The sequence below is a fragment of the Centrocercus urophasianus genome, unplaced genomic scaffold, assembly GCF_019232065.1.
Source record: "Centrocercus urophasianus isolate 14NV4802_14NV808 unplaced genomic scaffold, USGS_Curo_1.0 seq_22, whole genome shotgun sequence".
Taxonomy (NCBI): Eukaryota; Metazoa; Chordata; class Aves; order Galliformes; family Phasianidae; genus Centrocercus; species Centrocercus urophasianus.
The window spans coordinates 17171623-17308307 of record NW_024884778.1 but is presented as its reverse complement, the minus strand read 5'-3'; the positions used below and the strand labels follow the sequence as shown (position 1 = coordinate 17308307).

The following is a 136685-nucleotide window of genomic DNA, read 5'->3' as shown; positions in this document are numbered from 1 at the left end:
TTTACTTTCACCCATCTGCCATGAGCTGGCAGGCTTCTTTGTCCCCTCGACGTGGAACCCGGGAGCAGCGTCGCCCCTGGGCTGGCCTTCACCGCCTGGACCGGCTCCTGCGGCGTCTTTGGGGCTGGCTGTTGGTCTCTGCAGCCATTTTCTCAGGCTGCCCCTCTGCTGCCATCTCTTGTATGACAACAGAATGTCAGAGAACATAGGCGGGAAGGTTCCACCTCTTCTGCCGTCCCCCCAACATCCGCCTCCAATGTCGTGCGCTGACATCGTACAGCAGGAGGCCTTACTTTGAGAGCAGCCGCTGTACCGCCGGTCACAGAGGTACAGATCTACTTCCATCGCCGCAGCAGCCAAGAATTGCAGCCATCAGTTGCAGCAGCACGTATGTGCCTTCAGTACCTATTGCCGCAAACACGGCCTGTGAGGCAGCACAGGCACGTACCGTGAATACTCAGGCGCTTGCCCGTGTGTGCATCTCATGGAGAACGGCACCAAACTGCTCCCGGCAGAGGGGCCCTGAAGTGGACGATGGACAAAGCCGCGCTTTGGCATCACAGAGCCTGGAGTCGGCCAGGCGTCCCCGGCGAGGGCCCACTGCCTCGACAAGGAGATCCAGAGAGCAGCAGTTCCCTCAGGAGAACTCCTCAGCGGGGGTGGCTCCAGTCTCTGTAAAACCCAAGCCATTTTTAGAGGCCGCCGATCGGTTTGTATAAGATCCGTTGGTCTTGCAGCTCGGAAGGCCAAGGGTATCCTGGGCTCCATCACAAGAGGGGTGGCCAGCAGGGACGGGGAGGTGGTTGTCCCTCTCTCCTCTGCCCTAGGCGGGCCCCATGTGGAGTTGTGCGTCCAGCTCTGCAGCCCCCAGTACAGGAAAGGTGTCGAGCTGTTGGGGAGGGTCCAGCGGAAGGCCACAGAGATGGTCAGAGGGCTGCAGCACCTCCCTGCAAAGACAGGCTGAGGGAGCTGGGCTTGTTCAGCCCGGAGAAGAGGAGGCTGCGAGGAGACCTCATGGCAGCCTCCCAGTATTTGAAGGGAATATATAAACAGGAAGGGAATCCACTTTTTACTCGGCTAGGTAAATAGTGATAGGACGTGGGGGAATGGTTTTAAGCTCAAGGAGGGCAGGTGTAGCTTGGGTGTCAGGGGAAAGTTCTTTACTGAGAGAGCGGTGAGCTGCTGGAACAGGCTGCCCAGAAACGTGTTCGAGACCAGGCTGGATGAGGCCCTGGGCAACCTCCTTTAGTAGCAGACCTGGAGGTTGGCGACCCTGCCTGTGGCAGGAGGGCTGGAAATTGATGATCCTTGGGGTCCCTTCCAACCCAAGCCATTCTACCATTCCGTGATCCTAATTTCCAATTTTCTGCTTTGACAGATGAGAGTGCCGATGCTACAGACATCAAAGGCTCGAGTTGCCTTTTGCTTTTGCAGAGGTGCAGATCAGGAATGTAATGTCCCGGCAGAAACGGCTTCTTGGGTGCTAAGTGAGGACACAACTCGGCCTCTTGGTCTGTGTGAAGCACAAGCAGTACGTTACGGCTCCTGCGCTTCCCCTCTGTCAGCGTATCCCCTACAGCTGCCGATGGCGCACAGCCAGGCTCAGCCCGGGGACGCGGTGCCTTCTGTTTCCCGAGCTCCTGCCAGCAGCAGCCTGGTGGTGCTGGTGGTGCTCTGGGGCCTCCGAGCCCTGCGACTCCAGCTCCGAGACTCGAGCCCGCAGCGCGGGGGGGCCAAAAACCTCGCGTCGGCGTACAGAGCCTCGTCGTGCGGCGCGAACTCGCGATTCGAAGACTCCCAGCGCCTTCCCGACGATCCAAGGCCTCCGAAGCTTCCCGTCCCGCTCTTCTCGGCCGCGACTGCAGCTCCCGGCGGCCTCCTCCCGGCGGCCCTGAGGCGCGGCGCGAGCGGGAGAGCGCGGGGCTCGGTGCGAGAATCCGCGGCCGCCGTGCCGGGCCCGAGCCGGCGTCGGGAAGCCCGCAGCCTCGTGGGAGATCGGCCGAGAGCCTCGGCGGGGGGCTCGCCGCCCCGTGCGTGCTGAGCGAGCCGTGCTTGTCGGCGCGGAGCGAGGCAGGGGGCCGGAGGCCGGGTGTGGGCGCTCTGGGCGGCGCCCGGCGCTCCTTCGCGCGCTCCGCTCCGGCTGCCTCCCGTCCCGGCCTCCCGCGCGGCTGAACGCGCCGAGGGAGAGCGCTTGGAGACGCTTTCTGCTTCCAGGCGGCTCGCTGTGGGCAGCGCTTCTTCGGCAGCACGCGCGTGCAATAACGCGTCCCAGAGCAGGTGGCAAACCCGCTGCCGGCGCGCTGCTTTCCGGCGGAGCGCCGCCCGTAGGCGCTGCGTGGCAGCGTGCCGCGGGGCCCGGAGGATCCCGGCGCGGAACAGAACGCCCTTGTCTTGGAACTCAGCTGATAGCGGGCCTGACGTGTGGCCCTGCTCCAGGAGGGCTGCCCGGTCTTGGAACGACTTTTGAAATGCATGACAGAAGGCACATTGCACTGGGAGTGTTAGTGGAACACACTGGGTGCAGGAAGAGAGCGGCGGGCTGCTTCTCTGGGCAGTTGGACCGACTAAGTAAAGGGTGGCCATCCCGCTTAGGAGCAGCAGCAGCACTGGTATTGCTCGCACAGGAGGCGTGACGCCAGACTTTGGGACAGAGAAGAGTGGCTCACGCGCTCGATGGGCTGCGTCACCCCAAGCCTGGCAGCATCCCCAGAGCAGCAGCAGCCCTCAGACCTGAGGCACTGCCCGAATGCAGGAGGAAAGCCTGGGTCCCGGCCCACCACACAGCCGGCAGCAGCCGCAGGTCTGCCCGCATTTACCAAATGCAGCAGCATCCCCAAGATGGCAGAAAAACACCCCCAGAACGGGGCTGCAGCTGCCAGCCTGGCCTCCGCCACGTTGTGCGTTGGAAACGTTGCGCCTGCTGCAGTCGGGGCCAGAACCCAGCTCAGCCTGAACCGGGCTGGGGGCAGGAAGGAATGGGTTGGGTGCTGGGGAGAAGAGATGCCTGTGGTTGCAGCCCCTAAAGCTGCCCAGCTCGGGAAAGGCAGAGAAGAACCAAACTGACAGTGGCATGATGGAACTGTCACTTTTATTGATGGATTGTGGTGACTTTACATAGCAATTGGAGCTGGCACACGGCTGCTCCTATGGCATCAGTGGGGCAGGCAGTTGATGTTCCGGGCCTGACGTGGAACCCGGGAGCGGCTTCGCCCCTGGGCTGGCCTTCACCGCCTGGACCGGCTCCTGCGGCGACTGCAGCCGACTGCTCAGGAGTGCCTCGAGGACCGAGATGTCCCTTGGCTGGCAGAGGTCGGGGTGCTGCTTTTGGTACTTGGGGCTGCAGCACAGCTGCTCGCATAGCATCCTTGGAGCTCGTTGCATGCATCGTCAACGCGATGTAAACGTGAGCACATTCTCTTCCATTTTATCCTGCGCTGGCTGGACAGGCCTCTGCTCTCAGGCACCTTGGAACTGTGAGCCGACCCCGATGGTGCCTGGCTGGTGATGCTGGAGCTGCTGCTCGTCTGCGATGTCACAGGGCCTTGGAGAGGCCCGTGTCCCTGTTGGGTGTCAGTGCTGGGGCCAGCGCTGTCCACAGTGCTGCTGGAGGCTGTAAGGGAAGGCAGGAAGATGAGTGGGATGGAACTCCAGCCCTGGGGTGGGACAGACTCCCATCGCTCCTGGGCCAAAGGGACTGGAGCAAGATCTCGCCTTGCCCCAGCCCAGCAGCACGGGGCTGTTTGTCTCTTACAGGTGCCCTCTCCAGCACAGGCGTTGCACTCCCAGGCCTTTGTGCTCAGGCTCAAGTAGGAACAGCGCCGATGGGTGCCTCGCGCAGCACAGGAGCTGCAGACGAGCAGCTGCCAGGGCCTGGGGAAAACAACAGGATGTGGCCGTGAGGACAAAGTGAGCTGAGCCAGGGAGCGCCCGGCACGGCTCTGGTGCTCAGTTTATGCTCTCCCAGCCCGTGGTGAGGCTGCGATCCCACGCCGAGCCCCAGAGGGCTGCTGAGGGAACTCACCCCTCTCCTGCTCGGTCCCTGCCGTGGGGGTAACGGCACTCCCTGGCATCGCAGCGCTTGTGCTTGTCTGCCTCTTGTACGTATGAATTGTTGTCCCATATTGGTCCTCTGCCAGAGAAAGGAAGAAATCTGATGAGCAACCAGTGCCTCTGTAGTAAGACGGACCCAGGCCGTTCCTGCTCTTCCAGCCCAACACCGTTTCCAGCTTCTCCATGAAGCTGAGGCCAACGCTCATGGGCGGCAAAGATCCAGGCCTGCTTGGGCCATCCCTGGGCAGGCACAGCTCTTGTGCACTCAGGCCTGGAGAACCAGGAATGGGGTACCAACCTGGATGGGATACGGATCCCCATGGCGTTCATATAGTCAAAAAATTCCTCCTCGTCTTTGCAGTGTGGACAATGCAAAGTAATGCCCGCACACAGGGCCCGTCTCTGCAGCAGAAACAGAACAGGGTGAGTGTGAGCCAGGCCTGGTGCTGCTGAGCACCTGCCGTGCTCATGGGGTGAGGAGAGGGCTCCCACCTGGATGCAAGCCCGGTGGAACCAGGCGTTTTGGCAGGCCGGGCACACCATGGTGCTGTAGGACACGCTGTCCCCCACGGGGTCCATGCAGATGATGCAGGTCGTGTCCTGCGCCAGCGCTGCCTTCAGTGCCTGCTGTGGGCAATGCTCCGTGCAGAAGGACCTGGGGGAAGATGGGAGGGACGGGCAAGGTGAGAAGTGCTGCGAGGAGGGCAGAGGAACGGGAAGGAGCCCCAGGCCTTGGCTCTGGCTCTGCCAGGCTGCTGGGAGGCGTCACGGCGCGCTCCTCGCTTCTTTGGCTGGTGCTGAAGCAGGGCTTGGAGGCTCGCAGGCGATGCCTGGCAGCCCTTACCTGTACTCTCCAAAGTACTGGGTGACGCATTCACCCTTGGAAGCGCAGGAGAGATGGAAGCTGCGGTCGCAGCCCGGCTCTGCGCAGGTGATGAAGGCCCCCAGATTGCCACAGACGAAGCAGAGCTGTAAAGAGCAGAGCATTTCCCATCAGCTGCAGGCTCAGGGCCTACGCAGCGGGCCCCGCACGTCTGTGCAGGGCACGGGATGGGGGCAGGGCTGGCTGACACTCTGCAGAGCTGCCTGCTGAACAGGGCTGGTCTGCAAGAGCAGGGATTTCTCTTGGGGCTGGCTGGAAGGGCCGGGATTGTGTTCTTGAGACCGGGCAAAGCTCAGCCGTGCCTCCGCTGGCACCAAGCTCCCTGTTCCGGTGCGGTGCTCACCGTCTGCTCTGCCTGCACGATTGTGCGTATAATCTCAACCCTGCTTAAATCATCATTTCTCTTCTGTCTTGCTGCTCCTTGAAGAAGGCCACCCACAAACAGCTGTATGGGAAAAGAGCACGATCTTGTTATGGCAGAAAGGAGGGAACCATTGTTTGGAGGATGGTGGAAGGAGCCGTGAAGGAACTCACTGCACAAAACTGGTGGAAATAGATCCCACTGATGATCAGTTTGCGCCCATAGATGTCTTTGTCAGCATCTCCCTGACCACAGAGCACGCAAGCTGGAGAGGAGAGAGGAACAGCAGTGAGCGCCTTGCGGGGCCAGGTGCCCCCGGGGTCTGTCCCAGGGGCTGCTGTGTGCCAGCTGTGCCAGCTGAGGGGCTGGCCAGAGGCCACGGAGGGGAAGGGACACTGCAGGCCCAGCAGTGCCAGCAGGCGGCCACAGCCCAACCACGGCATCCCTCTGCCCAGTGGTGGGGAGCTGTGCGCAGCGATATTTACTTTCACCCATCTGCCATGAGCTGGCAGGCTTCTTTGTCCCCTTGGACATCATGTGCATCAACGGCGAGCACTCGCAGAGTGTCTGTCCCAGCAAAACCAGGCTTTCTCCTCCGCGTGACAACCTAGGGGAGAAGCGGGACGAGGCTGAGTTCTCAGCTCCGGCCCCGAGCGCTGGGGAACCCTCCTCCCTGGGCAGCCTCAGGCAGCCCCTTCCTCCCTGCTCACCTCACCAAGTCGCACTGAGCTCGGCCTGGGCCCCGCAGCCTTGGCTCTGTTCCGCACCCCGCAGGTCACAATGGCCGTTCCGTGCCACCCTCTGTGATGCCATCACACCCCACCGGGGCTGAGGGCACCCAGGCAGCAGGGCGGAGGCTCTTGCAGCCAGCGCAGGGTGAGGGGCCCGGTGCCGGACGCAGCCCCGCTGGAACCCGGCGTGTTGGTGCTGCTGAAGGCACTGGGCGACACGTCCACCCTCCTGGCCCCACCTGAGTGCTGCAGGGCCTGTGGCTCCAGCAGTGTCCCAATCAAGCGTTCTGCTGTTCCCGTGACTTTTTGTTGCTTGCTGCTCATTACCTCTCGCTACAATAAATGACTCGATGCACAGAATCACAGTGTCCCTGTGGTTGGCAAAGACCTCTAAGATCACCAAGATCAGCAGTGGTGAGGTGTGTGTGTGCTGTAATACAAATGAGTACTGCTTGTGTGAGGTTTCTTCTCTGAGTGCTGCAGGGCAAAAACAGCGTGGCTGCCCACCACAACAGTGAGGCTGAGGTGGAGATGCACAGGGGTGAGCCATGACCTCCTGGGATGATAGGTGCACCCAAATACACTCAGGTCACCTAAACCTTCAGGTTTTGGGCTCAGGGTCTCCTTTTTCATTATAGAATCCTTGTCCATCAGGGCTCTGAGCCTCTGTCTTGGATCCAAAGATGTCACTATATTGTTTACATGCTCCTTTGGATGTCCCAGGCTGTCATCTTCATGGTACAGTGTCTTAGTTTTAGTTTTAAGACCCACCATTTCATTTTAAGATGTAGAACCACATTCTGAGGCTCCCAGTGCTTTCCTCAAGAAGAAAACTCCTTTTTTTTTTTTTTTTTTTTGTTTGTTTTGTTTTCTGAGCTCCCAAATCCTCCTCCTAGGAGCCTGAAGTTTAGGGCCAAAAGCCTCCTTTCAGAGAACCAAACACCCAATTTTAGGGATCAAAGCATCATTTGGGGGATCCGCCCCGAGGTGGAGAGTCCAGATACCCGGTTCTAAGGGCTAAGGCTACACGTTGAGGTGCAGACCATAGTACCTGAGGCACAAAGCCTCTTCTCAGTCTCCAAATAGCTTTTTTTGCAGACCCAAAGGCACGGTTGTAGTGCTCTGAGCCTCTTCTGTAGTGCCCAGTGTCTCTCCTGTAAGACCAAATCTGCTGCTTTGAGTTCAGAGAACCATTCTCGGTTCTCATTCTCTTCAGACCCAGCATGTCCTAAGTGGCCTCAAGCCCCCTTTTTGAGGGCCTGAAGTTGCATGTTGGGGGCCAAAGCCTGATTTTTAAGGCTCAAAGTCTCTCTTGGGGATCAAACTGCCATTTTGAGAGCTCAAAGCATCACTCTGGGGCATCCAAAGCTGTTGTTTTATTGCCTAAACCTCCATCTCTGTTTTTAACGGTCAAAGCCTGATTTGCACAACCCTGAGCTTCAGGCTCACGTACTGAGCCAGCGCAGGAGAAGATGCACAAGGAGCAGAGCTGAGCAGCAGATGGGAGGAGATGCACGAGGAGCAGAGCTGAGCAGGAGATGCGTAAGGAGCAGGGCTGAGCAGAGGGCAGGAGGAGATGCCAGGAAATTTCCAGGGCGCTCAGCTGTCTGCCTGTGAGGAGCGCCACCAGTGCCACACACTGTGGAGCCTGGAGAAAAGCTGCCAAAAGCCGAAGCCTGACGGTGGTGGTGGCCCTGTCTCTCTCAGGATCCATGCCGTCTGAAGGGACTGCAAAGATATGGATCCACTGGGGTCTCGCAGCACATTGTGAAGGCCTGAGACAACAGAGGAACAGAGGCGCTATGATAGCCATGTATTTGCAGGACGCCCAGCTCTCCTCACCAGCAGAAGGGAGCAGGGGACAGGCATGTCACCTGCCGGCTGCCCCAACATCCCACTCCCTGGCTCACCCTGGTAGATGTTCTCTCTCTCAGCCTGCTGCTGATCCCTCTTGTGCTGCCCTAAGAGTCCTGGTAACATAAACCCCATCAGCGACCCCGGCTGCTGCCTGTGTGCAGCATGGAGGGCCGGGCACAGGGGAAGCTCAGACTCGTGGCTCACCGATGAACCTCACGGCCTCCCGCCGCAGGGGCTCCTGCGGGCTCTGTAGGTAGAGCAGGCTCTGGCCCAGGTAGTCCTGCGCTGCGCTCTTCCTCCTCTCCACCAGCTGGAGAGAAAAGGGCACGGAGTCAGCGCGGAGCAGAACTGAGCCCGGCCTGGGCTGTGGGAACGCGCGTACCAGGCACTCGCCGATCTGCCAGAACTGCGCCACCTCTGCCAGCCGCTGCAGCCGCCTCCAGCGCAGGAACCGTGTGGCACCAAGGAAGGCTTTCTGGGAGGCCTGCCAAACGGCTGAGATGCCACTGCAGTCCGAGCAGAGGCAGAGCCCGCGATCCTCGCAGCCCCTCCGCAGGGGGGATGCAGCTGCAGGGCTGACGCTGCCGTGGGCTGCAGCACCCCTGTGTTTGGGGGGCACCGCAGGGGCAGCGCCGCCCTCCCCCAGATGAACACACTTCCCACCTTGGCCACGCTCTCTTCCTCGTCGTGCAGGTGCAGATACAGCGGGACCAGGCTCCTGTACACCTCCTTCCGCATCTTCCTCTTCTCTCTGCCCTCCACAAAGCTCAGCGTGTCGAGGAAGAGGTGCATGGAGAGCTGGCGCACCGTGCCGGACTCCTGCGAGGAGGAAGGAAGGAAGGATGTAAATGTCAGCTCCAAGTCTACTGTGAGCAGGGCCAGCTCTGCCAGCGTGGGGACACTGGGGTCACGGCCACATCCCTAGCAAGCTGGGCTCCCTGCTCCCCTTACGTCCTCAAAAAGCACTGGGAGATTGCCGGCCAGCTCCAGAGCCACGAGGCTGAGCTTCCCCCTCTCCAGGAGCCGCAGCAGAGTGCTGAGCACTGGCAGGGCCACGGCGCGGGCGCCGCTGTCTGCATCCTGCAGCTGCTCCATGATGCACGGCAGCAGGCCGAGCATTTTCCTCGCCTGCGGGAAAAACAGCCCAACAGAGACCATTGCTGGGGCAGAACGGCTCCAGCTGCAGCCTCCCTACTGGCTTGTCATCACGGCACGGTGCAGGCAGGCAGGGCGGTCCCACACAGCCCCGGGGCAGCAGGCAGCTGATGGGCAGAGAGCTGCTCCTGCTCACCGCGTCCGGCCTCTTGCTGAGCTCCAGGATGCTCCTGAGCACCAGCTGCTGCGTGCCCACACTCTGGCTCTGCAGACAGGTGTTGAAGAGGCTCACGACGCGGTGCAGCTCTTCACTGGGGTCCACGCCCTCCAGCATCTGCAACACACGCGGCTCTTAGTGCTGAGTCCTACCACCAGCTCGGGGCAAGGACAGCAGGGCACGGCCAGGCCTGGCCCCGAGGGAGGCAGCAGGGTTGCTGTGGAGGTCCCGCAGCCCCACGTTCACTGCTTCTGCAGCTGTTGCTCACCTCAACGAGGAAGACCATGGCCACCATCTCCCAGGAGCACAGCTTGGTGCTAAGCAGCTCAACCAGCTGATGGAAGATGGGGTCACGCAGAGCACCAGGCAGTTCCCTCATCACCCTGGCAGGGATGAGAAGGCACCATCAGCCCTGAGCCAGGCGGGCACAGCTCTCCTGGCCGTGCTCTGCTGCCACAGTGCCCCAGGGGCCACAGGCTGTGTGCTGTGGCAGCACTTTGTCTGAGAGCTGGGGACTCCCCATGACACCACAAGGAAGGGCTCTCACCTGGCCACCACCTGCACGCCCTGGAGGTGGGTGACGGTGCTGAGAAGCGCGTCCCAGCCCCCCTGCTCCTGGATGGCCTCCATCTGCCTCTGGAGGCCCACGCTGCAGAGCAGCACCTTCAAGGCCTGCACCGCGGACCTGCAGGTGGAGAAGGGTGCGAGTCGCATCGGGAGCCCCAGCACCGGGTCCTGGGTGCAGCGGGGGGACGGGGATGTGGCACCTGATGGGAGTGAGCTGGTGCTGCCGGTGCTCCTCCCAGAAGATCTCCACCTCCTGCAGTGTCAGCTCTGTGGTGAAGGACACTTGCAGGAGGAGGGCCAGGAAGAGCTGGGGGAAAATGGCCTCGGCCTCCTTCATGACAAGAGGCAGCTGGAGTATCTCAGGGATGGTCCTCGCTGCCTGCTGAAAGCACCCGGATGCTGTCTTTGTCCCATCCCCCAGGTTTCCAGCCCACCTCAAGAGGTGTGGGAATGGAGGGACAAATGGAGAGGGACACCCCCAGAGCACCAGGCAGGTCTAGGAGTGTGTTCCAGTGCCCCAGGGCAGAAACCAGGCTTGGGAGTGGACAGGGAAGGTTAGCGAGGACTCAGGCTGAGCTGGGTGAGTGAGGAACTCACAGCTAGGGCGAGGACACGTGGCCAGTCCTCGATGGATGGGGATGTGTGTCGCAGAGAATGGTTTGTGAGCACTTGGAGCAGCTCCTGCAGCACCTTCTCCACAGCTGAGGGCTCCGAGAGCATTTCCCTCCACATGGTGACGGTGACACTGCAGGTCCCCAGGGCTGTCAGCGTGGCTGCCCCCGCCTGGCTGACGGCCGTGGGGCGAGGAGGGGAGAGGAGCCCTGAGGGCCGTGGGCCCCGGACCTGGTGCAGGTGGGGGAGCAGCCCAGCAGGCTGCTAACCATCTCCCTCGGGTGTTTGCCGGCCAGCACGAGCAGGGCCCTGCCCAGGCTTTCGAGAGCCGGCTCAGCTTCGATGGAAGGCAGGCTGCCGTAGATCGTCTTCACAATCTTTCGCACCTGGAGGGGGACACGTGAGAATGGAAAGGCACCGGAGCAGGGCTCTGCTGCCGTCCCCTGTGCTGCCTGCTGGCCAAACGCGGTGCCAGGAATGGGGCAGAGCCCCGAGGGCGGGAGCTGTGGCAGCCGCAGGTTCCCACCTGCCCTGGAGGGAAGCGAGCCTCTGCTGCGAGCACGTCCACCATGTGGGCAGCCAGCTCGGTGCTGTGGAGGCTCGGCGCTGTCATGCTCTCAATGGCTGTGAGGAAGATGCTCACCCTTTCAGGGTACTGAAGGTATTTCAGGAACATCTGTGGGAGAAAGGGGAGGAGGGACGACTCATCCCCTGCAGGGCTGCTTGGCTGTGCGGGCGCCTCAGGAGAGCTGGGAGCAGGGGCTGGGCTGGGTGATGCCTGGGGTACAGAGTGTGAGGGCCCCACGGGCACCAGGGCTGCTCGGGGACAGTGCCTGCGCTCTTCCTGTCACTGCAGGCCTGGGTTCTCCTGTGGGCTCAGGGTTTGCTCTTTGTACCTCAAAGATATTTCTGGCTCGGTTCTCTTGGGAAATCTCCTGGTAGAGCAAAATTTGCTGGCACTCCCAAAGTTGTGAGTTCTTGGGATCCTTCTGCCACAGCCACATTCCTGTAGAGGAGCGGACACAATGTCAGTGAGGGGCCTGGGCTCCTGAGGGTCTGCAGGGACCTGGCCCAACACAACTCCTCTCACTCTGGGAGGTGATGAAAATGAAAAGCTGACGGATAGCCTTCATCGCCTCATCTCTGGTCCCCTCATCCTGTGCTGCAGCTCCATGGATGAGGTGTTCAGCCAGCTTCCCCAGCACAGGGAAGCGTTGGTTCTCTGTGCAGTGATGCCGGAGCACCACAGCTCCCATGAAGCAGGAGCACACCTGGGGAGAGAGGCAGCAGAGATGCACAGCTGAGCAGAGCAGCAGGGCCCAGCCCAGCTCTGTGCAAGCCTGGAGACAGGTGGGCTCCAGCTGGCTAGACAGGATGGGGTGCTGGAGCTGTGTGCTCCCTACCTTGGGCAAGGAGCAGGTGTTGCTGAAGGCGAGCAGCCTGCCAATGCACGCCACGGCCCTCTCCTCCACGGCTGCCAGCTGGCACGTGGTGAAGGGCAGCAGGAGCTGTGGAGAGAAAAGCTGCCGGTGTGCCCACAGCACGGGGCGCTCGTCCTTCTTCTTGCTCCCCAGCTGCAGTGGGGGTGGGTGTTTCATCCCTGTCCTGCTGCGGCCCCGCCGCCTTCCCGCCGATCCCCACCCACCCCTCTGACCCCACAAGGGCCGGTCTTGGGCCGGCACCCCTTGCCCGCAGCTGGCCCTGGGGAGATCTCGCGTGGATCCCCCTTTACGGCTTGAACCGTCGCCGCGAATCCCAGCCTTGCCGCAGCCAGACCTCCAAGATGTTCTGCAGCTCCATGAGGACAGAGGTGCCTGCGCTGCCCACCAGCCCCTGCAGCAGGCGGTGCAGGGCTTCCATGGTCTGCAAGGAGGACGGCGGTCAAGGCGGCCGTCCCTGCTGCGTCCTGCTGGCAGCAGAGCGGCATCCCGGCGGTGGTGCCCAGGACGCGTCCCCAGGGCCCAGCCCGTGCGCACCTCCGTGTAGAGCGCAGCGTCCAGGTCCTTCGCGTCCTCGTGGCGAGGGAGGCGGAGGACGCTGCTGAGGCAGGCACGCAGGAGGCCGCTCTTCCGCTCCTCCGGAAGCGGCCACGCGCTGCTGTAAGGGGAGAGAGGGCGGAGGCGCGATGCTCCGCTCGGCACCCTGCGCCCCGCTGCCTGCCCCGCTCAGGGCCCCCGGCCGTGACCGGTGCCACCACGCTGGCCGGCGCTGGGCTGGGCGGTACCTCATGGCGGCGACGGCGCTCATGGCCTGCTGCCGCAGCTCCGTGTCCAGGCGCTCGGCGGGCTCCTCCTGCAGCAGCGCCTGAGGGCACGGTGGGACGGGAAGGGACGGGACGGCGCGGCGCGCCCTGCTTGGCAGACGGAGCCCCGGCACCCCATCCCAGCACCCCTCCCAGCTCCTCGGGCTCCCCAGAGACCCCGCGGTGGGCAGGGCTGTGCCCACCGCCCGGCCCTGCGGTGCTCCCCTTACCTCAATGCACTGCGCCACCTCCAGAGGGCAGACGCACAGCCGGTAATGGGCACCGCAGTCCTCCGCTTCGCAGACAGCACGGACGGAGGCCAGAAAGCTCAGCTTCTGTGACTCTGTCTGAGACAGGGAGAGGAGTTACGGGTGCTGGCATCAGGGCACCAGCTGGGCACTGCCAGGCAGGGGCAGCCAGGGAAGCACAGAGTGCCTGCTACCTGGGGTCTGCGTGTGCAGCAGGCATGGATACAGCTCAGGGGATCCTCCTCCTGTGGTGACATGTCCGAGGCAGAAGGATGCTCACTTGAGCCTGAGAGTCCCTGCGGGGCTCTGGGGGTGCAGAGTGCCCCAGGCCTCTCCAACCTGGCTTTTTCAGGTTGGCTTGGGAGTCTCTGTTGCATCCTGCAGTGAGAGAACAGCGGCAGGTATGGCTGCTGCTCCAGCCTTTCCTTAATGTGGCAAGGCTCACAATGACAGAGCAGGGATGTTCCATCACTGTGCCCTGTCCCAGTCCCACTTAGGACCTGTCCTCTTGCCCAAAACCCCTCCAGCCCTGTGGGTCCCCCACACCACCCAGAAGTTCCAGTATGGGTCTGCAGATGCCCCTGCACATACCGAAGGACTCCCCCTGCCCTAGCTGCCCACAGCCTCCCTTCACACCCCGGCCTCTTGGTGCCAACCCCACTCTGGATTCCCAGATCTCAGTTCTGGTGCCAGGCAGGGCCCAGTCTGCAGAGAGTTGCTTGGCAGGCAGGCTCAGCTGGGCTTCTGCAGAACAGAGCAGCCTGGCAGCCTGCAGTAGCCCCACAGGGCCCAGCAGTGTCGGGGCACTGCTGTGCTGCCTGCCCTGCTGCCGTGCAGAGCATTCCCTTCTCCCCGCTGTGGCCTATGGCCATCCTTGACCCTAGGCAGTTTTGTCTGGAAGAGCGCTCGACTTCGCCCTGTGCCTGTGCCACAGCTGCAGTGTCTGGGTCTGCGAGTCCTGCTCGGGGCTCTCAGCCCATCTGTGGCTGCTGGGTGGTGGGGCACTGCTGAAAGCACTGCTGTCCCAAGCCCCTCTCAGGAGTGCAGCCATCTCCTCCTCATGCCAGCATTGGCGACAGGCAGTCCACCTTTGCTGAGCTCTGTGCCCGCACTGCACACAAGCTGTTTTCAAGCTGTGGACTAGTAAAATGCGATTAATAAAAGGGAAAATGACTGAGAAAGACAACTTTGTGTAATCTGTGGAACAGATCTCCAGCCTGAAACGGCTGAAGAGCTTTGCAATTCTCCTGCAATGATCTGTGAGGTACACAGATCTCCCGATAACATCGAAACACCCTGGAAAAGAGCCCGGCAGCATTTCCCTGCCTCACACTCACCTCCCAGCAGAGCTGAGAGCATAGCGCTGGCACTCAGAAATGCCACTCTGTCCGGCGGTCTTCTGGGAATCCATGGAAGTGGGAGAGCCTTCCCTGCGACTCCTCTTCACCCCTGTGGAGCAAGCAGTAGTGCAAAGGAGCAATGAGGTCTGCCACATCCTGCTGCAGCCCTCAGCCCCAGGTCCTGTCCAGTTCTGACCCCCTGTCCGAGCACACCAGGATTGCTGCGTCCACAGAAGCTCTTGGCAGGTATGTGCGAGCTTGTCTGGATGCACTTCTCTCCAGTTATTTGGTTGCTGAGTTCTGGCACTCTGCGGACGCAGTTCTGAGCGTTCCCTGATTTCTGTCCCTTCTGTGGTTCTTCTTTAGTGCCCTCCTCGTACCTCACCCTGCTTACAGGTTCAGCCACCCGTAACAATCCACCACCACGGGTGTGGGCAGTTTGGCTGCAGAATGGGAAGGTTCTGAGTCCCGCTCTCTGAACACATGTTCCTGTCCCTGGACTATTAATGCCACTGTTTGATGGTTCATAATCCTTTGGTAGTGTCTGAAAGGGAATGCTGCACAGTTCCCAAGGAGCTTCCAACATGTTTCTTATCACCTTAACTGCTTTCCTGATCTGTAAACAGCAGCTCTCAAAAACTAATTGCTCAGCCCATGGAATCCATTGTCCTTCTCCCCTCCCTGCCACAGCCCAGCTGCGCAGGTTGTGCTGGATTTGAGCACACAAGTCGCTCCTGGCCCAGGCTCCAGCCATACAGGGGAATGAGTTAACATGTTCATGTTGCTTCCCACTTTACGCAGACAGGCAGCCTAGCGATGATCTCTTTCATTCATGCAATTCCAATGCTCCCAATTGACCACTGAAGAAGCAGGGCTAGCTGTGCTATGAAGACCCTTTCCCAAACACAGGGTATGCCAGGATGGTAGAGCACAATGCGTTGTGTATCTTAAGTACATCAATCTCTGCCATTAGTACAGTTACTTTCATCTCTAACTGCTGCTGACAGGAGTGCAGTTGTGAAGCAACCATAGCAGAGAGGCTTCACTGAACCCAATAAGGGTTCCTGGTTTGTGGCTGTTCTGTAGCCATCCTGCACACATGTTCTGTTCTAAAGCCAGAGGGTCGTCCCCAGCAAACAAACTGAGGGTAGGATCCAACAACCTCAACCCCAGAGAGGAGCAAACACGGGGCAGAGCAGCAGCAGCTGCCAGGAGGCCTGAGTGCATGGGGCAGGCAGGGCTGGGCTCTTAACAAGCGCTCTTGACCAGAAAACAATGCCAAAAAAAGCAGAACTAGCTATAGACAAAAGCAAAAGCAGACATCGATCTCGCCCAGCTCTGTGTCCCAGCTGCTCCTGCAGTAGTGAGGCCACCCTGTCTCTTTGGAGTGGCAAAAATTGGGTTGAGTCTCCGTTAAGGACAAGCCAAGAACCACCTGCAATAAAGGCTGACCCTGTGGTGCCTTTTCCTTGCAGCTTCCAAAGCACTGCAGGGAACAGGGCAGTCCTGGCCAGCCACAAGGTTTATTTTCCACTAAGGAAGGTGAGGATGTGATTTTTTGCCCCATAATCTCCTCTTGCACGGAGCAAAATGTCCTGGGATGAAGAAAGACCACATGGGACACAAAAAGGGTCAATGCATTTTGAGTGGGTGGGTGGGGTGGGCGTGTTTGGCTCCCTGTTGCACCTGCAGTAATCAGCAGGCTGGGAAGGAGGGCTTAAAAAAGGAGAGAGTTGCCTCTGAGAGGTAGAGGGCTAGTTTCTCAGATTGGATTCAGAAGCATGCAGGTAGTAACGTGGTAATGCCTTCTTGTAAGGCTGTGCTTAGCTTGTTTAATGCTCCGTTTTCTCTACTGCCTCTCATCGTGGCAGAGCAGAAGAAGAAGGAAATTGCCTAACTTCCCAGTTGTTTTTTTTTTCCTTGAGGCTTGCTGGGAATTTGCTAATGGATTTTCACAGGTAAGTCAGTGGAGCTGCGGTTTTAGCTTTGCCCCTGTGAAGGGGGTGTCTGAGCTTTCTGTGCTCTGCAGGGGGGTTTACTGCTGATCTCATGGTCCTTGTAGGAGGTGGCTAAGCAGTGTGAGCCCTGATTGAGCGAGGATCCCTGCTGTGGGGATTGCCAGGAAAAGCTGGGTGACCTTTTCTAAGAGGAGATTGCATTTGTTCTTAAATTCCTTACTTGCATCATTGAATCTTCCCTGGACAGGTGTAGTTCAGAGCCTTGTGTGCAGAACTTGGACTGTTCCAGGCAATGATTACCTGTAACAAAACTCCCTGCTTTTTCTTCTCCAGTGTCTCATTCTCTCTGAGATCCATGGTATGTCCTTGGCCAAGCCTGAAGGGAAAGCTGGGGTTAATGGGGGCATGTCATTCTCCTGTGGCACCTTTCGCAGTGTTCTCACCTGTGGCATGGTAAATAGGTTTAGAAGATGTGTGGGAAGAGAATGCTGAGTGCCTACAGCAGGGCAGGTCTCCTTTTTAGGATGCTGAGCATCAGTGCAGCAGAGGTACTTGATGGACACTTTCATCTGGATGTGAAACCAAGGCCTGTCAACTCTGTGTGTTGGGATCTAATTTGGAGCTGTGAGCAGAAGGGCTGTGTAAGGTAGGACTTTGAGAGCACCCCTCCCAAAGCAGCTTGAAATGTTATAAACTGGGCTCTGCTGGACAAGAATGACATAGCCGTGTGCGGAAGTGCTTGTGGTTATGAGAGGCAATTAGGGCATGTCAATGAATAATGCATGTGCAGCTTAGGAAGGCTGGATGACATCTGTTTTATTTTTGCACCGTTAATTGAGAGTGACTGTAGGACAAAACAGAACAAAGGGAAGGTGGGGAGATTTGGGGCAGATCATTAGGAAGTGGATGCTCACCAGTAATGCTTCCTGTCCGTTAGGCTGTAAAAACCTCAGGAAGAGGTACTGTACAAACGACCTCAACAGCTCCTAATCCACGTAACTCACGGAACACAATTCAGACTGTCAGTGACACGGTCATTAACAGAGAGCAGAGGGTAAAGCCGTTGCTTGCAAATCTAATGGCCTTTCCTGCACTGATACAGTGGCTGCCTTGCACTTCTGAGGCTGAGTGTAGGTTGTGGGATATTCATCAGCTCTACTTGTGCTGGTGCCATGGGGTGCTGGACCCAGATGGAAAATGACCTGGTTCTGCTCATACTCACCATGATTCCGTGCATGAGAAGTCAGGTGGGAAATTATCTGCTTTATGGACCTTATGGATCTTCCCTTGGGTTCTCAAGAGCCAGAGGGACCATGTTGGCCCTGCGATTAGAGGAACTATGTCTGCCTGCAGCTGGGGCCTAGTGAAGGAACAGGAGCTGTGCTCTGCATCCCTCTACTTTGGTCTTCCCAAACATTCAGCTAGGGAAATTTCCCCATGTGTGGATGCCTGCCCAGCTCAGTGCAAAGCCTACTGCAGGTGGGCAGTGGTATTCACTCAAGCAAAGTCTGTAAGGGAAGGGCAGGGGGCATGCTGCTCTCTGTACCTAGCAGGCTTTCACCTGTGGTCAGTAGCCAGCCTCTGGCCCAGGGAACAACCAGGGACTGGACCTCCAGTCCAGTTTGATAGGAACCACAGAATCATGGAATGGCTGAGGTTGGAGGGGACTTTAATGATCATTGAGCTCCAATGCCCTGCTGTGGGCTGGCTGCCTGGGGCACCTCCAGGGATGGGCACCCACAGTTCTGGGCAGCACTGCCAGTGCCTCAGCACTCTGAGCAAAAAAAAATTACCCCTAACATCTCGCCTAAATCCCCCTTCTTGTAGTTTAAAGCCATTCCCTCTTCTCTTTTACTATCAGTCCGTGTAAGAAGTCATTCTCCCTCCTACATGAAAGCTCCCCTCCAGTACTGGAAGGTCACAGTGAGGTCTCCCTGGAGCCTTCTCTTCTCTGTGCTGATTACCCCCATCTCCCTCAGCCTGTCTCCATAGGAGAGGTGCTCCAGCCCGCTGAGCATCTTCGTGGCCTCCTCTGGCCCCGCTCTAACAGCCCCACAGCCCTCCTTTACTGTGGCCCCCAGGCCTGGACGCAGTGCTCCAGGTGGGGCCTCAAGAACGCAAAGCAGAGGTGGAACAATCCCCTCCCTGCCTGCTGCCCCCTGCTGCTGATGCAGCCCAGGATGCTGTCGGCCCTCTGGGCTATGAGCGCACACTGCTGGCTCGTGTGCAGCTTCTCGTCCACCAGGACACCCACGTCCTTCTCTGCAGGGCTGCTCTCAAGTTCTCTCTGTGCTCACATCTGGGATTGCCCCCAGCCCAAAGTACAGCACCTTGCCCTTGTTGAATCTCGTTAGGTTCTCTTGTGCCCACTTCTCATGTTTGTCCAGGTCCCTGTGGATGGCATCCCTTCCTCCTTTTGCATCAGCTGTGCCACTCAGCTCGGTGTCACACACAGATGTGCTGAGGGTGCAGTCGTTCCCGCTGTTGATGTTGCTGATAAAGAAGCACCGAACCCACCCAGAACCATTAGGTTAATTTCCTTGCTTTGGGAGGGCTCACTTTTCACCCTGATCTTTCCCAGCGATGTCCTGCACGGGCAACTTGCTTTTCACAGCAGTGAGTAGCAAACGGTTGGCTTGTGACCGGGGGGAAGAACGGATACGAACAAGGAGCTTTTGTTGGCGGTGAGGCACGGGCACCGCTGCCCAGAGCTGTGGGTGCCCCATCCCCGGAGGTGCCGAAGGGCACGGAGGGGCCCTGGCAGCCTGGGCCGTGGCCGTGGGCAGAGGGGCAGCTCTCGGCGCAGCTCCCCGGGGCCGCTTTCCGCCCCCCGCGCCGGGAGGGAACCTTTCTGCGCCCCGCGGAACCTTTGCGGCGGAGGCGCCTGTTGCTGCCCGGGGGAGCGCGCGACCGGACGCTGTGCGATGCGGCTCCCGAGCGGCGCTTGAGCGCCGAGGCCGGTACGGAGGCGGGCGGCTGCCAGCTCCAGGGCCCCGCAGCGCCCCCGGCCCGCACCCCCCGCCGAGGTGAGAGCCGACGCCGCGCCGGGAGCGGGCCGGAAGGCCGCGGGATGGGTGTGGGTGTGCTGTGTGTGTGGGGGGGGGGGGGTCGAACCGGCGGAGAGCCGCCCGCCCCGCCCCGCGGGCCCGGGGGCGGCGGGGAGCGGGGCCGAGGCTGCAGCCCCCGCCCTGGGCCGAGCCGGCGCGGCTCTCCCCTGGCGGCATCCCCGGCGCGCGGCGCCAGTCGGGGCCTAAGAGGGGGTGGGGCCTCGGGGAGCCCCCGGGAGGCCGCGGCCGCCCCCCGTGCCGCGAGCGGGGCCGTGCGCTGCCCGCGGGGCCGTGACCGGGGCGCGGCCGTAACGGTGCTGCCGCGGTAACGGTGCTGCCGCGGAGCGCGCTGGGGAGCTCCGGGGGGAGGGCCCGGCTGGCTCCCTCGTTTCCTCCGTTGATCCGCCTCGGGGTCGCTCCCGCTGCTTGTGGTCTGAGCGCTCCCGGCTGCGGCACCGGACACGTTCCCCCCGATTCCCAGGTCTGCTGCTCCGTCTGTACGAAACGAAGGCTTCCAAAGTTCTCGGCCGGGGCTGTCTGTGTGCAGCTGTGGAATCTTTGTCGCTGAAAAAGTCTTCAAAAGACGGGAGCTCTTTTTATGCTGGCGAGGTGTTAGCGTGCACCTCTGCTCGTCTTTGTAATCTTGCCTTATTGTAGCGGTGGGTGTTCTCAGAGTTACCCAAGTGCTATGTTTGGTGAATACTCGTTCAGCCCATGGGATCCGAGCCGGAGGTTCCGTCCCTCCCCGGCTCCAGGAACGGGCCGTAAAGCCCTCTGTCTGCTTCGATACAAAGTCAATTAGTTCAGAATAAACAGCCTTTGTTTTGGTAGTGCTGCTCTAGGGGCAGTAGCGTCCAGCAGAGGGATGAAAACAAAACAGCCTGCTCTGCCCATGCTGGGCGTCTGAGCGAGCTCCGACATGGCCTGTTTGTTGAGCAAGGGTGCTTTCTTTCCCGGGTAGGAAGGTGTATATCTTAAGTACACAGAGTGAACAGTGCAGCCTTTTATCTCATGGTCCTCTCAGCACCAGCATGAGGGGCTTGTTTGTTAATGGAGGGTGCTGAATGTGAGATTCTTAAGGAAAACACGCTCGCCGTTTTAAGGAAGAGCTGATGTGGATGTAGTGTGCAATCTTTTCTGTCTCCAACCAAATGCCACTTTCTCCACTGATGTCAATTGAGTATTTGGCCCCTGTGTTCCCCTTGTTCTACACCTCAGTTATCGATAACTTCTGCGTCTCATTACATGTCCAAATTCCAGTTTTGGTACTGGAGAGCAGTGCAGCTCCTCAGCTGGAACACGGTGTGCTCTGAGAAGAACCGAACCATGTGCTTTCTGCCTTGGTGAGGATCTGAAAGGTTATAATCCGATCGAGAAATTGTAGTAGGCTGTGATAGCACCCTCTGGAATCCAAGTTGGTGTCATGGTGTTAATCCTGGCCAGGAGGGACTGCACGTGTGCACAGCCCACAGCAGTGGGTTCAGCTTTTCTTTCTTCCCTTGGAGATGAAACCCCCTGAAGACAAAGATTCAGCTCTGTGCCCCTGCCCCAGGCTGTGTTGGACAAGGATCAGCCTTTCCTTGACGTCAGGTCACAACGTCCGCTGCTGCAGTTGGACCACTGCTTTGTGTCCTTCTGCATGCAGTCCCAGCGCTCACACCTCTCCTCCCATAGCAGCACCTCTGACCTGAGTGTATGGAGTGCCCCACTGAACTCTCTGTCTTTGCTGTTGCGGGGCATCAAAGCTGCCTGTGATGTTCCCAACAGAGGTGAAAGGAAGGGATGGCTGCTCACAATGGGGCCGTGCTCCTGCTGATGGAGCCAAGCGTGCTGTTAGCCCACGTCGCTGCCAGGGCGCACTGCTGACTCACGTTCAGCGTGCTGCCCACCATTCGTGCTGCTTTGTGAGCACGTATGGAGGCACGTTGTATGCACATGCACACGGCTATGCAGCTCCAAAGAGAGCCTCAGTCATGCATGCACTTGTGCAGATAAACACGCATGCATCAAACAACATGTTTTGCACCTCTGAACGGCAGCTTGACTGTCCTCCCTGGATTCCAGGTGGTGTTGGTGTGCGGGGGCACAGCAGCAGGTCATCCCTGGCTGGCCATGCCACCAGGACAGCCTGTGCTTTGATTTTCTCAAAATGGCATTGTTTCAAATGCTTCTGTGCCACGTGATCGGGTCAGTGGGACAGGAGGAAGGAGCAGCTGTGTGAGTACCGAGCAGTTTGACCGAGCGCAAAGCCGGAATGGAAGCGCGTTGTGATAGAGAAGGTGTTTTCAAATAATGCTGTCCATGGGTATGAATTAAATGGGATGTATTGCAGCAAGTAGCAGTGCTTCAACCATCCTGCCTTTAAAGCAAGCAGCTGGTGCCTCCTCATTCTGAGTTGTTAGTGCTGACTGATGCTCAGCTGCAGTAACCAGCTAATGCTGGCGGCATGCACCTGCTGGCAGGTTAAGCACATCTGAAGTTGAAATAAGTTCTGGAAAACCAGGAATCATGGAATGGCTTGGGTTGAAAAGGACTATAATGATCATTTAGCTTAAACCCCTCTGCTGTGTGCAGGGTCACCAACCAGCAGCCCAGGCTGCCCAGAGCCACATCCAGCCTGGCCTTGAATGCCTGCAGGGATGGGGCATCCACAGCCTCCTTGGCAACCTGTTCCAGTGCCTCACCGCCCTCTGGGTGAAAAACTTCCTCCTAAAGAAGGTGTGGAAAAACACGTTTTCAGCCATGTGAATCTAAATTGTACCAAATTGTTGATCTGACGAATTCCTCAAAGCATGGAAAATAGGTTTTTAGAGCTCCTTGAAGGTCAGGCACGCTATTGACTCAGTTTTATGTCTGACGTTAAAGAGCAGAATGTCAGCTTAGTCCAGTGAGCGAGACTCATTCAGCGCTATTGTAATCATGGAGCAGCAGTGATAATTTGAATTTTGTTCTTGCTCAGTCAGTGTGACACCTGAGTTGGGGTCAGCCTGACACCTCTGAAAGCCTTGCGGTGATTTGAAGGTAGCCAGAATGGCCTCGAAGGAGGAAAAAATACAAGGTATGGCACCACTTAGATGTGATACCGGCACTTTCAGCGTGCTCACGTTGGCATGCAGGTGGTCAGGGCTGTGTTCCAGAGCTGCCATTCCGGAGGTGTGTCTGTGAACTGGAGTGTGGAAGCAGCAAAAGGATGAATGGATCTACGCTGGTGTAGCTCTGCATACCCACGAGCTTTCTGGTGTCACAGATGCATCCAAGCCTGTGCTGAATTACGAGGGCTGTGATGAAGGCCTAACATGCAAAGCAATGCGCGTTACGTAAGGAGAGACTTCAGAGAGACGCTGAACTTCTGAACACAATTAAAGATGCTTTGTAGTGTTTGGCATGTAATAAGTGGACGGCTTTACTCTGGCATTCTCAGTGGAGAGCTGACTTGATCTAATTAAGAAGGAACTGGAGCTCCACGAGGACAGAGTTGATTAACAGCCACAGCAGAACCTTTCCATTGCTCGGCCAGGTGGGTAACGGAGTGCCCAGTCTGCAGGGCCAGCTGGGGCTGGGAAACCCCAGTCCTGCCTCATACATCCTTTTCTCTAAGCTTTTAGCTTGTGAAGAAAGCTTTTATCTATCTATCTATCTATCTATCTATCTATCTATTTATTTCAGAGTTATTGAATCTGGAATAAGCAGGTTGTAAAAGCATGTTCATTCAATGCAGATTGCTCGAGCTGCGTGGCACCCGAAGGCCAATAGATAAAACAAAAAGCCCCCCATGGTCCTGACAAAGCCAGGAATGGGAACTGGGGATGGAGATGCTCAGGCTGCTGAGTCAGACTAGAAAATGGGTATTACCCAAAAAGGATTTGCTTGAGGGCTGGTGGCAGAATTTGTTCAAAAAGAGCAAATTAAAGGAAAGTGCTCCATGGCTGATGAGTGCCCGTGCTCCAGAAGATCAAAGCATTGTGATTAGAGCTGTTGTATCACATGTGTGTACATGTGGGCTTGGTGTGATGCTTGTATGATGGAGCACCTCTCCTATGAAGAAAGGTTGAGGGAACTGGGCTCGTTTAGCTTGGAAAGGAGAAGGCTGCGGGGAGACCTCATTGTGGCCTTCCAGTACTTGAAGGGAGCGGATAAACAGGAGGGGGAATGGATGTTGGTGGATAGTGATAGGGCAAGGGGAATGGTGTTAAACTGAGACAGGGGAGGTTTAGGTTGGATATGAGGAGGAAGTTTTTCACCCAGAGGGCGGTGAGGCACTGGAACAGGTTGCCAAGGAGGCTGTGGATGCCCCATCCCTGCAGGCATTCAAGGCCAGGCTGGATGTGGCTCTGGGCAGCCTGGGCTGCTGGTTGGTGACCTGCACACAGCAGGGGGTTGAAATGAGGTGATCACTGTGCTCCTTTTCAGCCCAGGCCATTCTGTGATTCCGTGATATCCCATTCCTCCCCTGAGGAGGGGTGTTGCTGCAGCCCAAAGGATAGGGCTGTGTGTGTGATTGGTGCCACACACCTGCCCCACAAGGAGTAGGTGTGCAGGCAGCGTGAATGGAGGGTTGTTGAGGGGTTTCTGTTATGTCTAGTGCTTTGCAGTATTGTCATAAATGATTCAAATGAAGGAAAAAGGCAGAGATTTGAGCAACCATAGAATGGTTTGGGTTGGAAGGGACCTTTAAGGTCATGTAGTTCCAACCCCCTGCTGTAGGCAGGGACACCACCCATGGGACCGGTTGTTCACAGCCCCATCCAGCCTGGTGTTGAGTGCTTCCAGAGAGCGCACAACTTCACTTGGCAACCTTTTCCAGTGTTTCACCACCCTTTAGAATTAGAATTTCTTCCTAATATCTAGTCTAAATCTACCCTCTTCCAGTTTAAAACCATTTTCCCTCATCCGTCTCTACTTGCCCTCATAAAAACTCTTTCCTATGGGCCCCCTTCAGGTCCAGGAAGGCAGCTACAAGGTCTCCTCGGAGCTGAACAGCCCCAGCTCTCTCAGCCTGTCCCCATGGGGGCGGTGCTCCTGTCCTACTGGGAGAAGTCTCCCTCTGAGTGCATTTCCCCAGCAGAAGCTGCTTGCACCCCACTGCTGCTCACACTGTAGTCTTAGAAAGCAGGGAAGTTCTCACATTCTGTTCTTTGCACTCTTAAGCCATACTGGGCAGCAGGGCTTGCAGATAAAGCCCTTCTATTGAGGGAGGCTGTTTAGATGTTAGTCTGAATTTCCTTGCCTTGTGGCAGAAGTCTCTCGCTGCCCGCACAGTCATCTCATCTGAGCCATTTTGCTGACAAAAAGAAGCCTGTAAAGGAGCCAGAAGTTGCTCTAAGTGAACAGCTCCCTTACTTAAAGCCTTACAGTGGGAGAACACAAGGGAAGTTTAAACTCATGGCTTCTTTTTCTCTTCATAACCATTGGGAACAGGAATGGTTCTGAAAAGTGATGAAAGGTTCTGAAAGTAATGGCTCTTGTATTTCTGAGCCTGCTACTCTGCTCCTTCAGTTTTTAAACCATTAAGAGTATAAAATTTGTTAAAATACACTGTCTTGTGCTTTGAGTGGTGCCTGTAGTCTGTCGGGTCTCGCTGCTTTAACTGCAGCTGTTACTGTGGAAGAATGCACCACAAGCACTGCAGGAGAGGAGATGGGAATGAAGAGGCTGGATGAGGCTGTGAGCAACGTGGTCTGGTGGGAGGCGTCCCTGCCTACAGCAAGGGCTTTGGAACGGCATGATTTTAAAGGTCCTTTCCAACCCAAACCTTTCTACAGTTCTATGGTTTAACTAACTTAATAAGAAAAGTCTCAACTTCTCCTTACAGAAAAGGGTCTTTTTGGCGCATGAAGCTGTTGGCTCTTGCCTTTACTTTTGACTGCCTTTAGGTTTCACATTAGCAAGGTTGTGTTCTGTTACTCGCTAGCCAGCAGAAGCCCAAACTCAAGCCCTTTTTAGGCTTTTGGAAGTCTTTCACAGGTTCTGAGTTTTGTTTTCTTTGTGGGTGGCTTTTTAATTTCTGTTTAGTGCTGTAGGAAATCAAAATGCACACGAGAAGAAGATGGAGCAGAGAGGAAACAAAGTGTTTGGCTGTTGCTCTGAATTCCTATCTGTTTCATGCTGCTGCTGCCCAATTCTCCCTCAGCTCCGCCTCTTATTGTTTATGCCAGGGAAGGTTGGGGGAGAGCAGAGTTGATCCTCCAGGGGTCTGGGGGTGGTTTTGGGTTGGGGGAAGGACTGTGGAACTTGGGAGGTAAGGATGCCAGTCTGTATGCTTCATTTTGCTTTGATGTGCATCCTCTCCCAGACTGGTGGCTTTCTCATAGCTGCTGAGGGGACCTCTCCTCTCCTCACCCCCATATCCACTTGTCTGTGCCATTTAGTGTGAGGTTGTAACGTGTGGAAGGAGTCACCTATGGAACTGGACAGCAGGAGTAGTTTTCTTTCAGGTTTCTGGAGCTGTAACCTCACCCCAGCATAAGAAGAGCTGTGCTGCCTGGAGCACTCTGGGGGAAGCTTGGCAGTGGATGAACCAAGCACAGAGTTTGCAGGGAACTTGAATGGAAGGCACTGCATACAGTATGGCCAGAACTCCATGGTGGCCCTTGGTTGTGTAGGATGGATTGGGGGCCCTGCTGTTATAGGTTCTGAAGCAGGGAAAGCATCATGTGCAAAGAGCCCTGGGTTTGAAGCGTGCAATGAGGTGTAGGGTAGATTGAGATCGAAGCAGAAGTTTCTGAACAAGAATGAAATGAGATATTGATACCCCAAGGGAGATCTTGGGAAGACGTTGATGTTCTAGGACAGCCCAGGAGTATCTACTCATCTCAGGTGTAATTATGCAGAACACGAAAACAAAGAAAGGCTGAGAGTTGAAGGGAGTGATTTTCCTTCATTCAGATACTAAAAATTAGCCCCTGGTCTCAGGCTGAGGGCGTGATGGGCAAAGCACAGTCCTCCTTGTGAGGTTGCAGCACTTACCCACTTGTTCTCTGCTGCAGGGATGGTGCAGGCTGCCTCGCTTCCCTTTGTCCCCGTACACAGCTCTGCCTCTCCTAGTCCTACAGCAGTGCCAGGGGAGAGGAGCTGCGCTGCCCTGCAGGCCCTTCTGGGCTGCCTGCAGTCCCTGGCTCACGACAGCTGAGCTGCCTGCTCCCTGGAATAGAGCTTTATCCCTTCTTTGCCCCTTTAATGCTAGTACCCGCATGGAATTGCCCTGACCTGTTGATAGAAGCGATCATTAAATACTATAAATCATTAAGGACTTACGTGAGGAGGTTTGATGGTAGTTTACTTTGTGACTGGGGTGGTTAAGAGTATTTGCTGTGTCTCTAGTTGATGGGGTGAGCATAGGATTTTTGTTGCCATACCATATTATTCCAGCTTATTTATGCTTATTGTTTATTATTTGCATCAGTGGATGTCGAAAGCAAAAGAAACAGCATTTGTGGTGTAACGTAATTGTCCGGAGATTTAGATTACTCTTGCACTGTGAGTGCTTAACACTGCAGTGAGCTGCTTCTCCTTTGCAGGAGCAGTGTGGGAGCTGTGTTCCTTCCTTGGAAGAAGTGCTGGGGTACAGGGAGCCTTGGTGCAGCTCAGTGCAGCTCCTGGGTGTAGGATGAGTGAGAGGTCGGGGGGTTGGCAGGGGCTGTTGGGCTGCAGATTTCTTCCACAAGGCTTGGGATGTTGCCCCAGAGGAGGCTGTATCAGACTTCGTTCCCATCGTTCCTGGGACGTGGTCTTGTTACCTGTGGAGGAGAGCTTTGTGGGCAAGCTGTGTGCTTTGGATGCCCTAATTATGTAATTTTTTTAATTTTGGAAGCTATGAGGCAGCACGCTGGGAGCTTTGCAGTAGGCAGCCTGAAGCCGGGTCTGCTGTGACTGCGCATCCTGTTCTCAAGGAGCATGAGCAGGGAGGCCCTTCCTCTTGTTCTGAGCTTGTTTATGCTCTAAGGACAGTAGTTAACTGCTTGAAAATGAGACCCAGATAATGAGTAAGTGAGTAGAGAACAGTGAGGAAATAGGTGATCTGCTTGATCGTGTGGGCTCTGAATACTTTTTTCTGACTCTCCCTTGAAAAAGAAACAACCCAGTTGTTTAGAGGTGCCTTTTGTTTCCTCCACTACTTGCCACGACGCTCGTGAAAAAGAGCTCGCGCAGAAGAGGAGGTCTTATATTTCAACTAAATCAATGCTTCTGGTCAGCAAAATGCCTCTTTTAACAGGGTGAGGTACAAAGCTGTTATCCCCCACTGTTAGCATGCAACCTCTGTATGCACCCATATGCTGTCATTGCCGTGAGCAGGTGCGGCCTCTTGACAGACTTCAGTTTCTGCCATTTGCCTTTAATAAAGAGGGACTAGGAAAGAAATTCAGTGAGTTTTACAGCATTGCCAGTAAATCTGCTCTGGAAGTGCCCCATCACTTTTGGTTGTACACAAATACCCATCGAGAGGAAAGGGTTACTGCTGAAATGTCAGGGTTCTGCCCAGTGAATGATGACCAACAATTCCTACAATTTGCCAAGTGAGTAGTTTGAGGGAAATGAATTTGCAGCCTTGATTCGGTTACTAATTAATAACTCATTAGTGAGGAAAACTAAAAGCAGGACAAGATATTCTCCTCCCAGTACACTTCACAGGGGTTAGCAGCAGGTGGGCATGAGGGGGTTAGGCTGTGGTGTCCCTCTGCAGCACCACCCAGCGAGCTCCCATGGATGAAGTGAGGGCTTGGGAAGGCCGCTCAGCTGAGACCTGTGCTTCTTGGAAGAAGCAGTGCACTAAAGGTATTTCCTCCCGAGGTCACAGGTGGATGCTGTGCATTTTGGAACAGTGTTTGGGCTGAATTCGGTGTGAATGTCTGTACAGCAGTGTCTGTTCAGCGCCAGCCAGAGCTACAAAAGACATTCCCAGTGTTCATCAGCATTAAGTCATTCTGTGAGCTTGACAGACAGCTGCACTTGTACTCCTTCAGAGCTGTGTCCAGTAGCCAGCAGCTACTTGTGTACCTCGCTGCCGTGGTGCTCGTTTACCAGAGCCCCTTCTCAGTTGAGCCTTCCTGTCATAGCACTGGATATACGTTTATGGGGGTTCATAAGGGTAATTAATGCTTGACATCTTTTTGTTGGGAGTGGGCGCTTGTCGCTGTTACCAGTATGGTGTGGTGACTCCCAGGTCATCTTTGCGTTAGCAGTATTTGTGAGGCTCTTTTGACAAACTTGTTTGGCTTTTAAGGCTCTACTGAAAGGAATTTCAAGTGTCCAGAGTCATATCCTCAAAATTTGGAGGAAAGCAAGTGGCTCGGCTGTGGCTAAAGACAAAAGCATGGAAGGCTCTTTCATCCAGTTGGTTGCAAGCAGGAGGGAAACAGATGCTAGGTTGGGTCTGTGCAGGGTAGGAAGGTACCTGATTTATTTTGATACGTTCAGTGGGAAGGGTGAAGATGAAAGTGTTTGATCTCAGAACCAGCAGAAAAGTGCCCTCTGTGAGTGGCACTGACTGTAAATCCTCCCGGCCCTCTGCCAGCAGGACGTTCTGCTGGAAGGAATGGCTCTGGAAGAAACCCATGCTGCTGACAGTTCTGAATCCTCTAATGGATTTTTAATCTACTGTGGTAGCCAGTAAAAATAAGTTTGCTGTCTGATTGCTTTGCAGACAGGAGCATTTTGGGTCTGCCATATGCTTATTGTCATCTTTATTTCATGAGAGCTCAAAACTGTGTATTTCCATTCCTTCCTGCTTTGGGAGTTTTTCTTTTTTTGCTTGTGTTCAACTTACTTTGGTAAACTGTAGGTGGCATAAGTAATACTTTCTGCTCTGTAGCGTAATGATTGCTGGAGGTGGGGCTGCGAATAAAGAGGGACAAACCTGTTTTGAAGTCTTTTTCTAAAAACTGCTTAAACCAGAAACCTAGTTTTGAGTCCAGTGCTGGAGAGGAAGAAGGACGAGGCACGGGAAACGAGCTCCCAGCCCTCTGCAAGCCTCAGTGGTGAACTGCTGACAGCTGAGCACAGGCAGGGCTGGGTTGTGGTTAGCTCTGCGTAGTGGTGTGCAGTGGGACTGGCATCTGCCTCAGAGGGGCTGCTGGTTGCCCTGGACCACTGGTGATGGGAACACATTTCCTGAGCGGAGACGCAGTCGCAGACAGTGAATCATTCCCCAGTAATGAAGCGTGCTTCTCTGCTGGGCAAAAAAAAGAGTGTGGGTAGGGCGGTGCTGAGAAAGTGGAATAGATCAACTCGGCCCTCAGCATTGAGAAAACACGCAGTTTTCCTCTTTCTGAAGCAAGAAAGTGTTACTTATGAGCTGTGTGAGGCGCTTTCCCTGGGACGCTCTTCAAGTAGGTGAGCCATAATGTTATCATATCACGACATCCAGAGCCATAGATTGACCTTGTAGAGTGGCAGCGACTGAGCTTTCTTTGAGAAGGGGTCAGCTCTTTGCCTTCCCTTCTCTGTTCCACTGCTGTAATTTATTACATAACTTCTTTACCACTTATGTGTAATAAGAGCCTGAAGTCCTAGAGGGATCTTTCTATAGTCTGGACCTTCCTTGCTTGTCAAAATTGGCCAACCTATTGCTACCTTTCTGTGTTCACAGGGACAAGGCTTTGGCATTGCTTTCCCATCAGCTGACTTTTGAAATCTTGTTTCTTGGGATTCCAGACTGGGCGGTCCTTCATGCTGGTTCATCCAGGTTCATCTTTTCTGTGCAATAAGTTTGGAATCTTGGTGTGCCACATCTCTCTGTTGAGTCTTCCCAGTCTTTGCTCAGGATGTTGTTCCTTTCTTCGATGCTGATTGGTTTCTGTAGCTGTAGGTGCTGTGGGCAAAGCATGTGAAATCTGACTTGCAAGTAGCTTTTATGCTGAAATGCTGTTTGCTTTGAAAATAAAACTGTGATCTTTAAACTAAAACAAGGGAGGTTTAGGTTGGATATTAGGAGGAAGTTTTTCCCCAGAGGGTGGTGAGGCCCTGGAACAGGTTGCCCAAGGAGGCTGTGGATGCCCCATCCCTGCAGGCATTCAAGGCCAGGCTGGATGTGGCTCTGGGCAGCCTGGGCTGCTGGTTGGTGACCTGCACACAGCAGGGGGTTGAAATGAGGTGATCATTGTGGTCCTTTTCAACCCAGGCCATTCTGTGATTCTATGATCTGGGGAGGGAGGGATGTTTCCTATTCCTAACCTTTCTTCTAGGAAGGAACACAAACGCCATCTATGCAGACACTGACAGTGCCGAAAATATGACTCTGTGAAATAAGCTTTTTTTACTCAGTTATGACGTTAACACAGAGAAATATCAGTAACTGTTAGGACTGATCACTGCTGCTTACCTCAGATGGTCAGGTTTTGTGGAGTGCAGCACTACGCACTCCCCTCCATAGGGTGGTCAGCTGAGGAGGGCATTTCCCCTCCCCAGGAGTTTTGAAGGAGTTTATTTTTAGGGAGCCAATGTCGACTTCAGAGTAACTAAATAATTTATTTTAATGAAATGCAATCACCCTTTTCGTAGCGAATGGCTATCCATACATGCATATGTACAAATAGAGCTTGTTGCTTCATTCTGCCTTTGTCCAGTGCTCCTTCTGAAGTCCATGTGGAAGTGAGCACTGCCATCTCCTGAAGAATATCCCTTTTACTTCTTCCAGGGCTGCCAGGGGCTGGCCCTGCCGTGTGTCACAGCCCGGAGCAGTGGCTGGCAGGGCCTGTGCCACCAGCCCATGTTGTGTAATGCCAGCGTGTCTCGTTGGGGATGGTGGTGAGAGCAGCCTTATGTAATGCTCATTGTCACATTCCCGTTCCAGCACTGTCGTGTCAGCAGAAGGGAAGGATTAGCTCTCCCTTTTCTTTGTCTCTTCATTTTTTTCCTCGCTTTCTCCCACCCTTTCTCGAGAGAGGCTTTTGTTGTTGGGGAACATGCGGTTTCGTGCTGCGTTCAGCATCGCCGTGCTTTGTAGGAAGGAAAATTTTATCCTAGAGGGCAAGACTTGCAGGTCTCCCGAAACTGATGGATGGGAGAGTTTTCTAAGACACTGTTTCTCTCAGTTTCTGCTTCCCACAAATCACAGTGGGCTCCTAAATGCACGCATCAAATGTGGGTTCAGGCTGGTGTGCCACATGGGTGGGAGAGGAGCACCTGCCATCCCCAGAGGGCTGCTCTGCACCAAGCAGATGCCCTCCCCTTTGTGATTCTGCAGCTCCTTGCCTTTCTTGGCTGTTACTGAGTTCCACTGCGGTTTGAACAAGAGGAAAAGGAGAATTGCTTTCTTCCTTTCCAGCGAGCTGTGTGTGGCCACCAGGCATCTGTGAGTCACAGGTGAGAACTCAATCGCTGCAAAGGGGGAAGGGGCTATAATCAAAGTAATCATCTGAGGATGGCTTTACATCCAGTTTGGTTCAAAAGTAAGTGAAAGAATAAGAAAATGGATCTGCTAGGCTAGTATTGGCCAGTAATACTGCTGGCTCAGGTTTATTTCCTGCTAGGTTGAGGTGTTACTTGCAAACTGTTAAAAGGTTTTAAATCTTATACAATATGTTAACATCAAGCTGTTAGAAATCCACATCTGGGTGCTTTATCTTTGGCTGAGGGCTGCCTAGGAAGTACCCAAACTTTTCACCCAGAGGTGGTGAGGCACTGGAACAGGTTGCCAAGGAGGCTGTGGATGCCCCATCCCTGCAGGCATTCAGGGCCAGGCTGGATGTGGCTCTGGGCAGCCTGGGCTGCTGGTTGGTGACCTGCACACAGCAGGGGGTTGGGACTGGATGAGCACTGTGCTCCTTTGCAACCCAGGCCATTCTGTGATTCAAACTTTGCTAGCACGGGACCCAGCAGAAAGATGATTCCCCACCCCAAAGAGCCTAGGGCTGCTCCCAGTTTGAAGTGCTAATGTGCTCTGCGTGCGTAAGAGGAATCTTATGGCCACAAACAATAAAAGAAAAACAAAAACAAAAAAGGAGGGAGGGGAGGGGAAATGGTTAATACCATGAAATCTGTGGTGCAGCGGAAGGCAGAGGGCTTTATGCAATGCTGACGTTGAAATACCTGTTTTTATTAAACTGCCCGTGCAGATCCCTCTGTGATCTGCTGCTGTGCTCCGTTCTGTGGCCAGTCACTGCGGTGCCCACTGATGTCTTGGTTGCAAAACAGGCTTTGAGGGACAAATCTTGATGAGTCCCAGATACTGGACGTGGCTGGAGGTTGGGGAGGTGATGGAATCCTCTTTACTCCTCAGCACCGCAGCGGTATTAGCGTTAAACCTTCCTCTCAACTTCAGACAGAAGAAATGGTGCTGCTATTGCTGTGTAGAGAGGGAGAAACACCGAGAGGACAGGAGTGTGTCTGAACTCGTCAGCCTGTGAAGCTTCCTAGGCTGTAGCCAGGCCTCGCTCACTGTCACCACATGGCACTCACCACCCAAAGTGTTCTACCTTCAAAAGCAAAGCCCAAAAGCTGCTACACTCTGCCGAGAGATGGGATATGGTGGATGAGAGAGGCTGTCTGAATCCTAATTTGATGTTCAGCTGATCGGACGCCTTGGCTTCCTGGAGGGGGATAGACACCACAGATCTTTTCTCCTCCCTGGAGAAGGCAGAGGATGTGTTCACACGTGATATGCTGTGGGCGTCGTGGCAATGGGTAATTCCCTTGAAATCCCAGGTAGCAGCAAGGCACCAGTACAGCTCATCTCCTGAATGGCACAGGAATGCATGCAGCCTTGTAATGGCAGGTTTGAGTACAACCCGGCTGTTTCTAAGGGCAAAATGCTTGTTTTCCTCAGGGCTCTGTATCAGCTGCGAGGAGACACCAAAGCTTTTGAAAAGCAAAGCTCAGCTACTGTTTTGAAATGTGCATCAAATTTAGGAAACTTCTAATTGCTTCATGTCTGCAGTGCTTGTTTTGTACCACGTGTGTAAGAGTGAGGACTTCAGCTGTCTGCCTGGTGGTGGAGTGCTACCAGGACCTCGTAGTGAAACACTTCCTATTTCAGTGTGAATTCCCCCAAAGCCTGCTCTTCCCTTGTGTTTGTTTTCTTCTTTCTCACCCATGCTTTCAGCATTATTGAGAAGCCTAAGAGAGGCAAAGCAGAAACTGATGACTTCAGCTGGAATAATTCAGCATACGTGTCAAATTTGCAGCCTTGCTTCGGGAGCCTTGAGTTGTCTTTAACCTTCAGACTTCCAGCATCCTTTGCTTTACATTCCTTGTGATGCTTTCTTTATTTTCCTTTAAAGAGTGTATTTCTTCTCATTCATCCATGGTAATTCTTTGTGCATGGAGGAGCACCCAGATAGGCATCACTGTCCAGAAGCAGCGGTGTGTGATCTGGATAAACTTGTGAATCTGCAATTCCCACTAATCCATCCCTCCTTTATGATTGCTTTTCTTCTTGCCCCCCTTTACAGAGGAGCACGCAGCCTTTACAAATGGGGATCCTGGTTGTTTTCTGCCTGTGCTGTCATTAAGGTAATGCTATCCCTGCTCCGGGGGCTGAGAGGCAGCTGCAGGCTGTGGGGAGCAGTGGGTATGGCTGGGACACGAGGTGGTTGCCACCTGCATCCTGCAGTGATGCTTGCAATGGTTGGGGATCAACGTAGCACAGCAGTGGGGAATTCTGAGTCCAGTCCTTTTTTTCTTGTGCTTGTCTGTCTCTTGTCTGGACTGCAGCATTCTGAAATTGTTCACATAACGTATTTATTTTTGCATCTTTGTATAATCAGACATAAATACCAGAACCCTCCTGCTGTGCACATGTCAAAGATACCAAGAAAGAGATGCTTTCTGAATGATTAGTCGGTATTGATTCTAGAAGGCTGGGCCTGCACCGTGGTACATTGCCTGTGGCATCTGCCTTCCATGCAGGTTTTTGTGCAGTCTGATGTAATTATCTAAAAGATTACTAGGACATCCAGGCTTTTCCATTGGTAGCAGTGCTAACGTTTGGAGCTGTGGTGCTCATAGGTTGGGTTTTTTGGGGCTCCTAACGTACCCCTTTGTTTCCTGTTGTCACAGGGCTGCCTCACGGTGGAACATGAGCAGGTAATGCACAAGGAGCACCGCTGGGAGTCATGTCAGACGAGTCAATCTCAGGGAGTGATCCGGACCTGGACCCGGACTTGGAGCAGGAGGATATGGAAGAGGAGGAGGAGGAAGATGAGGAGGCGATGGAGGAGGACAATGATGGGGATGATGAGGAGGACCTACTTGATGAGAGTGGTAAGTGGATGGGGCAGTGAATCTGTGCATACTTCTGTTACACAAAGCTGGTGTTGCTAAGTTTGGTGAGCGACGTCTTGGTAGGTAGTGCGAGGGATAGACTATGGATAGATAGTCTGGGGACTGGTAGGGGGACCTGCATATCTGGGTGGTTAGTTTAAATGGGATTTGATGCAGGTAAAAGTTGGTCTTCTGGCCCACAGAATCTCCTTATGAACTACAAGCATAGCCTGTAAGGAGGTTGGAATTTTTTAAATGGCTGTGTGTTCTAGGAAAGCAATTATCTAAAGATATGGATACATCCGTTTACAATTCCATGTGTTATTAAAAGGATCTAGAAGAATTAAATATATTTACATCACTGCTTTTTGCCCACAAGTAAACAGTTGAATGAATGTTGTTGGCAGTTATCCCATCTTCATCAACAGGGAACCATTCTTTTCTGACAGCTGCAGCGTTTCTTCACTACATGAAGAATGGCACCGCTGACAAAGTCGTCACCTTCTGTGCTCACGTAGTTGTAGTGGCCCCAGTCTCATCTTCAGTTAGGACCTGCATAGCTGTTTGTGGACCTCTGCTCTGGAAAGTACCTTTTAAGCAAGGTTTTGGTTCATGACCCGATCTCAGCAGCGTTTGGTGGCAGGGCATGGAGCAGTGCGTGGCAGGTGGGAATTCCATGTGCTGTCTTTGCCACCGACTCCTTGTCATTAAACCATGTCCCAGCCCTGTTGGCATGCCATTATACACTCGATGATCAATCTTCAGTTATTTCAGTTGTGATTTAAATTCAGAGTGTACAGGTTTTTAAATGTACTACTGAGCATAGGCCTCTTTTTCTTAGCATAGAATATGTTAAATACAGGCACTACTGTCTTGTCCCAGTTCCAAAAATATTACTGGTTTTTAAGTACTTTGTCCTTGAGTCCTTTTATTCCTTCTTGGCACTTGAAGATGCTCTTGTGATTTAAAATGTTGAGATAAGGTTCATACGAATGAGTTTTATTCCTGTTTTTTGTCGCATGGTGCCTTTCTCATGAGAAATCAGCAGTGGAAGTGTTAACTGTGGTGAGAAGCGAGGTGATTGCAGGGCTGCAGATGGCTCAGAGGCTGGCAGTGACCTTGTCACTTCATTCACAGGAGCATGCACCCAGCAGAGCCTGAGGAGCTGTGACATTTTAGGAAAACTTCTACTAGCAGAGGAGTGGCTCTGTTCAGTGTCCACCAGAACACTGTACACCATGCTTGTATTTTATATTCCTTCAGCGACTGACAGAACAATGGAAGTAATGAGGAGTAAGAGGAGCTTGCATGCTGATAATGCAGAGTGGTGTTGTATTTATTTATTAGGCAAAGGAGAAAACTACCGAACGCAGTCTGAGCGAAGCTAGATTGCCTCTGAGATTTTGGATTTTTTCGGCTTTAATTTTGCCTGACAGAATGTTAGAGTGCTGTTATCTGGACTGTGAAGTATAGCTAACTTCAAATTCAAGAGGATCGCTTTGTGGATGTGGTACTAAGGAGCGTGGTTTAGGGATGGGCCTTGGTAGGTTGGGTTGGTGGTTGGACTTGGTGATCTCGAAGGTCTTTCACAGCCTAAGTGATTCTGTGACTGTTTCATTTTTATCTGTCTGTAGTCCTCGTTGTGCAGTTGACCCCCGTTCATGCAAATCCTCCTGGAGCAGTTACGTGTAATTCCTAAGAAGGAAGGAAGAAGTCTGATGTTTGTACCATGAAACTTGATAAAGTCTTGGTTTTAATAATTCCTGTTAAAGCTTTGTTCTCCCCGTTCCCAGCAGGGCTGTTCTCCTCCCTCCTGGTGTTGTGGTCATCCTGCAGATGTCCCATAAGGGATCCTGGGGGAATCCTTCCCCTGTGGGGTGGCTCTTGCACATTTCAAGCAGTGAAAGATTCTACAGATTAATAGTTTTTTCCCTGTTATTTCCTCAAAAGGGCACCAGGCTGCATGTTTTCCCCAAACTGAAAATGATTCTTGTTTTAAATAGTTGTGATGCAACAATTATAAAACTAATAATTTTACAGTTGTCTTGCAAAATAGTGACTGCATGAAGGCTTGAATTACTCTTACTATAATGCTCTGCTGTTCACTCTTTCTGAATATCTTCTAATTATTCTGGAAATCATTATCTCTTACTCATACATATTGCTGTTCTGCTATTAATAGTTTGGCAAGTTGGTTGCGTTCTTGCCTCAGAAACTTTTTTAATGATAATTCAAAGGAAAAATTGTTAAGAGCTGATTGTTTCAGGTGTCTGAAAGGTGCCTTAAGTGCAGGCATTTGGATGCTGTTCTGGCAGCTCTGGTTGTGTTGACATTGCAGGTGTGTGGTGCAGCAGATGGGGATTGAAATCAGTGCTCCTGGAGTACAGCAAGAGACAGCTTTCCAGTGTCATCCTATTACTGCAGCTCTTCATATACAGATACACCAGACCAGGCAGCACCAAATAATAGCACACTAGATGCTCTGACTGGGATGTTACAACATTCACACCCTTAGCTTCGCGTCCTGCCCTGTGTTGCCTGCTGTTCCTGTCCCATGCTGTGCCGTGTCCTCTTCCTTTCCCCAGGCCTGGGGAGCGCTGGCTCTGTCGCACCTACATTTGACCAACAGAGGGCAGGAGGAGGTGGAGGCAGTGTGCACTCCTTCCCATCTCAGAAGGATCACCTCTGCCTTCCTTGCTGAAGGGCTGGTGCAGAATGTACTGCCCTGCCTAGGGACGTGAAGAGGGCAATGAAGGAGAGGCTCAGTTGGTGCTGGTACAGAGTGCATCCAGCCTCTCTAGAGGGTGATGGCACTGACGTCTCCTCTTGAGAGGAGACCAGAGGGACTGGACCCACTGAAAGGTTGGTGAAGGGGAAAGAAAGACCCCCTCTTCCTCATTCAAACCCCTTAAAACCACTCAGCTCTGCCTGTCACATTTAATAATGTCACGGCTTCAGATAGAGTCACCTCTTATTTGTGTAGCGTGCTCCAGAATGCTTTCTGTTTGTCTGCTTTCTGTTTGAACTTGGGCGTGCCACCTGACAGTCATAGTTTTGGGTCTCCCAAGATGCCAAAGCAGGAGTACTTCACTTGAGAGACAGCCGCTGAGGAGGCAGGTTTGTAAAGGTCTTTGCTTTCCTTGGGCTCCTGCAAAAGGAATGCCTTTCTGGTTAAAAGGGTGCTGCCGTGCTTGGAATTTATGCTTGGTGGTTGAGGAGTAAAAACATCTGCATAAAATTACAGCAAAAATGGATTTTGTTGAGCATGATGTTCCTTTGTGGCCCTTTGGAGCTCATAGTGGTGGTGTGTGCAGGTGGTGTGTGTACAATTACACTGCAGGTGGAAAAAAAAGAGAAGGAGCTACAACCAGAAGGCAACACACCTGCAATTTTGCATGAATCTGATGGTATTTTTATAGGAGCAAATGGAGACAAGTCCCAGCAACCTGAATTCTTTTTGCCTTGACTGCACAGCATGTTCTGCTGGGAAACGCTGGTTCCCTTCCAGCCCAAGCCATTCTGTGATCTGGAAAATTACCTTAAGGAATTGAATTTTAAACACTGCTGCAGTGTGTGTACGTGTGCCAACAATGGGTCCCCCCAGGTGTGGATCCTGCAGTCTAATTGGCAAATGCCCAGTTGGGTGCTGAGGGAAGTGGTGGCTGACGTCATTCATTTGTTTCCTTCTTGGTGGACTTTCCTACCTCGATTCCTTCGTTTTGGTTACCCCTGACTGGATGCAGCTCCCTCTGGAATCTGCCCACGACTATTTGTGAGGAAGCTGGAAGTTTCTGTTCTGGGGAACCAAACCTCAACGGTGACATTGCTTGGCCCTGATCTGAGAAACCAAACCTGGATGTCTGCGTGCGCTTTGTTTTTAAACAACCAGGGAGATTTTAGTGCTGACAGTGAGTTCTTGTAGGCTGTGTGCTGCACTCGTGGTTGGACGCACAGGGGAAGTGTGTGCGATCCCAGAGAGGTACAGAAGTAATTGCCAAAGGAATCAACTTGTGAACTTATATCCTGCATACTGGTGTGGTTCTGAACCTTATGGAATTGCTATCAGAAGCTGCATTACCTTATCAGTGGTTCAGCTGAGAACATTGAACGTTTCATCATAAGGGTGTTAGCCCATGGCGCAGCCCCACGGCAGCTGCAGGTGCTCCGCGCGTTTCTCCGGTGACTTGCTGTAACTAAAACTAAGCTTTTTTCTAATACTTTCTCACTCCCTGAAAGGGGCAGGAGCACCTCTGAGGTTGCTTTTTGTCTGCTAAGCATGCACTCTCTGCCTCTGCAAGCCTTACATTCGAGAGTTACGTTAATTTCCTAAGAGCCAGAAAGTTAGGAGCTGACTGTCCTCTATGCTTCCGCAATCCAGCTGAATAAAATACAAAAGATTTAATTGATATCAAAGGTGAAAAGGGGCTGGATGCTGCCATTTGCAGTTTTAGCAATCCCAGCTGTTGAGTAATGCAGAGAGGTTACGCTGAAACCGCAGGGAAGGTTTCGTGTCCCAGGAAGGCAAAGTTCCACTGGCTTCCCTGGGAGCTTTGCTTCACTGGGAGCAGGGTTCCCATTGCTGCCTGTCTCTCAGCCCTGTGAGCACTCAGCCAGGAGAAAGGACGCTGTGCGCTCAGCACAGAGCTTTGTGCCAGCTGCTGCCTCTGCCCCGTCTCCTCTGCTCGCCCTCAGCAGGAGAAGCTCAGGTGGAAGGTGCCAGTGTCTCCTGGCCCCCTTGCAGGCTCTCTGACGGCAGCTGCCTTTTGGAGAGGGTGGCACCGAGTCCGGTGACGTCAGAACGTTGCATAACCCTCTGGAATGACTTCGCTGCTTTCAAAGGAGGCGATGACGCCAGAGCCCTGCATCCTCCTGACCCGCCGGCTGCGCGCCGCTGCCTGATCCCGTCAGATGATGCTGTTAGGACTCAGCGTGTGCTCCCCCCCGCTTTCCGTTCTCCTTCCCTTCGAGCTATTGCGTATGCAGGAGCACAAAATAGAAATGCTGCCGTGCCCACGTCCGTGGCTCTGCGCTGCGTCTGTGGGGTTTTTTTAACCACTCGCCGTGTGCTGAGTGCTCTTAAAGCTGCACAAGCATGGGAGCAGCACCTGGCTGCGGGGTGTGGGTGAGCAAGCAGTTATTAGCTGAGCGCAGAGTGACTGCAAGGCTTCCTGTTGGAGCAGAGGGTCCTGCTGCTTCCTGCTTTTCTGATAGGCTTGGCAGGATTGGAGGTTTGTGTCTCATTGGCCGCAATGTGTCTCATTTGGGAGGCAGAGGATCTCAGAGGGACAGCACATGGTCAGTCTTTGTACCTTTTCCCCATGTTGTTTTCAGTGGTCAACTTTGTACCGCGTGTAGTCATTGCTGAGAGGTGCCGTGCTCCTCCTGCAACTTCTGAAAGCACGATAGAATCACAAGGAAGCTAATTAGCAAATTTGTACTGCAGTATTTTCCCTCTCGAACAAGGAAGGAATGGCAGAGTCGCTTTGCCAAGGTTGCATGGTAAAGCCACACTGAAAATCCCCTGCCTTGCGTTTTATGCAACGCTCCCTTTATTTTCAGATGTACCAGGCAGGGAGAAACACTTCTCTGTTTGTTCTGTGTTGGAGTTTAAACTATGCAAGAACTTACTTTCTTTTTTTCTTTTAATTTGTCTGGCATGGTACTGCTTTTAATGACTGGCTCAATAAAACTTGTGTAGCTGTCTGTTGCTTAAACACTGTTGTTGGCCAAGAAGTGGCAGCAGATTTGGAAGGAGAAGGGACTGTTTTAATTAACTGACATCTGTTCTTTGGATATTGAAACAAAGCATCACGTTGCAGTTATTAGCTCGATTTTGTTTGGTTGCTCTAGGCTTTGTAGAAACCTGCAGCAGTGAGCTTCCACCAGCGTGCGTCCTCATTCAACTCAGTTTTTCGGTGCAGTACTCAGCAGTTTGTGCTACAGATGTTGAGAATGTCTTATGTTTTCTTCAGCTTGCAGTTCAGCCAGTGAGCAGAGAAAAACCTCTGAGTTAGGAGTACAAGGGCTTTAATTGTCATTTACAAATAAGCAAACAGGAATGATGCAGCAGAAAGCTGCAAGGTAAAATCTTTTGGGGTTAGGTGAAAAAACTGCTGGTCTCTGTAAAAACAAATTTTGCAGTTAAAACAGCTGTAAGGTAACCTTTGTGCGTGTAAAACACACTGCTGAAAGTAGTTTTGAAGTGACACTGTGTACTTTTGGTTGGGATTCATGTTAACGTTGGGCTTAAGTGGAAGTGAAATGAAGGTGTACAAAATCCTCTTGTTCCAGTGCACAGTGCCATCTGCAGCAGCAGCAACGTAGGAAGAGATGTGAATCAGTTTCTTGAGGGTAAGTGGAAGACAAATGCTGGGATTGTGTCCCAGTGGGCAGTGGAAAGCACGTGAATCACAGGCTTTGGCAGGGTGATCAGTGTGTGTGATATGCATCCCTGGAGTCGTTAGATGGTATGCTTCTCGTGGCTGCTTTGCTGCAGTTCGGGTAGACAGTCTGAATGCTTGGGACTCGGGCCTGAAGCAGTGCGTGTTTTGTCACAGCAATCCTCTGAAAAGCGTCTGTGGAATGCACAGCTTCATCACTTCATGTCACTGATGGTTGTGTAGGTTGCTCCTGAAGTAATGCCTCCTATTTATTTCCCTAGAAACTACAACGGATGCAATGCGCACAGTAATGCTGTTTGATAAAGCCAACTCTCAGCTACAGTAGATTATTTTTCAACACAGTCGTCACCTCTGTCTCTGCGTTTTGGGCAGTGATGAACGAAAGCCTGCACACCACACTCAGAACAGTCTACACTAGTGCAGGTGACGCAGTCTGGCCGTTGCCACTGCTGAAACTGCCCACCCACTGCCTCGCTGTGCTCGTGTCCACCGTTTGATCTCCACAAACACTCAGCAAGTATCAGTGAATGTCAGTGGGTGCCATATTTTCTGCACAGAGGAACTCAGTGACCCACCTTTGCTTCGTACACGTTTCCACGTCAGACGCTGTTTTCTCAGGCTGCCCCTCTGCTGCCATCTCTTGTACAGCAACGTCGTGGAATAGAGTGGGAAGGTTTAACCATATTGCCACCCCACCAACATCCACCTCTGACACTGTGGGCAAACAGAATAAAATCAGAGGCATTAATTTTGGAGCAAACCTTATAGATTTTTGTTGTATCATGTACAAACCCAAGCTGCCCCTCACGATTTAGGGATATTCGGGTTTCTTGTGAAGAATGACCTTAGGTAGCAAGGACAATAAACCAAGATTTGTATGAATTTAAGTACAGTGTGACAATACAGATTGGATTTCACACCGTGCAGCTCACTCCAAAACTCATTATATTGATGAGTTTTCCATAGTGACCTCAATACATTCAGCATTTTATTTTTTATATTGCAACACGTAGTGGGAATTGGTGGTGATGGGCTGATGGCTGGACTAGGAAAAAGATCTGCAGATCTTTTCTAGCTGTAACGATTCTCTGGTTTGCTAAGGAGCAAGTGATTCAACTTTGGGTGATGAGAGGGAGATTATTCTTCTCCATGGCAAGGCTAGCCTCATAGAAAGCTGTTCAGTAGATGGACTTAACAGTAAGGTGACCAACAGGGAGGACGCTGCTCTGTGACCTGGCTGCTGCTGGCGGTGTAGGCTGCAGGATTGGGGCTGCAGGAATGCGTGCTTCCCACAGCGATGGCCTCACCAGTAGGGCTGCTATGTGTTGATAAGTTCCTTTCCATCTTGCACGGTAAGGTAAAGAAGGAAACTCCCTTTTTATTCCTTTGTGGTAAAGGACAGGTGCAGGTCACGTTTTCCATGATACGCTGAGCTTTCGTTTCCGCTGTGCTTTGTGAGTGTAACAGACGTGCCCTGGAAAGCACCCAGCTGTATTTACACAAACAGTTGCCTTGAAGTCTCGCTTCCTGGTTTCAGAAATCCACTGGGCAGATGCAGAGCTTGTGCTTGGTTACCCCTTCCAGCCCTGCAGTGTCATGTGCTTTTCCCAGTTGATCGGTCCCTCCTCTGCCCTTTGCCAAACACGGTGTGTTCCTTTGTGCCAAAGTGCTTGAACTGGTGACAAAGAGGGAAGCCTATCTGGGTAATAAGCCTCCCTTAAGATACTTTTTTCTCTCTTTTAACTAACTTCATAATCTTTTTCTTTGGTAAAATGTAGCCAGCTCTAGTTATGAAAATGGCATGTTGGTTTTTTTTAATGACATACTCTGAAGCACTGCAGATATTTTGCTGGTAGCAAGCATTCTCTGTGCTCCACCACCCCGAGTGGTGGCTCTCACAAGAGATGGTTTCATCAACGGTGAGTCTCATAACAAGGAGTGCCTGTGCTGTGCCATGGCTGCTTGCACACCTGTAGCCCGAACAGGAGTTTGCCTGCTAGTTGTCCCAAGCAAAGAGCTGGCTTTGAGAGCAAGCTGCCTTCATCACACGTCCATCATCCCCAGGTTGAATTTGCTCCTGTCTGTGGCTCTGTTTGTGCAAGGACGCACAAAGAAGTCAGTAGCTCTGAGGAGGACTGGGCAGGACCTACGGATCTTTGGGTTTTGGCCACAGCGCAGTGCAGATGGGTGGTAGCGAGGAAGGCACGGCACGCTCAGAGCTAAATGTGCCCTGCAAATTCTGCTTGATCATTTCCTTATAAACTTGGAACTTTCTTTCCTAGCCCTTTCGCTGCCCTGTGAGCGTTGTGCAGGCAGGCAGTGCTGTAGGCGTTACTGGTTCAGTGAGACCAATGGGATGCTCTTTTCCCAGTTGTTGAGCAAACGGGTTCGAACTGCTCGGGTTTGATTGTGCCGGTTTCTCGGAAGCCAGCAGGCACAGTGCAAGCAGTTCACCATGCCGCAGATACAGAGATTGCTGTCAGAGCCAGAGGGCTGTGCGCTGCTGCACCCCAGCCCCCCCCCTTGGTGCTGTGCAGCAGGGAAGCGCAGCGGCGATCCATCCCTCTGGCCCCTGCCCAGACCGTCCTGTTGTCTGTTGGGATTCCCCTTGTGCGGGGCCCCGCCAGAGCCCTGCGGTTATGTAAGGATTTTCATTTTATTCCCAGGCTCGATCCCTGCCACTAGTTGAACCGGATCGCGGGCTGCGTGAGTGGGACCCCGATCCCAGCAGCGCGCAGCCCCGCAGCACCAGGCGGGGGAGAGGAGCCAGCCGTTCCCTGCGCTCACCCAGCGCGCCTCCCTGCGCCTTCCAGCCCTCCAAACCTCTTTTCCCAGGCACATCCCGCAGCCAGGTGGGCAGCGGTGCCCAGTGCAGCAGCAGCTCCCCCGGGCAGGGCTGTGTTGCCTGACGCTCAGCTGGGGAGGAGACGGTGACAGGTTTTATTTAGGCTGAACACGAGGCGTATTTAACCAGTTATATAACAGTGACCCCGCTCCGCCTCGGCTGAGTTCAGGGAGGATGTCTGCATGCTGAGTCCCGGCTCGGTGGGTTCGTGCACCGGGAGCTATTTACCAAAGTTATTTTCAGAAATCTTAAGTACAGGTTTCCCCGCCTGTACCCTGGACTGCTTTATCAGGAGGCATTTCCCACTTGCCAGCTGAGCAGCCAGTGAGAGCGGATCTGGGGCTGCAGGCAGAGATAAGGAGTTGTTGGGAGTGCCTGGAAACTTTCATACAGAAGACCCTGAGCCCAGAATAGCTGCGGGCAGCAGTCAGCGCGCCGGGCAGCATGTTGCTCCTGGATGAGTCGCAGCAGTTCCCAGGTAGGACCAAGGGGTTTGGTTTCCTTCTGCTTTCCTTGCCCTCCTGCTTTCCTGCAGAACACCCCTCTCTGTGTGCTGGGAGCAGCAGTTTCCTAACTCTCAGGCAGCGGTGGAAATAGTTGAATTTTCAGAGTCTTGCAGTGCTTGTTGCTTTGCCGGAGGGGATACGAGAAGGAAACTTTCCTTGTGCTTATAATTCTGAAGACCGAAGTGATGTGACATGCTGAGTCTGGCTGTTCTTGTTTCTGCTGTTGTATCACAGCACTGCAGAAGTAGTACTTAGTGAGAGAGGAGGCAGTTGTTGATCATCAGTATTGTTTTGTATCAGCGTATCTCCCCCACCCCCTCAGATCCATGCATGCTTTCCCCAGCATCTCACCCCCATGAAGTGCCTGGTGCCTTGCTGGACAGAGCAGGGCTGCCCACCCCTATCGCCTCCTTGGTGCCAGTGGGCTTAAGGGCTGCTTTGCTCCTTTTTCTTCCCTCCACCCATTGGAACGCTCTGGTGAGACCCTCACACCAGTACACACTTTGAGGATAGCTGCCCCTTGGGTTGGTTGCTGTGTGTCGAAAGAAGAAACTTTGGATTTGAAGAACTTTCCTTAAATGTGTGATGTAATGTGTTACTGTGTGAGATCAGGTCCTTGCAGGAGCCACCTCACAGGGAGATACTGGTTCCAGCCCCATTTGTTGTACAAGTTTGAGACGCTGGTCTTCAAGAGGAGTTTTGATGGAAATAAACCATGCAGTGTTTGTTGTCCGTTAGTGGAGAGGTGTGGATTCTAGCAAAGAATGCATCTTTTCTGCTTTCTCATCTCTCTGGTAGTGGTGGCAGGGCAAGGAGGCCAGTTGTGGGAGAGTGCCAGGTGAGAGGAGAAAGGAATCACGCTGCAAAGTAAGTTTGGATAAATGAAGAATCTGGGTGAGACAAGTGGCTTATGTAACTCAGTCTGGATAATAGGTATATAAAGAGAGGAAGGGGGTGGGAGGGGAGGATGCTTTTGGAAGTGAGACTGTAGGTCATATGAACAGGGGAGAAGAGAAGGTTAGAGGCCCTTCAAATTTTTTGGAGGGTGGAGAGAGATTTTGGAGACATAAAAGAGCAGTAGTGCAGGTGAGCTGAGCCTTCGTTGTGCAGCATTGTGCTTGTCAAGTTAGAGTGCCTGGGGTGAGGTGTGTCACAGCGTGCTGCCAATGGGAAAGTGCCTCTGTTTGAGGGAGTGCTGTAACTGATGGGGAATGGCTGTGCATGAGCTGATGGCTCTTGCTTCAGAAGAGCCCTATCCCCTCCACATAGACCCACATCCTCCCTTCTGACCAGTGGGGTAGCAGTAACGTGAGCAGCCCCAGGGCAAGGACTGGTGCTTGCTGTCTTCAGCCTGTAATGAGCTTTGGCATGCTTTGGGCAGGGGTGTCCTTGTGACGCTGTGTGAGTGCCCCAAACAACTTGGCAGCTCTTGGTCAGACTGCTGTAGCAGCACACAAAGCAGTGCTGGCATTCTGAAAGGAAGAGCCAGAAACAGCTCGTTCTTCCAGTGATGCTGTTTCATCCTGCTCTTATTAGCTTTCTCCAGCACTCAGTCACTGCTCTGGCTGCTCTGGGTGGGAGAGGTGCCAGAGGAATGCGGTGGCACACAGGCTCAAACTCAACAATTTGCATTTTTCTCCCAAGCGATGCCTCCCTCATTAAACAAAGCCCGTAAAAATTCCTCCAAAACTACTTGAGGAAGCGGAGCAGAAAGGGGCAATGCAGCTGAAGTTCTCTTACAGTTTGAAAACCAAACAAACCAAAAGCACCACTTTTGCTTTTAAAGCATGAAAACGCATTTCAGGGGAGGAAGAGAAGCACACAGGTACCAAGGGATGACGCTTTGTGCTGGGATTATTTCCCACTCAGCTCCTTTGAGTTAGGAGCAGCAGATGCCTCTCCCCGCCTCCCTTTGACCAGGTGCTGAATGAGGGCTCAGGGAAGAGATGGAAGTTCAGAGAGTGAGCTGGTGCTCACTGTTTGCTGGTTAGGTGGCCTTGGCAGCGTGTGGCAGCAGTAATCCCTTCTGCATTGTTTCCCCTTGCACTGAGGGTACCCTGGCAGAAAGCTAACGCCACAACTGCCAGCTACCTAGTGTAAACTAATGCTTATGTAATCATTGCATAATACAGAGTGCCTGCTCCCTCGCTCGTCCTCTTTTCTTAGTCCCTGAAATTTGTGCCTAAGAAGAGGAATGGCAGCAGCCGGCCGGACCCACTGTGCTGGGAACACGCTAGCCCCCATCTGCATCTATTTTCTGAATCTGTGTGTGTGCTGGGGGGTGGAAGTCAGCTTTTCTACGTAAATGAGTGTTTATCCACCTTAAAAGGAAAACAAAACAAAACACAACCACTGTTCTTTTTTAGAGTTTGGAACTGTTATGAAAACAAGCGAGGTCTGAGGGTGAAATCCGGTTCCTCGTGATTTGGATGCCTTTGGTTATTTTTTCTGAACGTGGCTGGCAAAGCTCTATCCTGGGTTACTAGTTAACTGGGCTAACCAGGGCGGGGAGGGCCAGCCCTCCTACACGCAGCTCGCTGAACGCTTTCCAGCTCTGGAGACGCTTCCCGGCTGCGGCGCGGTAGGTTTATGTAACTCATCCCCTGCGTAAAGGACAAATGCAGCCCAGCCCTGCTGCACCGCTGGGTGCTGGGTGCATTTCCTGGCTTTGTTTCCCTGCCCCTCTGCTGAGAGAGGGAGGGAGGGCTCGAAAGGAGGGGGCATTTGTAGGTAGGAGGATTTCTCCTGGGAAAAGTATCTTAAGTATCTTGGGCCGTGCGTGGAGGAGGGATGTGGGGCAGTGCCCTGTGCTCCTGCAGCGCTATGGAAACGTCCCCTGGTGCTCTGCATCCCTGCTGGGGCTGCTACCTGTGCCCTGCTGGCGTTGTGTAAGTGCTCCTGGGGTTTTATGTAACCCGGCCACGGCTGGTACGCGGGCCTGGTTCTGCTTGCATAATCCCTGGGTTAGAAGATATATTGTCTGTCACCAGAGTTGGCTGCAGAAGGTTCCAGCCTGCCTCACAGCGCTCCCAGCTCTCCCTCTCCCTCTGGCTTTCGGGTTCTTCCTTTCTCCTGCCCTTCACTTCTGCTGCCTGTGGGTTCCTTCAGGCAGGGAAAGTTTTACTGTGCAGCATAACCTTGTGGTAACCGATACACCAAAGGGCCGCTGATGAAAAAAAACAGAAGGGCAGTGCTGCCTTATCTGTTACACTTATCCATTCGTTGCAGCTCCATCCTTCCAAGAGGAGCCTGGAGGTGGGTTTGGCTGCTGTATGCTCTCCTGGTCAAGCTCCTACCATGTTTCCTCTGCCAGGATTTACCCAGAGCCCTTCCCACAAGCCCAGGGCAGCCCCTGACCTGCAGGCTGTGTGTTTCATAGAGTCCTGAATCTGCAGCACCATCACTTTACAGACACGTTTTGTTTGCAGATAATGGAAAATGCACTACTCGGATTTGTAACAGCACTGATTGCCATGCCGACATGACAGCCCGTGTCTGGTTAGCAACACACCAGTGACAGTGCTGGGGTGGTTAGCCCTAACTCAGTCAGCAATGGGAATTGAAGATGCTGGAGCTGATGTGGATAACCCAGAGAGCACCTTCCAGCTGCAGGGCTGGGCAGAATGCTGTGCTCATGTTTTGACTGTGAGACTTAGCAGGACAACAAGCGCTGGCAGCCATGGTGAGGTGGTGGGACCGAGCCTGCATCTCCCCGTATCCTCAGCCTTGGTAAGGCAAGGGGAGCCCTGGTGTCACCCAGCACAGACATACGCCGTAGTGGTGCTGGGTGCTGGCCCTGCTCGGCCGGAGAGGAGCGAGGGGTCAGTGGGTGCTGCACGGGGCCTGGGGGTAGGTGTGCCGGCTTATGTAATGCCAGCACTTACATAATTAGCGCTTTGTTAAGCGGTTGTGGCTGGGAGGGGCATCCTGCCGCCGCTGAAGACTGAGAGCAATGATTTTCCGAGCAGAACAAAGTCTTGTTGCTAATTAGCTGCCCTGATAGCAGCTGGGGGGGTGGCTGTGCCCCAGCCCCCTGAGAGCCACTTCCCTGCTGCAGGGTGGGCTTTCTGGTGTGCGCCAAGCCCTTGGAGGGCTCATGGTTCCGTGCGGGTCTTGTGAGCTTTCTGGTAGGTAGGGCTTCAGGAAGTGGGCCCAGGCTTCCTCTGCGCCTTCTTTTACAGGGGTTTCATCATTGTCCTGCCTCCAGCTGGGTGTACTGGGGTGTTCTATAGCACTGCCTCCATATGAGGTGTGCTTTGAGAACACCACCTTGCATGGCATGCACACAACATGCACCAGTAACGTACACAAAAAAATTCTGCAAATACTTCATTTATCTTCTGCTTCAGCTGAATACAGATAATCCCCCACAGTCCTCTGCCACCCTCCAAGACAATTGCTGTGCTGCAGCTGAACCCCATTGCCTCCACACCCCCTGTGCCCGGCACAGGGAGGGCAGCAGACTGACTCACAGTATCTTGCAGTGTGTCAGTGCCAGTGCTTTGCAGAGCCGCTGCTCTAGCCTTTGGCTCTGTTGTAGTTCAGTGTGTCAGTGACTGCAGCTGGAGCTGTACAATTAGGCTTCCTTGTGCCATCGCTTGGTGCTCCTCCCACTGTTGCTCTGGCAGCTCAGTGCTGGCTGTAGTAGTATGAGCCAGTACTAGCTGGTCTCTGATTGCCCACAGACTGCAGGAAACAGGATAACTGCTCTTTGCTCTTTGTGCAGGGCAGGAGAGAGCTCCCACAGCAGAAACGGATGGCTCTCTGCTCTGCACACAGCTGCTATCCTCGCCGTGCATGCATGTCTCGGTCCTTAGGGCAGGAATAATGCCCGCACTCAGCAAAACATTACTAGTTAGTACCCTGAGTATATCCCTAGTGAAATGACTTTAAAAATAAACAAGGGGCTGTTTTCAGCAATCCGCTGTCCCTGGAGCCGTGCTGGCGGAGGACTGCCATCCCAGGAGAGCTGAACCTAGCTGGCTCTGTTAATATCAGTGTGGCACAAAGGAGCAACCAGCTCCCTCAGTGTGGTGAGAGCTGAGGCGCCTCCTGCACCTTCCTGTGCAGCAGCCTCAGGTGGGGACCCTCAGGTCTGATCCTGAATGGCATTTCCTGTGAGTTTTTGACTGTTTTACAGACCCATTGGGATTTATTTGTATAGATGCGTGGCCTCACTGAAGCTCTGGCACTATTTTTCACACACCTCAGTGCCAGGGGAAGACTTTTGTCAGTTACAGCAATCTCGCGCTCCCCTAAAAAACAAGGTGCTCAATGCTTCAGGAACCTTGCATAACAGTGTTTAGTGCCTTGCAAAACCTGAGGTGCTGGAGAATATTTTGTAGGCTGCATGCCATGCCGTTTTGTGAGAATAAACATTGAGAATATTATGCAGGAAGGAGTTGGTGAGCTGAGTTCTTCAGGCCTAGGTGCAATAGGAAATGCCCTGCGGTGGGGCAGATCTCTTCTGTTACGTATCATGAGTCATGGTGTTCAGGGGCAGCCCTGACAGTCATCCCACCCGGGGGCAGATGCACAGAGCTGTCACGACTGTGTTCCTTACAGACTTCTCAGTGGTGCTAGCGGAGGAGCCTGGCGTGTGCCCTGCTCTGTGTACAGCTGGGGGTGGTGGGTGCTGCTGCTCCGTGAGCCGGGAAAGTCGGCAGCCCCAACCTGCAGCATGAACCAGAGCTGTGACCAGGCCTGTGGGTTGTGACAGCGCAGTCCTGGCTCCGTGCAGGTGTCTGTGCAAGGAGCAGGGCACAGCTGGGTGCTGCTGAGCTGCAAGAACCCCCAAGGTTCAGAGCTGGATGCGCGGCTGCAGTGATGTCATTCCCACTGCCCTTGGGAACACCCAGCACGGAACAGCTTCTCAATACAGACCAGCAACAGAGCAACCTCTGCTTGCAGCTGCACCCTGTCAGGTAGGAGCTATGGCATGGCTGGAAGAGGAAGCGGAGCGCTTCCCTTGCCCAATTGGTGGGACTTTGTGCTCCTCCTGCCTCACCAAGATGCCCTGGGCAGAGTGAGATGGCAGCAGTGTAGCCATGGCAGTGTTTGCCTCCAGATAGTCACTGCTTTAATGACTCATCCCCGAGAATGCGGTCACGTGTGCAATCTCCCTGTTTCCCTTTGCCCTATTTCATCTGATCCTTTGATCTAGTTATGTAACCTTGGGTCCAGGTCCAGAAGGATCTCTGAGGAGTTGCAGGTAATGTGGGTTTGCTTCCAGCACAGAACCCCCTGACCTTGCCTGCAGCAGAATTACTGCTATGGTAGCAGCGAACCCCTTTGCCTTTAGTGCTCACATGTGACATTTCTTCCATTCATCGCATAAGCTGTGGCTGCCTGCTTAGCTAGCACACGTACAATTTGCTGGCACTGCCATTCCCAGGGATGCTGAGCTGCTCATGCTAGTTTTAGCCTGTTGTGGCTGTTGCTGGCACTGGGCAGGGGCACTGGAATGTCTGGAGTGAAGCTACAGAGTTGGCCCAAGGCACGTCAGGTCCTTGTCACCTCAATTTTAATAGGTGATACTGATGGTAAAATTAATTTAAATAGATGTGTTACACTGGAGGCCAAAGAGGTGCCTGTAGTGCTGTACTGAGGCGTCCTTGGCTCCAGCTCTCTGCTCTGTGAGAAGGGGTGCTCTGTATCTCCAGGTACCAAGGCATTACAAAATGATGCTTGATGGTTCAGTGTTACTTCTGCATTTTTTTCTGCTGATGTCTTTTTCCCCTCTTTCCTTCAGAGTTCTGTCCAAGAGTTGTTGCAGTGCAGTCATTAGCTCATACACATGCTGTGAGCAAGAAAGCTGATGGAGAGATGAGGTTTGGGGTGTCTCCTCCGACACAAGGGGACAAGGTGCTTCAAAGAAGCTACTACAAGGCTTGTCAAAAACAGTTTACTTCAAGGGAAGCTTTCAAACAGAAAACACTTCCATTCTGTGCTCTGCAGACTTTGTCACTTGGCAGCCTGTTGAAGAGCCAGATGACGTGGAACACAATGTCATTTTGCGTAGGACTTTGAGACTGAAGTCAGGCACTAAAGCAAGCCTGAAAATAGGAGAAGGCAGGGGAAAAGGAGTCTATAGTCTGTAACACAGAAAGAGGATTGTCACTTTGTGGTTTCTCGAAAGAGCTTGCCAGAAAGTAGCATTTAAATCATGAGAGTGGAGTCTGGTGATGAAAGTATGGGGCTTCCTGATGGGCCATGACCCAGTGTTTGAAGCAGATAGCAGTGTGTCTTAGCTTGGAAGATAGTTACACAGGTGTCATGTAAATGGAAGCTCTGTGTGGACTGAAGCAATCTTACCCTATTTTTTGTAAGGACACTTCAGGGCCGTGCTGAGTAGGATAGTCATGGCTTTTACTGGAAAACAGACCCTTCAGCATATGATTTCTTAACACTCCGAGTGGCACTGTTAGGAAGGACTCCAGATTTGGCACGAGTGGATTCCCATACAGCTGAAATCCTGATGGGTGCTCTTGTAAAAACCAAGAGATGGCTTGGCACAGCTGTTCTCATGCCGTTACCACCTTGTCTCTGCAGACCAACCCCAGGAAGCTGTGTTCAGCAGTGACCATGTTGAGCACGCAGAGGATGGAGAATGGCAGCGCTCTACTTCAACTACCTCATCGCAGAGTGAGCGGGCAGAGCGACTCTTGCAGAACCAGCACAAGAGCCTGGCCTCTGGGGACACCAAAAAGAAGAGGGCTCAGAAACCGTCTCACATGCGGAGAAACATAAGGTGAGCGTCAACAGGACAAGAAGTAGAGTCCTGTATATTGCCATATTGTATCATGAATGGCCTGGGTTGAAAAGGACCACAATGCTCATCCAGTTCCAGCCCCCTGCTGTGTGCAGGTCGCCAACCAGCAGCCCAGGCTGCCCAGAGCCACATCCAGCCTGGCCTTGAATGCCTGCAGGGATGGGGCATCCACAGCCTCCTTGGGCAGCCTGTTCCAGTGCCTCACCGCCCTCTGGGTGAAAAACTTCCTCCTCATATCCAACCTAAACCTTCCCTTGTCTCACTTTAACACCATTCCCCCTTGTCCTCTCACCATCCACCCTCACACACAGCCGTTCCCCTCCTGTTTATCCGCTCCCTTCAAGTACTGGAAGGCCACAATGAGGTCTCCCCAGAGCCTTCTCTTCTCCAAGCCAAACAAGCCCAGTTCCCTCAACCTTTCTTCATAGGAGAGGTGCTCCAGCCCTCTGATCATCTTAGTGGCCCTCCTCTGGACTCCTTTGGGTAAAGAGGGAGTTTTGTAAAAGCAGATGGCTTTTTTTTCCAAAGCCTTTGGATTTCAGCAGTGGCAGCAGTGTGTTTTCAGTCTGGAGCGCTGCATATGGGTGCAGATTCATTTGGTATTTCAGAAGAGTGAATATCTAATTATGGAACGGATTGCAAAAATCAGCTGTTGGCTGCTGTTTATTTAGACATTTAATTAAAAAATAGCACCATCATTAAGTAAATACCCAGTTTCAGATGTGTACGTGTGATTTGTTGCTGATGATTGTGTTGTAAACAGCCTAAAATACAGTCCTACCTCTGTCCTGGAACACACTCACTGTGACAGGTGAATGAAATGCTGGAAATCCATTTCACCTGAATTTTACGAAGTAGCAACTGATTGCTTGAGTTACCACTTACACTGTGGGATAGGCTGTGAGCTGGTAATTCACCATTACATTTTGTTCAGAGGAGTCATAGTGGAGCGGGGATTCCTGTGGCAACAACAAGTGGCTCTTCTGCCTGTATGGTGCTGGTGATCTTGGGTGTGTGTTTCACCTGGTGCAGGCGGAGTTCCTTGAAGCTGAAGCAGTGAGCACAGAGTACGCTTGGAAGCCTGAGACTTGCATAGGATGGAGAAGCTGTCCCTGCAGTGGCTGCCCACTGGGGGCTGGATTTTGCCACTGCTTGGGCTCTACCTCTTCTCTGGCAAAAGAGCCCTCATTTCCAGGGCTGCAAATTGGAAACTGAGAGTGGAACTGAAAAGAGGAAAGCGACTTTCAGAAGTATGGCAATTACCTGGTGGTAAAAGTGGCTTTGAGAGCGGCCTTTGGAACAGTGGTGTGAAAGCCCTGAGAGGTCCTGCTTCCTGAAAACACTGAAGCAGATGGAAGTCACGACGACAACTTTTTGTGGGGGAACTGATGCCTTTTTTCCTCATACTTTGTGCCCTATCTATTTGTAAACTGGATGGCAGTAAATAATGCTCTTTGAAATACTGCTGGTCTCTGGTAACCTAGCTTAAGTGTATTCTTACCCACTCATGTTTTTTCCTCCTTTTGTTACTTCTTTCAAACTCTTATCCTTGAGTATCGTTGCCTGCAGCTGGGAAGCAGTCTTGAAAGAGCTGTAGCACTGTCTGTAGCTTTTGGCTGTGGTGTTTGTAGTCACTAGCTGACACACGACTTGGAGCTGGTCGGTCTGTTAAGCCAGCTGGACAGCTGTTTGATTTTGTTGGAAGCAAACTGAGTGTAACCAGGCTGTTTCTCCATTTGCTTGTGTGTTCAGAAAGCTATTGCGTGAGGACCAACTAGAGGCTGTGACAAAGGCAGCCCAACAGGAAGAGTTGGAGAGAAGGAAGCGTCTAGAGCAGCAACGGAAGGATTACCCAGCCACTATCCCAACCGTGTCCCCCGAGTTCCTTCCTGGTAAGCAGTGGGAGATGCCACCTGAAGCAAGAGTTTTAAGGATAGGCATTTCGTTCCACTTGTGAGCTAGTTGTGGAGCCAGATGCTGTGGCTGCATGGTAGAAGGTGGCAGAAAACTTTGCTTGAAGGTATTTTGGCTGGTTAACTGTGTAAGCAGGGTAGTGGAACAGGTCTCTCTTGTCTTTCCGACTGCTCTGGAAGCATAAACAAACTGACTTGACAGAAAGGCCGTGTCCTTGCTCTAGATCATGTTTGTTCTGTGAGTGGTCTGGTAATGCGTGGATCTGGTACTGGGACAGCAGAACAGAACACTGGGTGTATGTGTGTTCATGTAGCCTTATCCTTTCTAGCATGTTTCAACAAGCAGCAAAATAATAGGCAGTATAAATGGCAAAGTATTCTCTTCTCGCAATGGGAGTGACCTCAGTTCCTGGCAGATAACCCTGTGTCAGGATGCAGTTCGACGATATGTCGTCTTGCATCATCTTCTAACCTGGATCACTGAAGTGGTTTTATAGCACAGCCCCTCAGACTGCTGTGCAGGGGCAGAGGAGTGCAGCTGGGCAGCCTGTCAGGGGACTGGGAGTTCTCGGGTTGGCTTTACCTCTTGGGAAAATGTATAATGTCTCTGAAGTTCAAGAGTTTAAAGTGTTTTGCTTTAAAAAAGAAAAAGAGGAACGGGAGCTTAGAACACTTTAACTTGTGAGGAATAGGTTGCAGCCCCAGATGAATATGGTTGCTTACTGAGTCACTGCAGCAGTTCTTATCTGGCCCTGTTGATCTTGCCTCTCTCACCACGTGGGAATACTTGAACATACCAAAAAATGGTCTCGATCATCAAAAGTTGTTTATTATCATAAAGGATATAATTATTACAGTGTCTCTACTAACAGGCAGAGGCAGTTATTATGCCTTCTGCAGTTGGTGCTTCTCTGCTGGATGAAAAATAAGATTGGAATGAAGAAAAATGAAATGCTTTTGTTTCTGAGACAGAAACAAAGGGGGAAGGGGGTGACTTCAGCATGTGTATGGTCAGTGTGCCCCAGCCACGGCGTGCAATGAAGAGCATGCCATGAGCAATGGGTTATTGTTTAGGTATACTGAGAAAGAAGGCGACTGTGACCCAGGAAGCTGAGTCATAGCAGTATTTTAGACAGTGAGAGTCTGTTATGGAAAATTCCAGGACTAAGTTATTGGAGCAAAAATGGAAGGAAATACTGTCTGGTTTCTGAACAGTTTTGTCTCCTTCTCCGTTGTTATGAATTACTTATTGTCATGTTTGTAGAGGACATCATTTTCAGAGCAGCAGAGGCTACCCAGCTCCCCCCTCAGGTCCTTGCTGAGGAAGTGATCTGCCTAGACAGTACCAGCAGCGGCAGTGAAGATGATACTAAAGGAAAAAATAGCATTAAAGATGGTAAGTGACCAACAGTCTCACCCTTGTCTTCTCACAGCAGTGCCATTTATTCAGCCACAAACTTCCCGTGTTTCTCTAGTCAGATGTTCCAGTAGGGAATTACTTTGGATTTTTGTAGGTCTGTTTGTTTCCAAATACATGGCCAATTTTTGCCTTTGAGTCCTAAATTGACACTTCTAGCCTGGCCCATCAGGCACTGTTGCAAGCTTGTATTTATTTCTGCTGTATAAATGCTCCTCATTTTGCTCAGTGCTCTGCTGAAGAATGCTTACATGAGATGTGGCATCATCTGCATCTGAGTATTCAGATCTACAGCTGAAAGCAGTTGTGTCCCTTGTCCCAGATGGGTCTCGCCTGATTGCTTTATACCACCCCAGTACTTCTGCCTGCACTCTTTGGCAGTCATTAGCACATCAACAGATAGCAGTGCTTGTCGGGATTTGGGAAGGAGAATGTAAAACACATACAGGAACTACTTCATGTTCTGCATGGCCCAGCTCAATGAGTATTCTCTAAAGCAACGGGAAACTCAGGGAAGCCCCAGTTTTTATACGCTAGCCTGAGAGGCCTCCTGTAGGCCTGTGTCCTGCCTGCTTGCTCAGGGTAGGTCACTGGGCCAGGGCAGCGTTGCAGAACACGGTGGCCTTATTTTCCCCGTATGAGTTTTTTTCCAAGCGTAACTAACACTGACGTCACGTTAACCTTTGCCCTTATCTCTCCTGTTCTGTGTACAGAAGTGATTGAGCTGAGTTCAGGAGAGGATGATGCCCTCCAAATTGTGGACAGCAGTGACTCTGGCAACGAAGGGGAGGAAGATGGCAGCGAAGAGAGCAGCGGCTCTCATGTGAATGATGCCTTAAATCAGTCAGATGCTCTGGGGCAAGTCATTGTCAACATCAACCATCCACCAAACGAGGAAGACATTTTCCTGGCTCCCCAACTTGCACATGCAGTGAAACCTCATCAGGTAGGCTCTGTTAGACTTGGGAGTGCAAGAAATTCAGGCAGACCAGCTCTGCTATTGCAGCCGAATTTCTTTGGTGATATCTGTGACCAGTCTGGTTGCAGTGGTTGCAGCTGTGGACAGTCAGATGATGAGGAGAAACTGAAAGAAGGCCTGGGTTATGTGTAACTGTTGTAATTTGTCTGCTGTTACCATTTGATAACAAAAGCCCTTTGCTTTTATTTCAAGGGCCCGTGCTCATATTCGTAGAATCGTAGAATCTCCAAGGTTGGAAAAGACCTCCAGGATCGTCTAGTCCAACCGTCCACCTACCACCAATAAAACTCAATAAAAACATAAATAAATTGTTTTTTCTTTATTCTGGCTATACTTGTAACAAAATTCCTTCAGCTCTCAAAGGCAAAATATTTTATTAAGATCAGAGTTCATTGGGAAAGCAAAGTTGTTTCTTATTGGGGTGTAGCCGTATCTGGAACAGATGGGAGAGTTTTCTTTACCTATTAGATGAGCATTTTAAAAAATGAAATTGTGTCTACAAACAAACTAACCAGTCCCAATTCAGTTTTTCTGCTTTTCTCTCTAGATTGGTGGGATCCGATTCCTGTATGACAACTTGGTCGAGTCCTTGGAGAGATTTAAAACCAGCAGCGGGTTTGGGTGTATTTTAGCACATAGCATGGGCCTGGGCAAGACCATACAGGTCATCTCTTTCTTGGATGTACTTTTTCGGCACACGGAGGCAAAGACTGTTCTTGCCATTGTACCTGTAAGTGGTCCTTGTGAAGAGCTTAATGATCACCTTCCCTGCTCTGCTTCTCTCTTTGTGTAGAGGTTCATTAGTTTCCCATCTTACATCATGCTCTGTCATGCCCTTGCTGCTCTTTTCCCCATTTAGTTCCTCATGTCCCTGATTATGCGTGCTCCTGTCTGGGCACAGCAGGGAGATGTTCCATGCTCTCATCTCTGCTGTTAAAATCCTGAGCAGCTCAGCTGGGTTCTCAATCCTTCCATGGCTAACTTTTTCAGGTGAATACGCTCCAAAACTGGCTAGCAGAATTCAACATGTGGCTCCCAGCACCTGAAAACCTTCCTGCTGATTATAACTCCAAGGAGGTCCAGCCTCGCACTTTCAAAGTCCACATCCTGAATGATGAACACAAGTAGGTGCCTGTAGAAGCCCTTTTGAACTGTTAGACTGTCTTGAGGAACTGTTAGGAGAAGAATTACTGTTGCAGACTGCTATGTTTGGGCTAATTCTGTCAACTGTCAACTCCTGGATCCTTCCCACTCTGCTTTTCTTGTGTAATGCTGCTATGAGGGGAGGATTTTGGTAATTAAAAGAGATTTACAGAGATTTGCTATTGTGGATTGTTTGTATCTTGTACTTTCTTCTCACTCTGCTTACTCATCTTTCTTTTCTTCCTTTCGTGCTGAGATCAGAAACTCAGTTGTCAAAGATAAGAGCTAATTCTGCAGAGAGGAACAGAAATGCTATTGTTTGTTTCTGGCTGTACCTTGCTAGCCCTGTCAGAGTCCTGGGACTTTTGAGATGTCCCCTTGTACCATGCATCTCTTGTATTTTAAATGTTTGGGTTTTTGCCCTGGGAATTTTCACACACTGAAGGATTCCTCTGCCCTACACTGTGACTTTCTATCAATTGTGTTGTCCTTGAGAGATTCTGGCAATTGATGCAAAGAATCCTTTTCCAGGAAGGAGCAATAGCACTTACAGCCTGCTGTGGAGTGTATTTTTGGCCTGTGCATCTCTGCTTCTTTCTAAGGCATTTGTCTTGCATGTATCAGGACAGGGTAGTGGTCGTTGGGAGCTCCCAGCTGTGTTCATACAGTCACGTGTTTTCATCCTCACCTCCTGAGTGCAGTGTGCTATGAAGCTGCTGGTACTGCTCCAGCCATGTATCTACTATTGGATGAGCTTCTGTAGGCTCTGGGGAGCTTGGATGAGGACAGTGTATCTGAACCAATTCTAAGGTGGGTAGCAGGGAAGGGAGAGTGGAAGGACACTGGAATTGGAAGAGACAAAAAGGTGTAAACTTAATAAAGGGTCACAACCGTGTGCATTAGCACCTGATTGCTTTTGTGGAGGCCCTCTTCTCAACGGCTCTTTTAGAAGGATACTCTCAACTTTTATATGCTTTTGTGCATGACAGACTTCTGCAACCCAGTTCCTGGAAGGATTTTTCAATCTCAGCCCATGACCTGTGGCATGCCAAAAGGCCTTTCTTCATTTCCTGTATACCAAATTGTCTCTTCAACAAAAATAAACAAATAAATAAATTGAATAAGTGAATAAAACGCCACCACCACCAAAAAAAACAGTGCTGCAGCAACTTCTTTATATTCCTCTGTCTAGTTTGATGCTAAAAAGTACTCTAATTAACTTAATTAAGATCAAGTCTTTCTCGGCAGGCTCCAATCCAGTGGTTCAAGTTGAAAGTGGAGACAATGCTTACAGCCTGTTCTGTTTGTTGGTTTGTTTTGCAGGACTACGGCTGCACGTGCAAAGGTGGTGAATGACTGGGTGATAGAGGGTGGTGTGCTGCTGATGGGATACGAGATGTACCGCCTCCTTTCACTGAAGAAGTCCTTTGCCACTGGAAGGAAGAAGAAAACAAAGAAGCAAACTGGACCTGTCATTATTGACTTGGATGAAGAAGACCGGCAGCAAGAGCTTCTGAAAGGTGGGAAGTCAGGAGAGAGTGTGTGTTCCTGTTGTCCAGCTGGCTACCAGCTCTGGCAGTACAGGGAAACAACCTACAAATTGCTTATTTCTGGGAGCTAGTAGTGTGAATAATAGTCAGCCCTAGCCATTGGCAGTAGTTAGTTTGTTCCTTGTAGGCAGTCAAATCAGGGCGCTCTTTTCACAGTCGATGTATTTGTGATCACCTGCTTCCTGCCTGTAATCCAAGGGCTGTTAGGTCTATTCACTATGTTTGGCTAGAAGCCACAGCCCTCCGTATCAGAACATGTCTGGAATGGGGTGTTCTCTTCTAGCATCCCTGACATGATCAGGCTTTGCTGGGCAGGATTGCATCTTTGAAGAGAGTGCATTGTTCAGCCCTGGGTGAGTCTCTCATTCTGCAAGTAAGAGTGAAAGACAGTACCCTGAGCTTGGAGATGCCTTGTGTGAACTTTGGTGTATGACCCAAGACACCCAGCCTGATGTGATGCAGTCCATTTGAGCAGTAGTCAAGGGGCAGCCATGTTTGGTCGTGACCACATCATGCTGAATGGGAGCCGGTGTTACTTCCTTAGTCAGCCTTGTTCCGTGCCACCCGTGAATATCAGTTTTTGTCTTTCAGAGCTGCCCCTCCTTTTCTTTTGTGAAGTTGGTGACGGTGTAAAGGCAGAACTTCATCTTGCTTGTCTCAAACTAACGCTTAACGTTCCTTGTCCTCAGGGATTGAGAAAGCGTTGTCTCGCCCCGGCCCAGATGTGGTCATTTGTGATGAGGGGCACCGCATCAAGAACTGCCATGCCAGCACCTCGCAGGCCCTGAAGAACATCCGCTCCCGGCGGCGGGTGGTGCTGACTGGCTACCCGCTGCAGAACAACCTCATTGAGTACTGGTGCATGGTAGACTTTGTCCGACCCGACTTCCTAGGCTCGCGGCAGGAATTCAGCAACATGTTTGAACGCCCCATCCTGAATGGGCAGTGTATTGACAGCACCCCCCAGGACGTGCGTCTCATGAGGTATCGCAGCCATGTCCTGCATAGCCTGCTGGAGGGCTTTGTGCAGCGGTGAGTCCACGGGGAGCTGCTGCTAGTCTGCTCCATGCAGCTCGGTCACCCCAAGCCAACCTGCTTGATGGCTGAGTTTATGCTGTACAACTCATTGTGCTGTCTTCCTGGGCTTGAGTTTTATCCTTGCCAGTCTCCGTTGGGGGGACCTTAAGCATACAGAGAAAACCAGAGATGTTCTTAAGTCAGTAGCTCTTATTTCTCTCAGAACCTCTGTCAACTGCAGGGTGTTTTTATGGCTCTGTTTTGCCTTGGGGATGGAAGTAAAGTTAGTTTGTGTTGGTACTGAACACACATGTAATGGAGAACAGCATGTCTAACTGTACAGATTAACCTCAAGCTTATTTTGATGTCTTAATTTGGATGTGCAGTCTTTGATATCCTTTATATAAGGATAAGGATCTGAAAGTGTTTCGTGAACAATCAGTTACAAAAAAAGTGACGGTGCCTCTGCCAACCTGGAGACAAATTGGCTTTGTTTCTTGGTCAAGGGTTCTGAGGTGCTGGATCAGTGATTTGGATGGAGTGTCTTAGTTACTGGCAGAGCTAAAAAGAAACCTTAGATCTCAATTCTGTTTTTCAACTGCCAAGAAAAAAAAAAAACCAAGACTTCCATCACACTCCTAACACTGTGACCTGTGCTGGAAGATTGCAACATTTGAGATCTCTGTAATTGTGCTTGCTGTTAGTATTTGGCTGCAGGGAGAGTATCTCATGAGTGTCATGCATTAGAGAAGCATGCAGCCAGGTGGGCAGGAAGTCAAGATCATGCCCTGCAGGCAGCCACAGAGATTGGGAAATTCCCTTCCCTGTATTTATCTCTCTTTCTTTATTGTCTCCGCAGGCGGGGGCACAATGTGCTGAAGGTTCAGCTCCCCTCTAAGGAAGAGCATGTCATTTTGGTTCGTCTGTCAAAGATCCAGAGGGCCCTTTATACGGAGTTCATGAACCGCTTCCGAGATGCAGGCAACAGCGGCTGGCTGGGACTGAACCCACTCAAAGCCTTCTGTGTCTGCTGTAAGGTAGGTTTTGACAGGAGTTGCGAAAAAAAAAATAATACATATATGCAAGGGAAAGGCAAGAATATGGATCAAAACAGGAGACAGAAGTGTGGTTGGCCAGGTCCATCCTCCCCCCCCAGTGTTCTCAGCGGTGATCCAGCAAAATTGTTATCTTCCCTTACAGACCTGGCATGCAGGATTGCTAAACATTGTGTTCAAATCTGGGGAAGAAACCTGTAGCTGTCAGCTGAACCAGTGCTGGGCTGATAGCGTGACTGGTTGCCTGCCTCAGTGCAAATAGCTTCCTCCGTGTTTGTGCTGTGAGAGTCAGAGTGGCACTGTGTTTTATTCAGAGGGAAAAAATTGGCAGCTTTACAGTCAGGAGAGCCTTGGCTAAGACAGCTTGTACCTTGTGTTGTGGCAGAATCGTGTTTTCTATTTTTGCTCTCTTAATGCAGTCAGGCTGGTTTTCTCTTCAGTGCCTTGCAGTTCCGCGTGGGGACGGTGATGAGATTATCAAACTATTAATTCTGTCCTTTGAATAACTCTAGGAGCTTTCAGTTCCCAAACATTGCAAGGTAGCAGGCTGGCACAGGCCTAACCATTGTCTTTTCTTACCTCTTCAGATCTGGAACCATCCTGATGTCTTGTATGAAGCTCTGCAAAAGGAGAATTTAGCAAACGAGCAGGACTTGGATGTGGATGACCTTGGCACAGCAAGCACTAATTCCCGCTGCCAGCCTCAAGGAGTTAAAGTCAAAACTGAGAGTAATGCTTTGGCATCACCAGTTGGAGAAGCCACCAACAGCAAGTTCCTCCAGAGCGTTGGCTTCAACCCCTTTCAGGAGAGAGCAAATCAGGTTGTTACTTATGAGTGGGTGAGTACCACTGCTGGATGATTCTATATTTGGCAAATTGCAGGACACGTAGACCAGGCACTTACTCTTAAAAGCTGTGCCTGTTTTCATTAGGATGGTTTTTCTGAAGCAGAGCAAAGAAAAGACTCTCCTGTTTGAAAGCTAAGCATTTATCATCCATTTTCTCTGCCACAGAGCATCTTGATGAGCCTGAGTGCATGGCACTGGGGGGGACTTTTGTGACGCTTGTGTGACTGGAGCACGGGCAATATACTTAATTGTTTTTATTGGACCAAAAAGGCTATGGACTTTGTTATTCTGAAGAGATGTCAGGCTGAGATTTAGTCTAGATAAGATGGTGGTAAATCTGGCAGGATGCAGAGGAGAGATTTGGTGATAGGGCATGAATTGTGAGAGGTTAGGAAGATGCTCCTTCATGCATCCTCCCTTTGGAGCTTTTGGAATGGGAGGCAGCAGCAGCAGTTGGAAAAAGCATTGTCACCTGGACTGACTGGATGAATATATCCTCTCTGGAATTATTTGTTTAGGTAGATAATCTGTACTCAAGGTGAGATAAACAGAGCATCAACAACTCCACCTGTAATGTCTCTCATTTCTTGATAGGCCAAAGACATCTTGTGTGATTACCAGACGGGAGTCTTGGAAAACTCACCCAAAATGGTGTTACTGTTCCACCTAGTTGAGGAGAGCGTGAAGCTTGGAGACAAGATCTTGGTCTTCAGGTAAGCAAAGTATCAGTGGCTGATCCTACAATCACTAAATGCTCAAGTTGTTGAGCACCTTCTGGTGCCAGCAGGTTGTTACCTGGGGCAAATGGTGTGGCAGTTTCCCTTTTCTCCTTTGCTGTATTAGATCCTTTTTCTTTTTTTTACCTTCACATCTTTTATGCTTCTGCCTATATGCAGTTTACAAGCAAGAGGTGGGCTGCAGCAGGCAGGGTTTGATACCATCAGTGCTGGGTTCGTTGGGGAAGAGCTCTGATGTACCACTTCTGCTGCTGAGGCTTTCTCCTGAATGCAGTTCTTGGTTTTTCAGCCAGAGCCTGTCCACTTTGTCTGTCATTGAAGAGTTTTTGGCAAAGAGACCAATGCCAAATCCTCCAGGCTCAGACGGAGGAGTTCACAACTGGGTCCGAAACATCAGCTATTACAGTAGGTGCAACCAAACCTCCTCTCCTTTGCTGTAATACTGTTTGATCTTTTGTGATGGACTAATTCCTGAGTGTCTTCCACCACCATCCTGTAGTATTGCCTGACTCCGTAAATGCTCTTCTGAAGCAATCTTCTGATTAAGTCTTTTTCTTGGGAAGTTGCTTGGGAAGACAGTGTCAGTTCAGTCCTCGGGGCTGGGAATTCCTCCTTCCCTCTTTCTCAGCTTTAAATCTTGTTCTGGCATGGGTTGTTGCTTTGTGTGGCTACTTCACAGGCTGAGGCTAAGAGGAATGGTGGATATGATGTTCCTGATTTTTGCAGAGCTGCTAGAAGCAAACTGCTGCACAGGAGCAGGGCCTTGACAACCCCTCTGCACTCCTTCAGTCCAGTGTTCTCTGTGCTTTGATCCAGTCAATGAGGTTTTGCCAAAGCCTTTCACAATTTCCTTCCTCTTGGCTCCTTGAGCTTCCAGTCCACATGAGGATTTTCCTGCTGCACTTGCTTGCCTAATACAAAGCCTTTATGTGTTAGGTGTGTTGTAGCACTCCCAGTCTTGGCCATGCCAAGCTTGAGTAATGTTTTGGTTGATCTTCCAATTGAACAAAGCCCAGCCTGGCTGGCTGCATTGCACCTACCTGACTGGGCAAATCAGAGGTACAGAGTGGTCCAGTTGAGGTCCAGGAGTGCATGAATGCATAGAATTGAGTAGAAACCAGAGCCAAAGCTGAGTGGTTGGAAAGCAAGTTTGTTCTGCTGGGATTCCCCCAAAAGCAGTGCTTTTAAATGCATCTTTAATTTCCTTCTCAGGACTGGATGGCAGCACCTCTGCCTCAGAAAGGGAACGACTGATTAACCAGTTCAATGATCCCAGTAATGCTTCTGTTTGGCTCTTCCTTTTGTCCACACGGTAAGCTGGCTGCAGAATGACGTGGTGGAGGACTTGCATTGCTCCTCCGTATGCGTGTGGGTTTTCAGTTCTTAGCTTCCTTTGTAAGCTGCTCTCAAGAATGTATGGGACGATAGTACCAGCTCCTTCTGAATTCCCTAGAGGTGTCAAATTTTACCCTTAGTCCTCTGCAAACCATTAATGGAAGTCTTGAAAACCAGATAGAGGGTTGAAGTTGCCTGTAAAACTGTAGGGAAATGTCCATGGACGCATCGTGGTCGTGGCGGCCGTCCCTGCCCCGAAGCTTTAAATGTTGGCCGAGGCAGCGATTGCAAATTTTGCCTTTCATTTCCAGTGCTGGGTGTTTGGGCGTCAACCTGATTGGTGCAAACAGAGTGGTGGTGTTTGATGCTTCTTGGAACCCATGCCACGACGCCCAGGCTGTGTGCCGAGTGTACCGCTACGGGCAGAAGAAGCCGTGCCACATCTACAGATTGGTGTCTGATTACACCCTGGAGAAGAAGATCTATGACCGTCAGATCTCCAAGCAGGGCATGTCAGGTAGGCATGGACATAAGGCTGCGTTTGGCTGTTCCTCCTTTCGGCTCCTCCAAGTCTCGTTTCTATGTTTTCATAACTTATTTTAAAGGTTGAGAACCAAACAGCCGAAGAAGTTGGCAAAAGGACATCATTCTAAGGCAGAGTTTGATGTTTGAGTCAACAGCGATTTGAGACCCTGCAAGAAAATCAGGGCAGAGCAGTGAGAGTTGTAGAACCAGCATCCTGCAGCAGAGTTGTGCTCTGCAGTGCCATTTACATTCCTTGTTGCTTTCTTGGTTGTAGGAGAGACCAGGAGCTTGAGGGGTGGTGATCCTTCTCCCCACGTGCCTGGGCATTATTTTTTTAAGTAGCTCTGTACCTCCGTTTCTCTGGCAGCAAGAAAGCAAAAAATAGCAAAATAAAAGTACACACTGATATTTTTGACTGATAGAAGTTACTCAGGAGCCAAGAATAACGAATTAATTCCCGTTTTAACCTGCCCTCATACCAAAAGGTCTTTTTGTGCTGGTTTGTGCCAGCTGTCAAGCTGCCCTTGTAGCGTATGCAGCTGAGGGCTGTAGTGACCCAAAGAGAGTTCTGCTGCCTATGTTCTGCTTTGTCTCAACTATCTGTGCCAGAGGCAGCAGCTCAGTGCTGCCTTTCCCTTGAGGCAGAGTCTCCTGGTGGCTGGCCTGGCTCCCAGGAGAGTCCTGGGTATGGGTGTTTTCTCTGTGCTCCACATTCAGGAGAAAACGTCCACGCAAAACTCTCAGGCTCTTGCAAGGGATGGACTGTGGCTGCTTTTCTCAGCTTTTGACTCAAGAGTTCTGTGGATTTCAGCACCCTATTGAACCTTTTTAGTGGCATTTTGCTGGGCCAAGTGTTGATGTTGCCACCTTTATGTCCCTAACCTGCTCTGTTTTCAGCCTTAGAACGTGGAGGTTGTGAGATGGGACACCATTTATATTTAGCTTCATGTTCCTGCGTGCCTGCGTTGCAGTGCTGTGTGATTTGAGGATAAGACATTTGTCAATCTGACTTGGTCTAACAGACTCATCTCCCAACATGAGGCCTTAACATTTACACAAGGCCTCTGAGGAATATTCAGTTGCAAAGAGGGGAGCTCTGTTAGGACAGGAGTGTAGAAAGGGGAGCAATGTCCATCTCTTCCCTCCTCAGCTCACACTGTTTCCCTCCCTCTTCCAGATCGGGTGGTGGATGACCTGAACCCCGTGCTGAACTTCACCCGACGGGAGGTGGAAAATCTGCTGCACTTCGTGGAAGAGGAATCTGACCTTGCTCAGCTCTCCCTCAATCCAGGCAAGATGAAGGAGTCAGTTCTACAGTTAGCCTGTCTCAAGTATCCTCACCTCATCACCAAGGTATAAGACCAGCCTGCTGCTTTTCTAGTACATCACTGTGTAGGCTAGAGGGGGTCTGTTGGAGTTTGGCTGTGTGATGGGGATGTGGTGGCAAGAAGAACACATCAGTATGCTGGTTGGGATAGAAAAAAATTCCTCCAGAGGGGGTCCTAAGAGACCTGCCCTTTGGTGCAATATCTTTTACACATTGTGAGCCACCTCTGTCCTGGACAGGTTCAGGGGCAGGTGGTAGGGGTGTCTCTTATTTCAACCGGAAAGGAGGCAGTGGCACGTCCTGATTTGCTGCCAGCTCTCTTTCTGAGGTGATTTTAAAACAATGCAGGGGAAAGCCAGCACTTGGCTCTGCTGGGGAGAGCTCTGCTGGTAGGATGGTGCTGCAGAGTGGACCTGTGGCCGGGTGTTGGGCTCTGGTGCTACGGGACACCTCAGCAGGCTCTGTACTTGCACTCTTAACTTGGCTTAAGTGACTCTCAGTCAGTCTTCAGGCCGTGAAGCTTGGTTGCTTCTGCAGCGTGTCCCCAGATACGCTGCGCTCTGATCAGCTCTGCCTCCGCTCCCCTCGTCCCTCACACTGGGATGGGGACGGGATGGCTGCCGTGCAGGGTGTGTTGGTTCCCTCTTGTGGTGAGTTGGTGACAAAAGCTCTGTGCTGTGGGGCTGCAGGAGCCTTTTCAGCATGAGTCACTGCTGATTGACCGGAAAGAGCACAAGCTGACCAAGGCAGAGAAGAAAGCAGCCAAGAAGAGCTACGAGGAGGAAAAGCGAGCATCCGTCCCGTACACTCGGCCGTCCTACGCACAATATTACCCAGCCAGTGACCAGAGCCTGACGAGCATCCCTGCCTTCAGCCAGAGGAACTGGTAAGTGTTTGCATCTTTCCCTTCTTCCTGTTTTGTAGATGAGAAATGAAGGCACAGAGGACATTAGCCTTGTCGGTGGGGGCACTGCACTTTCCTCTCTCCTCTCACCAGGCGACCAGCCCTCAAAGGCGAGGACAAGCCAGTGGCAAGTGTCCGCCCAGTTCAATCCACTCCCATTCCTATGATGCCTCGGCATGTCCCCTTGGGCAGTGCAGGATCCACCTCAAGTTCCAACCCTGCTGTCAACTTCCCCATCAACTATCTACAGCGAGCCGGTGTCCTTGTGCAGAAGATTGTCACAACCACAGGTGAGTTGCTGCTGCTCACAGGCGATTGAGCTGTGATGACCACAGTGAGTTGAGGAGCAGGGTGAACTGCTGATGCCCACGTGGGCTGTGGGTGAACAGATGTTAGAGCAACTGGTGCCACCACTTTGCGTTTGAACAGTTCTCCAGTATGTGGAGGACTTTGCATGCAGGTGTCTAAGCGGTGCATGCTTGGTGGGTTACTGGGTTTGAACTCTGTGAGAGACCAGTGAACACTTCTTCTAGACAGGAGTCACCAGCTGTCTTTGCTGGGATGGGAGATGTTGTACCAGAGTACCAGGGCTTTGCTTCCTCGAAGCCTGTGCTGCCTTCTGCACTGCTCAGAAATACACCTAGGGCTTGCTTCTAGCATGGCAGAGAGAGGAGTCAATTGCACTGCAAGCAAAGGGGTTTGTTCCCCTCTCCCAGCTGTGGCTGGCACATGTTTTCACAGTCACTGTTTGTTTTCTTCCTCCACTCCCAGATATTGTGATTCCTGGTACAAACACATCCACTGATGTACAGGCAAGAATCAGTGCTGGTGAGAGCATCCACATCATCCGAGGGACAAAAGGTAAGTCCTTCTGCTTTAGAAAGATTTCTGGGTGAGGAGTTGGCCAGTGCTAATTAGCAAAGACGTAAAGGCATCAGTCAGGCCCTTGAGAGGAAAGAAACAAGAAGAGGAGATCTGGACTTCACAGTGCTCTGTGCAGCCTGTGGCGTGCTCTTGTAGCTGACACTTTGGGATGTTGCAGCTATGACTGTGTCTGCCCCTGAGAGGAGCTGTTGGACGTTGTTGCTGAGCGTCTCGTTCTCACAGTACCCACTGCGTGTAGTGGGGCAGCCAAACACTTTTCCCAGTATTCCCAGGGCAAACTTAGCACCCTGAGTATGAGGTTCCACGTTTCCCACTGGGAGTGGGTGAGCTCCAACCCAGGAATGCTGAAGAAGAGAGTATGAGGAACGAGAAAGAGGCCAGAAGCCCCCCACTGATCACCCCGCTTGTTCTGTGGGCCTGGCCTTCTACAGCACTGCTGTCGTGTTCCTGCCCGGGCAGCTTCTCTGCTCAGTGGTTGGAGTCCTCAGCTGAGACCAAGAGCTGGGAATGAAGTGTTCTCCCTCTGTTCCAGGGACGTACATCCGGACCAGCGATGGGCGGATTTTTGCTATCCGGACCACTGGGAAGCCAAAGGGCAACGAAGACCGTCGGACAGCTGCCTCAGGTAGGGCTTGTGAGCGCTCTGCAAGGCTTGCTCATCTGCTTCCACGCTCGAGTGTATGGAGCCTGCTGTTCCCTGACATTCAGAGCTCACCCCACAGCCTCCCCACGATATTCTTGCCTTTTCTGCCTCTCGGCTCCCAGCTTTCTCTCCGAGGCTGTCCTTCTCACCTACTCCATCTCCTTGTTTGCAGGCTCCCAGAGCTCTTCGCTGGAATCCACAAGCAACGGCAGACACAGTGCCTCATCCCCACAGCTCCCCAGCGCAGAGGAGCTCACTCGGCCCATATCCCCCGACAGCCCCGAGATCATCAGCGAGCTGCAGCAGTATGCGGAGGCGGCGGCAGCCCGGGAGTCCCGGCACAGCTCCCCCAGCACCACCGCAGCACAGGGCCACCCGTCCCGCACCGTCAGTGCGCCCGGCGTAGCAGCTCGAGGAGCTGAGCAGCGCGCGGGGATTCACTGCGTGGCCGACTCCGTGTCTTCAGCCCTGCCGGTCACCAGCCAGCACGTCGATGCCCGCTCCGTGTTGGACTTACGGGGCAACAAGCGCAAGTCGAGCTCGCCGTCGACTCCGGAGGAGCAAACCCGCAGGCAGCAGAAGAAACGCCAGCTGCCGTCGTCCGTGCAGCCGTACGAACACGGGTACCCCGTCTCCGGTGGGTTCGCCATGCCTCCTGTCTCTTTAAACCACAACTTAACCCATCCGTTTGCCTCCCAGCCAGGAAACTCCTTGTACATGGTCGCTGGCTCCTCTTACTACCAGCTGCCCAATTTACTCCCAGACCCTCATCTGGTGTTCCCTGTGACTACTGACCCTCTGCTGACAGCCGGCACCGCCAGCTCTTCTGCTGCTACCTCAGCCACCGCCAGCGTCCCCTCATTCATGCTAAGCCCTTCTCTGACGGGGGTGCTGCCCAGTTACTCGCTTCCCTTCACGCAGTCCCTCCTGCCCGAGCCCAGGATGTTCGCTCCTTTCCCAGCCCCCGTCCTGCCCAGCAGCCTTCCCAGGAGCGTGGCATCCGCCTACCCTGGCTTCGTGTCCCCTCATTCGGGCTACCCGGCCGGGGGCTTCCTTCGCTCCCAGGTGCCTCAGTTTGAACCCCAGGAGGTCCCAGAGGTGGGATGCAGCTCTAATGACGAGGACAAAGACGACGATGTTATAGAGATCACAGGGAAATAACGGGCCCGGCTCCCACTCGGTCTCAGCTCCACCGGGAGACAAAAGTTGCAGGACCTCTGTGGGAGTCAGGATTCCCCCCTCCCCCCCCCCACCCCAGGCAGTGGGGTGGAGAAGGATGCGAAGGGTGTGGCGTGGGGTTGGTTTTTTTCTTTTTGTTCTGTTCTGTTGTGTTTTTGGGTTTTTTTAGCCATCGAGGATCTGAATTGTACTGAGGGGCTGGGAGACGGTGGGGGACATAGGGTGGACCTGAAGGCCGGGGGAGCACAAGCCAGGGCTGGAGGGAAGCGGCGATGCAAACCATAGGAGTGCCTCCCTCCCTCCCACGCCCTGTCTGTCTGTCTGTCTCTGTTCTGTCTTGTCCGAAGGGGGAGGCGGCTCGGTGCCCGTCGCTGCCCTTCTCAGCCCGGAGGCGCGGTGCTGGCGGGCGCTCTCCCTCTCACACGAACTGCCTTATCCGTGAGCTTCCCTCCCCACGGGAGGTGGGGGCCAGGGGGAGGCTCCAGCGGAGGTCGGGGGGTGGGGGGGTGAAGCGTTTTTACTGGGGGAGCGTGGGGGGGTGGGGGGGAAACTTTCCTGTCATGGTGGTTGTAGGGGGGGGGATTGATTTTAAAAAAAAAAAAAACAACAACAAAAAATGAACAACAAAAAACAAACCAGACACAAAATCACCCCACAAACAATCTGTCGTCCTTTTCAAATTCACTGCTAAGCAGCACGAGGGCTCCAGGCCCTTCTGGGGCTGCCAACAGAGGTAGGTCCATCCCACAGTGCCCACTGTGGGGCTGCTGCAGTGGGCTCAGCCCCAGGCAGGACAGGGGGCTGCGCCCAGCTGGTGGCTCTGTGATGGAGCCACTTCCCCCCGCCCTGCACAGAATCTCTACCTTAATTTATTACATGAAGGCGTCATATTTATTGCTTGGGGGACTCTCTCTTTCTAAATTAATTTCCGTATGAACGCAAAAGAAAGAAATCCGTGAAGCTCTGGCCTCCATCACACCTGGAGGCTTGTCAGGCTGTCTGGCAGGGGAGCAGCTGGAGCATAGAGCAGGTTGGCTGTGGTTTCATAGCTTCCCTTCATCACGCCGCATCCCACGGGGGCTGCAGAGCAGCTGGAGGGACAAGGAACCCCTTGGTGCTCTCAGGAGCTGCTGTGCTCCTTCCGAGTGAGGAGAGTGGATGGGGAGGAAGGAGAGGCAGCTCTGCAGGGCTCGGGCGAGCCCTGAGGGCTCTCGGAGTGGAGAATGCCTGGTCGGTGCTCGCTGGGAGCAGGCAGGGCAGTGCAGGATGCGCTGCCATCCTCCGGCAGGGCTGCGCGCGCTGGAGACGCGGTATGGAAACAATAAAAGAACTGTTGCGGGGCTTTCCTAGTGTCCTTCTCTGTTCAATGGCCGTTGTCTGTCAAACATAACCACACCGTTCGTAGAAGCCTTAGATCAACAGTTTAGCTATGCAAGTTACTTTAATTATTATTCTTTTTTTTTTTAAGACAAACATTAAAATAGTGCTTTCTTCTTTAACATATCCTAGGAGTTGAAAACCGAGGGGTTCTGAGCAAACTGCTGGACAACTTGTCTTTGGATGCACCATGGAAATAAAAATCAAACCCCCCCACAAAAGTAACAAAGCAAATTAACTGATGGTGTTCATGCAAGTTCCTCCAAAGCCGTGACAGTGCTGCGTTGTGAGTCATGCCCTCCCGTGCTCTGGGTGTCCGCCTGCGCACAGCCCTGTGCCGCTGATGGTTACCAGCGTGCCCCGCTGCCCGCCGCGTCCCCGTGAGGCTGTGGTTGCCGGTGGATTTGGGGATGGGTCGTAGCAAAGGGTGGTCCTAGGGGGGAGAGTGGGAGCGGAGTGGCAGCGGAGCCCCTCCGCAGCCGGCCTTCCTCATGGTCCCTGCGCTGAGATGTGTCCCCAAGGTGTCCCCGCTTGGCCCCGTGCCACTGCAGGTGATGGAACTTAGAACGGCTCTGCAGGCGGCCTCCCTGCAGCTCACCAGGTGCCTGCCCCGCTCCCAGGCACCCTTTGGATGCAATGGGGTCCCCCCCTGAAGAGGGTCTGTGTCCCCATGCCCATCAGAGCCTGGCCCAGGGGGGGTGGCCATCAGCGCTGCCTGCAGAGATGCAGGGACAGCACTTGTGCATCTCTTCCCTCCTCCTCCCAGCACCGTGGGGTTATGCAGGCTGTTCTTAAGCGGAGGGACCTCTATGAGCCCTGCAGCACCTCTCCCAGGGATCCCCACCCTACATCCCTTCCCTCAGCATGTGGTTCTGCTGCAGGGCTCCTGTCCTGGCCCTGAGCCTGGAGCGGTGCTTTCCCACCCGGTTCAGCACTCTCTTTATTTTTGCTGCTGACTTTCTGTCTCCCAGCGACCGGTGGAAGCAGTGGGGCTGGGGGTGATGCTGGGGACAGCCCTGCAGGGCTCTGCCTGGAGTCTCACAGACCCTAAGGAAGAGCTTGGGGTGGTGGGGCAGAGTCCCAGAGGCAGGGTGGGCTCTGCAGGGTGCTGGGGGGCGGCTGCGGATGCGCACACAAAGCAGAGGGTTCCAGCAAGCAGAGGGGTGTTTGCTAGAAATGATGTATTGTGGCTTAGAGACAGCAGCGAACAGCTGAGCACCACCAGAACATCACTCTTGGTTGAGGGGTCAAAAGAGGCAAAGTGCAGCAACACCTTTGCAGCTGGTGTTGCTCGCCACACTTGGATGAATTGTGTTCATGCAGGGGAGGTGGGCTGGGGGTGTTGGTCACAAAGGCAATGTAATGTGATGCTGTGGGGATGGTGGCTCCGGGCAGCAACAGAGGATGCGCTCCCTTTGCTGGGACAGTGGCTCAGCGCCAGAGCCCGCAGCGCAGCCATGCGTGCGTGGAGCCTGAGTGAATCCATCAATAAGTCTCACTTTGGTTTTCCTGTTTTTTGGGGGTTCTTCTTTTGTTTTTTAACTACCGCCTTAGTTTGTGGTTGGTCTTTTGTGGTTGGAAGGAGGAGCACCCAGCAAGGTGGGTGGGTCGGTGCCCCACGCATGATCTCGTGCTTCCCTCTGCTCTCTGTCCAACTGGCTGTACTTGCCTGAGCTCCCAGAGCAGAGACTTGGAACAATTTGTTGTTTATATGATGTATTTATTTTTACTTGTGTTTCATGTCATTTTTTTTTTTTTTAATAATAAATTGTAAGTTGGTAAAACTGCCTGTTGTCTCTCTGACTCTGGAATCCATAAAAGCAACGAGGGCTGGGATGGGAGAGGCGGGCACCCCTCAGCCCACCGGGATGGTGCTGGATGTGGGCACTGCGCCCACCGCAGGTCCAGGTGCCGCCAGGTGCTGGGAACCACACGCAAGAATGGCTGCTTTCCATCCTCAACCGCTTGTCTTCCTTATTGCTGCTAAGAACTGCCCAGGGAAGAATGGGAATCAACTCCTCAGGGCACACAAGCTTTGCGTCCAGGAGCTGTGCCAAGGCGGACAGTCCCAGCACGGTGTGAGGTAGTCGTATTGGAGAGGTTCTGTGCCCCTACAGCCTCCAGGGCTGCCGGCGCACACGGCCGCTCTTGCCCTCGGGGGCGCGGTGCTGCCACTTCTGCTGCCAGGCCTTCTGCCGCTGCCGCTCCCGGAGCCGCAGTGCGGTGCAGTAAGCATCGAGGCCGCCGCTGCCCGGTGCCCCCAGCACCCGCGGCTCTGTCCACGTGCTCTCGGCCCCTTTACCGCGGCGGTGCTGCAGCTCCGTGGCCTCGTGCCGGATGACGTGCAGGCTGTAGCGAGTGAGGGGCCAGGAGAAGGAGCGCTCCACGGCCCGGCACTCATAGGTGCCGGCGTCCTCCCAGCCCAGCTGGCGGATCAGCAGCCCCTGCTCCAGCACCACCACGCGTCTGCCGCTCCTCACCTGGGCACGGGCACAGTCAGGCCCTGCTGTCCTCCTCGCCTTCACCCCCTCCCCGCTGCCCTCATACCTCGCTCAGCCCCAGCCCCTCTCCACGCCGCGCCAGCCACCGCACTGCTGTCTGCGGGGAGCGCGCCTGGCACTCCAGGAACGTGGAGTTCTTCTCCACACCAAACACCGGCTGCTCCACGGCCGCCATCCCTACGTGGGAATGGGATGGGGTCAGCCCCAGCGCCGCGCTCCCCGATGGCAGAGGGTGCCATCAGTGCCCCGCTGCCCACCAGTCCCAGCAATGGCGCTCACCCTCTGCTGTGTCCTGGCACTGGCTGAGCACATCGGCCTTCAGCACGTCTTGGCAGCGGGCGCGCCTGTGGGACAGTGGATGGGGATGTGCTGGCACCTCTTTCCAGACCAGGGCTTGCAGGGAACACGAGGTGACCTCATGGCATGCTCACCGCTTCTCCGTGAGCAGCAGAGAGGTGCAGGCACTGCCATCCCACGTGCAGTAGGGGTCTCTGGCCAGGCAGCAGTCCATGCAGGTCTGCCCATAGAGCTCACAGCGGGACAGGGAGAGCTGCAGCAGCCCCTGTGTGCTGCTCACCAGCAGCTCCTGCTGCTCGGGCACATCACAGTGGTCAGTGGGGCAGGGCCTTGGCACACCTGGGAGTGAAGGGCTGGGGCCAGATGCCCTGTCCCTTGGAGTAGAAGCACGAGGACTCACCCGCTTTGGTGACAGCTTCATGTCCAGGATGGGTGAAGGCACCTGGAGGGTGAAGGAAGGCAGTGAGGCCTTGCTAGACGCCGGGCAGTCGTTCCCAGTGAGCGCCTCCATACCTCAGTGACGCTGATCTCCTCCAGGCTCACAGCCTCAGCACCCGCCTCACCGGGCAGCCCCACCTTCAGCACCTTCCCATCATCTGCCAACACAGAAAGGTGTTGTGGGGTGGGGGTCTGACGCTGTGCACACACCCTTTGCCTGGCTCCATTCCCCATCCCCAGCGCCGTGCCGAGCCCCGACCTGTGCCAAGGAAGAGCACATCGTAGTGGCGGCCCTCAGCCTCCAGCCGGTGCACCAGCAGCTGCCGCAGGCGGTAGGGAACGTTGGCACGGAGCAGGACGGGCCGGCGGCCCAGCGGGTGGATGGGCTCCCACATCAGCTGGTGGGCGCGCACAAAGCTGATCACCTCATCGGGGAAGTCCTTGGTGGAGCGCAGCAGTGGGTCGTACGTCTCACTGGGGCACTGCAGGGAACACCGAGGGACGTGTCACAGCTGGGATGGACCCTCCTGATGCCACCTGCTGCCCGTGTCCATACCGTGCCAGGGCGGGGGTAGGGGACGCGGGCCTTGTACTGCACCCAGCGGTGGTCGAAGCCCTCCTTGTGCGCGAAGGGGCCGCTGAAGGCTGCTCTGACTGCAGCCATGGAGTAGACGCAGACGGCGGAGCCGCTGAACACAGCACTGCAGGGCAGCTGTCAGTGTAGCAGGGTTGAGGGCTGGGGAGGCTCATGGATGCCCCGTGCGCAGGAGTGGGCTCACCTGGATGCTGTGAAGAGGCCGAAGACGAGGGGGTTCTGGGGGTCTCGCGTTTGGAGGAGGAAAACGTCCTCTGTGGGGAGAGAGAGGGGAGTGGCAGGGCGCTGGGTGCAGGATAGCAGCAGCCCCAGGAGGGAGGCACTCACCCAACTGGTCAAAGTGTGTCTGCGTGCCCTGGGGCCCGGGGATGGAGCACAACAGGCGGGCCTTGAGGAACGTGCTCCAGCGGTTGATGAGGCCACGCTTCCCTCCAACGTCGTTCTGATGAGCAAACAGCGCTACGCACACCTGCATCCACCCACCCAGCCCAGCACCAGCACTGGCATGTGGTCCTAGCCCCAGCCCCAGTCCCTGCACTGCCTGGGTGCCCAGGGATGGGGATGCGCTCATGGCTCTGCAGCAGAGCACTGGCAGAGGTGGGGGGCCGTGCTCCTGCTCGCAGGGGATTTGGGGACTGGAGAGACCTCGGGTGACCATCAAATCGAGCCCCACAGCAGGGATGGGGACTGCAGCTGGGGAAGCCAAACGCCCACCTGGCTTCACACTGACCTTGCAGACCCGGGCCACCCTGGCGTGGATGTGCCGCCGCTCCCACTGCCCGCCCTCCAGGGCCGTCTCACGGAAGAAGACGTAGACCTTGTCGTCATGCGGGTTGTGGGTGTCGGGGATGGCGAAGGCGCCGATGAACGTGGGCTCTGCGAGCAGCAACATGGCATTGCCCCACGCCCACAGCACCCCGTGGGGCCACCAGCCAGGCCCGGAGCCCTCGTACCATGTAGCCAGTGGTCCTGGTGCTGCTCCGTGCGGATGTAGCCCCGCTCAGCCCCGCTGACCTCGGTGCGGAAGAAGGCGGCACTGTTGCCCATGAAATCACTGGAGGTGCCCGAGTACAGCTGCCCATCTGTGGGGCAGTGTGGGCATGGAGCAGCTGGGATTCGCCACAGACCCCCCACAGCCCCCGGTACTCCGCTCTTACCGACCAGCAGTGCAGCAAAGGGCTGCCGGGGGCTGTAGGGGCACCGTCCTCGCCCCGACTGCAGGGAATGGCTCAGCAGCCGCATCACGGGGATCCCAGGACCCTGCAGAGAACGGGGGGAGAGGGGCGGTCGGTCTGCAGCAGGGCTGCACTGCCACCAGGCACTGCCACAGGGAGTCCCCACCTGCCCGCGGGCTCCCAGCTGCACGAAGGCACAGATGGGCTGATAGGCGCCGGTCCCACAGGCCAGCACGTGGCTGCTGTTGTAGGGCTGCAGGAGGCGGATGAAGTTGGCGCACTCGGTCTGCTCAAGGGGAGACAGCTGTTAGTGGCACGCTCACGGTGCTGGGGCTCAGCTCTCAGTGCCCAGAAGCCACACGCAGGTTTTCCCAGCCCCACTCACCTCCACGTCCTTGCCTGCCAGCTGGCAGTGCTCTACCTGTGCTCTGGGTGCCGGCCAGGAGATCTGCAACCACACAACCGTGGGCTGTGATGGGGATGTGGTGCCAGATGCCGGCGCTGCCCGGCACGCACCCACTGCCCCACGCTGACCTTCTCAGGCTCCCTGCCCGGCTGCTCCAGGTGCAGCAGGACGATGTGGTTCTTGGCTCCTACCATCAGCCAGGTCCTGTCCTCATCCAGCAGCAGCGCCTGGGAGCCCGGCGTGTCCCCTGGGGCCAGCAGCCACCGGGAGCTGTTGGACTTCAGCAGCTCTGAGGGCACAGGGTGGGAGGAAGGGCGGCATTGAGGGGACCCCCCACCCCCCCCAGCGTGAGGCCAAGCACGCGGGTGGGAGCGAGGCGCTGGGGACCCGGCTGTGCACACTGCAGTGTTAAGTGCATGGGACGTGGGCACCGGCGCGTCCGCAGCAGCTGGGAGGAAGCGAGCGGAGTGGCCCTGACGTAGTGCAGGGTAGCGCACAGGGCCAGGCAGGGGCTGCCATGTGCTTCCCACCGAGAGAATGGGGTGAGCAGCTGGATTCCTGTCCCTGCTTCCACTGCGCAGCGGCTGTGGCGATGGGTGAGACACATCCTCTGCTTTGTGCCATTATCTCCCAAGGACAGGGTGTTTTTCCTCCCCCCCTCCCATCTATCTCCTGAGCCTCAGCATCCTCGATGTGAGCTGACCCCGCTTCCTGGGGTCACCACCTGCCCCACAGCACGCCCCTCAGCCTGGGGGGCTCTGCACCTCCATCCCCTCGCTGGTAAGGTTGAAGCCCCACTCTGCAGCCCCACACCGTGCAGCGCTGCTGCAGGAACACAAACTGTCCCAGTGTGACCCACACCCACCTCTCTCCGTGCCCATCCTTCCTGTGCTCCCATGGCATCACTGCTGTCATTTCCTTCTGCAAACTGCTCACGTTTCCCCCCCTCACCAGCTCTCTCTCTCTCCCATGCTGAGCCCCGACGTGAGGCTCTCAAAGGCCCTTTCATTTTATTTATATTTTTTTTTTCCTAGGGTTTTTAAACCTAAACTTCTGGAGCCTCTGTGTCCTTGAACCTGCTGCCCCTCGCTGTCCGTGAGTCACATCCCGTGCCATTGTTCCATTGTTCCCCAGCCCTCCCGATGCTGGGAGCTTCCTCTGCTGCCTCTGCCCATGGCTGCGGCCCCATGGATCCCCCACCCCACGGAACCACATCCCCGGGAGTGGAAACACCTCGGATGGGGACCGCGTGCAGGAGGTGGGACAGAAGTCGGTGGGGGCCTCCAGGGGACGTAGCCACGTGTGGGGATGCCACAGCCCTGTGCCCCCCACCCTGCGCTCCCACCTCCAGCCTCTCACCTCTGTACGCGACACGAAGACGCGGGCTGTGCTCTCTCCACGTCCCGGCACTGTACGGCCGCAGCAGCAGCACCCAGAGCAGGGCTGCAGCCAACGGGGCCATCGCTGCGGGCACGGGGCCTCCGCCCGAAGGGGAGAAGCTGCGCTGCGCTGCGCTCTGCCCCAGTGGCGACCTGCGTGAGCCCAGCCCGGGCCGGGTGGCAGCCGGGGGTGGCACCTTCCTACAGACACCACGCTTCTCCCGGGGGCTCAGTGCAGGCGGAGCGTCCTCGGATGGAAACAGCTGCGGGCGATGAATCCAGGGTTAAGCTAAACACTGCCGACAGCTTCAAATAATCAACTCCTGCGAGAGGGGCTGCTGCCGAGGGCAGGCGCCGAGCGAGGGATGCTGGCAGCACTTTTTGCCGTGCCACGAACGGGGCAGGAGCCCAAACGCTGCGGGGGGAAGGGCGCCGGCAGAGCTCCGTCCCCAGGGACGGAGGAGGGCCGAGCGAGCCCGCAGCCACCCCCGCCACGTGCCGGCCCACAAACCCCGATTGTCTCGTGGCTAATCCAGAGCCCCGCGGGCTGCGCTTCTTGGGTTACAGCGGGGCCGGCAGCTGGGGAAGAGCTGGGGATGGGGCTGCGGGATGCGGCAGAGCCGGGCAGCAGTGCGGGCAGGCGGTGATGGGGCGGCCATGCCTCGTTCCCGTGCGTTTGCCACCCCGTGGCTCAGCCTATGTCACTGTGTGCTGCCAGCACCACGCGTGCCCACGGCTGCATCTGTACGTTGGGTTGCCCCACGCATCCGCCCTGCCCGTGCCTCTGTCCCCCGGGGGCCGCTTGATGGATGCCTCACAGCTGCTCCATCAGGCAGAGGCAGCTGTCGTCCCTGTCCTGCTGACCCAGGGCCGCTGGAAGGGATGGATGTTCACAGAGCTGGACCCCGAAAGCAGAGCGCTGTGCCATGCCAAGCCCTTGGGACCATGGTTTGCACACAGCCAGCAGCCCCAAAGAGTGAAGTTCCCTCAGCCTGGAGATCTCCAGGGGCACGGCCACGTTCCCAGCACCATCCACACCCTGGTGCAATGTGTGGGCCGAACACAGCCCTCATCCCTTGACCGAAATGGCGACACCTGATACAGCACCTCCTCCTCCATTTTCAGAGCTGGCTGAGCGCGTGGGGGCTAAAATGTGAGCAGGGCTCTCAGGGTGAGATGGGGCCCCCGGGCACCCCCAGGCCACACCTCAGACCCTCAGCTGCCAAGGCGTTGCGCAGAGTCCCCCCATGGCTCACAAACCACAATTCTCTCATTCCCAGCCCCTGTCCCCGCAGTGCTGCACTGTGCAGGAGCATTGCCCAGCACACGGCTTCAAACCATGCCTGGGGTTTGGGGGAGCATTTCACATCACTGGGGTTTCCTGTTTAATTCTCAACCAAAGGAACCAAAGGAGCGATGGAGCCCTGCCTCGCATCCTTGTGGAATTTGGGGAGATTAGATTAGGGATGAATTCTTCCCATATTTCCCTATAGCGCTGCTTTCAAACTGCTTTCAGGCTGACCTCCCTATCTCTGGCTCATAAACCGTCGGGGTGTTTGTTTCTCTGCCACATTCAATGCTCTCAGATCTGCAGGAGAAATCTGTACACCGCACCAAGACACACTGCTGTGTGCTGAGCGTCACAGCAGCTTGAGCATCACACCAACCTGTCCCAGAACACCAGCCACCCCAGTGCTCCCATTTTGGGCTACCAGCCATCCCAGTGCCCCCACCCTAAGCACACCGCAGTGCCTTGCCCCGCCGCACCAACCCCGACCCCGACGGCACGAAGCTCACTCAGAGCCACGGCGCTCGAAGGCACAAAGCGCACGCAGCCCGACCCGGAGCGGGACCGTCCCGCACCCAACAGAGCTCTGCGGGTCCGGCTCCGGGGCACGGCGCTCCCCCCGGGCCGCCCGGCTCAGGACGATTCCCGCATCGTTCCGTTACTCACCCTGGAGCCGCGGAGCCGCCGTCCGCCGATGGCAGCACCTGGGGCTCTGGGAGGGGCCGGGGGCTGCGCCCATTCCGTCCGTCCGTCCGTCCGTCCGTCCCGCTCAGCCCCGCGGTGCGGGCAGCTGTTGCCACCTAGCGGTGCGGGGCTCCGAAACGCTCCCGCAGCTCCACGGAGTGCAGGGGCAACGCGGGAACCCATCGGGAGCGGCTGACGGAAGCGGTCCGCACGTCGGAGCCGTGATACGAGCGTCGGAGCCGGGAGAGGGGCTGTGCCAGCTGCGTCTGCGGGGTTGGGCAGGGAAGACTTTCCCCGGCCGGGTTGATCCCGAGGAATGCGGGCAGCTCCGGGATCCCCGTGTCTGCACCGTGCCAAAAGGGCGCCGTCCGAGCGCGGCGTGCTCACCACGCGCCTGTCGGGATTTGCTCTGGCTGGGTTGGCGATGGAGCGCCCGCGCTCTGCTCGGGGGTGGCCGTGACGCCAGGGTGGCCGCTGCCCCCGCTGCTGCCCCCGCCTCTGAGCCCCTCCGGGGCGGCCCTCGCTTCTCGCATCGCTGGGACAACGAACCTCCCGCAGCCGGGCTGCTCCTCTCCTCCCCTCATCCACCCAACGCGATGCCAGGGGGAATAACGCAGTACAAGGAATGTCGGGCCCGTGGGTGCCCCACTGCCGGGTTTTCCACCAGGGCAGCTCCCAGCCTTCCCCAGCTCCATTTGGGAGCAGCTCCATTTGGGAGCAGCCCATCCTTCCATTGTGCGGCTGCAGGGCTCCATCCCCTAGGGGTGCAGTGCTCTCATTTCCCCTCTTCCTTGCCGACAGGATGCCGAGGTGCATCGAGCAGCTGGAAATCCTCCCGAGAAGGAAAGGGAGATGGCCAGACTCAGAGCTTCTGCATGGCCGCAGTGTGGCTCTCAGCTTCATTCCAGCCAACCCTGGGGTCTGCAGCAGCTCAAACCCCATCGATGACCTCACAGAACGTGGATACATGGAAGGGAATTGCTCTTGTTGAAGGGCTGACAGACACAAGGATGGGGTGCAAAGGGTTTGAGCTTCCAGCTGTGCAGCAGAACACTACTGGCAGTACAGCTCCAGCTCTACAGCACAGAGGGCCCTAAAGCACTGTTCAGTGAGTCAGTATCAAAAATCAAAGGCCATCTGCAGCTCTTCTTTGGCAGCAGCAGCTCTCACTGTGCAGGATGTGTGGATCAGCCTCCTGCTCCTGCACTGTAACACGCAGCAGTGGCAGCAGAACCACTACCACTGGGAATACTCTTGGAAATAGGAGAAAAGCAATTAAAAAGGGATGAAGGTAATTGCAATACAGCTGTGGCTTCAGGTGAATGGTCTTTAAATAAATATCCTGTCAGTGGTATCGAAAACATCGAGGACAGCAAAAGCATCCCCCCAGGTTTGGTTTGGGTTTCTACACCACTGCCACGCTGTTATCCCTAACAGGTCACAGCACTGCCCTGCGCCCTGTGTCCAACAGCATGAGTGCCCTGCAGTGCTGGCTGTGTGCACTGCACGGCAGCCCTGTGTCTCTGCAACCCTTCGTGCAGACACTCGAGGGAGCCCACATGTTTTGCCCGGTTCTCCTCCGGGTTTGGAGATGAAGGGGAGGAGCACGCGGGGCTCTGTGGTTTGGCAGCACTTGTTCAGGCTCTCGTTTGGGATCCTCCCTCTCTATTCCCACTCTCACAGAGCTCCCAGGCTGTGGACCAAAACAAACTGTTCCCAGCTGCTGGTCGAGGGCTTTCATTGTAAGACACGAGTGTTAAGGTGGCTCTTCCTCCACCTGAACGCAGTCCTCTAAAGCAAACTCCTTGAGCAGCTCCTCTCCCTGGCTTTGCTCCAGAGCCCCAGGACAGGGCGCAGAGTGGGTTTCCAGCAGCAGAGGGCTGCCTACCAATCCTTTATGAAGGATGCTCCTTGCCCTGGGTGCACTTCTCACGACATGGACTCACCAGCACCGCAGGTTCCCCTGCATCCTCCATTGCTGGGTGCAGCACCGATGTAGCAGCAGTGCTCCATGCCTCTCCAGGGTTACCTGTGCCAGAGGTAGAGAAATGCAGCCTCGACAGGTCTTCTGTTTTCCTCAGAAGTTGTGTGCTGCTGCAGGTGGTCCTTCACCTCCCAGTCTTGCTGTCTTCAGCTTCCCCATGCCTCTGGTGGGCGAGCAGCAGATGTGTGCGAGCCAGGGCAGCTCCATCACCACCTGCTGAGGGCTGGGCTCAAAGTCTGCTCCATGCTGCCCAGCAGCACGCACCAATCTGCCCAGGCCACACTCAGCCCCAGCACTGCTGTCCCAGCTGAGCTCACACACACATAACTCACTTCCATCAGCTTCAGCCAAACTGCTCTGCACACATCCCTGTCCCAGGAGCTGCCTCTGTGTGCTCAGCACTTGCTCAGAACGGCTTCCTTGCTAAAGGTGAATCCCAAACAGGTCGCTCCCTGTTCCCTACCTGGTCTTGGGGCTGTCCTCTGCTCCCTGTCCCCACAAAGTGCACAGCACCAGGAGCACACAGCCCAGACACAGATGTAAGCTCCAGGCCCTCACCAGCAGGCAGCTGAACACGATGGCGATCCTCCAAAGCAACACATTTCAGGCAAGAGACAGGCACTGACAAATTTTCAGTTTTATTAAAAAAAATCTAGCAGCAAAACCTGTAACAATTCAAAAACAAACGAACAACAAAAAGAAAAAAGAAAAAAAAAACAAAAGCCAACCCCCGAGAGAACATTACACAGAGGAAGAGACAGAGATGGGAGACGGGCTTGGGGTTTTGTCCACCATTTACTCAAGTTCCTTATAGCGGGCAAACATCACTCTCCTGACAGCATCACGGTAGGTCTCGTTGGACTGCCTCCTGTTGGGCCTCCCCTGGGCCCCCAGCCCAGCTCCCCTCTTCCGATTTTCTGCCTGAAAAAAAGCCCAACCACAACACATCTTAGTGATTTCTGACCGTCACCCACTGCCCACAGAGAAACAGGTTTCCCTGGGCTGCTTCAGGATGGCCAACTGCTCCCACGTGGATGGGTGAGAAGAGGAAAAGCTGTGCTCCTCTAAAAGCTGCAGGCCTTAGCAGCAACAAAAAACAGAGGCAGGAGATGCCCTGTGGGAACCAAACCGCAGGGACTGGCTGTGGAGATCAGCACCTGCACATTGGGTTGGAGTGGGCAGCCAAAGCAGTGCCAGCAGGCAGGAGGCAGACACATGCAAGCAGGAATCGGAACAGAGCAAAAGAAAGCAACAGCAGGAGAGCTGGGATCCCAGGGAGCTTTCTGCAGTTACCTTGTACTTGCACAAGCTCAGCAGCTCTCTCTTCTAACAGCGTTCCCATGGAATCTAGTAGCTCACTTTGAAAGTCAACCAATGTTTAACGACTAGCTTGGGCAGCCAGTGCCTGAATTATTCAGTAACACCTGCCAAGAGTCAGCCCAGGAGATCTGGCCCAAGACTGAAAGTTTCCCTTGCTTTTAAGTCTGACTTCTCTCGATACCAGGGCTGTGATCAATTAGGCAGGGAGATCAAAGTGTGGTGGGCTTGAAGCGGGCACACGGCTTTGTCCAGCAGGATTTGGAAGAGGGAAGAAAGCACATCTCTCTGGGAGGCGCCTGCAGGAGCTGCACGAGGGCCGTGCCTTGCAGCAGCTCTCCCAGCCAGGCCAGGGAGCCCCAACTAGAGGTCAGACCTCCCAGAGCGCATCCCCGAAGCCAGCTCTCCAACTGAGCCCATTTTATGGCCACAGGAAGCTCTCTGGGAGGACCGAGCAACAGCTGGGGCCCGTCCCTGTGATGTGAAGAGGAAAGCCTTCCTTGTGCGTGTGGGCTCGAGCAAATCCACGCCACAAAGCCTCAAATATTTGCTTTTAATGATATAATCGGCTGCAAACTGTCACGAGGCGAGCTGCTCTGCAAGCTGCTCTGCCCCCCAGTGAGCACTGACACCACGCAGCAGGGCACTCAGAGGACACACTGTGGCACGGCTGCAGCTGCAGGGGTTTGGTGCTGCTCACCTGCCCCTGGGCAAGCAAAGCAGTCCCTGCCCCAGGCTCTTTGCTCCTGCTGTGCCTGAGCAGCCCGTGCTGCCCACGAGGCAGATTTCTGCAGAACAGCAGCCTCAGCAGCCATCGGTCCTTTGTGCCCCCCTATGGTGTCAGTGTGACTGCATTTGAGTTACGTGGCTGCACAGCACTGAGCTGGTGGTCTATTTGAACCCCAGCCTGGCTTTGGGCAGGTATTAATTAGAAGCTCACAGCCTCCTTACCCACTGTTGCTGTTTTCCACCCCTACAGATGCACATAAACCCTAATCCCTTTCTTCTGCCAATGCACTTGCGGCCCCTCCCAGCCTGCAAAATCACTCAGTGCACACATGACTGTTAGTGGGCGCTGAGTCTCACATCCTGACTCTTGCTGCAGCTCAAAACTGCCTCCAGCTCTCTTGGGAGACGCCACCAGCTTGAAGAACAGCGATTTGTTCTGATGGGAAGGTAAGACTCACCTCCACTGGTGATGCTGTACCCTGCTGGTTGTGACCAAAGCCTTTTTTCCACCCTGTGGACTGCAACATTCGGTTTCCTTTGTTGTTACTGTCAATCCTTGGGTCGTAGTCACTGGGAAGGAGGCAGAATCAATTGTTCAGCATTGCAACGCTTTGAAAGCATGCCAGAGTTTTTTAGTGCTAATAATAGCACCTTCCCTGCCATCCAAACCTCTCCTGAGGGGTATTTCAAGTTGCTTGCAAGAAGTAAACCGCCCAAGGAAACCACCACAGGGTTCAGACACCTTTGACCATGTAACTCCCTGTTCCACCTCAAGGGATAATAGGCTAGGGCACAGGAAATGAGCTCAGGCTCCAAAATATTTACAATACACGAAATCCAGAAGTGTTCTATGCTTGAAGTTTAGCAATAGCGAGAAAGTGGAGTCTAATCCCAGCTGCTCTGGTAGACCTTTCTTCCCTCCCAGTGCTGTGAGCACTGAGCAACATTGATTTGGACACCCCTTCTCCCACCTGGTCCACAATCCATAGTTTTCAAAGCTGCTCTGTACAAAAATAGCTTTGTATGTTCAGGCAAGTTCTGCTGTCTGGCTGCTGCTGACACTGCACACAAACTGCTTTAGTTTATCTACAGCTTTTCCAAGAAAACACAGGGAAGAGAAGACACTGATTTTTAGACTAGATGTGGAGGGAAAGTCCAGTTCTGAGGTGCAATACCAGAAGGGAACAGGAACATAATCGGTTCTGCCTTCAACATATGGCCAGCAGTTGCTCAGCCCACTGGAACAGCACAGACTTTCTTCCTCCACCTACTCTGAATGAGATACAAACAGCTCCCAGCATTCCTATGAGTCAGAAGAACAGATGAAACACAGCTCTGCTCCTTCTTCCAACAGCTAACCACCAGGACAGGAAGTCAGCAAGTGCCTTAAGGATGAAGTGGATGGGAACGGACTGCACTCTGCTACCTGTGCCTCTCCAGGCACACTCAAAACTGCTATCCAACCCATTCAGTACCTGTCTGTATGTGCCTAAACACTAAACCCCGATCTCCACGCACTACATAACCCTCATTCTCGGCTGCCCTCCCCAAGAAGTCGTGCAGCACAACAGATCTGTGCTGGGGGGAACTCCAGCCACAAGAACCTTAGCGTGGCTGCTCCTCTGTTCCTCTCCAACATCTGGCCCACTGGCCAATTCTGGCCCTGGCGTGCCATGCTGACACCAGCAGCCCACAAGACATTTAACCAAGAGCAACCACTACCTCTCTGCGCCCCGATCGTATCTGAATCGTTTCCTCTCTGGTGAATCCATCTGCTGGAATTTCTCTCTCCGGTCGTTTCCTTTGTCTTTGTATCTCCCCTTGGTAACAGAAAGAACAAATCAAGCACAGGATCTACAAAGGATTGGATGCTCCAGAGGAGCTGCTTATCTAGGCATGTGGAAATCTACCCTGGGGACCTACAGACCCTGGATGTTTCCAGGACCCACAGTCCACCTATTCTGTTCTGATGGTATCTATGGGGCAGACCCGGATCTGTGGTCACAACCTTCCCGCTATGGCAGCATGAGCAGCTTCTGAGTAAGTGTTCCAGCTCTGCCATTCCTGGCCAGGCAGCATCAGCTTCCCATACACTGCACCGACTTTAAGTAGAAATCTGATTTCTATAAAGCCCAGAGCCCAACACAGGCTGGCAGGACAAGAAAACCACTGCTCAGACCCTTCTGGGAGGAAGGAGACCTACTCTTGGAGCCACAGCACTATTTACAGGCCCAAACGCAGTGTGTGCTCACAGTTCAAGACTCTGTGGGAGGCACCTGAGGCCCAGGCTCCAGACAAAAGTGCACAAGTGAACGAGGTCATGCCTGAGATCAACATTCTCCCTAGCAAACAGAAATCTGCCCACCACCACAGACCCACCTCACGCTCTCTCTTCTCCAAATATGCCAGTTCCTGCTCAGATTGTTTGATCTTCATATGTATCTCCAGGTTTTGCTGGAAGGAAGATAACAGAACCAGAGTCAGCAGAGGATACAGGCTGTCAGGGTCATTTGCTGCAGCCATAAAGAGTACAAATAAAGCACCAGGCTCCTGCAGCTGCACTAATCCAGATGCAACACTTTCCCATGAAGCTACCCTGGTCTACCCACAGGGACCAGGAGCCTATTCTACACCACAGCAGGAGAGGCAATCCGTCCTACTGTCCTACTGTAGCATGCATGCAGTTTGATCTTCCCAGAAGCAAGATCTGAAAGACAGCACAGAAGGTATTCCTGAAGTTCTTACTGCTACCACTCTTGAATGCACCACTCTCCCCAGCCCTGAGGTTTCCCACTATAGCTTACTAAGAAGTCCCCCCCTAACGTTATGGCACTCTTGTAGCAGGAGCAAGCAGCTCACACAATGCTTTGAGCAGAGCTTTGCTGGGAACTTTACCTGCCACTCTGTCAAATTCAGAATGGCTCTTCCCAAGCTGCATTTCCCCCGTACGTCACAAAGCTGCTGAGCCAAAGGCAGCTCACATCACACACGCAGCTCCCACTGCTACCAGCTCCCCATACCTTGTGCAGGTTGGAGAGCTGCTGGTGCTTGATGAGCACTTCCTTGTTGGGAAACTGCCTCCTGCACAGCAAGCAGGCCAGCTTGTTCCAGTCAGTCAGCTTGTCATCGCTGGCCTTGGCCCTTCTCGGCTGCTCCTCGCGCTGTGCTGGTGGGTGAGGAGATGGCAGCCACTGCACCTGCTCCTCCTCTTCCTCCTCCTCTTCGTTGTCACTGTCTCCACCATATTCTCCCAGCAGACCTATCAGAGGGTTCACCACCTTGGGCTGAGGGAAGAAGCCGAAAGTTTGACAATTTGTAGCACCAAGTCTGCTCAGCAGTGCTAGGGTCTTCTTCCCCAGACTATCTACAGTCTCCATTCTAGCTCAACAGCAAGAGAGCAGCAGTATAAGTAAGGCATGGAAAGAAGCAGGCTGGCCAGCATTTAAGCACCACAGAGTAGAAGCTGTTCCATTCTCAAGATGGACTATGCTTTGTTGCCAGGCTTTTCCAATGTGCCACACAACTAAGCACGAGAAGTTGACAACTGCAGTGGTGATCTGGCATGGAGTAGCTATCAATCTCACTGTCCAGCAATGGAAATTAGTGATGTTTACCCTTCCTCAGTTTGGAGACAGCTGCAAGAGTTTCTCTGCAGTGAAGAGATCCTGCTCAGATGCCAGTAACAACTTTCATCATGCTAGAATCCTGCAGACAAGCTCAGCCTTATGAAGCAAACTGCCTTTGCCATTCCACTGCCAATGGTTCCTCTGCCAGCATGAGAAACTGGCACTTCTGCCACCCAAGGTCACAGCCAGGCTTGGGTGAACTCCCTGGACACCAAGCTCAACCAAGGCAAAATTCCTATGGAATGTCTTACCCGGGCTGCACTCTCGTCCTTTTTCACAGAGGGAGGTAATGGTTTTTTAAAGACATCTTCTGCAAAGAACTTCTCATCTCCGGAGTCGTTCTGAAACAGTCAAGATCAGGTGTTAAGACTGCCACAGCGTGAACTCAGACGCAGCAAACTAATCACCATCACCCACATAAAAAACCTCCAGGGAAACCAGGCAGCTGAAAGAAGTGGTTTTGGTGGGAGACATTCCAACTCTGGGCATCACCAGAAGCATTTCTCCTGGAGCTACATCCTTGGTTTCAGAGGCAGCTAAAGTAGCTTGCCAAGCTGTTTTCCTCTCGCTTTCTGCTAGACTGTGATGCTGACCACGCTCCCAGTGGCCTTAGACCAGCAGTGGAGAGGGCACAGGGCCAGTTCACATTTAGACACCTCCACCTGCTCAAAAGATGTGGACAGGAGCTGAGGTGCAAAGCAACCCCCACAGCCAGTCAGCACGGGAACAGAAACACAGGGAGTGGTGCAGAGTTACAGTCTTGCAGAGGAAAGCCATCAAGCGAAAGTACTATAGGTGGGGAGGAGTAACAGTGACACTAATTTTCCCTGCTGTATCTATGGCATAATATATGGCCAGGCTCAATGCAGCTCTGTGGCTTCAGGATTTTCTTCTGGACAGAGAACACCAAAACTAGTAACCCAGCACAGCAACAGGATGAACCTGGGATGCTCACTCATGTGTCAGCAGCACAAACAGGAGGCTGGGTGATGCTTCATGTCTACAAGCTTTACAGAAAACCCAGACATGATCTAGTTTAGTGGTTTGTCAGCTACACGTGCCTTGACTGGAGAAAGTGAAGCTCTAGGCAGCATCTTACCAGGCCTGCAGTTTCGCCCTTTTTCACAGAGGGTGGTAATGGCTTTTTGAAGACATCTTCTGTGAAGAACCTCTCCTCCCCAGGCTCATTCTGAAAAACCCAAGATTGGGAATTAGACCACCATCAGCACAGAGGCAGGGCGCAAACAGCAACCGGGAAGCCAATGTCTGAGCATCCAGAAACCAGACAGCTGAGAAAAACAGTGGGAGGATTTCTGCTGATTTCATACTGTGCTCAGCCAAGACCAATGTCTCTCTCAGGTTAGTGACCCTGACAGCAAGCCTTCTCCACAGCACATGAGATTTCTCGACTGACTTGACACCAACACCAGGGTCAATTGTATCCCTCAGGTCTCAGCTCTCTAGGACCACACGTGCCACAGAGCACATGCAGACAGGTAGGCAAGGAAGAAAAAGTTCCTACAGTTGTGACTAAATTACTTCCACCATCTCTCCTGGCATTCCTCAGGCCAAGGACCATATGTCAGTGTGGTTGAGGGAGATCCAGCTCAAAATACCCATGTTTAAACTTCACTTTTGGCAGCTAATCCCAGTCAGCAGCTCTGCAAACTGGGGAGACAGCATGTGCTCAGCAGCACACTAACTCACGACTGGGGCTGGACTCTGGGATTCACTGTAAAGACTGTCCAAAGATGTTGGCTCATCTCTGCAGTTCATCTACACCACCTGCCTCATCCTCCTGTCTGTGACCTTCGGAGGGGGCAGGAACTGCAGTTACTCTGTTACTACCTGACTGCATTCAAACATCCCTACCATTATTTTGCTCGCTCTGTTACAAGAGTTGGGTGCTTTCAGCACCGTGAGTGAAATGCCAGTCTCAATTATGCAGATGTTTCTGCATCCTTTATAGTAAGGAAGGGATGAGAAGCCCTGACTTCAAGTCACAAGGCAAAAATTTCAGGAACTTCTTCCTGCTTGGTCAGACTCACGTTCATGGCCTGCTGGTGACCCCACGAATTTCATCACTTTCTCCCCTTTTTGACTCCTCTAAAAATTACTCATTTTTGCTCTAACATGTGTCACCTCAACCTCCCGGCCTCAGATCTCTGACCATTCTGACCACCGGAGGGATTTACCTTGACAGAAGTATTTTTCCCTTTCTCCTTTTTGTCCCTGTTGTCCCTGCTATGTGGCTCCTTCTTTTCACTTGTCCGTTCTTGGCTTCCGTGCCGCCTCCTCCTGTTCTCTGGAGGTGATGAGCACGGCTCTCGCTCTATTGTGACTTCTCTCTGAATGGAGCAAAGGAAGAAGAATCTAGCCCAAACCTTTCAGCCTTCTCACTGGACTTTTTATCCTTATAGGGAAAAGGAGACCAGCACAGTGAGGAGGGACTACAGAGTCTCAAGACAGCTGAGGCAAAGGCTTCATGACTTTGCTGGGCAGTAGACTGTCTGCTACAGCCAGGTCATCAGAGCACTGCCCTGTTTGCACAGAGCACAGGCATCTTCAGGTGCATGAAAACAAGATGACAGCCCCAGAGGACCTCAGCAGATGGCTCTTTTTTTGGCATCCTTGTATCTATTCCTGGCCAGGCTCAGGAAGCAAAAAAGACAAAAATAGAGCTCTGCTCTCCATCTTTATACACAGTCACATAACATGTCTTCAGTAAAATTGAGCAAGGATGCTCTCTCTGTAAATCTGTGCAATGAAGAGCAGACTAAAAGCCTTCCAAAGGCTTCAGAGGTCAAGTAGGCAGCCACAGTAAATGATTCGACACAGCTGCTGGGCTCCTGGCTGCTCATTAAGGTAACATTTCAGAACATGGAACTCTTTTATACAGGTCAGAGAATTGAGAGAAACAAAGCTCCCTCTTTGCTGTTCTATGCTAGACCTCTTCAGGCTGCAAAATCCACACAGAGAAGGGTGGTCTGTAAGAACAACCAGTGTATAAGACTTTGTTCCTATGCACTCACCTGAGTCCTGGGGTCATAGTATGTTCCAGCTATGGGATCATAGTAATTCCCAGTTTCAGGATCATAAATGTACGTGGACACATCTGATGGAGCTGAACGGAGAGACAACAGTTAACACAAGTAGCCTTCCAAATGCAGAACTCGCCTTTCACACAGACAAAAGTAAATCCTGCACTGGTGGAAGGATCAAATCTGGGAAGGAAGAAATCTTCTCTCCTGGTAAAACAGGCGAGAGAATCCTGACACTGATCTACCTATGTATTTTTTTCTCTAAGGAGTAGTAAGGTAGTCAGGTTTTCACCATTCTTCTGTTATAGGGCTCTCACGAAAACTCCTTATCACAACACTTAACAACAACACGCTCACAGGAGGATGCACTGAGATCACCAGATCCTAACACTTGACCAGATAAAGAAACGAAATTCAGTAATTTCCTGAAGAATGGGTTAATGAGTACAAGGCACTGCTTCCACCCACCCTTGTGAACAAGGAAGATCTGTGCTCTTACAAACAATCCTCTGTTTAAAATGATGACACTCCCCACATCCCTTCCGCCCGTGGGTGCTTGAAGGCTTGTGGAAGAAACAGAGCGACCTGTTTCTACAGGAAAAGCCTTAAGGCCCTGAGGGTATGGCCATAACACGAGCAATGTTTCTCATTTCCAAGATGTTACTTAAACAAAGCTCAGCGATCGTGTATATAAGTTAGCTAAACAATCAGGACTGGTTTTACAGCCCCCAGCACCACTGGTGCAGTGTATATTCTTCCAGCTCATCTAGCAATTGCCTGGCTGATTTTATCCCTTGCTGCAACAAGAGAAGTAAGCAGCAAGTTTTATTTATTTGCATGTAGATTTTGCACAGTAAGAGTAACCCATTATCAGATAGGAAAATGTGACCAGAATTTGGCAAAGGAACTCAGAAGTGGGCGTAGCAAATAAACCTACTCTTGGCCTTTAAAATATTTTTTGGCTGATTCCTTCATGTCAGTAGCCTTTTAAGGAAGAAAAGTCTCCATAGTAGGAGGGAGGCAGAGCTTAACTTACACTGTGCTCTGGTGCGTCTCTGTGATTCGCCACCCCGCCTGTCTCTCATGCCCCTCCTGCCCTGGAATAAGTGAACAACACAGACAGATCAGAAACTCTCACACATCACCTGCCTCTCCCTCCCACAGGCCCAAAGAACAGGAAAACATTAATTTAGCCACTCTACATAGAACACAGACCTGCAGACCTGACTTTTCATTTACAGAATGATGGACAGTGGTGCAAAGCACAGGACTCCTCCATCTCTCCTCAGTCTTTAAACTGAGTCCTCATGGCAACACACATGAAAGCGCCAGGCCCATTCAGCATGGCCCTGCAGCCCAGTCACACTCTGTCCAGGAACTGAGATGAGCCAGCAGTAATGTAATGTGCTGTGTGTGTCATACAGTGAGCCAGCCCCAAACTCCTTCCAGCAGCACCTGTGCTCTGACCTGCACTTCTGAATGCATTAGGATTCTGCGTGGTGGATGGGCAGCAGTATGGAGCACACCCAAGCATCACCACTGTACCTTCAGACATTGCTGAAGTTTCAGCAGCACAAAGGAAAAAAGCCTAACGAAGTCAGGCCACTCTTGCTGCTCCCTCCCTTCCCTCCTAGGTGCAGCTGTGCAGACCTACCTGGCCATAGTAGGAGTTGTCTCCGTGCTCCCCGTAGTCGTTCCTATTGAGATAAACACGGCAGGTTAACATCAATCTAGCTTCACATTAACCTCAGTGTACTCAAAACGATCAGCAGGAGCTATGGAAACAGAAAGACTACTTTCACTGGCCACACGCTGGACTGCGTCCACCCCAGGAGACAGAGAGGCTTTGCAGATCACTGGCTCCTTCACCATGGGACATGATGGCTGGACAACAGAAGGCCACTTAACACAATGGTTACTCCTATACACTCGATCCCTGAAACTTCTTCCAGCTCTGCTACTTTTGCTTTGTTGTTAAAATCTTGTTAAGTTGTAGGAACACCTGTGCTAATTCATATGCTGACGTTTAAGCATCTGCTTTGACAGCACAGCTCTAGCCTTACAGCACAACGCAGAGGGCAACCCTACTGCCTCATCTGGCCATACCTTCTCCTCCCTGTAGCAAGATTCACTTCCAATGTACGTCCATCAATGCAGATAGGGGGATCCAGATTCTGCAATATCTTTAGCAACCTCAGTGCTTCCTGTCAAAGCAAAGGACAATTTCACATCCATGTGAACCCTCCCCCACAGCTCCCTCTTAATTAAGATTCCTGCCTTTTGCACACATAAATTCAAGATCCCTACAAACAAAATACCTGAGCAAGTTATGGTCAGGTTTAGGAAGGTCTGCAAACAGACATATTCAGAAAGCACCACAACTTAAGACAACAGGCTCTGGCTCCTAAGACCTGAGATAACAGATGTATCAGGTGCTCCCTGTAACTAGCCAGACAAGCAGGAGAGCCACCAACACTCTCCAAGACAGATGCTCCACAAGTACAACAATTGGGTATATTCTTTTACTCCTGTGTTTTTCCAGCTTCTGCCTGCTATACACACCAACAGGGAGAGATGTGAAAACAGGAAGCTACTCACAGCATGTGACTCCAGTTCAATGAAGCCATAGGTCTGCCCCATCCGGCCAGCCTTGTTCTTCATGATGCGCACGTTGGATGTGGAGATACGCACATATGGAGCCAGCAGCCCCACAATCACTTCTGGTGGGGTGAACCGAGTAATACGCTTCAGCATGATTGCTGAGAAGGACGACGAGAGGTGGCCAGAGAAAAAAACAAAGAAAGAAAACTCAAATCTAGGTTTACTGTGACAGCAAAGGTAGAATTAAACTCTCCCAAAGCAACAGCAGGGCTTCTTGCAGTTGGGTCTGCAAGCCTTCCCATTTCTTCTCCCCAGCTTGCTCAGAATCCTCCCTCTAATTCCTCGCCTTTCCCCCTCAGAAAACAGAGCAGAATGCAGTCAGCTCCTTGGAGATGCTCAGTTTAAGTTATGGCCACAGAGACTTTTGCTGCTGTGCTAATTTAGTTGTACCATCCTGAAGACAGCTTGCCCTGAATTAACTTTTAAAAGGGCAACTTGCCAGCACTTTTGGAGCTGGACAGCCCCCCATTACTTGATGCCTTAGATTAGCACAACAGCCTCCAGAGGTCTTAGAGAAATGCTGCCCTTTCTGCAGATAGGAGTGCTGAGACAGCAGTCCAGAAGAACTCCAAATTGGGCTCTTCGCCACTCACTTCTGCTTCCTCCACCTTCCTGTGGTGTGGCTTCCTCTCCTTCCCTCTGAGAAGGCAGCTCCTGGTGCCTTTCCATGTCTCTTCTCTTTTCCTGTGAGGGACGCCGTTCTCTCCCTTCATCTTTTTTCCTTGGCTCCTGTTCTTCAGGCTGGCACTCCTGCTGTGGAGCAGGATCTGAGGCCTGGAGAGGCTGCTTTGGAGATCCTGGTTGTACTGGCAACTCTTGCTCAGGTTTTTCAAGCTTTGTCTCTGCTATTAGAGAAAAGAAATGGTCTGGTTTCAAATACAGTGCTTCAGCACATACTTTTTCTTGTGCCGTTTTCTGCTCAGTACAAACGCTCACCTCAGAAAAGGCTACCCTATTCTGTCCTTTGCACATCCCATATCTTTCTCTTACTCTCTGCAGACCCAAGGCATAAGAAGGGCAAGATTCATGTCCACCTCATCCTTCCACTGCTGTACCACATCAAGTTCCTCTGCTTGACCTCTGCAGTCAAAGATGAGGCATTCTGGACTCTTTTTAGGACCAGCTCTTGCCTGAGCACATGTAAATAAGGATGGTTTTGGGTATGGTATACTCATGTCTGGGAAAACCTACACAGCAATGATATTCCTTACCATGCCTGATCTATTCAGGAACACTCCATAGCCGAGCGATGTCAGCTAGTGAGTGTCACCCTGTCTATGCTAGAGGAAAACTGGGTGCACAAACATACGTCATAAATAAAATCACTGATTTTTATTAGGTCCCTACTTACCACAAATGATGCACCATGATGTGGAGACACCCTGCTGCTAGCCCAGCTGTGTGATACACACAGGGTAAATCCTATCAAGTTTCTGAGCATGAAGGCCTCTGGAGCATTTAGCTTCACTTCAAGAGATCCCTGCCTGAGCTTCTGATGATGCCAGAAAGGGAAGCCTAAGCTGTGGGGCTCTAAGGTCAGATGTCACCAGCCCTGTACCCGCTGCTGAAGTCCGTTCCCACAAATTAAGGAGTGAGAGTACAAGCCCTGGCACAGCGAAGCTTCACTCTTTAACTTTCCCCAGAGCACATCCCTGCTCTCACTGTGTTTGGGCAGTGGGAAGCACAGCGGAACACAATCATTTGGCACATAAACACTGGGAAAGCTGCACACTGACTTGCTTGGCTGCCAGCACAGCTCACACTGGTCAGTTCTGTATGAATCTGTCTCCAGTTTGCAGAGGTTTGGCTAGACTTCATGAGCAGGACCTCACATAGAACTTGCAAATGAAACCAAATCACACAGACATAAACACAATCCCAGAGATGGGGATAGCATTGCTCTTACTGAATTCTTGCTCAGATGATGCATCTTCTCCCTCAGGACCACCTCTGGACTCTGAGCCTGCTCTGTTCCCTGTAAGAGACACATATTAAAATCCATTTCAAAACCAGCAGCTGCAGAGCATGCCAGAACCCATGCAAAGCTGCAGTAACGAATGCTTATGTGTAGAACCTTACTTGATTTCACTAACAATTAACGGACAGCCACGGGGAGATGACCTTCACCTTGCAATCAACACAACAGGCCAGTGTGAAGCATGCCACACGACCAGTCATCACAGCATCTTAAAGGCTCATTTTGCTCCTTGTCTTTTATTACAATACACAACTGTAGTGACCAAGGGGGCCAGCTATGTAAATTCTGCCCTCCTAACACCAACAGAGGAGCCACAGTGCAAGGAAAGCACAACATCCACAGAGACAGTGCTTCAGCAAGTAAGGAACTCTGCATCAGCAGCTACTTTAATGCTCTCCTACCTCAGGTGCGTAAGAAACAGGAAACATTAGAAGTCTGCTCAAAGATGCCAAGGCAAAGCTTATGGAGGGTGTGGAACACCTGCTCAGCTCTAAGAGATCAGCTCCTCCACGGAATGTGTTATGGCTCTCGTGCCATCCCACCCAGAGGTGCTGGTGGGAAAGGAGGAGCTTCTGGAGGAGGTGAACTCCCTTCCAGATGTTCCTTACTGCCAGCAAGGTGAGTTCAGCAGTTCACATCCTGTATTCACCCCAACCCCGAGAACCTCAAAAAACCTCAAAAGAGTAACAGCAAAACCATGCAGCTGCATCTCCCAAGGGGAGCTGGGGAAAATTCATGTCACCCGCAGGCAGCAATATGAGCCCAGAGACCTGGAGGGCACACAGCCTGTCACTCTGGAAGGGCAATGCCAAAGCAATAGGAAGGAAGGGCCTCGTGTGGTAAGCCTCAAAAGAAGAGAGAATCTAGCAGCAGCATACGGCATGCAGCACCTTTAGTGTGGGCAGGGAAGGGACCTAAATGAAGCAAAATTAATAACCCTCCTACACAGCGCTCAGCCAGTTCCAACAAGAAGGATGCTACTGGGAAGCCAGAAGGCAAACTTACTTGTTGGGGCAGATGAAACTTCTAATTGACCAGACAGAGGAGGACCAGATATACTCACCGTCTCTTGGGAGTTTGCAATAGGAGCAGGAAGATCTGTAGCCCACATTACACACTTTGCACTGCAATGGAAGATGTAGAGCATGAGGAAGTCATGTTTTGCAGATGTGGTTACAGCCTACTTCAGAAGGTCAGATTCTGCAGTGCTTTCAGAAAGTAAGTTACAGCCATAGAAAAGTTACAGGGAGAGCCTGAAAGTCAGGATGAGTGATGGCAGTGGGAGCTTTGGCTGGGATGGAAAGGGAATATTCCAGCTGAGATTGCCTTGGGAACATGATTTTAGCACAGCTCTGTTCACATCACAGAGGAACCCCTGAAATGGGGCTCTGTCCCTCTAAAGTGACACTGGGATGAAAAGCCTCACTATGCTGCTAGCCATCCTGTTGTTTGAAAGGAGAGTAAGTTACCGTTTTTTTCTCAACTCAAGCAGAGACAAAGTCCTTCTCAGAGTTAAAAGACACTTGTAGATGTGATTTGCTACACAGGGACAGTCAGCAAACAGGTGTCTGCCAACAGAGAGGTAAAGCTGGTGGGGCCTGGATGGCAATCCCACCCAAAGCCTGCTGCAAGCTTGTGGATTGCAGCCCATGGGATCGGGGACAGCAACCCTCTTCTGCTCTAGCACTGAAGCACCTGTGCTGGGAGAAGCAAGGGAAGGGCAGGGGAACACAACTGGCAGTCAAGCAGTTGTACTGCCCCACAGACGGGTCAGTTGTGGCCTGAACTAACCCTACCTGCACTCGTACCTACTTCCACACTTCCCTGCTGGATTTACTGCACTCAAATGCAGTCACAGGTTCCTGAGTGGAGACAGAGGGGAGGTCTCCACTGCTCCATCCGTGAAGGCTCTGATTACCTGGGGAGTGAAGACACTCACGAACCAGAACGAAAATCTGCTCTATTCCAGCTGGTGGAATCACTGCCTTGTTTTGAGCCAGCAGAAATATGCTATGCTCCCCACACGTTAAAAAAGAACCACTGCACAGGGACAAGGCTGCTCTGCACACAAAGCTGTGCTACCCGTACCAAAAGCAACAAGGCAGTACCACATAAGGCAGGGGAAAATACAGAAGTTTAGAAGAGAAGAGAACTTCAAGATACATATTACTCTTCAGGATTTTCAGCCATTGAGCAGGAGTTTAATGCTCTCTCAGCTGCCACTGCCATAAAAACCAGCAGGGGAAGCACAACGCAGCTCTCTGGTTGCATACTTACACGTTTGCAGCGCCAAAACTCTGGGCATAGGGTGTACTCAAGGGTCACTTCTTCACCACCAATCGAAAGAGTTCCCTGTTGAGACAAGGGGGTATATGACGCATGCACCCAGCACACAGAGATTACTGAGGCAAAGAGAGGGGTTAAAGCTCTGCTTCCCAAAGGGTTCACGAGTGAAACAGGCTGAGAGGGGGAGGAAGCCTCTGGTTCAGTTAGCTGGAGCTCTGCCATGGAAGTGGGAGGAAAACTGCCTGTGGCCTGCTTTAGCGTGGGGCTACAAAGCTGCAGCCTGACACCAGAGGAACCAGGCACAAATACCTCCCAGAAAGAGCAGAAAGAGTGACCAGGGCACAAGGGGGGAAATGAGGCTGGGAAGGGGCAGCTGGCCAGCTTCCTCCACCCCAGCCACACCGGGCTGGCCTCGAGGCAGCTTCCTGAGGGGGAATAAGCAGAGGTGAGAGCAGGGAGGGTTCGTCTGACACGGACACAGCCTATGCTCAGGCACACGGGATGCAGGCCTGAGTGTCACCATCACACGGGATGCAATGGCCATCAGGTGACACAGAGCCAAGCCCTGGAGAGCAGCCACCCTTCAGGCCAGTGCAGACAGGTGCCGGGGAGCTGCACATGGCACCATGCCATTTTGGGAGTCACGAGTGAGCTGGAAGCTTGCCGGATGCTCTGACCCTGCAGCTTTGTCATGCTGAGAGAACACACAGCAACTATGAACGCGAGCAAACCAGGTCCCAGGGTTCTTGTTCAGAAGTCACAATACACCCATGCACACATTGCTGTGACAAACGTGACAGAGATGCTAGGGAATAAAAAAGGCAGGTGGGAAGCATTCATGGGAGGGAATCACTTGGTTGACAGCACAACAGCAATCCTTTGATCCTCCAAAAAGAGTGCAGAAAAGAAAGCTGGAAATGAAAGGCACTACTCAGGCAGCGTGCCACCACCTCCCCTTTTTGGCAGCCTGCTTTTACACATCAGGGCTGTTCTTTCCTACCAGGCCTACAGGCACTGAACATCTCAGGGCTTTCCTCTCTGCCACCCAGATTTTCAAGCTCTTCTCTCCAGCCTGGCTTTGCCCTGCCTTACAGAAAGCTGTGCTGCCCCCAGACCTCGCTGAGGCCAATGTGTGCATGCCGAGCACAGGGACTGCTCACAGCCCAGCAGAACACTGTACCTTCACAAAAGGCATGCAAGCAAACATGAGTGAGGAAGACAAACCGAAATCAAGGCTCTTCACATGGGGCTGCCAGCCCCTTTAACATGGAGGTTCCCATCCCAGGCAGGCACCCATCACATCACACACAGGCCAAGGGCCTTGCCGGGAGAGCAGGCCAGATGCACCAGCCTTGGGGTGGGGAGAGAAGGCAGGGTGCACATCCTCACCAGCACAGCCTCAACTGAGCCCTGAGTCAGGGCCTCTGGAACAGCCCTGCCGTGAGCTCGGCCCAGGGGCAGAGAGTGCTTCCCCTGGCAGGGCAATACACACAGCTTCACCCTTCCACCAGCTACTGAGAATGAAAGTTGCCAGAAAGCCTTCAGATCGTTTTTCTTTTTATGGAAGACAGTTTTCAAGTGCATGTGGTGCTGTTCTCTGCTGCAAATTCATTTCTTGGAGGCTGCAGAAAAGTGTCACTTGCGTAATTAGTCACTAATTTCCTTAACACCCTGCTGACTGCCTGCTCACTTTGTCGAGCTTGCTCTTGCTGGATTCTGATAGAACCATTTTCAAGGCTGCAGTCATTTAACAGACAGAAATGGATGCTTTGCTCAGGACACAGAGGATTCAGCAGCTCAGTGACTTTAAATTCCTCAGTCCCCCATTTCGTTCACAGACCCTGTCCCAAATATTTCCCAAATCTTTATTTATTCTAATCCCTGCCACTCCTTATTGCATCCTAGTGACATTTTCTTACTTTTCTCTGCAAGATACTTCGGATAGAAACAATTTTCAGTTTAGCAGATCTTTGTGAAACCATGAAAATTCTCAAGAGTATTACAGAGAAGAATGCAAGAGGGCAAAAAGAAATGCCAAGCAAGGCTATGTTACGTCACAGCAGCACCCAGGCAGTAACCATCTCTTCCATCTATATGCTTTAGCAGGGACCCCTCTCCTCGACTCATTAAGCCTGGTAGTTCTCCTTGTGTATTCCCAACACTTCCGAGCAGCCTGGCCTCTTCTTTCTGTATCATCATGCTATAGAAATGCCTCTTTGGTCCTCCCAGAGCAGAACCTCCCCCTCAAACCCAACTGTTACACAGCGTTGACCCACCAAAGGCATGTTTCAGAGGTAGAGTGGCCCCATGCTACCATGGAAGTGAAATGCTGAGGTTTGTGAGGGCACCAGCAGCTTTTGCTTTTGTCTCCTCATTTCTACATTCAAAACAGAGCAGCAGGACCATAATGCTGGGATCCATACCTCTCAAATGCAATCATATATATATATTTCTGCTTATGGGTCTGTTGGAGATGCAGTACTGGATTACAAATGATACAAAAGAATGTGAACTGTTGCAGCTAAAGCTATCCAAAAAATCCCCACCACTTGGGATAACAGCCGATGGCTTAGCAGCAAACACCATGGCAGCAGGCTCCAACCACCTGAGCAATGTCACCACAGTGCCCTGGGGAGAGATGCCATGGAACCACACAGCCTGTTTGCAAGAAGTGCACACAGCAAGCAGCAATGTCCCAGAGCCCTTCAGTGAGTGGGGACATTGATCCATGCGATTCCCAAACCCACAAGAACAGGTTACTTAAAAGAGGGCAAGAAAAGGGAAAACCCCTTAGCCATCATATTTAGATGATGGCACCCTTCCGAAATCACTTTGGAGAGCACGTGTCAGCTGGCCATGAGGCTTCAGCAACAAAACACCAATATTACCAGAGCAGCATTCATGCTCCTTGTCACTGAAGGCATTTAAACCAGCAGAATTTAAAAGATATTGATGTGATTTAAATGGTAAAGATTACCCTGACTGTCAGGCCAAAACCAGACTGCGCCGCTAGCACGTGGAAAGCCTGCTCACGAGGCTGCTGTAAACCACCTCTCGTTAAATCTCCTTGCAATAATGTTGCCTTAGCCATCTTCCATCCTGCTCTGTGCAGAGCACAGCTGGCTCACACAGGCAGGGGAGGCTGTGTGCTGCCAAGCCATGCAGGGCCAGGAGCAAAGAGCAGGTTGGGTCAGGAGGGCAGGAATGGCTGCTCGGCTCCCAGCCAGCACTCCTGGTCAGCTCCTGTTATGCTCACATCTGTTGTCAGACTTCTAATGGTGATGTCTGAGAGTTGAGGATGGGAGAACTTGCTGGAAAAGTGTCCCAGTACACTGGGATTACAGAACAAAACAAATTATCAATTGAACATCTAGCTAACTGTTTTGAAGAAAATGCAGAGCCTCTAACAGTGATCTAGAAAGTCTGAAACACTTCTGGAACACAGCACAGTTCCTCAAGTCAGTCCATCTTCTGCTTTTGCTGAATTTATGAATCTATGATCCTACAATTCCATGAATTTGGCCAAAATCTCACTTCAGAGCCTCTTACCAAGGAGCTGACAGCTCTCCAAGCATCACACCCCACAGGTCGCACTTCAGCAGCTGCCAAGAGCTGCCAAACAGCATGGAGACATGGCTGCAGCATGCAGTGCTGCTGTGTAGGATGGCAGTGTGCCCGGGCTCTCCCAGGGAACAGTACCTATGTGTTACCATCTCTTATCACAAGAAAGGGCACCTGGGATCAGAGCCAAGACTCACCTGTGAGTCTCTAGATCCATAAGGATTAGCGAGGCAAAATCTTCTCCCTGGCTGGACGGAATGCAGCTCATGGGAGCAAAGAATGCTCTGTCTCACATCCATCAGAGATGCCTGCACACCATACACAGGTCTTGTCCAGCAGCTGGTTCACACACAACACTGAGCACTGCTGCACCTGATCACTCCCTTATAATGTTCATCTGCTTTGATTAAATGGAAAATATCCATACCATATCCATACTGAAAGCTTCTGGTGTCCACCTTGCTAAGTAGTAACCAAGTCATAATGTTGACATGGTTCCACATGTTCAAAGTGAACTGAAATATCACTTGCAAACAGATGTAAAATTGCATATGATTACAACACAAGAATGCTTACACGAAGCACAGCAAAGCAATCAAATTAAAACATCAAGACTAACATCACTTACGTGTTGTTAATTCAGCCCTCTTATGCTCATTTACTATAATTAGGTTATCCAAAAATCATTACACAATAATCATTTAAACATGACTTTAACTGATTAGTGACTAGACTTTATTGCCTTGGTGAGTCTCGGGTTGTAGCCAAGGAGGCAGAGGAGAAGGATGCAGGGGGAGCCCACAGCCCCAGCAGCACTGCTGGCACAGCGAGGGCTCACCATGCAGCACAGCATGCAGAGACAAGGGGCTGGCAGCAGCTGTGTGCAACTGCAAATCAGACTTTGAGTTTGGTTTACAAAGCACTCCAATCACACCACAATCTACATGACAATCTCATCCTGTGTTCCTGGCGTGGCTCATGCCTCTGCAGAGAGGATAGATGGGGGCTGGCAGGAAGAGCAATAATGCTCTCTCCCTCAAGGTATTCATCTTCACATGCAACAGAGAGGGTCAAACACCTCCAATCCCTCTGACCTTTGTGGAACTCACAAGGCAGCACCTTCTGGGGATGGAGCAGTGGTCAAGCAGCAAGACACTGGGGGGGTAAGAGTCCAGCTGGATAGATTTCAAAACAAGACCATCTCAACCAAAGGAGCTGGATTCTCATCCTAGTTTTCCCATATGCTGAAGCTTTCATCTTCGAGTTCCTTGGCAGCTGCTGCACAGGGGACTCGATCTACAGAGCAACAGGCAGTGCATCTGCTCACCTTTGACAAAAAGCACACGAGAAAAGCTGTGAACCCACAAAGCACAATCCATCTGTAATTAAGAAATTAATCAGAAAACTTAGCATGACATGGAGAGATGAGAAAGCGAGCAGTCCAGCCTGCTATGGGTACCGCAGCGATCTGGCATTCCCTACAGCAACAGTAACGCCAAGAAAACTTCCAGTGGAGTGGTACATTTGACAAAGGCTCTCAACCCCATTCTGGAGCTCCCTGAGCACCTGCAAAGCAGGCATCTTCTCATCGGCCTCGTCTCCCAGTGTGCTGCTGCACAGCAGCTGATAGCTATGGGCTGCTGCTTCCAGATGCACAGGGGAAGGGGTGGGCTGACCTGGGGCACAGTTATGTGGCTGAGTGGATCCAGCCAACCCTCCTGCGTATTACTGCACATCTCTATTAAGACCAACACTGACATAAATCCTGCAGAAGCATTGTGCTAGAGGTGACCTGGGAAGAAGGTAAATTTGGCTCCTGGGTATCAGAGGTGTTGGGGAGCCGAAGAGCATGCGGAATGACTTCGGAGCATTGATTTCAGCAGCAACCTGACAACAGTCAGCAAGGTGCTCAGAGCTCACTGCCTTCAATGTCAAAGGAGGCCTGAGACAGATGGCCAAAGATGTCCTCAGCAATCCGGCGTTAACAGAGCACAAGACACATGGGCATGGTAAATGAAGCTGGCACTAACCCGGGACAGAGGCATTAGGAGGATAACCTAAAGAGTCCTAAAGATACAGCAGCTAAATGTAACGGATTAAGATGCTATATAAGGCTCATCTTATCCCAGACAGCCCTCTGTGCCCCCTTCCCAAACTCCTTTCCCACAAAATCCATTGCCCACCTGCACTGGGACCATCCGTTAGGACTTACAGATGCTCTCATACAGCCCTCCCCAGCCCACTCTTCCTGCCCGGTTATCCAGGCAACGTGTCCTTCAGCACAATCTGCCAGTCTGCATTCTTATTTCCACAGACACCTCACCTACCCTGCTGAGACACCTCTGGTTTTCTTCTTATGATTTCTAATTCTGGATAACAACTGTGCTCTCTTTAAATAAGTCTCAATATCTTTCTACAGCTCGTCCCCCCCCCCACTGTCATCCCTTCTGCAAACACACACAGCAACTGCCTCTCAAACTGTGCCAGCTCTCTACACTTCAGCGCCTGGATTTTTGAACTCCAGTTCCCTTCCAAGTTGGTACTCTCCAAGTGCTTATCTTTTAAATACAGCATTTGCTCCACTTGTTAGCACACTCAGTCCCGCTCCAAGAATGCCACCAAAACAGCACAGACAGGCTGCAAATTAGGGCTTCAGGAAGGATGACAGCTTTGTGTTGCAACTTGAGAAAACAAGCAATATGCCTAGGACTCTACATGTTCTGGGTCCAGATTTGGATGGTAGGCAATATGAATAGCTTCTGCATCTTGTCCCTTGATGAAATCTCAACTCATCTGAAAGGTTATCTTTGATCCAACGAGGCAGAGTGGATCTTTTGCCTTCCACTGAAAGCCCTAACTTCTTTGCTAGCTAATTCTAATCTCCAGCTTCCCTCCCCCCAAACAGCTTCCCTCAAGAGGGCACCTTTGCAGAACAGCATTGTAGGGTCGCTGAACAAATGGGAACATTTTAAAAAGAAAGCTTTTTCTATATAGTCAGAAGAGGACAGTGATGGCCAGGAGGAATCTGGAGATAACGCCTTAAAGTGGGCCAAATTCCACATACTGCTGTTACTGGTGGGGTTCCCATCCCACAGCTAACAGAATTGTGGATGGTTAAGGGTTTATACTATGGGGTAAGCTGAGAAGGGCACAGATATCAAACATTTCTTCCAGCGCCCACAAGAGCACGAATCAGGTTGTCTCCTACATTTGAAAAGCAAACACAAGCTATCAACATTTAAAGAGTATTTAAACATATACTGTATTGAGTGCAGTTATTCATAGATGGCTCTGGGGAGGTGTGCACATGCCTCTGCTTCATCTACGCTGCTTTTCTCATTCACTGTGGTCTGCTGCCTGGACCACGTTGTCTCAACTGCTGCTTCAAACACTCCCTTGGCTCTCAACACAGAGATTTTCTCCCTCTCTCCAAAATGCTGCCCTGGTGCCTGGGCACATTCCTCAGTACTTTGTTAAACAGCCAGCTTCTTTCTCAAAGGTCATCTCAGCCCTTAATGCTGTTAAACAATACAAACATTAAACACATTAGCACAATGCAATTGTATGCACTAATCACCCCAGGACCTTCCAGCACATTTCCCACAGGGGCACCTTACAATTAGCAGCAGTCATTAGGAAACTGGGAGAACAATGAGGAAATGCTCAGCTCCTTACTTACATATTGGACGCACAGTATCAAAACACTGCCAATCAATCCCAGTGCAGAATCGTGCTGGGAAAAAGTCAGCCTGGAAAGCTCTGCCTGAAAAGAGTAAATGTACTCCTAGGTAACTCAGAGCATTTTGTTATGTATTTCAAGATCCCACAGGCAGACTGGAGCACATAGCTGTGAGAATACACCCTGAATCCAGCACACTTGACCCACGTGGTGAAAGGAGTTCAGGATGTTCTGCACGGTAACAAACATTTGCAAAGAACACAATGACTGTGTAAGAGCAGCTGAAAGTCCCCTCCATACCTCAAAGCTCATTTCTGAATTAATTAAGCACCCACTGAATTAAGTACTCAGAGCCATTGCTGGCAATGCTTACTTTGCAGCCAGTGCTCAGGCAAGCTCCTTGGAGAACATCTGCTACAAGGAAAAGACACACAGTCCAGGGAACAGGGAGCAGCTATGTGGATTAAAAGAAGGTTTTGTCCCTGGAGACCTCATTTCTCAATATTCACAAACTCTCATTTAGTGGCAAAAGTACTGACTCCAAAAAGGCCAGAGAAAGAACCAGATGAGCTGCCAGGAGGAGAGCAACACTTACCCATGCCTTCAAATGCTGCTTCCCATCACTTCAGTGTGGCCAAAAGCCAAACCCAGGCCCTTAGCTGTCACACCTGGACAGAGCCACCGGGCACATCTTCAGGCTGGCAGCTGGACAGATTTCTACATGTGAACAAGTGCAGTCTCTTAGCAGCGCTTTTAGGAGATGATTTGGAAAACTGCTGCTTTAACATCTTGGGTCAGAATTCACAAAAGAAGCAAGGCCCAGAGTGAGAACTGAGCCACGTGAGCTCTTTGGGGGGAAATGAGTTTCTCCTGTCAGCTTGGCATAGATGCAACATACACCTGTGAGTAGCACAGCTGCACTAGGCTCCAGCAGCCCCTCCTTCACAGACGTACCAAGCTGCAAGAGGTTCAGCCAGGCAACATCAGGAGTACAGCCACAGCCCTGCTTCCAGGCACATGTGCTGAAGGAAGGGCTTGGTGCACTCTCAGGGTGCAGGAGGCAGAAGGTGACAACATCTATGAGGAGATCCAGGCTCTGAGGACGACCATAGCTCTACAGGAGAGGACTCCAGCTTTCAGCTGCTCCTCTCAAGAATCCATTTATCCATCAATATGCCTATCACTAAGAGCTGCCTAGTCAATATTTTGGAATTTGATACTTACGTTTAATGACCGGCCCGACAGACACGGGAAGGAAGAAGACTAGACAAGCCATGGGCAGAGAAGCAGGCAGTGGGACAGAATATCAAGCCCATATGAACAGCACACTGTCAGGGCAGGGGAAAGCCCAACACCCAAGCTCTCCTCTCCTGTGACATAACAAGTTGGGAAGCGTCAAACAGACCTTCAAAAACTTATGGTTATAAACATGAAAATACCTTACTCATACAATTAAGACAGCAAGACAGCTACCTAGTGAGAACTCTCAACCTGATTTGATGTGTAAGAAGGCACATCTTAGGATTCTGAAGACTTAAAATCACTTTCTCTGGTAACTCTTCTCCTGAGATTCTCGATGGAAAATACAGCAAATGTTTGCTTGAGCTTTTACTGCCATCCTGGCTCTAATCTGGTACAAGAAACTCATCTGAACATTGCTAATTTTCTTTTGAGACATGGACTGTACGTCACAAAACTCAAGATTTCCCCTGCTGTCTACAAGAACAGCAGAGAATCACTTTCCTCTTCCTGCTCTAAAGAAGACAGTCTCAGAAATTTGAATACTTGAATCTCATGTATTCAGCCTTATAGCCCTGACCCTCATTAAAAACGTACTTATCATATGACACATTTGATTTCAGACCACTTTCCTTTTGGGGAATGTGGCTCCAGGAGGCTGCTTGCTCATCCTATGGAAGACTGACTCCACGAGAGTTTGGGTGGGATGGAGCAGCAGAGATGCAGGAGGACACTGGGATGTAGCAGCTGGTAGTTGTCAATGCACACACACTGTGCAACAGTGCAGCAGAACAAACCTCAAGGCAGAACTCCACAGCAGACACTTCACTGCAGCCTGTTAAACCTCCATGTCTTTTGTCGCTGCGGAAGGCAGGAGGAATCTTCCACCTCCCTCCTGTGTCTTCTTGTACAAACAAGCTTCAGGATTTTTCCCCCACTGCCTTGCTATGAGGGTCCTATGAGCCAAATGTACAGTAAGCTGGTCGCATAGGAGAGCTGAGGACCTCTCAGCTGCTGTTCATACATGCTGAGTGCAACAGGTCACTAGATGTGATGTCAGAAGGAATTTTCCCTCTCTCAAGTGAGAGGAGCACGGGAAGTGTGTGCCTTTCCTCTGAAGCGCAGAGTGACAGCAATGCTCCACATTTCTTTCTGCAGCATACAGTGCTTTTTGTAGGTATTACAGCTTTAATAAGTCCTGAAGCTGCCCTGTGGTTTGAGGGAGAATGGGGTGGATAATACTGATTCCTTCTGTGTTAAATACCTGCTTCCTTGCTGCCAGTGATTGATGCATAACACACACAACAGTCCGCTCACATGTCAATCTCACTTCCCACTGCAATCACAATCCATTTCTAATCAAGAACATTAACATCCCAGTAATAAGTCAAATGGAAACAGAAATTCACAAATAAAAGTTGCTGTGATCACAGCCATAGCTGTGATCTGGCATTGCTTAACTTGCAACACTTGAATTCAACCTGTCACATGCATGATCTTCATAACCTCACCGGAACGCAGCAAAAGGCAAGTACCCTTTTTGGACATACCCCATCAAGGTACCCAGACCTCCAACATAAACTGAGCTGGAAAGAAAACAGACCAAAATCCACATCTGATCTACATTCTGCTCAGACTGCTGGTCATAACCACAGTTATACCGAAAAGCAGAGTTTCTGCAGAAAAGCAGCCTGTCGATCTCTTAAGCAAAAGAAATTGTGCTTCTGCCTTCCCTGACACCAGGGGTATGCAGTTTAACTTTTGTCCAGCCTCAAGATTCAAGCTTTTACCGTCCAGTTCCAGCATTATGAGAACAGCTCTCACAGCAAGGAATGGAAAAGCAACCACCAGCAGACAGCACAGAGCACGAACAAACAGTCCTGGTGCCGAAGCTAACAAACATGACTCATCAAGTGAAAACTGTAACAACATTTTGGTGTGCTCCCACTTCTCAGAATAGGCCAGATGGAGTTTTAGCACTGGAATCTGGTGCAAAAGCTGGTAAAGCACTCCCTTGACACTGCTGGGAGTGGGCTGAGGACTGCCATCTCTTTCGCTGTGACAAGTCCTGTGCAAACCACTATGCTAATGCTGTGATAGCAATTGATCTTGCTATGGAAATGGAAGTCATAGTATGCTCACTTAGGTGCCTTTATTCACGTAAGCTGGACTCATACAGACACTGCTTCTTTTCCTTTAAGTAATTTCAGTTGTATCATCCACTTTCAAGAGTACAGAGGCAATTTCTGAGAGTGCATCCGCAGTTTTGTTAGTCAGCAGCTTGCTTAAAGGACGACTTCAAAAGCATCACAGCACATTAGTGGCATAAGTCCCACTAACTTTCAAACAGGAGCTGGATCAAAGCATTTCACATCTCCATCCCAAATCACCATCTGACCACACAAACAACCTGTCAATTGAAGCAATGCACTAGCTGCACTACAGCTGATTTACCACAACCCTCTGAAGCATCACGATGCTGCAGTGGTAAACATGTGCTTATACAAGAATATATTTGGAATTTCTACAGACTTTCACAGAATATCAAACAATCATGAATGTAACCACAATAAAAAACATAACCAGGGCGTAAGAGCAGGCCAGCAGAGCTCTGCTTGTTGTTTTAAGATGAATCTACACCTAAACATAGAATTAGGATCTCCTTGTTGTTAGAGGATTATCTGCTAAGATGTTGAGAAAACAGAGCCAGATTATCTTCACAGATAGAGCAGCATCTGTATCCTGCATTCAAGGACTATCTGAAATCTTTCTGTCTCAAGGCAAAATTCTGCCTACAAGCAAATGGATCGTGCAAGATGCCACATCACACAGGACCACGCTTGGCATGTTGACAGTAATAGAGAAAAGACCACTGAGGTGTTGCTCTGGCAGTGAGTGCCCTAGAACACAACAACAGTCCTATGGAAGAAGCAGAGAGCAGACATACCCATGGCACATGCTGCATTTCACACTCACAAACAAAAGCTTTCATATATCCCCGTATTTCCAACAGCCATGCTGGGCCTGAGCAAAGGCCACATGTTGCTGGACGCTGCACAGCAGTCTGAGGTACCCAGCAGGAATAAGTGATGCACTGCAAGCACCAGTGGATCACCATACAGTCAGACAGAAAGAACTGGACATGGATCTTGGCAATCACTTACAGATCGAGTTATTTAAACCAACTTTGGGAAATGACATTATTCCTTAATGTTAGACAGCTTAAGCTCCTGACATTTCATATAGAACATTTCATACAGACATTTCATTGCATTCCAACAGAGAAATACCTGATTACAAGGCACTAGAGATCTACAAAGGAAGAAGGGATATTTCAGAGACATAGCATCACACAGACTTGCTAATATAAACTGGTAAAAAAAACAAAAACGTAACCAGAATATAACTGCCAGGGGGCCACAGAGAAAACAGTTTCAATTTGGAGAAGAGTACAGAAGGATGCTTTACCTGGAACATCCCATTTATAGACAGCCCACGTCAGCTTCAGCGCATGGAATGGGTAACTGCAGTACACAACATCCATGTCTGCAGATAACCCTGCTGGCCACCCGGCACTGTCAGCAACCAGAGATGCTGCAGAACTCTTGCTGGTGCATCTGCCACATGCTTCAAACAGCTCACCAGAAGCTGTCCTCTGGTTACTACAGAACAGCAACACAGGAACAGCATGGAAGCATGCAATCCTCACCTACGCCAGTGGGACTGAAGGAAAATAGGAGGGTAAGATTTTTGAGTGAGATCAGGAAGGCAGAGGGACAGGGCAAGAAAGGATCAGATGAGTAGACCGAGAACACGCAGCTTCAGGACTCCTCCAGTTAAATGGACACACATTTTAAATAAGTTGGCTACCAGGGTTTGCTTCCTGAGACAGGGCGGGACAGAGCTGTGAAGTAGGAATTTGTAGTTTTAACTGACAAAGGTTGGAAAAGCCACACTGATGGTGGCTACCAGTAGCTGAAGGAAGTGTGCGAAGTCTTTAGCAGAAGATCCCTTACTACCTCCCATGCCAAGGGAAGAAGGGACTCAGAGGACTCACATAAGCTTGAAAAGGAGAGATGACAGAAGGTCTAGAGAAGCATTTTGGGTACCGGAATTTTGGGTGTTTTACAACACAAAAAAACCTTCCACACACAAGGAACACCTCTGTCACTCAGAGGTCTGTCAGCCTTCCTGACCCCCGGAGCAGACACAGCACTCGTCCCGGTGCTGCTGCAGGACATGTGCCCACACAGCGCTGCAGGTCACAGGCAGACCCTGCCAGCATCAGGACCTCTTGCTGCACGCTTCCTCCCTGGCCTCAGAGGCTTGCAGTTCCTACCAAACATCGGTACAGCGCAGCCATCAGTGAGACACGGGTGGGAATGAATACATGACTGACTCAATACGTCAGGCCTCGGTGACGGCAGGCCCCGGTGAGCTCATGATGAGGTCAAACACTGAATCAGACACAAAAAATACAAATGGGTTGTGCTGCCCGGAAATCCAACCAGAGAGAACTTTGCATAGGTCACCGGAACATGAAAAATTATGCAAGACACTCGTTTCCTAAACCAGCAGTATGCTGACAGAAGAAACACAGCTGAGGTGCACCAGGCTTCTCCCTCTCCCTGTGCACACACAAAGCTGAAGACTCTACAGGGTAATTCTAGAAATCCACATGGTCAAAAGCAGGGCAGGTTCAGCAGGGAAAAAAAAGATGCATGCGCAATGATATGATCCTAGAAAACTTCACAGCCCTCATAAACAACAGGAAAAGCAAAAGACTACGTCAGCTGATAATCCAAGGAGGAAATATTCAAGGCAAGACTCTCTCCAGTGCTCTTAGCCTAACAGACAAAGGGGTTTCAGACTATTGGTGGACACCCTCAACTGCTAACACCACTCTGAACTGCAGGTTAAAGCGACCATGGGATGCAGTGAGTTTGTCAGGTGAGTAAATGATAGAAGGAAATGCCCTTGGGGTTCAGTCAGCCTCCTTTGCAGGGGGCATTCTGCAGGTTCTGAAGAAAAATCTCAGACTCCGCAACTCAGTACATCCTACCGAAAGGATAACAATCACTTCTTGCACCCAGACTCATGCTTTCTCTTTAAAATCACAGCAGTGCTCCTTTCACTGAGCGCATCAGCAGCTCTCAATAAGTACACACAGCTACAGGTCTCCAGAGCAGAAGCATTCCCAGGAGAACAACAAGCTCCTTCTGCGTTTAGCTGGGAAGGCACCAAGATGTGACTGGCTGCTGCAAATGCTTTGAGGACAGAAAGTCCCAGGCTCTGCCTGCTGTCAAAGCACCTCGTGGATTTAAACACCAACAGCTCCAGCAAAAAGCTTGTGAAGGCTCATCTATTCCAGAAGCTATGTTCACACAAAATGCAAAGCGCTGCAGTGAATGGATATAGAAGGGGATGCAGAGGAGGAGAAACACACAACTGTTGTTCCCAACTGCACAGTGGTTGAATATGCTCAATTAAAGCAAGCACCCACAAAATACCCCTGTCCTGTGAGAAAGGAGCAGGGAAAAGAGGTAGCAGCACTGTGCTCAGCAGGCAGACTGCATGGCACACAGGAAAACTGCTCTCCAACAGGCGCTGCTTGCAGTGCAGGAATGCATGGGGCAAGGCTTGGAGCAGCCAGTCCTGCATGTTCCTCGAGACCCCCACAACAACACAGAGCAGGTATTTTTACAAGCTACAGCTCTCCCATTTTTGTCCTCTTGCTCTAGAAACAGAAGGAAAGGATTTAGTTACTAGCAACTAAAGCTAGGCAAATAACACCACCAGTGTTGCTAAGGTTGGGGCCTGAGCGGACTTGGGAGATGCTTACTGTAAAGTCAGTCAAGACAAATCATTTGCTCCTAAGCTACAAGTATATATCCCAATTCCATCAACGTAACAACCAGATCCACCTCTGTGAAAACAGCCACACATCCAGGCAGCAAGCAGCAGCATCTCCCTGCCTCTCCTCCATCAGCTGCCTTTAAGACAAGCAGTGTGGTACACAAAAGCAACTTCCTCTATCCCACCCACCTTCTTGAACCCAAGAACAAGGTCATTATGTGCATTTCTTCTACAAACAGAGGAGGAGGATGAGAGAGAATTCAAGTACCCAAACGAATCCACATGTATACAGACAGCTGTGGGACACACTGCCAAAGCTGTCCCTCAGGAAGCCAACATGGTGCCCACAGGCAGGAACGCTGCTGCCCTGCAGCACTGCCAAGCCTGACTGCAAAGGAAACACGAGATAAGGGACACACACACACACTGCAATGTCTCAAAGAGAGAATGAAGGAGGAAAAGATTAACTGGGGAATAAACTGCATGACGTAGCAGACAGAAATCCCATTTTCCATTTAAAATATTTGTGCCTCTCAAAAGGAAAAGCAGCTCATCAGAAACAAAAAGAAGGCCTCATTAAAGTCAAACCACAATCAGCTTGTAACAGAAGACCAACAGAATCACCATAACCACCAGGTTGAATGAAATAGAAACAAGTGCTGCACCACGTTCTGCAAAACAACAACAGCCACACTGTCCTACCAGGGACAGAGGAGCAGGCAGCCAGCTCTGTGCTCCCATTAACTGCAATCCAGCACAGCTCACATACAACAGATGGACCCTCTGAGCTGTGATAAATTGCCACCACCACCATCAACAAGGCAGGAGTTATTTTAGTTACTTGAGCTGCGGCCATTAATACAGGGGGAATAAAACTCTCTTGCAAAATTTGGGCAGCACAGAAGATGTGTGCTTCCTTCCTGCAGCAGATTGACCCCAATGGATCTCAGCGGGCACATACACATGGTGGAGTAACTGAGTGGAGGGTGTTGGACCTGGTAAATCTGCAGGTTGCAAATTTGGGAATGGTCTACGCAGAGTAAAATAAAAAAGATTTTCCAACAAAGGAATTAAAGACTACAGGGATGTAGGGAGGAAAACAGTCGTTCCTCAGGCAGGAACAGTTTAATAAGCTGTTTAAAGTGCATCAAAAAGGCGATGTCTGCAAAACAAATTTATTTCTAGCCTGCAGAAAACTGAAAAAGAGGCAGGCTGGCTAGTGAGTTGCTAGAGGCTGACACTGCTTCACTATTTATGCTGTCACCAGTGATTAAATTTGACAGAAGAGTCGATAACCTTCTGAAAATAACTGAACTATCAGAGACTGAGCTCCAGCTAACACAGGTTTAGGTCTTGCATCTTGTAGAAATCCACACAGACTGCCAGTCTCCAGAGGTGATCTTACACCTCTACCCTGGAAGGCTCTAACATGGGCTATCCATTGTCTAAGGACAACTGAGTCACACCACTCCCTTTCTGAATATCTCTATTTGGGTTTCACTGAGAACTTAAAAGTTAGCTTCTTCCCTGGCAGCAAGCCAGATACAAGCCTTTGTTTATATATTCCTTAACTAAAAGGAAAAAGGGGTTACAATCACCCAGCCTGAAGGCCTACCCTAACTGCTGGTTGAAGGCCAGTCAGCACTTCCTCACGTGCACAGATTTACTGGTGATCTTAAGGTACTCTGTCCAGTTTAGGGCCTGCTGCTTACAAGCTCTTTGCCGTAGCAAAGGACCTAATCTAAGTCAAGCACCTGCCAAATACATTAGGATGCTCAAGCAGAAGGCGGAAAGGAGATATTAACAATGGGAAGTGGAGGAATTCCCGAACTCCACACCTCCGTGTATTTGGGAATGGCACTTGCACAGAGAGACATCATTTCACGAGAGCTAGGGAGGGACTGTGCAGAGGCATTGGGTTAAACGGAGTGACACACGGAATTATGTATTTCTCAGTGACAACATAGTAAACTAGGAGTTGTTGCAACACTGAAGGGAAGACAAAAGTTGTTACTGACGGTAAAAAGCAATGAATAATTCTGGAGCCTTCTCTAGCTGTGCTCCGCCTTCCACCATCCTGTAAGAATGCGCCAGGCTCTTTCCCAGCAACAGAATTATTTCTGTAAAACGTTTTTCTAAGTTGCAATACCTCTGTAACTGAAAATAGAGGCAAATGCAAGTGCTTAGTGGGACCTCTGAAACCCCAGCTGTGAAGATTCATTAAGTGTAAGCACATTTGTGCACTTGCACAGCTCGGAATCCGACTCATGACTCTCCTCCCATGACAGCGAGACACGGGATTCAGGTAAAAAAAGGCTTTTGATAACTGATCTCAATTCTTACTCAGGCAAATTAGGAGGAAGAAGGCAGCAAGAGAGGAGATGTGAGGGATGTAGCAAAGATATGGGAATCGATTGTTTTTCTTGGGTGAGCCCTCACCCACAGTTCCAAGGCACAGACAGGCTGGTGTGAAATGGAAATGATCTTTTATCTAACAAGTGTTCTGCATCTCGCTTCTGTCTAGTAGCCCACAGCTCTAGCCTCAAATGTCAGGTCACAGCAGGCTCCCCTTGGGAACTTCTTCACGGGAGATTTAATCCATCAAGCACTTCTAAGGACCGGAAATGCTCAGATTTACCAGGTGCAACTGAACGTAGGGTAGTCCTCATGTCTGCAACGCCAGCTTGGCAAAGGACAGAGATGGGGGAGATGCACAATTAAGAATCTTTCCCACGCATGAGGCATATGGAAAGTCAGCTCAGAGCTGCATACTAGAGCGCTCACCTACAATCACATGTGTGCGCACGCACAGCCGGGGGAGGCAGTTAACGCTAGCAGAGCTCTTTCCAACTGCATTTCAGTGTGACTACAAAAGTATCAGGGCCAAAACCTACTTGAGGAGCCTGTCAGCTCCCAGCCTGAATCCAGCCAGTGTGCTGACATATGCCGGGGAGGAGGGAGGACCATTCAGTGTCTGGCAGCTCTCTCACACTGGCATTTCTAAGCCTTTTACAAAGTTCCGGAAACAATATTTAAACCACAGCCTTGTGCATTATACAAGAACAGATCCTCCTTTGAACGGTTCAAAGAAACACAAAACCTCATTGGCTTTCCACCACCCCACCAAAAAAAAAAAAAAAAAGAAAAAAAACAACAACATCTTCTAGCAGCATTGACCGAAGTGTAAAGCAACCTGGTTGGCTTCCATGCATCCGATGGCCTCTTCCAAGAGTGAAAACTCCACGCAGACATAGCGATAGTCGTAACCTGGGGACAGCATTTAAATACAGACGGGAGTCAAGTTAGTGCCTTGTCATAAAGAAAGCCACAATCAATATTCAATTTCCCTCTCCCTCCAGTGACAAACCCTCTAACCACCACCCCTCTGCTCCAAAATGAAAAGGAGAGAAACCAGGGACTAGCTGGATGATGACTAACTGCAGTTGATCATGAATTTTAATAGCGCAGCGTTCCCACTTCCCCTTGCACAACCCAGTGACAGGCACACCCTTCCTTAGGGCAAGAAATAATAGCTTTTTTTTCTTCCTTCTGTAAGGCACAGTGATTTTCCATGCTCATTTCACGTCTTGTACTGCCCTGGGGGCAGTGCTCTCCAAAGCAAGCGTTGGTAAGTCATTCCAAAGCACCTTGCTGTGAATGTATTTCACACAAATGGCCAGCATTTTGATTTGGGCAGTATTTCAGAAAGAACTACCATGATTCTATTACCTTTGCTATTTTCCCTCCAACACCTGTTCTTTGCTGAAGTCCATTTCTTGCATTATGAAACAGCACAGTGGAGCAGGAATCACAACTTCAGCTTTCTCATTCTGGCATTTTATTTCCAATAGATGTTATTGCACGTTTAGTTAAGAGAGTGTGGGAGCTTAAGATCCTCCCCCAAGAAACCAGACGCGAGAAACCAGAGAGGCTTTACTCTTCTTGCTTCCTGTTGATTTCTACTCCAGTTACCTGCACCAAAACGTTCTGGCCCACAGCAAAGTGCAGGGTGAGCACTACAGAAGTTAAGGCCATCCTAAGAGCCATCCTTGCTGTTGCAAGGAACTCCAAGAAAAGCTGAGCAACAACCTACAGTCACAACCTTTCTCTTCACATACCAAGGCCACCCTCACTCCAGAACAGTGTTTTCCAGATGACTGTGGGCTGGCATGCCTCTACATGGGAACACAGAAAGGGGAAAGCTTGGTTCCCTCCTCCTGCTCCTGGTCAGGGGTGAGAGGAAAGCTGTGCTGTATGTGGATTGCACCATTTTAGGCACCTCGCTGCGCAGGGGAAGAGCTCTTCTCCCTCCTAAGGATGCATGCCTTAACACAGACACATTCAGCCCAGGTATGCATCTGGTTACCACCGCTTCAACCTTCCATGGCAACGTAAACCCACACACACTTCTCCCTGTCTAGGCATTCCAGTCTGCCAGAACACAGCTTCTGTGGCCCTCCAAAGTTACTCCAAAGGTCACTTGCTGCACTCACCCATTTTTCCTTCTGTTTCTTCTCTTACCATCTTCAAAGTTAACCAGTTCAGAGACAAGGCTGTACAAAACTATTCCATCGCCAAACCCTACTGAGTTTTATTCCGGGAGCTCTTCACACACCTAACACCACATTCCTTTGCACATTTACTGCTATAACAGGATTCCAATCTGAATCCAGCTCCAATTCTACTTCACACGGGAGTTCATTTCCCCACCACACATCAGCTGTGCCAATACGAGTATGCTAGAGGGAAATGTACAAGTGCTGCATTTCAGCTCAGTGAAAGAGGCCAGCCGGCAGTATATCATCAGTGGGGAAAGCAGCAACAGCCACTTGATGCTGCTACATGAAGTAGGCACCTGGAACTCGACGTACAGTTTCAGATGGCAGAAGTGACAAAAAAAAGCAAATTTGCTGACCTGCTTCCAGAGTGCTCTGCAGTTCCAGCCACACTCCACGGCCCGGGACAACAAAGCAATGCCTGCTCAGCAGCAGAGAGCTGCTCTCCAGGAGCAGTGCTGCCCCTTGCTGGAGCATGGTTTGCATTCTGGGCAGGCACCCGCTGCCTTATGGCACGGTACGCAGGCTCACGTTGTGTGTTTTAAAGTCCTATTCAAATCCAGAGCCACTTCTCTCCCTCCTATTTAGAACAGAGTTGTTTGAATGCTGTCAGCCTCTAGACCCTTGATTCCTGCTCACAGGGCGGATTTTCAAGAGCTGCTGCAATCAGCACGCCAGGCTCAGGGTGCTGTCTTATTCCTATGTGCATATGAAGTAAGGGTACCCCAAGAGCCCAAAAGCACGACTGCAGAAGTTTGCACTCTTCAGCACGAGAAGCAGTTTGCACCCAAGTCTTGATGAAGGAAACGAGTGCTTCAGACATGGCTGTAATGCAGCATGACACCAGTGAGCCCAGCACTAGATGCAAGGCAGTAAAGAGAAACACTGCGCTCGGAAGTCTGTATGCTGCAGAACCACCCCATGCATCACACAGAGACAGTGAAGAGGCAGCTTAGCGAGGTTTTCCTTGTATACTCTCCTTTCTCTACTCTCCCCACCAAACTCAGCGCAACTAAGCAGCACTGCTACAATAATACATAGGATAAGAACCAAAACCAGAAACTGCAACCCCAGACCCTGCCAGAAAGCTGCTCCAGGCCAGATGTTGATGTTCACGTCTCGTGGTTGGGTTGCACAGGAATGCAGTGCTGCAGTGCACAGGCTGGCCTCCATCACAGCCACAACAACGATGGGAGAGGGAGGCATGGAGCTGCTGCCACAGTTCCATGAGAGCACCCTTCCATTTCACACCGTGCTGGAAAGCCCACTGAAATGGAGGCCAGCGGATCAGCAGCTCTGCTACAGCGCATCTTTTCCCCACCGCTGGCAATAATCACATTATCCAGAGGACAACTCCTGAAACCAAACCGAGCACCCTGAGGTGGGCTGCAGAGGCTGCTGCTGGCTGCCCTGCCTCCCCTGCAGGGCTGGGTCAGCTCTTTGTGCCGCCACTGCTGAGCTCGCACTGTTTTCCCCCTGAAGCCTACACACAATTTGCCCATCAGAACACAGCAATCCAGTAGCAGCAGCACAGGGGATCTGGGCAGATGCATGGGACAGAGCAGGGACTGACACAATAGGCATCCCAAGGGAAGCTGTCCTTCCTGGCACATCAGAGCCATGGGGCACCAAATGGCACTCTTCAGGTCTTAGTGATAAAACCAAAGCAATCGCAGTGGCAAAGCAGAATCACTGCTAATGACTACAGCACGGCTTTGTGACTCGAGGTGCCATAAATTCACTCGCAACGCTTCACATGAAGCTATAAGGTTTGGTATCTTCTTAATTAGATCCTTCACTTGCTGCTTATCACAAAGCCACTGTCAGGGGACCTACAAAAAGGGTAGAATGGAGTAAGGAAAGCTTTGTGTCTTGGAAATATTTGTGATCAACATGGATTCGCTGTCAAAAATACACACAAAAAAACCAAATCAGCATGTTGCTGGAGAGTTTGTTACACTGCCCACATAAACATTCCAAGAAGAGTATGCAACAGTCCTCCAGCACTTGAACTCATGCAGTGGTTGAGTTGGTTCACCCTGTGTATGCACAGTCCTCTCTGGATGTTTCCAAAGCACGCTTGGTTGTTTTCTACACTGGAAACAACAGTGATCTCCTAGTACTTAGTAGTAAGGATACATTTAAAGCACCAGGAAGCTGCTGTACAAACATTTGAATAAGAGATGTTTTGCTTCTTAAACATGCCTTTTAGTGAAAGGAATTTTGACAACAAATAGCAGGTCCTTGTTAGCATCCACGGTTGGGCTAAAAATCCTGAATGCGTGACTTAAAATTACCTTCTTTGGATTTGAATAAAAATATCAAAGACTTGTGATTTAAAATAAGACTTGCTTCTATACAGGCAAAATTTCTGCTGAACAACCGATACACAGCAATGTGTTATTTCTTGACAGTCTGTAACATCCAAGATCCAAATAAAACAAAACCATAACGTTCTTCTGATACGTGCTGTAGGCAGCATAGAGACATCAGAAATATCCCTCTGGAGTTCTGGGAGGCCAAACGAAAAGATCACATAACAGGAGTGGCTCTGGTCTGTGCCAAACTGAAGATACTTTGGGAAAGAAGGCACGATGGCAACATGGCAAAGGTATCCAACTCAAGAAAGCTGATCCAGCTCCTCCGTTCTAAGAATGCACATGCAGCATCACATTACCACCCTCCTTACCAGAATAGGGGATTAGCAAACATCCAAAGTGAAATGTCACTGCTTTCTTGAAAACAACTGCTAGAAAGCTCCCGTCCCTTGTGCTGCAGTACAAAGAGCCTCTCCTACAGCTGGAAGAAAGGAACAACAGTGGTTTCCTATTAAAGTAGCTCTGTTAGCACACAGTCTTCTGGCAACCTGCTGTAACTTTACAGCTGGGCCAGATGCAGACACGCTGGGGGCCTTTGCTCTGCCATCACTCACACCTGCATCTGCCAGATGGGGCCAGGCAGCCTGAGCGAAGAAGATAATGATGGTGTCTCCCTGAGCAAAGCCAGCCTGCCAATGCAAGGATGATGTTGGTGCTTGCTCTTCCCAGAGACAGCATGGCAGAACAGAACACAGGGTCAGAGAAGAAAGCTGCACTGCTTTCAAAGGCAACAATAGCATAAAGTGTGGGGTGAACATGAAGGACTTCCCTCATGGGCTGACAAGTCATCTTGGAGTTGAACTTGATGATCCTTATGGATCTCTTCCAAGTTCCAATATCCTATTTTATTCTATGACTTCTGCTATCCTTCAAGGGATCTGCAGTCTCACACACTGGTCTTCACAGCTGTGGACACTGGGTTTTGCACATTTCTCACAGAAAGAACCTGCTTTTGTGGGAGGTTTTGGCAGCACACCCATCACCCCACACAGAAACGTGTCCAAGGCAAGGTGCAGACAGAGGTCACCTAGAACAGGAGGCCCAGGAAGCCTGTGAAGTCATCCATACCAAAAAGCAAATACCTCCTCTCAAGGAAATGTTGGGAAATATAGGACTCTCTCCATACTTCTGTACTGCTACAGTGCTCTATCATTAGCAGGTATGATACACCTAAAGCCTCCAAGAAGCCAGCACCTCTGACTAGGCACTGCGTGCACACAACAACTCCTACCATGCAGCGAGGCAGCACAGTGCCTGCTGCAGGGAGCAGGGAAAATGAAGCTGACCGCAGGGTGTGAACATCAGGAGGGCACCCTGCAAGGAGCAGCCAGCAATCAATCTGTGCTAACACACACACACTCAGAAGCCAAAAGCAAGAGCGCTCTCAATACCAGCTGGTAGATTCAGAGCTTCCATCACTTTGTCAGGATTCTTTTCTGCACAGATAAATTGGTCTTCAGAGATACGGAAGCTGAAGAGCTGTATTGGAAAAGCTCGCTGTTGAATAATAAAGAGAATAATCCACAAAAAGCCATGTCCCCAGTTCATTTCAAAGGCTGAGGGTACACAAGCCACACCTGGTTCATGGAAAAAAGGTGGTCACGTCATCTCGTCCCCCTGTATAAGAAAATCATACTCTCATGCACTCATTCATGACAGTGCTGCACAAGAGTACAACACTGAAACCAGAAAATATGAAATGCAGCTGTATTGTGAAAGGTATGATGCCACAGTCCATCTTTCTCCCTCCATCCAGAAGGAAGGATCTCCTCGAGACAGGCTCCCAACATGTGGTCAGTCTACACTGCCCCATAAATTGCAGGGGCTGTGGCAGAGCACTCAGAGCACCAAATGGCTGCCCTCGACCTACAAGGCAGCAGCCAATACACCGGTGAAGTGAGGAAAAACACACAACGTAAGATATCACAGCTTTATTAGAGACACATTACTACGTGATGTTTGTACAGAATTGAGGAATCTAAGGAAGGTTGGGGCCACCGCAGAACTCTATGAGAGGACTGGAAGCTGCCTACCTGGGGAGGTTTCATAGAGAAGAAATGGGTTTTTAAGTGCTGGCAGTGTGTACGAAGGCCTCCAGCACCTGCCATTTAGCACAAACGGCTCAGAAAAGCAATTAATCCAATTAAGTCAGCATGGTGCGAAAAGCCTTGAAGCTTTACATTAGAGATGCAAAAAATAAATAAAAGCTGAACATATTTCTAAAAGCAGTCATAGAGAAGGACTGTGCATGTCAAAAGGGCTGTGATCATGTTTTATGGATGACTGTTTGTTTCTTTCTCTGTTGAGCACGCTGTAAATCATGAACCAAGGTCAATCACTATTGCAAACACCAACTTCATCAGTCATACTTCTCACTTCCTAAGCCATCGCATCACAGACGAAGACAGCCTAGAAAGAATGCCTTTTGCCTGTGCTGCCCTAAAATTAGGCAAGACTAGCCAAAAAACCTACTGCCCCCACAGCTGGGAAACCTAGGTCCTTTTTCAGTCCTGGTCAGGCTACTTTGGCTACAGACAAGACTCAGCACCGACAGCATTCCCCTACCTCCTCAAAGACAAGCCCTGCAGAACCAAGAGCTCTGGAGATAAGCAGCTGACTTGGTCAAGCCTTAGCAGGAGGCTCCCAGTGTGCTGCAGTGCCAGCCTTAACGGTGAGCCAAGTTGTGTTCTGCATAAGTAACACAACAGGCACCTCTGCAGCACAGTGTGTATTAGAGACATGTCATGTCATCCCATGGCACGCTCTTTGTAGCAAACTGAAGGATGTAAGTCTTTGTGAGATCTGCTCTAATCAAACTCCATAGGGTTGGTACAAGCTGTCTTCATGAGGAAACCATGAGCTGGCCACAAAACCACCCTTCCCAGGGGTTTGCCTGAGGGCGCTGCGTCAGCCTTGTAAGGAAACTAAAGAGCAAGCTTCAGAATGGAGGTGCATGGCTGCATGCTTGCAGAAACATCCCCTCTCTGTGCAGAACAGTTCAGCTCCTCTGCCCTTCCCAAGGCTGGAAGCTGCACTGAAGTACTTCACCAGCAGCCCCGACCTCCTGGGGCATCACTGCCCCAACCCTGGGTGTATGCACAGCCACTGGGAGGGACCTAAGGCTCAGCTACAGGTGGGCCAGACACAAGCACAGCCATGCTCTCATCCACAACAAGAGCTCTGTTCTGAGAAGAGAACTCACCCCGATCAGATCTCACCTGGCCTTGCACCCCAGCCCTAAAAAATGGAGTCCTTATGCCTGGTATGGAGGGCTGCATCATTTGAGATCTGTGTCAGTTTCTCCACCAGGAAGTACACATTTCTGGATTTTAAATTATAAGTTTGACTAAAATTAAATGTTGTAGAGAATGCCATTTTAAATTTCAGGGCCTACTTGGAATATTCCTGCAAACAATGATTCGTTGCTCTGATACAGACAAAAAATGACTGCACTTGGGGGAAAAAAAAAATGAAGAAAACCAAAAGGTACTTTTTATAGGTTTACCTAAAGGTCTTAATATTAAAATTTTAAAATATTAATTATTAAAACGTATAGCAGGGTACCAGTGTGGCAGAGCTTAGCAAGGCCAAGTTAGAGTCCCTTGGCAAAGCCCTAGAAAAACTGCATTAAGTTTAACAAAGAGAGGAACAGGGCGCAGCTCCAGGCACCTACAACATAAGGGCCACAGATCTCAAACAATAAATAAATGCCAGTGCACATAGGTGGCTAAGTCAGCAGTGAATTATGTCTGATGCCAATGGTACTGGATAGAACAAAAGCTTTTCAGAACTGAGCAGGCAGTTGCCATGAAGACGTTGCTAAGCTGGTCAGGGACGCGGGAATGCAAAAGTAAATACTCAGAAGAGGGATGAAAAACCCAAATCAGCCAATTTCTGAAGTGCTGCAGTAACACAGAGGGCGCACAAAAGGGCTGGGAAGACCCACTGCCCCCAATTGAGCCCAGCTCACCTACTCCCTGCAAGCCCACCGAGCTCCTCTCAGATCATGCTGCTCTCCATCTCTCCCAGATCAGCAAAGACTCCTCTCAGTTCCCCAGATGCGCTCCTGGAGTCCACAAGGAACATCTTATCTGCTGCCAACAAAGGCTCACTTTCTCTAAACAGCTTTTTCCAACTGTGAATCCTGGCTGGAAAGCACATTGCAAGACTGGCAACTGCAGACTGCATCCAGGAAAACAATCTGAGCTGAGGGCCCAGAGCACGCCTCATGCTTTCATTTATTACTTGGACACCACTGCAGCATCTCTCGAAGGGGGAACAACTCAGCAGAAGCTTTAGGATAAAGATAGCACTGCACACTCTCTTCCCTGGGACATATGTATGCATTCACCCAAAGTGCTCTGTGCACATCAAACACTCAGGATCACTTCTCAGATCTTGCTTATGTTTGATGTTAGTCAGAAAATCAGAAATAGAGCTTGATGAGAACGAGGCAGCACGTAAATTTAAAATACAACTGAAATCAAAACAGGGACAAAGCGCGTACATATTGGATTCCCTGAATGCCAAAAGGTGTCAGCTTCAAGTTTTTGGCAGTGCTGCCACAAGTTGCTTGTGGTAGCAATGGTAATGGGAGGATGGTTGGACTAGAAGATCTTGTAGATCCTTTCCAACCTTGTGATTCTACGATTCTAAGTTCCCAGACTGACAGGAGAAGGACTGACAGCCTGGTGCTATCACACAGCACCAACAGCCCTGTGGCAAGAGGACCACCGAGAAGCCTTGAAATCAAAGAGAGGAGCTTCCAGCTGGGGAGCTCACAAGCACCAACAGGAGCTGTCTGATAAGCTCCAAGTCAGCACTGTTAGCACCTACCAAAGAAGCGGTGCATCTGCAGCTCTGCAACAGCAGTGGGCAGCAAGAGGCACCAGGAGACATGAAGCTGAAGCAAGTGACGGACTTTGGCAAAATTCCCCCATCACCTCCAGTTTTATGCTTTGTAATGATTAATCAAACAGACCGGCTCAAACACACTCGAAAGGGGAAGCTGGAAGCTAAGCCAACAGCCTAATAGTTCTGCCAATGTTTAACACGATGTTGGAAGAAACCCTTTTCCCCCCAACAAACGGATGATGCTACTTTCAGTCCAAACGTACAGGCACCAATTCAAAAGATCTGAGACAGCTTACAGACACAAGGAAACATGAGATAACACTGCACTCGGTATTCCAGTGAAATTCCACTTTGATGCTTTCTGATTGTCTGCAAACACCCGCCTCTTTGATTCAAACAGAAATACCTGCCGCTTTCTTAAGGTCTCTCCGTTCGCCACCTTTTCAACATCTAGAAAGCGTTACAGTCTGTGCACCTCAGAGACCAAACAATCTAAAGAATAAACAGCTTGCATGCATATCAAAACCCCAGCAGGCACACTAAGAACAGCATTCCAAGGCTTAGCGCAACCTTCACAGAAAACGCACCTCCCTCAGCACTTCCAGGACGTAAAAAGAAAGGTGTTTGTAAAGAACTGCTTTTTTCCCCCCCAGAAAAGCCAACCATATATCTTCATATATCCTCAGAACAGAGCCTCGAGGAAGATCACCCAGCGGAATCATCGCATTGAAGCTGCTGAGATCATCTTTATGAAAAGCATCATGTCCTTGTGAAACTGATCTGAACCTCGCTTCTTTCAAGTTAATTGCGCGCTATTTGTTATGGCTGGTTTTGTTCTCCAGCAGCTGCAGGCATTCTTCTCTCCCAAACACACTCAACATGAAGTACATGCACACATGATTAATGTTATTTTTAACATTTCTGGACAGCACTCAGAATTATACAACCCGCTCTTCTGAGCCAGGCTGCTGCTGTGGCAGCACTGAACCAACACACGAAGGCAGCCAGGGGGCCCAGGTTGATCAGAGACATGAGCGATCCAGGAGGTTTGCTTTTAACTCTTCATTTACACCCCACTCCACTGTAAAAGCCACATTCAGCAACAGACTGGCCTCTACTTTCCAACAGGATTAGCTTATCCGAAGTTCAGATGAACTCAATTCTGCACGTTTCTCCATAGGATAACCTCATGCAAAAGCTGGATTAACTTTACTACAGCTTCTCGTTACCCAATTTCAAGTAAACGTTTACACAACCCAGGAAGCTTTTTCTGTCCTAAATGTACATCCATCTTGTGTAACGAGGATCAGAAAGCTGTTTAAATTAGTAGCTGCATTTGCAGCCTCAGGACATGATGCAAAACAGTCTTTGAAGCATCAATATAACCTAGAATAGCACTACAGTGCTTAAATTACTGATGTTGAAAGGACAAGGTTAAACGCTGGCTTTAAATAGCTCACAAAATACGAGCTGGTTTTAACTTCATTCCTCATCCCCTCACTTTCGCAAGCTGGGAAAACTTTATAATAAAATAAAATCTGAGATAGACTGAAACAGAATGCAGCTTCTACAGAGATACCAGGAAAGCTGTAGCTCTCATTCTATATGCGACCATCAGCAGATGTGAGGGCTTCCACACCGAACACCAGGCACCACCTCTCAGATGATCACCTCTGAAACTGGGAATGGGTAAAACACAATGGTTCTCTCATGAGGGCAGTGATTCTGGCACTAAGTCGTAGTAACGAACGCAAGGAAGAGACTTACAGAAACATCCCCAGTTCAAGTGATTTATTACTGAAAATTTACTTGTTTCAAAAAATCAGCCACTGGCAAATCACATCGAGGAGGGCAGAAGGGGAACGTGCTGCAGTGGTGAGGCTGTGCTCGGTGCTGCATGGCTGACAGCCACGCTGTGCTGCGTTTAGCAAAGAGGAAAGGAAGCAAGAAAGATCACGCCCTTTAAGCCACGTTTGTTGGGCCAGACCAGATTATGTAACTCAAGTGTTCCTTAGTTCAAAGGTTCGTGAGAAGGTTGTGAAACCTCCTTTGATGGCTTCCAGAAACAAAAATATACTTGAGAAATACCCAACTGCCCCAGTTTCTGTCCCCAGCTACTGAACACTCAGGAAGCCTTTATATCAAGCATTGACACGAAGGATTCCGGCTGCTCCACGTGCAACCCATACTGGCAATATGGAAAAGCACTGATGACAGTAGAAGCCTCTGCTTTCCTTGGTTTAGAAAGAGACAATGGAAACAGCTCTGCCGTTTTTCCTCTCTTTGGAAAATGACAGAAATGTATTTTGGAGCAGAAGCTGTTTGCTACCATCAAAACAGGAGAGGTAACTTCAGACGGTCCTTCTGTTTCCAGGCAGAACCCAAACCTCTCCCCAAGACTCACCCCTCATCTCCTACCACCACACATCTTTGTTCCAGTACAACTCACACAAAGCAGCCTTGCAAAGCACTTCTTTCTTCAGAATCCCATATACACTGATCAGACTTACAACAAAACTCCATTCTTTGATATGAGAAGAGCATTCTGGCCCAGCATTTGGATATTTGCTTACAAAATCTGCTTTCTCTTTTTTTTTTTTTTTCTTTTTTCATATCTAAGAAGGGTGAAGTTTCATGTTACTGAAGGAGAAACATTAGGGAGTATCAGGGGGGCACTGTTCACGGGGACACTATTTGTGCAGGACGTGTTCCACAGCCTCACATCTCAGAAACGAGACTGAGAACAATCCAAAAAGACTGAATAATATTAATTAAAAGAAAAAAATCTGTTGGGAATTAATGTTTCTTGTTTTTCTTGTTTTTACCCTTGGTAGCCATTAAACCAGCCTTGTTGCTTTTTTCCTGCTGCTCCTACAGCTAGAAGCACCAGGACACACATAAGCTCTGAAGTAACAGTGAGCACAGCCACCAATTCCGGAGACAAAAGAGCCAAATACAAAACTCAGTGGGCATTTTCATTCCAAAATATCTGTAACTACAACATCAGTGACTCTAGTGAAACCAGCTGGGTACATATTGGTGTGAAAAATACCCTCTTGTAAACCCCAAACCAGAAGTACTGGCAAAGCACTCTCACCTGAACTGTAATCCTTCAGTCGCAAGTTCTTCACAGGCATCCCATCTGGCCCTCGGAAAGCATTGAGGATCTACAGGAAAACCAGGATCCACTCAGTCTCCAAAACAATACCTCAGAAAGTGAAATCCTTGCTTGCGTACAATCCTTTCATAATAAAGCTCCCACAGCACCCGAGAACTATTTTTTGAGTTTTGGGGAATATTTGATTGTTTGTTTTTTTGTTTAAGTAAGCAACCACTATTTACGCCAGACCTCAGCTGCTCCAAGCAGTTCCATCACGCTGTTTGCAGCCATGCAGCTCCCCTCTGATCCTCATTTAAGGTCCGAGAGATCTGACTCGCCTTTAATGGACAGTTTCTGCCATAAGTTCTCTACTAACCAGATTTCAGTATTAAGCCTCAGAAGAGCTGATCACCACAGCTAAACCTTGCAAAAACTGTGTGTAGGTGTTCTCCAGTCTGGAGCTGTCACCGAAAAAATATATTAAGTAGAAGTGGAAGCCTTTGAAAAGATAACTTCTTTCACCTCGTAGCCTAGATATTTTCTTTTTCCAACTCAAATGAGCAGGAGACATCTTTCCTGCCTTCATGAGATCTCATTTTAGCACTTTCAAGTAACCAAGAAAGAAAAAGTTCACTCAAACACAAATGTCCTCCAGACTCCAAACATAATACCAGAAGTAATAAAAACATTGTCTCTATATAAAGTAATCCTGGAAGGAAGGCATGTTAAAAAGAGTCTGGCGGATGAGGCTTTCGCCCACCAACATCACATATGTGACTGCAAAAAAAAAAAAAATAAATCAGCATTTCCAGGCCCTCAAAAAAGCAGAATAATCAGATAAGAAAATAACACTGCGATCACTTCTATATTGGGATTTTCCTTGGGGAAAATGACAGACTGTCTGAATTACACTCACCAGGCTTGAAAACGCTAAGTTTAGAAACATTGCATAGAAGTTTTGAAAGTCCTGCAGTGAATTCTGGATGAAGAACAACTACTTACATCATCCTTCGTGGCAGTTTCAGGCACTCCTCCTAGCCGAATGAGCTTGCTTGGCTTCACAAATTCCGGGCAGGTCCGGTAATCTTGGTCCTTGAGTTCACACAACCAAAACGTTTTGTTTTGTTTTTTAGCAAATCAGACATATTAACTCACAAGTTACACAAACCATAACAAAATAAAGCAAGGGAGGATAATAAGGCTTATAAGCAGCATGGCTCACGACTCAACCATAACATCGTTTAAGATTCAGAGAGCTCTGCAACATTAGCATAATGAGCTTTGCATGCTTCTCATGGTGTGCAATGAGATCCAGGTTCAGGCACAATATACACAACTCGAATGGACTGAAATACCAAGAGCCCATTCTTGTCCTGATACATCTCCATGTTTTTAAAACGCGAAAAGCAAAAAAAACCCACCTCTGCCTGCTTTCCAAAAGTAGGAGATGAATTCAATAGTAGCTGTTAATTCAGTAGTCATCATTAACTCACATTAACTACTTGACTCTGAAGGCAAACAGCTGCACTGTTCTACGTCCACCTGTCCCAGCATCTTGTCTCTGCAGCTCCCACAGGCAGATGCCCAGGAGAAAATAAGGTATTCCACAGAATACTTCTCTCATAACTCCCTCTCTCTGGTCATTTTCAAACTGGGGACTTTCTGAACCAGATCTACTTGCACACATGTAACAATTCTCAATTGATAAACTGCATTTCTCTTAAGAAAATATTTCTAAGACAGAAAGCAAACCCACTAAAATGGCTCGGAGCAAGAGGCTCAGCTCAGAGGCCAGTGAATTAGGTCAGAAACGATGTTGTACGCAGAGTCCCGCCCAGCTCCTTCCACCCACTGGACAACCCATGTTCAAGGAAAACATCCATTGACAAAGCCACCTACCTGAAGGCTCTTATAGGGCCTAGAATCTTTGCTGGGTTTTCCTTCTGAAAATGACTTGCCATGTTCATAGTCAAACAACTGACACGCTGGCAGCCGGTGATCCACATCACGATACTCGATGTTTCGGTAGTCCGTATCTTGCCTTCCAAGGAAATCCAGGTCATCTTCACCCTTTAACCCAAGATCAGAATTGGATCTTTGCTGCTCCCCCCCAGAAAGCTGCTGCTGCTGCTGCTGTTGCTGCTTGTTAGCAAAGGTCTGAGGTTGCTCCTCTTGGTCCTGAAGAGCAGGAAGAGGTCCACGGCTATTTTGGAAATTGTGTGAAGCGTTGTCTTTGAGACCCAATCCAAGGGATTCCTCTTCTCTGGCTGGTGCTTCCGAGTGTTGAAATTCACCTTTCTGACTACCAAAAGGAGTTCTTTCCAGACCAACGGCAGGCTCCTCTCTCTTGCTGGTGTTTAAACCAGAGCCCTCTCTTTCTGCTAAAGGTATGGTAGATTGGTTGCGTCTAAAATCTACAAGGCTTTGATCCACAGGAGGCATTTCCCTGTCTGAGAAGTCCATAGGAGGAGGCATATCTCTGCTCCTAAAGTCCTGATCAGACCGGGACCTGTGCCTATTTCTGAAATCTGACGATGGTGCGTTTCTGTTTCGGAAGTCCAAATCAGAGGTGCCCACACCTCTGAAGTCCAAATCGGGCACATCCCTATTTCTGAAGTCTGAATAGGAATGGTCTCTGCCCCTGTAGTCTAACTCGGGCACATCCCTCGCCCTGAAGTCTGAATGAGATCCATCTCGACCTCTGAAGTCCAGATCAAAAGATCCCCTTCCCCTGAAGTCAGACGGAGGCTCCTCTCTCCCCCTATAGTCCACGCTATGAGCTTCCCTGTCCCTGTAGTTCACACGGAACGTCTCCCTGTTCCTGTAGTCCACTGGAGGAACGTCCCCACCCCTGAAGTCCATAGGTGGCCCTTCTCTCTCCCGAAAGTCTCCGGGGTACACATCCCTGCCCCTGTACTCAGAAGGGGGTAGCTCCCTGCCTCTGAAATCCAGCTGAGACTCGTCTCTGCTCTGAAAGTCAGACGGTGGGAAGTCTCTGCCCCTGAAATCGTGGTGCCCCTCCCCACCTCTGAAGTCACTACGTGGTCCATCTCTAGCTCCAAAGCTGAAAGAAGGTTCCTCTCTGTTGGCAAACTGAGGATTGAGGAGGCCTGCGAGTGCCTGGATATCAAAAGGAAGTGATTCTCTGCCAGAGAAGTTGCCAGAGTGTCTTTCTTGAGCAAGACTATCAAGGGAAGGAGGATAGTCCCTGTTCCACCCGGGAGCAAACCTTTCTTCTTGGCTCCCACTGTAGAAATAAAGACAGTATTATTCATAACGTGCTTAGAGTCTGAAATCTATATAGCAGCACATTCTTCTCTAAACTTTTTATAGAGTGATGTAACAGTCTAAGATCCGCAGAAGATATTGATGTTTGGCAGTATAAGATGAGGCAGCATACGACAGATGTGAGAAAGTAAACTTGGGTGCTCCCATTTCAGCACAATTTCCAGAAGCACTCAACAGGGAATACCTGCAATATTAATGGGTTAATGATGGTAGCAATCCACATAGTCCTGCACTGCACACAGCTCTGCAGCTGTGTTCAAGGTTCCACCAGCTGGTGTGTTTGTTTAGGAGCATCACCACCAGCACATGCCTGGGAGGAACAACTTGAGCTTAAGTTCTCCAGGCAATATTATGAACAGCTGATGTACCACACTGTCACGAGGCACACAAAAGCAAAGGCTACCAGACATGCTCAAGTAACATGCTACTGAGACTCTTTTTTGCCTCTCGTGTTGGAGACAGCAAAATACTGACAGCTGTCAGTTCAGACTCTGAAGATGCCTCACAGGAGCATGCCCATAATCAGCATGTGCAATTATCCTGCACTCGTGCTTCGAGACAGGCTGTCCTGCACCAACATTACAGTTGCAGAGCCATGAGCTCTCCTGATCCCCCTACACCACCACTCAGGAAGAAGTTTCCTCTGAATACAGGTTTTCAAAACCCAATGTTTGGGGTTTTTTTGTTCTTTCGAGCTACCTGTAGAGCTAAGCTCTACCCCACCACATGGAGAAAAAAAAAAGAATAGTAAATAAACTTAATAGTAAATAATTCTAAAGAAACACCAACTCCCACCCAGATCAGCAGACATTTCCTTTGCAACTACAGCAAGTCCTTGGAGTTTCATTATAGAATCGCTCATTGACAAAAAGCACATTTGTAATTAAACTGCATACAGATTTACCAAGGTGCAAGCCCCTGCTTCACCACCATACATAGGAATTACTTTGTTCAAGGTTAGAATTCCCCACCCAGCACAGTAAAAATGCCAATTAAATCCACTGAAGAATCAGCACAGCAGCACTACTAACAGGGCCACAGATTACGACCACTCTCCCAGCAACACCATCAAGACAGGACATTATTTTTTGCAGTTCACGTGATCAGTTTTCTCCACCCATTACAGCTGGACAATTATTTGAAATATCCTTGCTACAGAAACCTGTGGTGTGTCATAGGAAGCACATTTATCATGCTGATATTCAAGTAACTGAGGTGGACACGGGAGCAAAGGATGAAAGAATTACATAGAGTGGAGGGAAGCCATAACTCTGTGTGTCTCCACCTTACTTTTTCTGTCCGGATCCCCATTGCAAACAGAAGATCCAGTAACAAGCAAAGAAATATGAGCTAAAAAACATCACATGCTGCAGGTCAGAGACACATGAATCTTCCCAACACCTCCAGTGATATTCAGAAACATCTTGTGCAGGAGCACAGCCAAGCACACAGGGATATTCTGGTCTACCTCATCTCATGGAAGAGATTAAAGTGAAGTTTACACAAAATCCCGGGTGCAATTAAACTGACTGCATTTCTGAAGTTAGGGAAAGAAGCGCAGCTGAAGAGAATCAGCATCACACTATTAGGCATTTCTCCTCTGGGTCTTAAGACTGGCTATTCACACAGCACAGCACCACCTCAGCTTACAACACCTAAATGAAATATCACTAGAAAAGGTGCTGTAGAGAAGGAGCAGAAACACTCAAAGCAACTGCCAATAAAAAAGAAAGAGCAAAGCTTCATAAAAATGCAGAAAGCTACACGGAGCTTAACTTGCCTCTTAGCTCCACAAGGACCTCCCAGCTTTGACCAAAACTGCCCTCTCACAGGAGGATGTGTGCAATGGCACCAGCCAGTTCCCACTGCTCAGTGTCATTAAATGCACGACAGAAACAAGCTGTACGCTGCCATGCTTACCGAAATGATCCCGTCCTGTTGCCTTGTCGATGGTCTCCCCACATGTTTCCTTGTCTGGGAGGTTTCCAGAAACAGGCAATTCACCGTAAGAACACCAACTCAGCACAACCTGCTGGATAAATAACATGACAGTAAGCCATGGGCAATGAAAACGCAGCATGGGAGAAAAGCACCACCAGGCACGGAAAGCACGTGGGGACATGTGAGACCCATAACTGCCCACGGTGCCTCTCAGGCACGAGTTCACTTAATTGTCATGGCTCTGTATGTTCAAAACTACAAGCTTCAAATGACTTCTGAAACAAAACTGTCAATACGGGCGGGCAAACAATGTGGTATTTGCTCTTGATTAACATAAAGATTTTCAACATACTGTGCTGTCTAACACTATTCAGAGTGACTGGAAATGTGAGAACACCACAATCTATAAACAGCAAGGACCATTCGTGAACAACAGTTTGCAATTAATGTTTAATCCAATCTATTTCTGCCAAAAGCTCTTTGCTGCTCAAGGAAACCATCGCTGCAATTGGTCTGCTAGGCTTACTTTGCCCTCAGAAAGTATCTAGATAACAGAGTATGCTTTGCCAATAAATCATTACAGGCTCTGCTCTCCAGCACTGCCCTAATCAAGCCGAGTGATGGGAAAGGCACATGCCTCAACAGAGAGCTAAAAATCTCATCCACTTCCTCCCATCTGTAGCAAAGGTGAGGACTTCCTGGCAATTGCCAAGGCCAGGCCTTCAAGCAGGAAGGACATCCAGCTGCAGCAGAGCACAGCACAGAACGATGCTGTTCACGCACTGATGCTCTCAGATCTGCTCCAGCTAATCCAGCTGCTGTGGTTTAGGAGCTTATCTCACACACCAATCAGTTTGAAACTTATTTCCTCTCTACCTGAGTAAAGGGTGGATTTATATCAGCGCCAGCTCACTCCTGTCCGGTTCTGAACTCTACTTACAGACCAGACATCTCCACCTCGCCCAGCCGAGCGTGGTCTCCATCACCAAGCCAGCCACGTGGAGCAGGCTGTGCCCAAACACCAAGCTGAGGAGACCTGGGGCTCACGTGCTTCTACAAGCGAGTTCTAAAGCAAACTAACCCAACTGCAGCAGTTTGGTGGAACAGATGGCACGGACAGTCACCGCCAGGCCCGGCTAGAGCAGTAAATCTCAAAGGGAAGCACATGACCTCCTGTTTCTGCTTGCTTCCAAAGCTCAGCGTTTCCTTCCGTGCAGCAGGTCAAAGGCACAGCAGGTGAGCTCTGAGGTGCAGAGCAGTTACAGGTGGGCACACACAGCACCACCTCCACACGGCAGCCTCAGGTCAAGGTGTGACAAAGCCCCTCTCCATGACCGCCGTGCGGATCTTCGGTCACATCGCTGCTGCAGAAGCAGGCCACGAAAGCCTCGGTCCCTTTGTGTTTCACGTGGCTCTTGCTGTGAAAAGCACTACCCTCCTCCCAGGATTTCCTCCATAAGCTCTACCATCTTTTCTTTAACAGGGATGAATTGCAAGGAAATGGATTCCTTCCACTGAGAGGACAGGCAAGGGGAGATGGCTGTGGCACTCCCTGCTATGGTGGCTGACAGCAGCCAGCCCTCCCATCTGTGATCTTTAGCAGCCTCTAGACCTGGAGTTTCTTGTTCTTTCCTTTCAGAAGAAAGGGAAGGAACTGTTTAGATGTAATATTCAAATTATTAGATGAGGAAACAATGGCATTGGACCGAGATCAGAGCCAGCATAAACCAAGCAAGCCATGCAGCAGCATCCACAGCCACGAGGTCTTGGTTCAACGACACGGGCAGCAACACTGGCTCAAACCATCCCCTGTTCAGCCTCACACAACATGCTGTCTCTGCTCTGCCTTTGGCAACAGGCACCGTGTTGGCTGTGCCAGCTTGTGCTTTCCTGGGTTTGCACCCAGGATAACCCTCCAAAGGAGGTATATTTAACCCATGCCATTTCAGTGATCCATTTCACGACGCAGCCTCACAAAACAAAGTGACAGCAAACCACAGCACAAGGACAGAACCTCTGCAGCCCTCCATCAACACCGAAGTCTCTCTGATGCAACTGCTACAAAAGATGCAGTGAGGCACTCCCAGGACCCCCAATCCTATTGCACCAGGTGACCACCAGCTCAGCTCCTGCTTCTCTGCTCACAACCCCTCACTGCCTGGCATTACTTACAGAGGTGATGCAACCAGGCCCAGAGCAGGCAAAAGGAAATCAAGGCAGATCTGCTGACAAAAGCACATTTTTGGTAGAGCCACGAGCAGCAGCACAGCGGGAGGCTCCTAACCCTCTCATTCCATGGTGCAGGCAGATGGGTCAGAGTGAGTGAGGCTGTTTGCCAAAGATGCACTAACGGAGCCTGTGGAGGGGGTCTGGCCAACAGGAAAGCATAGCAAAAATCCACCCTTGAGTGCTAGGATGGTAATAAAGGACACTTTAAAACAACAACAGCACAGCCACAGAACGCACAATGTGGTCCAAGTTACTCAAGGAGCCCAGATTTACAGCTCTTTTAAAATGATGATTAGCTGTTATAATTCAGGATGGCTGATGCACATCCTAAGAGTATGTATTATACTTCCCTCATCCCCTCCAGCCTCCTGCTTCCTGCTGGCAGAGACCCCAGAGAAGGCACAAAGGTGCACCCTAATTATAGAATCTCAGAATGGCCTGGGTTGCAAAGGAGCACAGTGCTCACCCAGTTCCAACCCCCTGCTGTGTGCAGGTCGCCAACCAGCAGCCCAGGCTGCCCAGAGCCACATCCAGCCTGGCCCTGAATGCGTGCAGGGATGGGGCATCCACAGCCTCCTTGGCAACCTGTTCCAGTGCCTCACCACTATCAAGAAAGCTCCTCTGTGGCTGCAGCTCCTCTGGCAGTTGGGGGTCCCACAGCCCTCCCAGCAGTCAGGGGACAGTCCAAGAGGGCTCAGTGTGCCCTGGCCATCACACCCACGGTCTTCCTGATGCAGAATCCAACTCTTTCAATGCGCCCCAAACAGCCTGGCAAACACTGCTGCTGATTTGGGGATGATCCGGTTCTGCTTTCCCAACCGAACATGCCAAGCCTGGCAGCAGACCCTGTTCTTTCAGATCTCTTACATCACAGTACAATAAAATAATGGTGCTGTACATCAGAGTCAGGTAGCCAAGCTACACTAAGCAGCCATTTTCCAGGAAAAAAAAGGTTTCCACCAAGGGAAAGCAACAGGAGAGCCAGCACTGCCCTGAGCACCTCCCAGCCTGCACCCCTTCTGGCACGCTGGGGTAGGAGGGCAGCTGGCAATGGAGCAGGCAATATGAAAGCTTGGAGAGATGCAATTTTGAGAAAAGCACCCTGATACTTCCAACTTCTCCCCAGACTTTGCCAAGGCTGCCAACCTTGGTATTTATAGACAACGAAGAAACCAAATATGCACAGGGCTATGCTCAGCAAACAGAGAAAGTAATCTGCAATGGAACAACATTGCAGCCAATCAAGTTTGAGTAAGGCTAAGGAAAGGGAAAAACCTCTGTGAAACTCCAGCGTTATGGGAGGTATAAATGAAAACATTTCCCCACACTACAGGAACTGAAAGCAGCCAAGGAATCTTGTTGCTTCACTTTTAGAACTGAAGGTCTCCAACCTACAAGGTAAAAATAACAAAACCACATCCCTGAAGGGTGGAAGGGAAGGGAGAGAAATCCAAGTTATGTCTATCAGACACCATACTGGAGCTTTTCACTGTGAAACAAAATGGTGTAGACTCTCTATCGTTCTACCGTGCTTCAAAAAGCGTCTATTAGAAACAACGGGGTGAACTTCCAGCCCCTCCCACCACACTCTTGTCCTCCTTAGGCCCGAAGGGCTTCACGCAGGGGGCTCGGTAGCAGCCGGAGGCCCCTCCCGGCACCCCACCGGGACACGGACGCGGGTTCTCTCGTCAGCAGCACTTCGAGAAGGAAACCCGGCGGGTCCCGACGCACAAGCGGCTGCGAGACGTTCACAACGGAACGCAGGGCCTCGGAAGCCCCACTGACACGCGGGAACTCCGCCGAGCCTGGCGCGGCCGAGCGGCTCACCGAGAGCCCCGTCTCCCGAGGACGCGGCCGGGCACCCCGGAAACGGCCCCGCTCCGCCGTTCCGGGCGTCTCCACGGCAGCGCCCGCGGCCCTCCCCACGCAAAGCCGCAACCCGTTCCGCCGCTCCCCGGCCGTCCCCCACCGCCCCCGTCTCCCTTCTGCCGCCGCCTACCCCCCGCAGGGCCGGGCCGAACCCGCGGGGCGGCACCGCCCCTCACCTGCACACCGCCGCACCAGGCCCAGCGCTCCGTTGACGGGAACCGGAACTTCCGGTGCCCCCCCATGTTCCGGGCCCGCCGAGCGGCACTCTGGGAAACGGAGTCCGAAGGCTGCACTACCGCTCCCGGCATGCCCGCGCCACAGGGGAAGGGGGGCAGCGGGGCGGCGCGGAGCGGGGACTGCCGGGAGATGTAGTCCCGCCATAGAGGTAACGAGCGCGGGGTTCGTGAGTGCGGACTACGGACCCCACAGCTCCGCGGGGCGGAGGGGCTGGGGCCGGTCCGGGGGGCGGGGAAGCGGCCGGAGGGCCCGGGCCCGGCCGGAGCCGGCGGGGAGGAGCGGAGCGGGGAGGGACGGGCTCCGCGATGTCTTCGGCCGAGGGGCGGGCCGGGACAGGGGCAGGGGCAGGCCGGGGAGCAGCAGCCTGCCGTGCCCGCGCCTCCCGCTGCGCTTAGGCCGCGTCGTGACGGGAGGAGGCGCGAAGGTCGCTGGGCGCCGCGCTGCGTCCTTCGGCCGTCCCGTGTCGCGGCTTCCCGTTCTGCTTTCCGTTGTGCTGAGCTGCCGAGCTCCTGTGTGCATGTGAGTACGTGTGCGACTGTGTACGTGTACGCATATGTACGTATGTACGTATGTGCCCCCTCCCCAGGGCAGCCCCTCAGCGACCCTAGGCCCGGAGCCGTCCCGTTCCCTCCCTGGACCACAGAGCCACAAACCCGCCCTGCGCAGACACTGTTGGGACGGGCCGTGGGCCTGCGCTCTCTCTCCCCCCTCTGTCCACTCGCTGACCCCCTGCCTACCCCCTGTCCTGCG

At 51.5% G+C, this 136685-nt stretch overlaps 5 protein-coding genes across 11 annotated transcripts in view; 2 read left to right on the top strand and 3 right to left on the bottom strand.

Annotated features, from left to right (window-relative positions):
• Positions 1-7403: 7403 nt before the first annotated feature.
• LOC122162990 (maestro heat-like repeat-containing protein family member 7) lies at positions 7404-12602 on the bottom strand. Its single transcript, XM_042823800.1, has 19 exons — positions 12598-12602; positions 12350-12470; positions 12150-12236; positions 11777-11881; positions 11464-11644; positions 11270-11379; positions 10900-11049; positions 10605-10759; positions 10359-10506; positions 9962-10140; positions 9742-9879; positions 9463-9577; positions 9174-9311; positions 8834-9010; positions 8546-8701; positions 8265-8366; positions 8087-8192; positions 7936-7995; positions 7404-7800 (listed from the first exon to the last, which is right to left on the bottom strand). The coding sequence occupies exons 1-19, from the start codon at positions 12600-12602 to the stop codon at positions 7625-7627; spliced, it is 2409 nt and encodes an 802-aa protein (XP_042679734.1). The 3' UTR covers positions 7404-7624.
• A 6522-nt stretch (positions 12603-19124) lies between these two features.
• Positions 19125-72547, top strand: RAD54L2 (RAD54 like 2). Of its 5 annotated transcripts, XM_042823534.1 has the most exons (23): positions 19125-19187; positions 34203-34406; positions 51710-51908; positions 53682-53821; positions 55107-55238; positions 55973-56205; positions 56786-56968; positions 57229-57362; positions 58705-58901; positions 59621-59963; positions 60808-60985; positions 61591-61842; positions 62446-62564; positions 62878-62993; positions 63801-63900; positions 64235-64440; positions 65626-65801; positions 66465-66661; positions 66773-66969; positions 67451-67540; positions 68097-68189; positions 68380-68844; positions 70896-72547. In XM_042823534.1, the coding sequence occupies exons 2-23, from the start codon at positions 34259-34261 to the stop codon at positions 70961-70963; spliced, it is 3966 nt and encodes a 1321-aa protein (XP_042679468.1). In that variant the 5' UTR covers positions 19125-19187; positions 34203-34258; the 3' UTR covers positions 70964-72547. The 5 variants fall into 5 exon arrangements, with proteins under 5 accessions (XP_042679468.1, XP_042679466.1, XP_042679464.1 ...); XM_042823532.1 differs by lacking the exon at positions 70896-72547 and having other exon boundaries at positions 59621-59915; positions 68380-69848; XM_042823530.1 differs by lacking the exon at positions 70896-72547 and having other exon boundaries at positions 68380-69848.
• Positions 72548-72874: 327 nt separating this feature from the next.
• On the bottom strand, positions 72875-77637 carry LOC122162838 (semaphorin-3D-like). Its single transcript, XM_042823529.1, has 17 exons — positions 77535-77637; positions 76304-76464; positions 76155-76217; positions 75936-76055; positions 75752-75854; positions 75548-75676; positions 75325-75470; positions 74922-75036; positions 74779-74848; positions 74556-74700; positions 74259-74481; positions 74075-74157; positions 73962-74003; positions 73696-73853; positions 73544-73608; positions 73311-73441; positions 72875-73243 (listed from the first exon to the last, which is right to left on the bottom strand). Exons 1-17 carry the CDS (start codon positions 77635-77637, stop codon positions 72875-72877), a joined length of 2226 nt encoding a protein of 741 aa, XP_042679463.1.
• Positions 77638-82167: 4530 nt separating this feature from the next.
• RBM6 (RNA binding motif protein 6) lies at positions 82168-135957 on the bottom strand. 3 transcript variants are annotated; one of them, XM_042823525.1, is made up of 23 exons: positions 135875-135957; positions 131580-131691; positions 128271-129618; positions 127374-127463; positions 126369-126438; positions 114677-114750; positions 97140-97214; positions 95926-95986; positions 94791-94859; positions 93478-93729; positions 92822-92982; positions 92330-92427; positions 91878-91920; positions 91260-91320; positions 90215-90306; positions 89378-89530; positions 88282-88371; positions 87434-87523; positions 86577-86840; positions 85936-86010; positions 85279-85376; positions 84015-84126; positions 82168-82431 (listed from the first exon to the last, which is right to left on the bottom strand). In XM_042823525.1, exons 2-23 carry the CDS (start codon positions 131621-131623, stop codon positions 82306-82308), a joined length of 3546 nt encoding a protein of 1181 aa, XP_042679459.1. In that variant the 5' UTR covers positions 131624-131691; positions 135875-135957; the 3' UTR covers positions 82168-82305. The 3 variants fall into 3 exon arrangements, with proteins under 3 accessions (XP_042679459.1, XP_042679460.1, XP_042679461.1); XM_042823526.1 differs by having other exon boundaries at positions 131580-131688; positions 135875-135929; XM_042823527.1 differs by lacking the exon at positions 135875-135957 and adding an exon at positions 135829-135850.
• A 389-nt stretch (positions 135958-136346) lies between these two features.
• MON1A (MON1 homolog A, secretory trafficking associated) overlaps positions 136347-136685 on the top strand; it is a 4835-nt gene continuing 4496 nt past the window's right edge. Inside the window, exon 1 of the mRNA XM_042823494.1 lies at positions 136347-136454. The gene's annotated coding sequence lies outside the window, so the exon portion shown is untranslated. The remainder of the gene's footprint in view (positions 136455-136685) is intronic.

Bases quoted from the DNA above. Each gene is read 5' to 3' on its own strand.
- RAD54L2 (XM_042823530.1), top strand. From the start codon at position 34,259: ATGTCAGACGAGTCAATCTCAGGGAGTGATCCGGACCTGGACCCGGAC. The intron at 34,407-51,709 runs GTAAGTGGATGG...TTGTCTCTGCAG, and splicing joins GGACCTACTTGATGAGAGTG to ACCAACCCCAGGAAGCTGTG. The intron at 64,441-65,625 runs GTAGGCATGGAC...TCCCTCTTCCAG, and splicing joins CTCCAAGCAGGGCATGTCAG to ATCGGGTGGTGGATGACCTG.
- LOC122162838 (XM_042823529.1), bottom strand. From the start codon at position 77,637: ATGGCCCCGTTGGCTGCAGCCCTGCTCTGGGTGCTGCTGCTGCGGCCG. The intron at 75,037-75,324 runs GTCAGTGTGAAG...TTTGCTCATCAG, and splicing joins GGGTGGCCCGGGTCTGCAAG to AACGACGTTGGAGGGAAGCG. The intron at 73,609-73,695 runs GTGAGCATGCCA...ACTGTCCCACAG, and splicing joins CTGCTGCTCACGGAGAAGCG to GCGCGCCCGCTGCCAAGACG.
- LOC122162990 (XM_042823800.1), bottom strand. The intron at 11,050-11,269 runs GTACAAAGAGCA...TTTCTCCCACAG, and splicing joins GAGCCAGAAATATCTTTGAG to ATGTTCCTGAAATACCTTCA. The intron at 9,011-9,173 runs GTGAGCAGGAGC...TTTTTCCCGCAG, and splicing joins TCAGCAAGAGGCCGGACGCG to GCGAGGAAAATGCTCGGCCT.
- RBM6 (XM_042823525.1), bottom strand. From the start codon at position 131,623: ATGTGGGGAGACCATCGACAAGGCAACAGGACGGGATCATTTCG. The intron at 127,464-128,270 runs GTAGGTGGCTTT...TGTGAACTCAAG, and splicing joins GGCCCTATAAGAGCCTTCAG to GACCAAGATTACCGGACCTG. The intron at 94,860-95,925 runs GTGAGTATATCT...TGTCTCTTACAG, and splicing joins TTGCAAACTCCCAAGAGACG to GGAACAGAGCAGGCTCAGAG.